General features: G+C 39.3%; 1 protein-coding gene and 1 non-coding gene across 2 annotated transcripts; one reads left to right on the forward strand and one right to left on the reverse strand.

Moving 5' to 3' along the window:
- Window positions 1–15,867: 15,867 nt before the first annotated feature.
- Window positions 15,868–16,027, reverse strand: LOC140534955 (U1 spliceosomal RNA). Its single transcript, XR_011977497.1, has one exon. It is a non-coding gene; the product is annotated as a U1 spliceosomal RNA (small nuclear RNA).
- A 39,358-nt stretch (window positions 16,028–55,385) lies between these two features.
- On the forward strand, window positions 55,386–119,343 carry ntsr1 (neurotensin receptor 1 (high affinity)). Its single transcript, XM_072656326.1, has 4 exons — window positions 55,386–56,236; window positions 85,101–85,302; window positions 101,639–101,723; window positions 113,506–119,343. Exons 1-4 carry the CDS (start codon window positions 55,574–55,576, stop codon window positions 113,753–113,755), a joined length of 1,200 nt encoding a protein of 399 aa, XP_072512427.1. The 5' UTR covers window positions 55,386–55,573; the 3' UTR covers window positions 113,756–119,343.
- The last annotated feature ends 24,836 nt before the right edge of the window (window positions 119,344–144,179 follow it).

Here is a 144,179-nt window from a genome sequence, read left to right on the forward strand (position 1 = left end):
CCTATGAGTCTCACCTATTATCCAGCTGAAACACTCAGGTGCCCTCTCTAACACTGTACTGTACTCTGAAATACACTGATCAGCCAACATTAGTACCACTGACAGGTGAAGTTTAACACATTGCTTATCTTTATCTAGAGTGACATCTGTCAAAGGGTGGGAGATAACAGGCAGAGGTCTTGGTCACTGCAAACAACTTATCAGATACTAATGCCGTCACATTTCCACCTGAAAGCAAGCAGAAAGCTAATGAATTGATGCAGCAGATAAAATCAAAGGCATCTGGGCAGACCTGGAAGAGTCACTCCCATTCGTGTGTGTGTGTGTGTGTGTGTGTGTGTGCATGTGGCAAGCATGTTTCTTTGCAAGTGAGTTTCGGTGTGAATAGTGTTTTTGAGAGATGCTTTTAAACAAGAGGGAAAAGGTACCATTAGATGAGAGAGATGAGAGTCAGAAAGGCAGAGTACACTTTTCGTGCACTTCTATTAGAACATTGTTCAAACAGGAAAAATAAGAGATTAAAGGATAAGGGATGAAATTCGGAGGTGTAAGTAAGAAAGCTTCAGACTCAAGAGGCTGAACACAGCTAGAGGATTTTTTCTTACATATAAAAAAGTTTTTTCTGAGTTCAGGTTTTTCTGAGTTCACTCAACTTAGTTTAGTCACAGGTCCTCCTAACCCACTTTTTCAGTTTGGCCATCAATACATTTTAATTCAAGCCTCAAGAACAATATTTAATGAGCTTCAGCTGAAACAGTATGATTTTTAGTCTGTCCCCTCCTTCCAATCCGGTTACTGATTATTCCCATTTGCAAGATCAGACCTCATATTTCCAATGCTGGAATAACATTACATGAGTCTTGCTGCATGAGTTGCAGCGCTCTTCCATCATCTCGATCGTTTGGTGTAGGGTGGTCAGGATAGCTGTCACTCAGCCTTCTCTTGTCTTGATGTTCCAATAAAATCAACCGTGTTTATTATCATAAGGTTGTAGTCAAGGTTGTCTCATGCAACTTGTGACACGGACATTGTAAATCGGAGAGCTCTGTCCAGCATCAAACAGGAAGCACCCACCTTGCTGTGTCTGTTCATTTAACCAGGGTCTTATAAACAAGCTGTGACCAAAAGCTGCTTCTTGTAAATTTCCATCAGGATCATGATGGGAAATCTAGCTTGCAAATAGTGACTCTGTGAGATTCTCAGTCTGAGTAATGACAAACTGTCTGTAGATGTGAGAGCGTGTCAGTCTTCAGCCTTTTAAAAGTGTTGTCTTTCAGAGTCTCTTCAAAGTCATCTAGTATATGGTTAGCATAAGCTGTCTGATCATGAAGGGCTGTGGTGAGGTGAGAGGGTGAGGGCTGACACATGCCTCCTCCGACACATGCACCACCAGCCACTGCCTCTTTTTTTGAACCGCTGCCGATGCAACGTCACCGGGCAACCAACACGCTCAGAGGAAAGGGACGGCTATGCAGCTCTGATGCAACGGCTTGCAGACTCCCAGCGTCACACTGAAGTGATATGGGAGAGTGAAAGCTATCTACCCACTCGGATAGAGCAATGCCAATTGTGCTCCCTCTGGTTCCGGCTGCTGATGGCAGGTAGCATGACTCAGGGGTTTGAAACAGCGAACCAGAGGTTATAGTGGCAGTGCCTTAGTCTGCTGGACCACTGAAAGCCTCTAAATAAAGTATTAAAAAAAGTATAAAAAATAAAAATAATTAAAAAAAAATTCTCATTTCCTTGCTTATAAATTGATCAGAAGATCATTGGAAACATAGCTCATGACTTACAGTGTGAGTCTCAGTCACAGCTACTATTGCTGACTATACTTACCTTAGTGCTAACATGAACAATCCATCCACCACATTTTCTTGGCCAAGAATCAAGAAAAAAGAGAAAAATCCTAAGAAATGCAGGATTGCGCAAAAATATAAAATATATATATATAAAAACTCATTACAAAATAAATACATAATAATAATATATAATCATCATATCAATATATATATATATATATATATATATATATATATATATGTCCAGCGAAAATACTGATATTTTCAGCACAACACAGACAGAAACACATCCATAGATAGACTACACACAACACCACCTATGATGCTAACTGAATGTGACATGGGTTATTTCATTCCCTGAACAGAGCACCCCACAGTCAGCTCACAGAGGAGAAGGATCACGGCCACCAACAACAACAAGAGGTAATGAGCCTGAAAAGTCAGAGTAGATTTGTAAATGAGTAGGAATGTACTCAGTTTGTTTTCTGACCTATAGTGGGGTCCTACTCTGGGGTCTCCATCGCATCGTCCAAGGGTGCAGTATGCAAGGGAAGAAGCAGAAGAGTGTGTAATTACTTTGAAAAGAGAGTGGATAAAGACGTCACGCAATGTTGCCTTGAGGTAGAGGACACCTTTTCCTTTTCAAACAACAGTATTAACCCCCTATACTAATTCTTACTCTCTCTCTATTGTTGCTGACATCTCTTCACCATTACTGGTTTCATTGGTTTGAGGCCCGTTTTGCCTGCAGTTTTGAAGCCTTCCATTCATTTCAGGGAGGGTGTTTTCAAAAATAAAGGCACCTCTGAGCAGATTTATATTACCATATGGCCGCTGTCCTCTTCTACAGAGTCCTGACACCAACTTAACAGCTTAAAAAGAAATGTGCCGAGCTGTGACTGGATTAAATTGCCCTATTTTTTTATAGAAGTTCCTAAAGAAAGCGAGAGTGAGAGACAAGAAGATGAAGAAGAAGGGTGGCACTTTATTTGGAGTGGTCCGTTTGAGATGAAATAAACACTCATCAGACTCTCAGTAACACCATATCAGTGATGTAGCATCTGAACATCTAACAGGTCTAATTCGGATCACCCCAACATCCTCTGCAAGCTGTTATGGACCTGCTGCTGCCACCAGTCTGGAACTGGATTTTACCTGGATTAGGGTGATTAATGGTCTACAGCAAGGGTTAGGATTAGGTTTTAGGTTGAGGTTAAGGTTAAGATTAGGGCCAGGATGAGAGTTAGGATTGGAATTTGAGTCAAGGTTAGGGTTAGGAATAGGGCCAAGAAAAGGTTTTTGGTTTGAGATTAGCATAGAGCCAGGATGAGGGTCAGGATTAGGTTTTGGGTCAATGTTAAGGTTAGGATTTGGGCAAGGATGAGAATTGGATTTTGGATTGTGTTTAAGATTAGGTTTAGGGCCAGGATGACGGTCTGGATTAGATTTTGGTTTAAGGTTGGGATTAGGGCCAGAATGCGGGGCATTGGATGGTAGCGAAAATTCTGATTAAGGCCAGGACAAGGGTTAGGAATAGGTTTTGGGTTGAGGTTAAGGTTAGCATTAGGGCAAGGACAAGAAAAAAAACTGCCCTGAAAATATAATTGCCATCTGACTTTTTCTTTAAGCTTTTGAGATAAGGTTCAGTTTAATTTTCTGGGCCATCTTAAGAAGCCCATGCAACATAATAAATAAAAAAATACTTTACATAATCATAATTGTACTTAATTTTGACTTAAATAACATTCAAAGATGTTATAAGTGGACTTCAAAGGGGGGCAAATGTAGATTTTGGGCCCTTTAACATTATTACCCATTTTCTCACCTTCCCCATTTCTTCGTACATCTGTTCCCAACTAGATTAAATTTTCAGTGTGTTCATAAGGAACAAGCAGAGCCTGTGTGAAAGCTGTCTGAGCCTACAAGCTCTGAATGTTCTCCATCGTTTACTACACAGCCTCTTCTAAGTAGGGAGGAAATTGAAGGTTCAGGAAAGAACATGTTGTTCCCATACATGCACACCATACCAGTCAGTGTCATCAGTATCATTACCATACTACTGCCAGCGGAGGGGGGAGCTGATTACCAACCCCAGACACATATGTTTACGCACACACACGCTAACCACATATGGCACTGGGTAAACAATGCTCTGTTAGCATAGTCTCTACTAGTTGTGAAGCCGGCGGAAAAGGTCAGGTCTGAACGAGGACAGACTCGATTAAGGTTAAAGAGCATTTGCAATGCTGCTAATTCCCCAATGACACACACACACACACTCACTCACTTTTTCTCTATTTCTCTCTCTCGTACACACACACACACATACACTCACACAAAAGGCGCTCTGGGTCAACTGGCTCAAGTAAAGAGTGCAGACCTGTCACTTACCTCTGAGGCTAAAAGGCCCTGCTCCAATTCCACTGCTTTCTGCTGTACCTTATGTAAATAAATCAATCAATCAATTTGATGGTACACTGCCATGTAACAGGAGGAATATATTCATTATTGTTGCTACTCCAGGTCGAGAACGCTGCTAAATGCACTATGGAACTATGGCACTCTCCACGAAACTGCGTACGGGTACATAACCCGAGTTTTTGCACAGCCTTGTATTGGATATAACCTCGTCAGTCCACATCCTTTTTTCATTCCAGATGCTGGTTCTGAATCCCTCAGCTTGTCCACAAATGCATGTCTACAACTGTCCATAAAAGTGAATTGCACTCCCCACCTGTAGGGGGAGCCCAATAGCAAAAAATACAAATTGTTGCATAATGCTGCTTTAAATGTAATATTTAGGTGCATTTGTGAGGTAAATCTATTAACAAGCACCTCAGAGAGCAAGCCTGCTAGTAGGCAGCTAACAGACAGCAACCACAAACATCAGCCATAGAAAGTGATTCGGCCTCAGCAGCATGAGTATCGACTGTTGAACAGCGTGTTATTGTGAGTGGGTGATGTGGTGAGCTTAATTAAACAACAAGGGACTTATCTTACACCCTGCAAAAGACATGTTGTAATGCTCATTGCTATCTTACACCCCGCCAACCGTCTATTTTCATGCCTTCCGCTTGCGTCGTTTAAATAGCAACGGTGCTTGCGAATATATATGAGGTGTCCAAAACCATCACCCAGCTTGTCCAAAAATGCATATGCGTGTCCTACTTGACTGGTGGCTTAAAGTGCAAATTACACCTCCTTACTGTAGGTGGAGCCCCTAACTAGTACCAATTCATGCATAATGCTGCTTTAAATAAAAGCTATGGATCTTTTTTCAAACGTAGATTTACTACAGTGTCTACAAAAATCCTTAAGATGCCTTCAAGTCACACCCGCTGAGGACTGATTTTGTGGATGGAGCATGAAAAGGGCAATTGTGTTAATGAGATATGTTTAATTGACGTGGAAATAATACACTTGCATAATTGTAGGAAGAATGCATTTTTGAAAGTGGAAGAACAGCCAAGAAACAAGAAAGCACTCATGTCCTTGTGAAATTAAAATTGATGAACATTAGCATGACTGTAGTTTGTAGCTATGAGAGGGTATGAACCAGAGGCCATTACTGAGGTATGGCAGCGTGAACATGGGAACAGGAAGCTGGCAGCAGTGGGAGAACACACAGAAAGCCACAACACATCAAGAGCTGATTTCATCCCCCAGCACACCCTGATGAGATCTGCGTGCTAAAGGCAAGGAGAAAGTGTGTGGGGGGGGGGGGGCGGCGGTGGTAAAGGTCTGATCCTCTCAGTGTGACTGAAATCACTCTCCATGAACAGGCCATGGCTTGACTCTGTGGTGGGAACTCTTTTCCATCTGAGTGCTGCTAAACATCATTACTGCAGGAGGTAAAGCAGCCTAACAAGTGGCAAAATGACTTGGATAGAGGTATATGATTAGTCACGAAGCTAAGCCCATGTGTGTATGTGTGTGTGTGTGTATCTGATTCCTCATTAAAATCTGAACTGCGACCAGACCAAAATATCATAAAACCAGAAACAGAAAAAAAAAAAAAAAAAAACTCATGAGTTTTCCCCATTCCTCAATTGCAGTGGATCAGCCAAGACATCGCTTCTTTTGATCTTCCCTGGAGCAATGAGGCTAATGTAGATAGCAATGGACACACATTTGGACATAAGGTTATGACAACTACATGCCATACTAAACTCAGAGGAGGAGGAGGCAGTGTCAGTGTCAGTGTGTCAGTTCTCTCGTAGTGTAGGGAGCATTACATGGGAGAGTACTAAAGAGAGGGTTGGGTAATTAGCCATCTAAAATTGGAAAAAAAATCAGTAGCAGCCATTTATTGTTGTCTATTCAATGTATATTGTTTTTGTGGATATACAGTCATGCCCATAAGTATTTGGACAGTTACACAATTAATTAAAAAAATTAAACAAAAAGAAATGTGGTTGGGTACAATTAATATGCCTTTGCACAACCACCACCGCTTTTCCATTTTCACAGGCTCAAATGCAGATATACATCTCCAACCGATGGGCAGGACCTTACAGGATACAGTGAGTTGCAGAGGATGTAAATCTTTAGCAGTCAAGGACTGCCTGAAGTCTGAAGCCCACAGACATCACCAAATGCTAAATCCTCACAGGCTGAGATTCTTTGCCAGGCCTGTTCTGTAACCACCTCTAGTTGCTGCTTGTATGTGAGTCTTTCTGTCTGTAGTTTTGTCTTCAGTAAGTGTCTTCAGTAAATGCAGGCTCAACTGTACTGAGGTCAGGTGACGGACACGGCCGTTTGAGAATGGCTCATTCTTTGCACTTGCCATAACAGTGCTTCCATCAGGTTTGACAGATAATGTGGTATTCTTCTGATCATGAACCCTTCCTGAATTAATGGGTGGAATCAGGCTTGATACCTGGCCATGGAACTGCTGATCAGCCAATTGTCCAGTTACATTTGAGCATGTATAAATTACTTTAATTCCAAAACACTTAACGCAATGTAATTGTGTGTAAATAACATGTACACAATTTACAAAATATAAATGTGTCCTCACTCTCCTAGTGTTGAAGGCACTGCTAGTGCTAGGGTGGCTATAGCTATAAGTGGGTGGGGCAAATGGGCCGAAATTATATTTGTAAAAGTTTCACTGTCCAAATACTTATGGATCTGACTGTATTGTACATTGCTATAGTTACAACTTGTAACTGCCATTTTTTTTCATGATAAAATGTCTTGCTCTGAACAGTGCTAAGTAGGTCTAGGTTAAAAATACACAAGCGTGTTAAAAATACACAAGAGCCTGGACATCACTTTTCACAAATATACCCCCACCCGCCAACTCCATCTCTTTTTCCACCTTCTCTCACCTATTACTTCTCTCGTTTTGTGGTCTTTCCTTAGGCTGTGGGTTTTTTTATTGTTGTTATTTATACAATCACAAGTTCAGGCAGTTTGTGAGTGAGTGAGGGGAAAAACCCCCAAAAAACAACAAAACAAAGCCTTTTTGCTGATTCATCCTTGCAATCGATTGACAAGAATCAAAAGAGCGGGAACCAAGGAATCACACATGACGGAATGACGCACAAGAGTGCTGTGGCTGATAGAAGGGTAATTGGTTTGTCAGCTTTGTTTTTGCTTCCCTGTCCACTTTGACAGCTCCTCCAGACCTGACCCTTTGTTTTTCGCCAGGGCGGACACTTCATTAAGGTGTTTTTTGGGTTTTTTGCTCCAGCACCTCGGCCACCTCTGCCCCTGGCCTTACATCACCAACTAAGCTGAACGGAAAAAAACAAACACACCAGGCCTATCTGCACACATGAAACAGGCAGTAACTTTAGTAATATTGCTGACATTGCTGCATCTATAGCCAAAACATTGCGTGTTTACTAGGAAAAAAATAAGCTACAGATCAACTGATCTCAGACTGCACTTCAATCAAAACTGTAACTCCCAGCCTAGGTTCATGGCCAACCGTTCAACCCAATCCAATCGCTTTTACTGAGTAACTATGGCCTTATTAATTCTGAAATTTGATCTGGATTAAAGAATTCCTGGGATTGTTAACACTGAAAGGTTTTGTAGGTCATTCATCCATCCAGCCATCCATCTTCTTATCCACTTCTTCCTAGTGAGAGTCGCGGTACCTGGAATCATTGGGCGCAAGGCAGAACACCCCCTACCCCCCCCCCACCGGACTGGGTGCTACTTCATCGCATTCCAACATGATCTCACAAAAAACATCTATATCGGTTGGTTGTTGCATCTATTTGTTAGTCAATATTTAAAATACTCGCTTGCATAATTCACTTTGCATTTGTTGTACTGCCTCATCCATTTAAACATATAATTTTGGAGGAGCTTTGTGGAGGACTCAATAAGACTTCGAGATGCTTGTGTGCTTTACCAGCAGGAGAAAAAGCAGCCCACCACAGTGAAAGAGAGAATAAAAGCCAATTACAGCAAGCTGCTGGAGTGCTGCGCTTTCGCTCTTCTTTGAGTGATAGATGACTGCCCATAGTGATAGATGACTCCCCATATTGCAATTACACGTTGTTCTGGGGGAATGAACATGTCTTTTGTGGGAGGAAAAAAAAGCAGCTCCTGGTGGTGTAATTTTCCATTAAACATGGAATATAGCAATGTGTCCTTAGGGAATACAAATATAAGTGCTACAACAACAACAACAGTGTTGTGTTAGTAGAATGTGCCAAGTCACTGACCACAAGTGTTCAGCCTTTGATTTGCGTCAAAGAAACAAGGTCTTTCTCTGCAAAGGCAGGCAAATGTGCTCTCATCTATGTGGAAGAATAATAATTTTTACTTAAAGGTCTAAACAGCTGTGGCTATAGCTATTCAATGCGCACTGTCCTTCTGTGAGGCTATAATAGCTATGACAGAATTTTTTTATTATTACTAGCTCATATCTTTTTATTTGGACAGTAAATGGTCTTAAAGATACACCAATTTGAAGACACACATACAATTCAGCCTAGAAGAAACTTGCCAATATGTCCTTCTGCAGAGTTTATGTTCATGCTGGGCTAACATTAGCATCCAGTTCTGTTTAACCCTAACTGGGCAACTCAACTGAGCGGTCACACATGCTTTTTCAAGTAACACTGAGATACCTTTTTTTGGCACTTTCCTGCCATTCAACAAACAACCTGCCCTGTTTTATGCCTCAGTCGGAGTGGATGGGGCTAGAAAAAAGTACCGCTCCAAAGCACAGGTGTGATTTTCAATTGTGAAACACTTGTAGTCTCTGTGTCTGCAGATCAACATCTCGTACAGGGAGATCGTCGGTGACCACACAATGATAAAATAATAGAGTGAATCAGAAAAACTGAGGGGAAGACGGTGGATGAGAGTTGACAGGGCCATTGCGTGTGTGCAGGCTGCTCAGAGCCCAGTCTTTATAGGAGTCAATTAACATGGCGGGTGCACGCGCTCTCCTACGAATAAGCGCCGAAGAAGGTCAATAGGCTCGCTGACAAAAAGACGGGTTGCGGGGTAGAGAAACGACAAGTGTGTGTGGGTGAGAGTGAGAGAGACGGACAAGTAATGAGTTGTTAGCGTGTGTGCGCTTGTGGGATGTGGGTTAAAAAGAGCTAATGAATGTGCAGCGGAGAGATTGAATTCGCAGACAGAGTGGCCCTTTGGGTATTAAACACTCTCGAGTTCTGAGGTGAATCATCACCCAGATCCGCTACCCTGCCAGCAACGCAGGCTGATAGATAGGTAGTCACACAAAATTGAAAATGACAAGTACGTTAGCATGCTCACAGGAACCAAACAGAGCTTAAGGTAAACACAGTGCATTGGCAATTTTTCCTGCCATGCTGAATTCATCTTAAAGGGTTGAAGTTGTGGCCCTGAGTTTTCCAGCGGAATAAGGCGCTGTCACTATGATTCGATTCAATCGCTAGATCGAATCCCAGTCATGCTGCTAGCCATTGGCAGCCGGGGCCCTGAGAGAGCACAGTTAGCTGGGCTCTCTCCAGGGTGGGTAGACGGCACTTTCTCCCCACATCACTCCAGTGCAATGCTGGCTGGCACTGGCGTCGCCTGGGTTGATTGCTCGGTGACGCTGCATCAACGGCAGTTTGGAAAAAGAGGAAATGGCTGGCTGCGCATGTGGAGGAGGCGTATGTCCCTCTCAGGCTGAAGTCACTTTTGCAGTGATTAAATTAATCTTGTAGGGCTGAATTTACTCTTTACAGAGATTTACTCGGACCAGGCCTTTGATCACAGATTTTGCTGCTGTCATGATGGGCTAGGTCATGACTATGAGGGTGAACACTCGCAGGGGATGGCTCGATGCGAGAATGTTTTATTACAAAACAAAATGGGGTAAACACAAGAAAACACAACAATATTACAGGGATAAATGATCAACTGAAAGATAACCGTGACAAATGAACTTGGGCAAAGCAAAGACGCACACCTGCGGCTGGCGAGTAACCGGGAGCTAGGCTAGCATGCCGGGAAGTAGGAAGAGTAACGCTTACCAATACCTACAGGCAGTGCCTGGGGAAACTAGGAATAACCAAAACTGCGCTCGTCAGGCGCTAGGGAACTTATGTGACCTGAGAGCTGAGAGATCAGCTGCAGAACCCAAAAGGCAAAACCAACTTGGTAACGAGGCTCACCCATGAACGGTACAACCAACGTGAACCTGTATAGAGAGGAAGCCTCTCTGGTGACCTCGTGGAATAGGACCGTGAACTTCAGCTTTGTCTATGCAAACAGCACCATGAATACATTAACTACCTTGACTGTGTTAAGTAAGTTCACTGAGTACACAAAGCTCACTAAGCTCAATACCATGAATACGTTAAATCACTACCATGAATACCTTCAATGAGTTCAGTTCTCGGCTCAATAAGTACAGCTCAATTCTCGGCAAAAGGCAGCTAGCGCTAGCCCTCAAATACCTCAGCCTCAGGTGATATGTATTAACTAAAACAATGAACATAAAAAAACACACCTGACAGTCTCCAAACCATGACGTTAGACATGAACTTGAATATCAACATAAGAGTCGGGCCGCAAGGCGACGCGGGCATGACAGCTGCTGTTAACTCATCAATATTCTGGCTAAATTACTGCTAATGCTAAACACCAGAGACTGCATCAGTGTAATAATGAACTTAGGCATTATTACAGAAACAGGAAGCAACCCAGTATGTCTATCAGATTTGGTTATATGTCATTTGTTTTGTCCAAAAGCATTTTGAGCTCCATGTCCAAGATTCTGAGCTTTAATGCAGTAGAGGATTTACAGTTGATGATACGTTTTAAAACCCACTGCACACCATTGATGTCCCTTGCCACATCTAGTGCTTTGCAGTGTTTGTGATTATGTGTTTATATGCAGTACTTCAGTGAGTATCACACACCTCGAGTCATGCTGTGTCACGGACCGTCAAACTCCTTTTGATTTCATGCTCTGTTAGCTATTTTGCTGTCATCCCTTAAGCAAATACTGGCAGAAAACCAAAATTCGGAAACATCATCAGCATCAAAACATCAAAACAACTCATGAATAATTCAATTTCCATTTATTTGTATTTTAGTCACTCATTTCACTCATTTCCACTGATTAGCTTTACAGCTCATAAATGACACATCCGAGATTGACAGTGGCAGGAAACACTCCCTAAGGGCATTGAGAAAACAACATTGAGAGGAACCAGACGTTCAAAAGATGACCCCATTCATCATTTGGGCAACAATAAACAAATATCTAAACTTATTATTATTATAAAATCTCAGGCCTGTTTCTAGATATAAGTGGTATAAACATACTGTGATGCCTGTCACTGTTCAGTAAGTGCCCTGGGTGGAGCAGTTCAACTGGGAACTGGGTTTCACAGTGTTGTACCTGCACTTTGGTTGTATAAATGTGGTTGCATGTTTATTTTTAAGCGGCATGGTGGCTCAGTCAGACAGTGTATGTGCCACACATTTCTAGAAGCCTGGCGTTGTGGGTTTGATTCTTGTTCTGGGCTTGGTCTGTGAGGATGTCCATGTGGGTTTCCAATGGGTGCTCTGGTTTCCTAAATCTAAACAAACTGGTGAATTGGACTTGGGTCTATAGGTGTGTGGTACCCTGTGATGGACTTTGCAGGGGGTATTCCTGCCTTGCATCCAGTGTTAATTAATTTTTTAATTACTGTTTGGCATATTAAGGAAATCTGCCGTGTTCAGGGGCTTGCCTAGCTTGTTTGTATTTAAGCTAAGCTCAATGATTTAATGCTCTATGGCTGATTTCCTCCCTGGTTCATGTACTGGCTTGAGTGATGCAGTCTGCTTGACTACACAAACAATAGCCATTTGTTTCCAAATCAGAAAGCTTTTTGGTTCTTCTTCTGCAGGTGGTAAGGATGGGCAGCATAAACGTCTTCTTAACTCCCCCTCAACAATTGGAGTCCCCTGGGGATGTGTGCTCAGCCCACAATGTTGTCATTAAATTTGCTGATGACCTGACAATCGTAGGCCTGATCTACAATCATGATGAGGCAGGCCACAGACAGAAGGTTAACTTCCTGTCACACTGGTTCTTACATGGACAATACACATCACACAGGTGGCAAAGAAAGCACAACAGCACCTCTTCTACCTCAGAAAGTTGAGGAGGTTTGGTATGAACCCCCGCATCCTCAGGACATTCCACACCTGCACTGCGGAGAGTATTCTGACAGGCTGTATCCCCACCAGCTCCGCAGAAGGTGGTACAGAAGCTTGAAGACCAGAAACAGTCGTTCAGAGACAGCTTCTTCCCTCGGGCAATTAGGCTGCTGAATCAACAATAGCGCAGAGTACCAGTCTGATCACACCTCCACCCCATACAAACACACTCTGCACTTACTACTGGAACTCCTATGCTTAGTCACACAGCACCCCACTTACACCTAAATTCATACCCACCCAGTGTCTATTGTAAATAATGTAAACATTCAGATTATATTAAACCTATACATGTAAACTGCTTTAAACCAGTGCAATACTGTGAATAGGGAGTATGTATAATGTGTGTACAATGTGTGTATATGTATAACATAGTGTGTATATGTATAATGTGTAAATACTCAGTATTTCTATTTTGCAAATATGTATTTTACTACCATGAAGGACAAAGTCACACTTTTACACCTGTGTAATCTGACGTGAAAATAAACTTGATTTGATTTGCACTGCACCCAAGAGAGATGTGAGTATAGAAAATTTTCTATCATTGTTATTTGTCAGCACATTGCAATTGAATTTATTTGTATTTATTAACTTATGACTTTTTATAGTATATTATATTGACTATTTAGTTGTGTTTACCTTAGCATTAATTTATTATTATTATTATTATTTATTTACTGTTAGATCCTCCTTATGTTTAGAAGTGCCCAATAAAGTCAAGGTTCCACTGCATGATTTTACCCAAATTTAAACCCTGATTTTACGTCTGATCGAGGCTGTACTTGTTGACTGTAGTCTGCAGATTTTTTTGCACCTATTGTGTTTCATACCAGCTGATATAACCATTTGAAAAATTGTCCTGATTCTGAAATGAATCATTTAGATTTCACAGAAAGCCTCATCCAGAATCGGGACAATTTTTCAAATGGTTATATTGGCTAGTATGAAACACAATAGGTGTCTTTCTTTTATGGTTTGATTTGCTTTGATTATATACACACATATGTTTGGGTGTGGATTGATTTGTAATATGTTAAATATATTCATTTAAATATATATATATATATATATATATATATATATATATATATATATATATATATATATATATATATATTCAGGGGGGTAGAATTAAGGATTTAATCAGAAAAAGTAATGGCTAATGCAAACGCCTTCACAGACCGACCTAGTCTGCAGAATGTTATAAGCTTTGGTGTACGTTAAAAATAGAGTTCTACCTGAAAGATTAAACTTGGAGCAAATATTAAAAGTGTGTCTGAGGGCAGAAACAAAATCAGGATCTTCAATTGGACAAGCGCCCAATTATACACTTTGTTTTATTGAGATAAAAAGAGTTAATATGGAACACAGAGAGTTCAGTGGCAGAGACAGTTTTAGAGTATCAGAGAAAGAGCTTGTTTTCAAGAACAGAGTGAACCAGATCCACATTGTCACGGCCGAAAAGGCTAGATAGAGAGAAAGTCTTTGCATTTTTTATGTAGTGATCAGTTATTATATTGCAGACATTTAATGATTTTTGAGTATCTTATTTTCATCCTTTTGTCATATGTCTTCCTTTTTGAATCAATAAACTGGTTTTGTCTGGATATTCTCTAAATAAATCTGGCAAAAGTGAGATGCTGAGATGCTGAGTGAATTTTATACAAGGTCTGCAGAAGGTCTGCAGATCTACAGTAGTTGTGTATGGATCCCACAAACTGTCCGCAAACAAGATAAAAAAAAAAAAAAAAAAAACAGCAAATAACAAGCAGACATTCAGGTGTGGCTGGGTTATTTTGAATGAATTGAGCAGGTGCAGGCATAAGTAAATGCATGTACAACTCAGATTAAAGCTACCACATACTAATCGTGCCTCACATTCTTGACCCTCATCCAAATATGTTTCACTTGTTTCTATTTTCTCACCTTTCTTATACTCCCTGTACATGTCTCTTGCCATGTACTTGTGTTTTAGCTTTGGTTTCTGTCTGCCTTGTCTCCACCCTGCTGTTACACCCTTCTTGTGTTTGGTTTGTAGCCTCACTTTCTATTAATGATTCCAGGTGTCCAGTGAAGAACATGCATCTTCAAAATCGTGACTTTATAAGAGAAGGCAAAAAATGGTACTTAACTATGAATGGAGGTCAATGTAAAATGTAAAAGAGTTTATTCCAAGCAATTTAGAGCATTTCTATTGGTCCATTCATCCAATTCATCATTTTATTATTAGATTTATCCTCCTGTTTTCATGCAATTGTTTTTGGCTTGGTGTAAACCTTAAAACATCATAATGTGTTCATTATGCCTGTATTATCACAAAAGAAAAAGGAGCATGCTCAAAAACATGCATGCTAAATATGCAAGTAAGCTCCCACTATTTTAAAATATGTTAATTCATTATTTTTTCTATTGGAATCCCTCAGGTGCTCTGTACCTAGCCCATGGTCCATGGTGACTGGCAACTCTGCTGAAGTGAGAAAGGCATGTTTTAAAAAGTAAATGTTAACATGAAATGATAAGTAAAGAAAATTACTGTCAATTAAATTACAATTATGAGTCTTTACAGGAATATGGTTCTATTGTGGATCTCAGTAAGACAAGCTAAGTGTTTTGGTCCGGCTACTGGACATAAACAGGCTACGCATGACTGATATTGTCTGAATACTTTACTGTGATTTGACCTGATCTGGGAGCCATGTGGATCCATAAGCTAGTCAGCTATGCTAATGTATTCCCTGAGGCAATGACTTACAGATCTAGCAGAATCGAGGAACGCAGAGAAGAAAGGTCATGGCAACTCTTAAGATGTCTGGTGTGGAGTACGTTTAATACACAAGTAACCTGCAAGTTGTTTTATACAGCTGTTTTATGTCGTGCACCTCCCATTTGGATATGTGTCACATTCATATTTAGTCATATCCCATAAGAGATATATCTTTAAATCCTACAAATAACTAAACGTAAGGTGCCATTTATGCAATAGTACCCAGTACCCTGGCGCTGCTCTGTTCTGCCACCCAGAGTGACTGGAGCCACTACAGGCAGAGATCTTCAAGTCACTGTTGATCTGTTTGCTGACTACCTTAAAGGGGGGAGGGAACAGAAAACATGTAATGGTGGCCATATTATTTCATAGTATCCCAACTAAGTGCAATCAAAAAAATGGTACAAATCTAAAAACAGACCCTAAAAAAAGTCAGTTTAAAAGGTAAAGGTGCACGTATTTGTCACTATACAATGTACAGCGAAATGCGTCCTCCGCATTTAACCTATCTGTGGTAGTGAATACACACGTGAACTAGGGGCAGTGAGTACACACACACAAAGCAGTGGGCAGCCTTGCTCAAGGGCCCAACAGTGGCCCTGTTATCGATAGCCCGGCGCTCTAACCGCTGAGCCACCACTGCCCCCAAACGCGAACGCAGTCCCCCACTACCAGAAATTATGCAGTCGAGATTCCCACATTTGGGGGAATTCGCAGGGGTCAGCACAACCAGAGTGCAATGGTTGAGCCTCACCCTGGGTGAACCACCTTCTTGATCATGGTATCTCCCCTGCCAGGTAAGTATCGAATGTATCTAATTTAGTATAATTTTATATCTCATAATTAACAATTCATCATAGAAATAATAATTACTATTATAATAATTATTGATTTAATTTTTTAAGTGCATTTCTCAAACACAAGGACACTCCACATCAGCAAAACACAGCAACAAAGAAAGGAACATACAACAACCACAACTAACACACACACGGTTCCCCAACAGGGGAAAAACCTCCCTAGACCAAGACACAAGCTCACTTAATCTAAATAGGCTCAGATAAAAGTCGCTGCCAGTGGGGGACAAAAAGAGGCCCAGAGCTGCAAAGTCAAATTGTCCTAGCAGCAAAGCCGTCACTTAAACATTGGGCCACAAAATATCCGTGCTGCAACACAGAATAACTTCAATAGTGGGCCCGCGAAACTTCCACGCTGCAACTCTGACAGCGGGCCTGCAAAATTCCCACACTGAAGTAAATAACAAAACAGACAGCTGGTCCAGTTAGCACCCCAGCTGCGATAAAACATTAGCGTCACCCACAAGTGTCACTTTCATCCAATGTGGAAACATCACAACAAACATGCAACCAACAGAAAACAGCCCAAATGCAATAGGCCTGAGCCAGCCTGCAGCTCTGAAGCTCTCTGGCCTGGACCTGCTGTAGGTTAGGCTAACGTTAGCGACATGGCTTACTGCTATTTTTTGTTTTTTACATTTTGTTTTTAATTCTGAATACAAACTGAATACAAAGAGAAAAAAAAGGAAGAAAGGTGGCACAGACTAGAACTTTATCCATAGGTGTCTCATGTGTTCCCAAGCTCTGGAAGAGCCTGTTGAGGCCTTCTGGCATAAGTGTGAAGAGTTGGACTGGGCAGACTGTTTAATTGAGCAGATGAACACCAAGGCAATGTTGGCCAGATAAACAAATGGTGCATTTCTACTGGGCAGTGTGCTGTGGCCCAGTGCAGCTACTAATCTGAATTCAGAACCATCTGTAGCCTAGTACACATTAAAAATGCTACTATGGAAGTCTCTGCTCTGTAACTACCAAATAGAGAATGGTCACTTGTCATTTGGCCCAGCTGCTTTTATCAGTGTGTGCTACATGGCTAACAGTTATAATGTCTAGCTGTTACTTTTTTTATTTTAGACAGAAATACGAACTATAGAGTATAATACAAAACGCTATAACAGGAATGGAAAAATATCATAAATGAACCATACCGCTGATCCATAGGGTCAGAATCCAGGGTCCTTCTCCACTGCACAGCATCCTTGAACCCCTTAGACATAAACACTCTACATTGGTGCTTCATTGATTGCATGCATTGACCTTATTACATCTTGTTGTCACGACACACAGCAATGCATGCTTCTGCTAATGCCAGGATTCAAGAACCAATGTGCTGGACAGTGCTGGATTCCCCAACAACACAAAGGATAAAGCCTAATACTCTTCTGTTCCTAGGTAGTTAGATGCTAGATGTTTAAGTGTAGTTTATATGTGGGGAGACAGCCTGCATTTAGTCCTTCTGAACATCTCCCTGTTTTTTTTTTGTTTTTTTGTTTGTTTTTTGTTTTTTGTTTTTTTTTTTGTTTGTTTTGCAGAATTTTATGGAAAGCTACATACAATCAGAACAAGACTTGGAGAACTCAAAAAGAAACAAAAAATGGACAAACAGAAAAAAGCAAACAAAAATATTAACCAAAAAAGTGCATTTCCTGAAGAAAATGTGGAATGGTTGCACAGCTAAAGTGGATTTCACTTCTAGGTAGTTATGCTGGTGTTACATGGTTCCAGGTCTTTTCCATGGTTTTGCTAGCTGGTTGGTATGGTGTTGCTAAGTGGTTGCTATGGTGTTGTTTAGGGGTTGCTATGGTATTCCAGGTGGTTACTATGCTGTTGCTATGCTGTTTCTAGGTGCTTGCTATTGTATCCCAGGTGGTTGCTGTGGTGTAGGTAAGTGGTTGCTAGAGTGTTACTAGGTGGTTGGTTGGGTGTTACTAGTGCATTTGTATCATTATGATATAGGAAGTGTATTACCAACCACCTAGTAACACCCTAGACATTTGTACCCTATTCATTCCTATGGATGAAAAAAGCTTTATACAAGCCTGCATCACACAATCAGACCAAATACTCGATATCTCAAACCGCGGGACGAGTTACACAGCGAACGCCTGGCAGAGAAATAATAATGTATACAACATAGAAATAGGAAAATAAAAAAGGAAAATGCCTGAGGATGGTTTCAGGCCCTTTACACCTTTCTTCCTGAACTGTGACTGACCTGATTCTGTCGACCCATAATAACCCACTTTAACCATCATTGATTTTGCTAACCTTTATTAGTGAATGTGATTCAGAAGGACTGGCTTGTAATTCCAGTAAAACCTTTCCGAACACATTCCATCACTTTCCATTCAGTTGTTCACCTTAAGTCACAGGGGCATTGAGTACACTATTATGATGAACCAGTATTGAATTGAATGCATGCACATGGAGCCCCCCATCCCCCAACCCACCAACCACCATCCTGCACACTTAAAACAGACCAAATGTTTAACATTGTGTTTGCTGGATAGCTAGACACTTATTGATCCTCTCCACCATTCAGAAGGCGGGACCCATGGCCCTAATCCATAATTTATTTCTGTAGGAGCAAAGGCCTGAAAAAAATCACATTGAGTACTTGATCAATCTTTTTTGCCTATATGAACCAATGGACCCCCCCCCCCCCCCCCCCCCACACACACACACACACACACACCATCCAGTCACATCAGTAAGGGAGCTTTCAAGCATTCACTAGACCTCATTTCACTTTTCTGTAAGATGTTAAGAGGTCCAATGTGAAAACAGTCTAAAAATGTGGAATCAGACACTGGGTTGCATCTGCAAGTGTCTGACTTTCTCACATAGTGTAGGGTCCCTTGTTGAACTGCAGGATATTTGTTTTCCTGCAATATCTGAGCTCCTACCAGGGCTTTGCAAACTGACAACATTGATTACACTGCCTGGAGGGTCTGCTTCTGACTATATTAAATTCTAGCTTGCTCTGAAATAAAATTAGCTCCTTTTTCCTCGTTTGACAGTATGGGACAGTCCAGCAATAACCAACACATCACCAAGATAAGCATCCAACCAAAAAATGTTCTGAAGTGACTAAAGTTAGAGACGAGAACCACTTCTAAAGATCTTCCTCCTTCCCACGCAAAAAAATAAGTGCTTACATTAATGGCATTTGGCCGATGCTCTTATCCACCCCTGCTCAAATCTATAATCATCATACGCAGGTGGGTGAATGCAGTGTTGGCCAAGAGCTCTTCTCAGTGTAGTGTGGTATGGTGTGTTTGCCTGACCAGGGGACTGAACCCTAGTCTGCTATCGAACAGCACTGTTGTTACCCACAAATGCTACACCAACCACTGCCATTAAATGTTATGGAAAGTGGTGCCACTGTGTTAGGTGGCTTTAGAGATACTTGACTGACTGACATAGTCTCAATCCACATAGACTAGCCTAACTGTCTAAGAGTCTCTCTGGGTGCTACTAGTGTCCAGTCAGCAAGGTGTGCCGTTAGCTAGCTCAGGAGATTGGCCATGTATAAGCTTTTAGCCTTTTCAGGCTCCAGAAGCACCCTCACATTGAAAAACAGCATCCTCGCCTGCTTTGGCCAGACTATTGTTATCCTTTTGCAGCTCCAAAGGTGTCCTTGTGCCAGATAACAGCATTAGTGTCTGCTTCAGCCAGCTACCACTAGCTTTTAGCATTTTTGCCTTTTTAGCCTTGCTTCCATATTTCCCCAGAGTAGCTGTTGCGTTCAGCCCTGAAAAGCTTTCGCTTGTGTGCTGGGTGTACACCGATTAGCCATGACATTGGAACCACATGCCTATTATTGAGTAGGTCCCCCTTGTGCTGCCACAATGGGTCTGATCATTCAAGGCATGGACTCCATAAGCCCCCTGAGGGCGTCCTGTGGTATCTGGCACCACCACCAGACGTGAGCCGGAGATGCTTTAAGTTCTGTAAGTTGTCGGTTGTCCTTTTTCTGACTTTATACCAAGAATCTTGAGACCCATCTCTTGAGAGACGCCATTGTGAACAGTAATAAAATTTTGGAATTTACCCGTTTTACAGGCCTGTTTACTTATGTGGGTTTGCTTTTGAAAGAGAACACAACAGTGTGAGGTTCACAATATTCACCACTTCCAGGCTTGAGCTCTCATCTTGAGCCCTCCATTCTAAGGCTTCTTCAAGTGGAGTGTCTCAGAATGTCATGCACCACCAATATTCCTCACCCGAATGTCAGGTTTAACTCACTGAGCCTTTCCTATCAAAGCATTTAGGCTTTAAAATTGTCATAATTTATTATTTTCATGAGTATATTCCAGGCAATTTAGTGTAACAACAAGTATGCATACGCCTGCTGCTTCAAATTCTCAGCAGACCAGCATAAAATGCCTGCCCGCATCCTTGACCACGTCCTTAGTTTAGCTTCGTGCCAAAGTTTTACACTGCCCTTTTTGTGCAGCAATTCACTGTCTATTGGGTCCATTTACATGCACTCTACTTCAAGCTCATTGTGTGTCAATTAAGGAAAGAAGAGGGAAGTAAACTGATGGAAGGTCCAGATACTTATTAGATAAACCCGCTCTCTCTCGCTCTCTTAATAAAAAGCTTCTCCTTTTTTTTTACTTTTATCCACACACTTTGGCTCTTCAGTGGTTGATTTGCTGGTAAACATAGATATACACTCTTGAGGGGGAGGGGGGGTCCTTATTAATAAATGGATGCAGACCTAGCAGGAGAACTTATACTGAGTACAGTTGAATCCCCTGACTGAAAACTGGAAACTGAAAAGAAACATGTTGGGACATTATGGGAAATATCCTGCTTGTACTGAAGTTGCTTGACTTTAATGTTAGTGTTGTGTAGTCTAGTCCAGCCATTAAAAGGGAACCATACAGCCTACCCAATAAAGTGAATTTGGTTGGAGCTTCATGGTGCTTAATTCCTATAGACAAAATGCAGCAGCGAGCAGATGGATAAAGTGTGGCAGAATGCAGTAAAAAGGGCACTTAAATATGAATGAATGGTTATGAAGCTGAAATGTTGGCCTCTGTTTAAGGAAGCAATGCAAACACCCTATCAAGAAGTTCTACTATATGAATAAATAAGTCTATGTAAGTATGACCCAACCCTTGTGGAAAGGAGGGTAGGCAGCTAATCTTACAGACACCACAGACACAGGGTTCCTCCCCCACCACACTCAACCGAAAACCCTCCCCCACCACACCCAACCGAAAACTCAACAGAACAGTCTCCACATGTGTACGTTTCTTCAGTCTACTGGCAGCTCAGTCCTCGTGCTCACTGTGTTCGTTCGTATACATGTGAGTCTCAGCAGGCCCTTTTTATGCCGCCACCTGGGCTGGTTAAACTGAACGGACACAGGTCCACAGCATCAGCGCGGTGTGGGGTGGTGACCTCCTCACCTCGCTACAATACGTCTGAAATAAGTAAGTACCTCCCACTATATTGCCTTTACAGTTCCTGGAAAAAAGATATTAACCAATACCAGAAACCAATAGGCAAACAGGGTTAGGGCCACTTATTCAACTTAGAGCAAAATGTTCTTTTGTCCAGGGGTGTCAGGTCAGTTACAATCACTAAACCTTTCTCTACAAATGCATCTCCTTTCCCCTCAGAGGACACTAACAAGTACCTGGTATTCAGTAGCAAGTCTTTGTGAATTTTACATGCTTATAATGTGCAATGAGAGCGGCCTAATGGATGCTTGTTTGGAAGCAAAACATTGCTGACGGCCTGAAGGTGGAAAAAGACAGAGAAGCACACAAATCATACGCTGACCTTCAGAGTATGAAAGTTCTGTGAAGAAAAGAGGCATTTGATGATAGATGTTCCTTTCCTGAGGTAAGAGTAAACAAACGCTGAAATGAGAAGAGATATATAGAGAAGTCGCAGAGTTTGTCTGATGGCGTAAGTGAAATGCATTACTTCAATCTAGAATGGCCATCGATCCCCATATATTATGATAATGTGATTTGAGCCCGTAACCAAATGCCAACTCTCTTTTTGTCCTTGTCTTGGTCTACAGCATATACACACACACACCCAAGACACACATCCACACACACATAAGCACAATATGTCAGATATGTGTCGGTACTTGAATATTTTAAGTTGTCTTTTGATGTAGAAACAGTAGGTATGTGGCTTTGATTGGGGTGTAAAATAATCAGATGCAGTTTTAAAAGCCAAAGTACAACCCTGTTATTTTATCATAGAACAAAACATGCTGATTTAACTTTTATGGTGGGCTCAGGGGAAAAACAAAAATGTGGCTAAGTTATGATTTATTGCACCGTGATTGGTTCACAGAAGTCACATGTTAAAGCATGTTTTTAACACTTTTGACAAAATCCCTGTCCACCACTTACTGGGTTGTGTTACTGTCCTCTTGTTGTGTCCTCTCTGTGTGCTTTGCTATTAGCAAGCTGAAGAGATCATAGTTAGGTTAGCTAGTAGCTTTGCATTATTTTGCTTTCCCAGGTTAAAAAAATAATCCAGTACTTTCCATTTTGATGTGTGTTTAGCTCCAGTTTGTAGGTAGTCTAGTTTGTTTCCAAGGGAGTAGATTTCAGAGAGATTTCAGAGAGATTTTTAGCCTAACGTAGATCCCTGTACACTTGTACACTTGGCTGCTTGTCGAGTTTGAGCTCCCTTTCTGTAGACACTGACACAGGAAAAGCCACAGTCATGAGGCCTGGTTCAAGTAGCATCCAGTATTCCTATAACTAACTATTCTCCTGAAGTCGCTTTGGCATTTTACCGGTTCGCCAGCTTTGACTAGGACCTTCGCTAGTGGGCTGGGTTTACATATATGGGGGCGTAAATTTAACAAGTTAAGACTATTAAGAAACAGTTTCGGGTTGGGGAATTTGTTCATTTTTCAGCTATATTTTTGCTTATATTGGATTTTCTTTTAAAGGAAATGACATCAGTGCTTGGGGTTTATGGTTTATGTCACTTACATGTACCAAACTCTCATGAATAAACTATGGCAAGGAAAATGTGACATTCTAGGGCATCTTTAAGTGGTGAATCAATGCTTCACAAAAGCTCATTTAATCTAAACAAATGTGTGTAATTATCACAAATATGATTATAAATAATCAAAAATTACACAAAAAGAAGGCCTTTTCTTTTATTTTTATTTTTATGTGAAAAAAACTATAACACTGACATCTGATGAATGGGTACCAATTCATCAGATCAATAAGAGCCTATTGTAGCTCAGAATGTATGAAAAACCTTACTTTAACACAATATTATTACACACATATACATGTAAATGTAAATAATGCATCAGTTACATTTTTGTGGCTATACAGTGTTTATACATGAAATGTGTGAATAAAGCATCTAAGAAACCTAATCTAATGTTCCGTGCCAAGAACAATACAGCCAAGCCAGGAACTACGTAGGAATCTTTTTTTGGAAGAAGCACAAAGGCCACATTAATGCAGTTCTGAGCACCAAAGAGTTATTATCTTTCACTTAGCATTTGAAGAACTTCATTTGCATCTTTTAAGCAAATGGAACAAAACATGTGCTCACGCTAGCTTTTTCTCTGTTTTTCCCCTCCTCCTCCAGCCATTTGTTGATGGAGCTACTTTACAAAATCTGAAAATAAATGGTTACACCTAAAAAGGTCTGTTTTTTTCCTAAACCAGACATTAGTAGACCTCATGTTTAGACCTTGAAGCCATAGTATGTCAGTTACAAGAGAAATAGCTAATAGCCTATTTAATTTCTAAAATGCTGCTAGTTTCACAAAGCAAATCCCACCAAATGTTAGATAATGTGTTATAGCTAATAATACAGTGGCTGGAAAAGCCCTATGCTCTGCAAAATGAAAAAATGACAATACCTGTGCTGCATTTTTTCAAACATGCTGCAAATTCACAAATACGGAAACACTTTTATCAAAATGACACATTTAAGAACAACTTGTTTAATTCAATTTAAGATAAAAAAAGGAATCAAATTCACAGATGCGATGCAAATAAAAAACACAACCACAAACAAACGAATTAAACCTCAGAAACACTGCAAGTCCACACACACTCTAAATGTTGTGCACCACCATTGGAAATGCATTCATTAGCATATTATATATAAAGTACAGAAGTGTGTGATTTGGAACATAGCCTGAGACTGTGAGAGCTATACATGTGATATGTATAAAGGACTTGCACTAAGCAAACCAACATATGAAAAAACAATAATATTTGCCAGCTATGATTACCATGGTTTCATCATGGGTTTATGACAGAATCAGCGATTTGAGATTTGTGCTTTATGTTTTTTTCAAGTGAATCTATGCGTGCTTTAGCCCAGAGAGTGTGTATATGTGTGATATTGCGGTAAACGGACACACAGAGTGCAGAAAACACCAGAAAGTATGATATGATATTAATATTATATAATAATATATCATTTGTTTTAACCTAACGTGGATCCCTGTGCACTTTGCTGCTTGCCGAGTTTGAGCTCCCTTTCTGTAGACACTAACATAGGAAAAGCCACAGTCGTGAGGCTTGGTTCAAGTAGAAAACAGTATTCCTATAACTAGCAGAGGCTGGAGGTGATATGCTGCTCTTCAGTATCAACAACACCATATTCTCCTGAAGTCGCCTTGGCATTTTACCGGTTATCCAGCTTTGACTAGGACTTTCGCTTGTGGGCTGGGTTTACGTACATTATTGGGGCCTAAATCTAAAAAGTTAGTATTACAAAACAGTTTCGAGGTGGGTAATTTGCTAATTTTCCGGCTCAGTTTTTGCTTATATTGGATTTATTTTTAATAAATGATAACAGTGCTTGTGGTTTATAGTATGTCACTTTCATGTACCGTACTCTAATGAATAAACTATGCCAAGGAAAATGTGATATTCAAAAGCAGAGAGAACCAAATAGACAACTTGACTATTGAGGGTGTGTGTATATGAGTGATATTACGATAAATAGACACGCAGGGTAAAAAACACCACAGCAGAGAGAAACCCAATAGATTAAATATTTTATTTCTATATTTTAATCCATACGTGCACGCACTGTACAACACAAATAAATGATGCAGCTTGCTCACTTCCTAGCCAATAACATGGACAGACGTTCTAAAGTAAATGCTAGTGATGTACTTAAATGGGTTTATTGGCAGTAAGTGGATGGATTGCATGGATTGCTTACATCTGTGTCTACACTGTGTCTAATCACTACATATATAGATTGTTTTACACATAGCCCCAACAGTTTGTACAGAAGTCCCTGTAGTTACTGAGTAATACACCTTAGTGTGTAATAAGCCTTGGCGTGTTAAGGGAATGCTTGTCAGCAGCAAGCTGTCATTCACAATCTAGCTGTTTTTACCTGGAGTCACACTGGCATGTCTGTGAATGTGACAGAGGTTTACAGTGGCCTTTTCTGTAGAAATAGTTCGAAATGAACCAATCCAAACTGTTAAATACACAACAACGTTTTGCAAATTTGATGTAAGGACAAATATTGCTTGATGATTTTTCTTCTCTGTGACTTGGAATACAGTCTTGGAATAAAACATAGTTGAAATACCGATATTGTTTCAGGGGTGACTCACCTTTCAACAGTTTAAGCACTGCCAAATAAAATAAAATGAGAATGAAATCATACATTTATTTAATATCTCAGTCATATCACTTATTTGATCTTTTTAAAATGATATTTAATAAAAAACAATCGGTAAACAAACTTTACAACCAAAGAAACAGCTTCCTGAAAATGTCGACCCTTTTCTTACTCTCTATTATACATTTTCTGGCTTTTCCTAACAATGATTGTGAACAAGCTTTAACATTCTAATTAGATGGTAAGAGTTTAGATGGTAATCTTGGAAAAAATCAAGCTTTAATCTCTTGGGGTGCCCAAAAAAACAGCATTGCTCTTTCCTCTTTTCATTCTAAAATCTACAAAACAGGCATAATACACTACAGTCTTTCTTCAGAAGTTGAAAAGAATGTTTCATCTTTACATTTATGCTTCTTGGATATTAGCACATTTGCACATATACTAGATATATAGTATATTAATAAGACAAGACAACCATATTCACCATTAGTGTTAAACACAGATGGAATTAGGGTCCACCTTTAACCCATCCATGCAGTGGATAAAAGGATAAAGGATAAAGGTGCACGTATTCATCACTGTACAGTGTGGACTGTACAGCGAAATGTGTCCTCCGCATTTAACCCATCTGGTAGTGAACACACACTCACGTGTTAGGGGCAGTGAGTACACACACACACCCAGAGCGGTGGGCAGCCAACTCCAGCGCCCGGGGAGCAGAGAGGGTAAAGGGCCTTGCTCAAGGGCCCAACAGTGGCAGCTTGCCGAGCCCGGGAATCGAACCCACAACCCTGTTATCGATATCCCGGCGCTCTAACCGCTGAGCCACCACTGCCCCTAAAAACTCATTAGTGTAAACACGCAGCATCACGAACACTGTTTATTGTTTATTGTCACGAACACTGTTTATCATTTATTGTTCACTGTGAACACGCACAGTGAACACACACATACACACTAGTGATCAAACGCACACCGTGACAGAGAGCAACCATGCCCAGAGTGGTGGGCAGCTTGTCAAGCCAGGGTATCGACCCCACAACGCTGTCATCAATAGCCTGGTGCTTTAATTAGCCACCACTGCACCGCTGAACCCCCAGCATTTACACTAATGAGTTTCTAATGAGTAAATGTATGTACATATATACATATATATGTATATAAATATGTACTTTGATGCCCAGAGGCTAAAATATTTCCCTGGTTTGATTAATGTGAACACTCCCAGAATGGTTAATATCACATTTTAAAACAGCATTATGTGAAAATTGGCATTTATTGACTACTGGGCAATAAAGCAAATTTTGCAGCACTATGCAGTTCTTGTGAGCATTTCCGTGCCTGCTTCAGCAAAGTCACATAGGGCAGTTTGCTGCGTACTGAGTCTGAAGACAAGACAAGATAAGCATTATGTTGAGTGTAGTGTTGAGAATTTGGCCTCTGCCTTTATCCCATCCATGCAGTGAACACACACCTACTCACTAGTGTTTAAAAACACATGCAGTAACAGTGAACACACATGCACGGAGTGGTGGGCAGCCATCGCTGTGGTGCCCAGGGAGCAGAGAGGGTAAAGGGCCTAGTGAACATTGGCAAGATATCGAACCCACAACTATGTTCCACAACCCTGGCCTTGTGCTCTAACCGCTGAGCCACCACTGCCCCCATAGTAGTAACAACTTTATTCTTTTTATTACAGGTCAGTGAAGCATCACAATGCCTGAACCACCAGCTGCCACTGAAAGGAGTATATAGATAAACACTCCCTTAGAAGCCAGCAAATTGAAGGTGCAAAATGTACATACACTGCAATGTATATATATAGCGTATGTGCCTGGCTTGAGTCAGTTAGCATGGTCTCTCATGGCCGAGTCCTTGTCTCCAAGTGCTCTTTGCTTACCATCCAGTGCGTACGCATTGATTATATGCAGCTACTCTCTTCAAGGCAAGGCTGAGGATCCTCTTCATAGCACTTCACCTAGCACGTTGACCTAGTACTAACCTCAAAAGCCACGCAGAGGGGGCGTAGCTCGCTGCATCATCTGTTTAGCCTTTTCTTGATCATGAATATGGAATATTGTGTTTGTGTGTGTGTGTGTGTGTGTGTGTGTGCTGACTTGTGACCAAGAGTACTTCATCTGGTAATACATTAACATTTCTGATCAGTTGTAACATAATGTCATATTTGCATATTTAATTGAAGCAGTGATTTTGATGGTGGTGTAACTGGACATAAATATGCTGATGTAACAATATGCTATGTTTATTAATGCTGAACACTGTGTAAGATTATACTTAAGATTATGCAAAAATAGCGTAGTGCATGACCACAAGAATAGTGTAATTGTGCCAATATTTCGTTTGTGTAGATCTGTTATCTGTACTCCAGCACAGTGGATTTAAAATGAAACACGTTCAAGTTTAATGTGATGGCACTTCCTCCCCTCTTTCTTTTGCCCATTGTGATGCTGGGCAGCACACGCATCTGGTGGAGTCATGCCTTCCTCAAAGGGCGTTGGCTAACTGCACATGTATTGGGGAAGATGTACTAGTCTTGAGGTCACTGCTAGTGATAGGGGGAGCTCACATGAATAAAGATTGGGTAATTGCCCTCCAAATTGAGTAGAAAATGGGGTACAATTAGAAATAAATTATATAAAAAAAAATAGACATTCTAACCAGAATCCATGTTCCTGCTCCTGATTTTAATTGTAATTGTAGTAGTAAATGTGGGGGTGTCCTAACTTGTTCCTGTCCATTCGACATATACTGGGTGAATAATCTGTGTGTAAATAGCTTCCACCAGAACTGACTAGATGTGATTAGTATGTAACTTTAACATACCCCCCCCCCCCGCCAAAAAAAAAAGTTATGCCCAAGAAGAAATAATAACATATACCTGACATAATGTAATAATATTAGACCACTAAAAGAAAACGGCAAGAACCTTCAGAGCCTAATTATTTATTAAAACTCATGTCTATTGTATTGTTTTTTCTACAATCATCCTACAATCATGCCATTGTATTTAAACTCTGCAAATATTGTAACACTTAAATTACATTAAGGGAAATTATTCAATCAGGATTTTTCCTGTGATGTGTAGGTTGATACAGCTCGTTCACTCATTGGTTAGGACTTCAGGAACAGTACAGAGTGGATCTGGCAGGTAATATATATTTTTTTTACAGGTCTGAGTTTGGTTTTGGGAGAGGACATGTTTAAGGATGTTTAAGTCCCTTATTAATACATTCAAAAAGGGTTTCCCAAAACATTCTCATTCCAGGACCCAACTAAAGAGCTACTTGCCCTTGTTATTTGTCCTGAGACCATAAGAGCACAAAATGTCCTGTCCATCCACTTTTATTAAATTTAGTGTTCTTTTACTCAACAAGTGCAACAGCATATCATTTAAACAACTGAGAACTGATGAAGTTTGTGATTCCAAAATTGATTAAAAATGAATAGGCCATCTGGAATAAAGGGGGGAAAGGAGTGGAAAGAGAGTAAGGTGAAGGGTATTTTCCAATTATGCTGATAAATTAATAACTCTGGCTTCAACGATATATTCACATTTTAATAGATTGCTGTGAGCTAAGATTGATTATGTACTTAAATTACACTTACATTTCCTTTGGCTGCTTTCTAGACTAATTACACCTAACTTTAACATAAATTCAAAGAGACATAAACATAAACTCTGCCAGGGCCAGAAGTAGCCTATCTGAGGAAAGTTCACAGTGTTGTACAAGTAAGACAAAGCAGATGTTAAACTGGTCAAAGGATCAATACCTACTGGCTTTAGTTCCCTAAACAGTCAATCAATGGCAGGTTCTTAGTCATTGTATCTACCATCCCAGAAAGTGTTAAATATGTATCTATCATATCGGCATTATGCCACTTTCTAATATCTATGTAATTTCTAATAGCATAGTATTTGTATTTAGGTTTGAAACCATTTACATGCAGATACATATACTGTACAGAAAGTCTTTACTTGAAGGTAAAAGCATTTAGAATGCAGGTTAATGTAAATTAATTGCCATGTAAAACTGCATTCTGTGTTTGTGAGCATATTGTTTTGTTCAATTATATCCAACAAATGCAAAAATGGGAGAAAATTAAGTCTAAAGACTTTCTTTAAGATGTAGAGATATGGAAATACAAATAGTTGAGTTCACTGAGCAACAAATAAACACTATAAGACTGGCTGGCTGGTTAGCATGTGTTAGCAGTGCCTATGTAAAGCATCCACTCAGGTATCTATGTAGGTGGTCGTATAGCTTATTGCGAAGACAGCACTTGAAATTGTCTGAGAATAGTGACTAGTTCAACAATAGAGGCAAAAAACAGCGATAGCAAGCAACAAACAAGTAAACAAGCTCAATTTGTGAAGTTTAACCTGTGCAGCAGCCATTTGTTGACTTCCTCTACACCGTGCACAGGGGACCATAACACATTTAAACTTCCACCTAGCCCAGATATAGTCAATCACCTAAGACATTGTTAGTGTTTCTTTAGTTGTATGCAGGAGGTATGAGGTTAACATTGCTCACCAGCCATCAGAAGGTAATAGCCCCTTTTCCATTAATCCTTTCCATAAATGCATGCTCACACACTACTGTCAATCAGCTTAAACCACCTGCAGGTCTTCATTAAGATTGCACAGACTTTACAAACCGTTCAAATAAATGAAACTTCACATTGTCTAAAATGTCTCCCCCTGGTATTCAGCTACACTGTGCAGTGTGGCTATTAGGAACTTTTATTTGGAGCAGTGTGAGAAACTGAGAAACACAGGCTCTACTAATGCAGCCCTAAGCACCCAATGAGTCGTTATGTTTCACTTAGAAATTTGGAGAACATCTTCATCTGCATCCTGAGGGAATGAAGATGTGCCAGAGAAAAAGAGAGAGGAATTTGTCCACATCATGTAGAGGGTCTAGAATAATTAAAATCTTGGTGACACTTTATTCGGAGGTTAAATAATCATCAGACTCTCATATCAACAACATATATGTGATGTAGCAGCATCTGAACATTCAGCAGATTATTATTTAAGGCTTCTAGTGAATTTAGCTGTTTGTAGAGTCCAAGTTCTGCTCTGTAGATGTTCACAAATCACAGATCATCTAACAGGTCTAATATAGACTATTTCAACATGTCAGTAGTATCCTGAAAGTGTTCATGGATGGATTTCTTCATGTATTCCCACTTTGCCTCTCTGATGGCTCAGGAAAGCTTGGCCCTTGCTGTTTTAAGGCATGTCTTATCCCCTTTAAAAAAGCGCTATCACGGGTCCTCAGCACATGGGGTGTACTGTGATTGTGTTTGGAGACAGTAGCATCATCGATGCACTTGCTGATAAGCCAGTCACTGATTCTCTATACTCCTCCAGGTTGACCGAGTCGCCTGAAGTTGCTGCCTCCCTAAACATGTCAGTCGATCAGTGTCCTTAAAACAGTCCTAAAGAGCACAGATAGCTTCTGGGGTCCAGTTTTTTTTTAACTTGCTTCTGGTCTAATTCAGCATGACTGATGAGCGGCCTGTATGCTAGATTAAGCATCACAGAGATGTGGTCTGAGTAGCCATAGTGAGGCTGGGGCTCGGCTCTGTACATGCCGGGAGATTTGCGTGGTAAACAGTCCACCTACATGTTCATTTTGCAGCTCAGTGATAGGCACATAAAGGTTGTTAATGTTGTTAGCATTAGCACTAGAAGCTATATACACCGCTACTATGTACACTTAAACAGTAGTCAGCTCTCTCTGTAAATAAAAGAGTCTGAGACCCTCAGAGAATTGCAAACTCCAGCAGTGGTGAGCGGTGACTGGAAACTAGTGCCGTATTTTACTGCACAGTTTGCTGTCTCTGTCCACACAGAAGCACAGCAAGCTGTCGAGCTGAATGGCTTGACCCAAAATGGAGGTCGTCACCAATGTTTCCTTATACACAAAAACATAGAAGTCTCTGAATTCATTGGTTTATTTGTTGAATTCGCTGAATTAATTCGTTGGGTAGCCTGCTGGATATGGAGATTGTTTAGTTTGTTTTCCAGGGAGCAAACGTTTGAAAGCAGAATTAAGGGAACTGCTGGGCAAAAGGAGTTAACCATTATCCTAGCATGTACTCCGGCTTGCTTGCCCCACTTACGCTTTCTGGCCACCGCTTTTGGTGACCGCTCTCTCAGTCAGCAGCTTCATGCAACGTAGTGGATCATAGCAAGCCTAGTGCCCATAGCTAGTGCTCTTCACACAGTCCGTCATAAACCAATGATTGAGGCAGATTCCTTATCTGTAGCAGGTCTGCCATTGGCAGATATTGGTTCTGGTTGTAGTAGCCATGATTTATACAAAAAAAAAGCCCTGCTTTTGTTGTTTTCGGAGTGGGCCCTGCAGCTACGTGCCGCGCCGCTGCAACATTGGACATAAGTCCACTTGATGTAACATATCACCAGTAAATCTACTTAATGTAAGTAATGCATCAACAGACCATCTTCAAGATATTTACCTCAAGGCTTAACTGCTGCTTCTGCACTGATATGTTGTTGCTGTGTTACTGATACTCTGTTAAGAGTTTATGAATATTCTACGGTCTAAGGACCACTCAAAATGCAATTTTACAAGTCCATTTGTCTCAAATCGATGCAAATGAATACAATTTATCACATCAACACAATTCTTGCCAAAACAAGGGAAATGAAACACAGCAGTTGTTTTGATGTAGCACATTTTATTCATATGCAGCCACCTGAAACATGATCATATCCAGATTAGAAACCATTATTTTTAAAGAACATTGGTCCTTGTTCGCCAATTTCTTCCCAAGACTTTTTGTACATTTGTTTTTGAGAAAAGTCCTACACAAATCTAAGCCACATTCACAATAGTGAAAAGTGATGGATCCCACTGTCTTCATAAACTGAACAAAATCTTTGGTAAATCTAGAGGGTTTTAAGAACATTTGGTGAATAAGGCAAAACAGGTCCATTGGTAACATTTTTTGGTAACCCCACTGCTAGGGCCCATATCCAGGCCTGTATCCAGGCCAAAAATACATCATTTACATACTGTTCTTACAGCAGTTAGCAAATAGTCATTAGTCATAACATACTTTGAAATTAATAACTGATAATTTGTATTACGGTGTGTGGAGCTTGGAGGTGGACGTACTCGCAGGGGTTTTATTACGAGCTGCCCCTGGGTGTCTGAACGGCCGAATCGCTCGCTGTCTTCAAACGCAAACTGAAGACCCACCTCTTCCGAGAGTACTTGGACGAATAGAGTTCTATGGTCGCCTTATTGTATTGTGTTTAGCAATGTCTAAGCTTAGAGGTATCTTTTGAATTATTAGTCTATTCTAACTAGCTAAGGTTTTTCTTGAATAAATAGCAAAGCACTTTGTAAGTCACTCTGGATAAGAGCGTCTGCTAAATGCCGTAAATGTAAATGTAAATGTTATTAAAACAAGGGGGAAAAAAACAAGCTCTGCGTACTCTGAGCGGATTCTAGATGGAAGGTAAAGTCTGTGAAGCCAAAGTCCCCCACAGGAGATGTGAAGAAGGAAGTAGATGGGGAGGGGAAAAAGGTGAATAAGGTAAAAAAAAAGGTCCATTGGTAGAAATGTTGCATTCTTTATTAACCCATCACTCCAAGAGCCCATATCCAGGCCTGTATCCAAGCCAAAAATACATCATTTGCATACTGGTTTCACAGCAGTTAGCAAATAGTCATCACAGTCATTACATGCCTTGCAGTAATTTTATTAAAACAAGGAAAACAAAGCAAATCAAACAAACTACAAAAGAAACACAGACTGGGAAAATAATCCAAATTCTAAAACAAACCCACCAAGTACTAAAACGAACAAAGAAAGCAAACAGGTTACAAAGAAAACAAATACTGAAACGTAACTACAGACACAAGCGGGCCAAGCTAACATACTGCAAACTGGCATGAACACATAAACGCATAAACCTAAAACATGTACAGGGACACACAAGGAACACCTGGGACTAATAAGGGGGTGTGGCTAGTGAGGAGGCACAGGTGGGAACACTGACAAACAGGTGGGGCTAAGACTGACAAACAAACAGAGCCATGTGCTTGGGAGCACATGGTGACACAAAACAGAGGGAGGGATGACAGAACAAAGCCATATGCTTAAGAGCACATGGTGAGACCAGACAGAATTTCCCCAAGTATGTCCCCTAGTATGTCCCCTTGAAGACTGGAACTTGGCATACTCTGAGTGGTTTCTAGATAGGTGAAGCCAGGTACAGAGGTAGGGAAAAAGGTAAAGAAGGAAGTAGGTGTGGGGAGGTGGAGGGTGCCAAGTTGTTTGACATGGTGATGAATTAGGGTTTATATAGTACTGAATGGGCGTTTGGGCATGGACCTTTTTTCAAAATGAAGTCATGTTATAACTGCTTAAGTGTTTGGTTTGAGGTGGTATTGATATGGAACTAATCATGATAGTTTCTCGTTTCTCATGATATTCAGTGAACCTGAGAGTCTTCTCACTGTGAACCTCTTGCACACACTAGATAGTTAGTGCTTCACTTATGCAACCTTTTTCACTGGTCTGATTTTTTTTTTATCATGGACATGCAAATGCACTCCTGTCTTAGCAAAGCACCAATTACCTCTTTTTCCTTTCATGTCTCCTTCCACACCATCCCTCCCCGCTCAGTGGTCAAGATGAAGGAGTGGCGATGGCAGGGCTTTTGAAGGAATCGAAAGTGCATAAAAAGCTGGTAGGAGGAAGGTGATCATACTGAGATAATTATGATAAAACATTTAGCATCTAAGAGTGAGTGAAAAGAACAAGAGAGAGAGAGAGAGACAGAGATGCCAAAGAGACAAACAGTAAATGAATACAAGGTCATACGGATGCCATGCTGATTTATAGGGTGTGGTGGTGGTGGCTGTTAAGGTGTAGCAATGTGATATGGAGGAAAGAGGAAAAGCAACGAGGGGAGGTGGATAACATGGAGGAAAAGTGTGGGTGGAACAGCGGGTGTAGCTGCTAGTTAGTAGCAAAAGGAGATGAAGGCACCTTACTTTATTTTGCAAATACTGTCACTGAAGAAGAATTATTTCATAGAGGCTAATCATAGTTATTAAGGGCTAATGTGACTCTGCAATAAAGTGTGTGATTCACTGATGATTATAGTATATTAGACTGACGGATGAGTCACTAGAAGTGTTGATGACACCAAATAGATTGATATGAACTGAACAACATTCTGTGCACACAGTGCTTTAATTTTGCACACAATGCTATCCACAATCACTGGCACCTTCATTTAACCCTGTTAACTGCATGCGTCTGAATGTGGGTCAACTCTTCAGTCCATCACAGTATTGTGTACAATTCCTAGAACCTGGGAAACCTGAGAAAATGATGGGAAAAACCTTTCTTCAGAACTAAAGAGTTTACTGGACATTATCTGTAGAGGAACAAACATTAACTGATAAAGAAAATGGATGGTAAAATAAGCTAAAACTGAATAAGTAAAGGAATAGGTAATAAGCATCTAAATAAGTCCAAATATTTTAAACCAAATTTCTATACCATACCTAGGTAGTGGTAGTCTTGGGTTTCAGCAGTCTGCTTAGCAAGATTCTGGTGAAAAATGTTGCACGTGAATATTTCTATTGGTTTGGTCAGTTGGTGTGCTGTAAGTCACATGATTTACTAGTAGGGGTTAGTGCAATTAGCCAGGCTGTGGCTAGTGCTATTTTCTCCTAGTACAAATAGATAAACTCTGATTAAAACAAATAGAGACATGTGTGAGTGTGTTTAGGTTTACCATTCCAAAAGTCTCCTAGTGGAGGGCCAGTATTTACAGTTAGCTTCCAGTACATAGTTTATCTATTCAAATCCTTGAATAAAGTAAATCAGGTAATCTGTCGGTGGAATCGAACAAATCCAGACAGTGACTGAAGTTCACAGAGAGTCAGCAGCCAGACTACTGTATTAAATGAATGTACATGCTAAATTTACATAGTATGTGCACAGGCCAAAACGCACTACTGTGATCAGGGGCAGAATGGCATCAAACAGCAGCTTGGGAATATGCTGTAAAATGTCTGGGAGGGACTGCAGATTGCCTAAACTGCCTCAGTTATCTTAGCCACCAAAGCCTGTACATTTTTGGTGCACTGCCGGCTCCGGACTTTCTACATATCCATTTTTCAGCAATGAGTGCTAGATGCCTTTAATGGAGGCTAGATACTTGGTACTTGATATTTTCAGTTGTGATGACAACTGCTACCTGCTATAATGGATTGCACCACCAGTCTTGCTGCAGCTGAGATGACCTATTATAAAACGTTTCTTATACGAGTTTATTAGGCCAGTAAAACATTAGAATAAAATAAAATATTAGAATTATTATAGATTCATAAAGAAAAGAGGGATTTTACTTCCCCACTGTTTTCATTCAAACATCTCCAAAGTTCTCATTAAAGTCAAGTATTATCTATACTGTACTAACAGTATTTATACTGTTACTGAACCATCCAACACCTGGTTTGGTAAATCAAAATGATTTTAATTCAGATGAGCTGGTAAAATGTTTTTAAATAATGTAAAAACCTATGTGCAGTACTGTGTATATGTTGTCACTGTCATGCAAAAACCTCATGATGAATGGAGCAATAGAAATGATATACAGTGGGGAAAAAAAGTATTTAGTCAGTCACCAATTGTGCAAGTTCTCCTACTTAAAAAGATGAGAGAGGCCTGTAATTGACATCATAGGTAGACCTCAACTATGAGAGACAAAATGAGAAAAACAATTCTGAAAATCACATTGTCTGATTTTTAAAGAATTTATTTGCAAATAATGGTGGAAAATAAGTATTTGGCCAATAACAAAAGTTCATCTCAATACTTTGTTATATATCCTTTGTTGGCAATGACAGAGGTCAAAAGTTTTCTGTAAGTCTTCACAAGGTTGGCACACACCGTTGCTGGTATGTTGGCCCATTCCTTCATGCAGATCTACTCTAGAGCAGTGATGTTTTGGGGCTGTCGGCGGGCAACACAGACTTTCAACTCCCTCCAAAGGTTTTCTATGGGGTTGAGATCTGGAGACTGGCTAGGCCACTCCAGGACCTTGAAATGCTTCTTACGAAGCCACTCCTTTGTTGCCCTGGCAGTGTGCTTGGAATCATTGTCATGCTGAAAGACCCAGCCACGTTTCATCTTCAATGCCCTTGCTGATGGAAGGAGGTTTGCACTCAAAATCTCACAATACATGGCCCCATTCATTCTTTCATGTACATGAACCAGTCGTCCTAGTCCCTTTGCAGAGAAACAGCCCCAAAGCATGATGTTGCCACCCACATGCTTCACAGTTGGTATAGTGTTCTTTGGATTCACTGTCCTCCAAACACAACGAGTTGTGTTTGTACCAAACAGTTCTACTTTGGCTTCATCTGACCATAAGACATTCTCCCAATACTCTTCTGGAACATCCAAATGCTCTCTAGCAAACTTCAGACACCCGGATATGTACTGGCTTAAGCAGGGGAACACGTCTGGGACTGCAAGATCTAAGTCCCTGGCGGCGTAGTGTGTTACTGATGGTAGACTTTGTAACGTTGGTCCCAGCTTTCTGCAGGTCATTCACTAGGTCCCCCCGTGTGGTTCTGGGATTTTTGCTCACTGTTCTTGTGATCATTTTGACCCCATGGGCTGAGATCTTGCATGGAGCCCCAGATGGAGGGAGATTAGCAGTGGTCTTGCAGGTCTCCCATTTTCTGATTATTGCTCCCACAGTAGATTTCCTCACACCAAGCTGCTTGCCTATTGCAGATTCAGTCTACCCAGCCTGGTGCAGGTCTACAATTTTGTTTCTGGTGTCCTTCGACAGCTCTTTGGTCTTCACCATAGTGAAGTTTGGAGTGTGACTGTTTGAGGTTGTGGGCAGGTGTCTTTTATACTGTTAACGAATGCCATTAATACAGGTAATGAGTGGAGGAAGCCTCTTAAAGAAGTTGTTACAGGTCTGTATTGTATATATATATATATATATATATATATATATATATATATATATATATATATTATTTAGTACACTTTGTGCAGGAACAACACATTTGTTAAACATTCATTCATATGTCATTAAAAATTAAATTTTTAGTGTGTAAATCGACATAATAAGTGTTGTCTAACACACTGTCTACTGTATGTTGAAATGTATGTAATTCCTTTCATTTTGAACACCTCTCTTTTTAGAGTGTAAAGGCGTTCACTTAACTTCAGCTGACTGGCTGAAAAAAAAAGGATGCTCAGAGTAAACTACCATTTGTTTGACTGGTATGTGCAGGCAGCCTTAAATAGGAAAGGGTTCTTCAATAAAGGCAATGTCTAATATAATAACCATCTGAATGCTAGATCATTTCTTACCTGCTTAAATGGTTCTTTTCTATGATTTAAAAAACAGAGTTGATGTTGGTTGGGCTTTTTACAAGCGGTTCTATAAAGCGCTTGTTCTCAAATCAGTCCTTCGGGTCAACTTTGTGCTCAATTCCTGTGTTTTGTGTGTTTTGGGTTGGTTGACATCTGGACCACCTGGGTGTTGCTGAGGACCCGTTTGAGAACCACCTCTATACAGCTCCAAAAGGGGTTTAATTATTGACGAGTCAAAAACTTTTTCCGTAATGTATAGAATATTTATTTTCTTGCTATGAGTGTATAAAGGATATTTTCCGAAGTGCGGACCATGCTCGCGTGGCTGAGGCAAGGAAGGAGAACTCGAGAAATTTCGCCTGGCGTTCTGGGGGGGTTCGAGCTGATGAGACCCAAAGCCAGAATCAGTTTTCACTTAGCAGCGTTCAGAGCATATGTGGTGTGGTGTCTTGCACACCATTTTTACATCTATTCTTGTGCACCATTTCTGACATTTAAAAAGCAGAAAACTTACTGGGCCTATGTCTCTCTGCTGCAATTACACAGCAAGAGAGAAAGAGGAACAGGCTGAGTCAGAGTGAAAAAGGCCCCAAAGGCTTTGGCTTTGATAGCATGTATCAAGAGCATTGTATCATTATAATCACCGTGTGATGAATAAAACTCTGAAATTAGTCTGATCATTTTCATCAGGCCCTTTTCATCATTGCATTTTTGTGCTAATTTGCAAGCCTGGCACATTCCCACTTTTTCCCTGCTGTTGCTGTGCGATACAGCCCACCTGTTCAGAAGTACCATTCACTTTTGTACTATAGATCACAAGTTTTGTCCCTATAAGCTTAAAGCACAACATAGAAAAGAATTTATAAAAAATATAATCTCAGAGTTATTTTTAAGGGTCTGTAAACTAGGCATTTTAAGAGTCTGTAAACTATGCATCACTCCAGTGATGGCACAAAATACTACCAAACACTGAGCACAAATGAATTGACAAGCCTATTTCTGATTTTCAGGTTGCAAAAGTTTTTTTGCAAAAAGACATTTTTGCTCTCTGTTGGATTAGGAGGTACCACATAGCAGCTGCATCACTGCCTGGTTTGGGACCTGCACAGCCTCTGACCGCAAGACCCTCCAACGCATTGTGAGGACAGCTGAGAGGATCATCGGAGTCTCTCTCCCCTCCGTTATGGACATTTACACTGCCCGCTGCATCCGCAAAGCAACCAGCATTGTGGATGACTCCACCCACCCTTCACACAGACTGTTCTCCCTCCTGCCATCAGGAAGAAGGTACCGCAGCATCCGGTCCAACACGACCAGACTCTGCAATAGCTTCTTCCCCACAAGCCATCAGACTTCTCAACTCAACTCAACTTCTGACCTGATGTCTTTTCTGCTACATGCACAAAGCATTTGCACTAATAACTTTTACTACCTCACTGGACTCAATATTTATTACACACTGCAGAATTTGCACACTACCGGCAATTATTTATTATTCTCTGTCTGTACTGTGTTGTGTTGTCTGTCCGCACTTGTTTGTGTTGCACTTGTGTTTTGTATGCACTGTCTATGTTGCACCATGGTCCTAGAGGAACGTTGTTTCGTTTCACTGTGTACTCTGTATGTAGTTGAAATGACAATTAAACCCACTTGACTTGACTTGACTTGAGGATGTTAGGAGGTACCACATTCATTGACATCAAGTGATCCTTCAATCCAATCAAAATTAGAGCAGATTTTTACTCAATGGCTCTTTTCCATATCCTTATGCCCACAAACCAAACTCTCTAGTGCCTTTTTCGTCTCTTACGATCACACCCAATGCCAACAAACTGAACTAAAGTGAAGCACATGCTTTCTGCAAGTCATGTGAAGCCTGCCAACGGTATCTCTTCTGTTCATGCTACATCAATGCAAAGTCCTGTTCTGATACATCAGCTACACTGGCTAACATCACGCTTGGAGAGCAAGGCCAATTATGCCCTCTAATCATGGATGTCATGATGAAAGAACCTTTAGCAGCCTTGTGTTAAGAGGAAAGACCTTTTCAGGATTCCTCCCTGTCTAATAAAAAACTTTGATCTCTTGAATGCCAACTTCACAGGAGAAGAAAACCTTCTTAACCTTCTTAATTTAGAGCATTTCTATTTGTCTATTAATCCAGAATTATTTACACCAGGGTAGAGAGCAGCTACAGGGTTCAATTGATAAGGAAAACTTAAAACAGACAAAAATGGAGATACATGTTTTTCACTGGACAGTAGCAATATGCACAAATTACTAACGCAACCCAGATATGCAAAAGTCAAGTCAACAATTTGAGCAGAAAATGTTACAAAGCAACCAATAAAGTTTATTTACTTAACCTATACCACCTGACTGTGGGCTAAACGTAACCTAACCCTAAACATAACCATAGTAGAATGTAAAATTCTTACTGTTTCTAAATGAATTTTTAGAAGCTTTATAATGGAGAGAAGCAGAATGCTGTGTCATCATTGGTTTCTCCTCAATTCTTCTTTGAGGGCCTGACAGGTTGGGTTGTGTTTTTGGCAAAACAGCGTCAGCAGTGGACGGGAGCTCATTATGACTCATTAAATATTCACAAAATATCGGACAGTAAATGTTACAAGCAAATGTTATATATGGAGTTTAATGAGATCTGGATGCAAACAGTTAGATGGCTACACTACTCAGGTGTAATGTAATGGCAGCTGTGAACTGCAAAGCAAAGGAACGTCCTCAAGTGTGACTCCGCATATTAAACAAAGTATCTTACACCCTGCGCAAGGTGTATTGCGATGCTCATTGCTATCTCACACCCTACCAACAGTCTATTTTCACGTCGTTTAAGTAGCAACGGAGCTTGTGAATATATCTGCGCCAATTGCTATCTTGGCAACAAGAAGCACAGGTGCACAATGACTGAAAACAACCTAGTCAGACGTCAACACTTTGCTATCTTGGCAGTGAATTGTCAGTACAGGCGCATGGTCAGCGCATGCACACCCCTGCTTTGCGCTGATTGGTTTATTGCATGTGACGGTTAACGACTCGTGTAAGGATCACTAGAGTAGGGACCAGCGATACTTTTTCTGAACTGCAAACATATCCTTCCGTTCTAAGAGTGTAGGTGGGAAGTATGAGATTTTGCACTGGACCATTCTGAGCTCCCAGTTGTCATTACATCCTGACCAAAAGAATTTCCCACAAAACAGAATTGTGTGTCTAATGTAGGCAGTTAAAAAGCTCAGAAGCAGAATTCGAACGAAGTAGTGAATGCAAGGGAAGTGTAGAGCGGAACTGGTTATCTCTTTCTCAAATCTGTGTTATTTACCCACCATCTGTCCAGCTTTTCTGGTGTGGCCCTCAGCAGGCCTACCACACTGAAATCAGGGGGGCATTCTTACTGCCTGTATAAAATATTCTGTTTATTCAGAAGTTTGCATGATAATGAGGTGGGCATAATAGTGGCACAGGGCGCAAAGCTTACCAGTTTTAACTTGTGGCCACATAAAAGGCAACTGCCTCTTTACAGCCACGAGTATCCTCACTTAATTATTCATGCAGCTTTGAAACCTTTAGAGAGGGAAATATCATGTGCCATTTTGGAGGCAATCAGACAAAGCGAGTCAAAGAGCAGCGGCAGCTGCTGCCGATGTCTCATGAAGGGAGAGTTCGAATTCACAATCCAAGGAAATGAGAGAAAGCGAGCGAGAGGGAGCGAGAGCACAGGTGAGTGAGTTCATTTGTAGCATTTATCGGTGTGGCATTTAATAAGCAATGTTTGGCTACAGTTAACAAACTATAAAAATACCTTCCTATTTTTTTGGGCCTCTTTTTTCAGCCAGTCAAACCTGCAGCTCCAAGTCTAAGTTTAAGCTGTGCTACAAGGTGTTTTCATGGGAGCTGCCTATCTACAGTTTCTGAGAAAGCCCAACGTGCTGCTAAATAAAAACGAGCTACAAAATCACAAAAAACATCCATCAAAATGACAACCTGTGCTACATTTTTGCTACATGTTGCAAATTCTCAGACATTTTTAAAAATTTGAAAATACTGCAAATCCAGTCACAATTCAAGGGAAGGGTTGTTTCTGAGACTGGAATCTTGAGGCTGTGTGTCATACCATGCACACATACACACACACACACACACACACACACACACACACTCTAAATGGTATGAAATTGTTGTGCACCACCATTAGAAGTGCATTTATTTGTATAGTATGTAAAGTGTGTGATGTGGGACGTAGCCTGAGGCTACGCAATATGTACACAGTACTGGCACCAAGCAACAGAACAGATGAAAAACTAGTTATATTCACTAGGTATGATTACCATGGTTTTATCATGGATTTGGGACAGAACCAGCGATTGACCTTCTTGAGATCTGTGTTTTTTTCTTTTTTTGGAGGTAATCTGGAAAAATACCATGAAAGCAGAGATAATTCAGTAGATAACATATTCATAAATTATAATCCAAAGGCATTCAATTTGCTCACTCCATAGCCAATAACAATTTTCTATTAAACAATGGGGAGAGGGCATCTTTGGTTATTTTGTGTAGAACTTCTGGTGCAACAGCGGATCAATTAATATAGATCACAACCACAGTGATGATAAGTATACAATGAGTAGTATAATATGCTCAGTTAGGGGGAGGAGGACACGAACGAACACAACACAAAAAGATCACAATGTTGTAGAGCACCATAATTATCCGCGCCTTCCAAAGACAAGGACCTGTGTCTATGCTCGAAGGCAATAATAATAATAATAATAATAATAATAATAATAAGACCTCCACCCAAATGTCCACACATCTGCTTTTCCCATTTTGTGGAGGACATCCTTACTCAAAGCAATGGCTCAATTTTGAAGTTTTGGCAAAGTAGCCCGCTTCACAGGAGCTTCAGAACCGAGTTTGGAGGTTAAAAATGTTGCATCTTCAACCACAGACGCAGGTCATATTCTTCTTTGGATAAGATGCCCCACAGCATGCTAACAGCTAGTTAGCTCTACTCTAAATAGCTCTAATTAATGTTAAATAACCTGCTGGAATGTTGGGTTAGCATAGCTACCTGCATATGATCAGGGTCCACAGCAGTAGCCAACTTCAGACTGCATTTACTTTGAATATGATACGACCATAAACCATTTGATACGAAATGACCAGAAATTCTACACAAAAAGCAGAAGAAATAAAAAGCTAGAGATGTCTCTTAACAGCTTTATTGGCACTTTGTAGACTTTTACTTATGTAGTTGTTTTTGAAATAGTCCATTCGTTTACTCCTTCACTAATCACTACATAGACCTTTCTACATGGAACACTAAATAGGGTAGTAGAGAGAAAGACATGTTACTACCCTTCTTGTATACATATCACATAGCCTCCAGGTTCCAGTCCTTTTAGTGTTCTCTGGGAACAACACTTCTGTTTGCAGATTTGCAGCATTTCTGAATCTGTGAATTTACCGCATGTGTTGTCATTTTGGAGAAAGAGTTTCCAATATTGTGTAACATTTATTAAAAAGTGCAGCGAATTTGAAAATTGTAGCACTGTTGTTGTCATTTTGATGCTTATTTTTACTTTGCAGTATCTTGGGCTTTCTCAGCCAAGCTGTTGACTCTCATAAACGTATCTTCTGATGCTGTTATTTATTTAGGCCAGCAAGACCTCTTCCTGTACCAATCAATTTCCTTTTTCTTTCAGACAATTCAGCTCTGTTTTCTAAATACTGTGGTAGGGATTGGCAGTAACACAGTCTTATCCAGCACTGCTTTTATACAGACCAATGGTTTCTAAACTACCTACCAAGTGTGGTAGCGCGATTAGGATGAACAAGATGCTCACAGATGAAACTAGAAGGTGAATCCACAGACAGAGGTAACGACTTGAGCCAGATCAAAATAGAAATAGTGAGAATAGTGAAAGCCAATACATGGGCAAAACTGTGGTTAAAAACAAACAAAATAGGCTGAAACCAAAAAAATACAAGATCAGGCAAACAATACAAAAGAGCAAGATTAAAAAACAGGTCCAAAAACATGATAAAGACAGTAGAAAAAAAGCTGCTCGGACGCTTATGATAATACGACAGCAATACTTTGCAACGACACCAACAAAGGAATGGTTTACATACAAAACAATAACGCATACACAGGTGTACAGAGTCAAAACTGTAATTTTACTTGCATTTACTTTAACTGGACTTCTACAGGTCAGTTATAAGTTGTTAACTTATGACATTTTTTGTACAATTTCCCAATTTTATCCCAGTTTTTAGTTATTTTCACCCCCTGTGGCAGTTTACTGCTTATCTTTGTACTATGTCAGGTTATTCACTGGACTGAAAGTGCTTAAGTCCCAGTAAAAATTAAAAAATGTTGGTGATATAAAACTTTTGACTGGTGGTGAATTTCATGAATACATTAACAATCAAGTATTTACATTATATCCAGTTTCACCAGTCTAATTTCATGTTTGATTTATTATGCAATGCTTGAGACAATTTCAGTTCCATTTCATTCCATTTGCCCACTATCAATAAATGACATCAGGCTAATATGTCTTCCCCCTCAAAAAACAACAATAAAATAAAATTGCAGTTTTCATATGATAAACCCATTCCCTCAACATGAAATATTTCGTAGCCGCCCAAATTAATTCAGCAGTCATAGTTGAATGACCCACAGAAATGAGCAGAGGTTTTATCTGGAGGACTCGGTCATGGTGCGTCTCCCTAAATTAGATGAATTCTGTGCAGTGTCATTCCATCATTGCAACATAAAAAAGATTTTTTTACAAGAAACAATAAATAGATTTTAGTGCTTGGATTTGGCTTCATTTAAACAATGTTGCTTTTAACTTTTAGTAACGTTTTAATTTTAGGCTGAATGGTGTGGAAATTATCAACCATTTTTGGAGCTCAAACATAATGGACAACTGACAGCTCAGCTATTCCCCTCATAATGTAATTTATATGTGAGCAGATAAAAAGGTGTATAGATTATTTTGAATGTTGAATTTGCATTTGGAATGTGTTGCTGTTAACTGTGTTGTGCAAAGAGCTGTCACTACAAGTGAATCAAGTCTTCAATAGACTTGAAAAATATTTAAAAATAGAGATAAAAACACTAAATTTGTCCAGAACTATTTGGTCCTGGAAGACCATGGAAAACAACTGTGGTGGATGACAGAAGAATTCTTTCCTTGATGAAGAAAAACCCATTCCAACAGTTGGGACAATCCCAAACCCCCCCAGGAGGTAGGCATACATTGTGCTGTGAAAGCATTTGCACCTGTAAATTCCATTTCAAACATGATGCTATTGATGATATCATATTAAGACCAAACACTGAGTAATGGAAAAAAAGATTCCCAAAGGGAACAAAAACATAAGTGTTATTCATTTAATTGTGTATTGCCTCCTTCAATGCAGAATTGCCTTAGCTCAGTGACACTTGTCATCCAATGAACATCAACTGTGTATTTCAGGCCCTGCCACAGTTTTAATAGGATTTAGGTTTGAACTTTGGGTCATTTCAAAAGTTTCAATTTTAAGGTTTCTTTTTTGCTTTCCTTTTTTATATTTTTGATTGCTTTGAATCATTGTCCTGTTGCATGATATAACTGCAAACTAAAAAAGGATCTACAAACTATCACACCACCACCATGCTTCACAGTTGGAGGTTCTTACTTTAAAAGGCAGTGTTACAGACATGCTTCTCTTTAGATTTCTATGTCCATAACACAGTGTTCCATTGGTTGTTATATTCATTTCTTTGGTCTGCTGCTGCTTTGTGTGTTGACTTATGTGAGAAGTGTTCAAAGAGCTTATCCCCTTTGACACAATCTGGAACAAAACCTGTCCTGACCAATCTGTTAACAGATAAATGAAAGCCTTAGAGAGAGTTCTACCAGGAGACTCTAAAGGCTGTGTCACCTATTCACCGAACAATAACCATCTTTCACCTGTCTGACTTAATGCTGACGTTTTGCCTTTTCCCTTCTGCACCAACAGTTTGGTCTTTGTCTCGTTATCCAGGGGGTTGGCTCCACCCCTGCCATCCATGTATGGCAGGATTTGCAAGAATCCAGATGTTACAAGACCTTGGCTGAAGTCTTTGTCTAAAAGCTAAAGTCTTTGCCAAAGACTTTAGCTTACGATTACTGTTATCTATCAAATTGTTAAATTGTATTATTAAAATTTCTCTCTGTGCATGCTTGCTCCTGGGGTCTTTCTGGTAGATTTGAATTGGTAGTAGTAATACTTTACAAAATCATGTTTGATATTGATTACATTAGAACATATTATTTATTTTATATTTTATTTCATATTAGTGTAACCTGTTGAAATTAATCAATTAAGTAAGTTATATGATTACTGTTTTAGTGAATATGCTGTGGAAGACAAAAATAACATTGTTGTGTCAGAATATTAATAGTCTTGACTGTATTTGAAAAAAAAGTCCATATACTTACTGTTCAAAACTAATGTCTACTAAATGCATCTAAAAGTTATATTTAAAAGATTCTGTTAAATGTAAACCTACACTTAACCTTACTGTTAACTTCAACCAAATCCTAACCTAATTTAACATTGAAAAAAAAGTGTTTGATTTAACAAACACTGAAATTTTGCACCTCGAAGTAACACAGATGTATGGCTTCAGCTGTATGGTGTCTGCTTTTCATGTGTGTGTTGATGCTTAAAAGGTCACAAGAACTTAACAGAACGTCCCCTGATATAACCATGCATTCAGCAGCATGGAGAAGTCAACTCAAGGTCTTTCACTGGCAAAGAACTGTGCTTCTTTCAGGCATTACTTCTTTAATAAAAACTGCAATCTAAATAATAAAGGTGCCACAAAAGGTGCTTTGAGCGATGATATAGAAGAACCACTTTTGTTTCCATAAAAACACATTTGCAATAGAAATGAGAGGTTTAAATTGCTAAGAAACCTTTGTTTTTGGGGTCTTTAAAGGTTCTTCACATTTCTTCACATCTCTATGACAAACAGAACCAAAAGTGGTTCTTCAATGGCATCACTCATAGAACCATTGGCAGCATCTTTACTTTTAAGAGTGTAAATTATCTGCATTGTGTCATTTTTGCAGTTTTAAGCCAATTTTGCGACTCACTAAAGCTAGCTGTGAAGAAATGCTGAAATAGTAGAATTCTGCAGTTCTGGATATTATGCTACATTATATGTCAGTTATAAGGTTTGTAGACACCTGATTATCCAGCACTTCTTCTGAAATCAAGGGTATTCACAGATGCTCGGTCCATTTGCTGCAGCTGTAACAGCCTCTACTCTTTATGGAAGTCACGGTTTGTCACAAGACAGTGGACGTACTTGCTGGATAATATTTAATACAAGAAAACAAAACACAACAAACAAAAACCAAACGAGCACAAAGCTTAGCAAATAAAGAACACAAGAATCACATAAACAGGCCAAATCAACAAACCGTGAACTGACATGACCATGACCGCAGGAACAGGAACATTTGCATGCACACAAGACCAGAGAAGGGACGACTGAAACAAAGGGGTACTTATACAGACACTAACAAGGGAGTCACAAGGAACACCTGGGACTAACAAGGGGGCATGGCTACAGAGGAGACACTGGTGGACAGGCGTGGACAGGGCAGACAAGATACAAACAGAGGCAGACATGACAACAGGGGCAGGCATGACAGAAGTCTTTCCAGTAGATGTTGGAACTTTGCTGTGGGAATCTGGTTGCATTTATTCTTGAGAGCATTGGTGAGGTCAGGAACTGTTGGATGATTAGTTCTGGCTTTGTAACTCATACCAGAAGTATATAATTGAGCTCCATGCTGGTTTAAGGAACTATGACTCATAGATGGAATAACATAAATGGATGTTAACCAGTATTTTGAAAAAGTCAGCAGTGAGAAAAACGTCTGGTCATACATCTCCACTAACCATTAAACCAGGAAATTGTAACAGCCCTTATCATGCCCAGGGTGTATCTCCTTGCGTTCACTTCGATACCAATATTAATAAGAGATCAGCAACTTCACACTAAAATCCATATAGGAAAGTGTTAAAATCAATCGTTAAAACTGGTTAATAAAGAGTTAAAATTGGTCAATCGTTCACTTACCCCCTTAACACTGAAAGGCTTATTACATACTACATTACATTACATAATTTTTAGCTATTACTTAAGTTTGTCATTATACTTTTGGCCTGTCAGTGGGTCATAGGCTGCTTCAGGGGCTAACATAGCCATGAAAAGTGGTAAATCAAACATGGCAATTACTGTAAACATCAGATGGAAATAACACCTTAAAAACATGTTATTTTCTATTATTATCTTCTTTAAAAATAGTCTTTTTAGCCGTGAATTAGAATAGGCAGCAACAAGAACAAATAAGTGTATACAGAACCACCATGCCTGGGAACCACCAAGTGTGAATTTGACAGCACAACCATAGTCACCAACATCAGACATTTAGCTTGATGAGTAACAACACAAACAAACAAACAAAATAACCCAACAAAGTCTGCACTTGTTTTCTTGCTAATGCTAGCTGCCTCATAGTTTTAATGTTTGTCATTAAAATGACAAGTTCTCAAATGACTCCCCACCTCGCTGGACCTAAGCTGAACATTTGTTGCAAACTGCATTTCTGTTGTTCTCTGCAGAAACCACAAAAACTTCCACACAGCAGACACTTAACCCTCCAGCACTGGAGCCTCAGTGTAGCTGTCAGTTCATATATGCATATAAGTTATCGGTTGTAATATCGACTTAAATTCCAACATCGGGTCGATAACAATAGCCCAAAAAATCCCCATGTCGGCAAATAATATATCATTCACCATTACAAATCTTAGTGGCAGTGCATTTTTGATGGAAACCAAAGCATCCTTGAGAACATGCTCTAACTCTTGTGGAAACATGTATAGTATTAGTGTTGTAGAGCAATAGTTAAGACAGCTCCCTGACCAAAATCAATGCTATCTGTGGAGGAACATCGGTCAAGCAGAAGATGCATGCCCACATTCAGAATGGCCTTGCTCTTTTACAATAAACTCACTCTGGAGGCTCGCTTCCATTTATGTAAGGATTCCCATTTATAAGCCACTCCGGCCAGGGGCTAAATGGAGCAGCCTTTCATTAAGAGGGATGTTTGGAGAATGTCTGCGATTTGTGTCCTTCTACATAAATCAAGCCACACATCTTCTGGACTTACAATCTCGTTTACAAAAGAGCTGAACTTTGCCATCCTCGGAGAGACGCGCAGGCAGAATGGGTTATACCCTGACACGCTGCAGACAATATCAGATTCAGATGATATGTCTCTTGACCTGCTGGGAGAGACAGGAGCATTAAAGGCAGGCAGCATGAGGAGAGAAAATGAAATGTTATTGTAGAACGAGACACATTAGAAGCCTGTCCACTGAACTGTCCAGTTGCTGGACGCTTGCCTGGGGCTGTTCAGTCAGTGGAATCGGCTTTGCCTGTGATGAGCCTGGCTACAGCTTTTGCCATTAAGTGCTCCCTGATGCAATTCCTTCATTTGCCTCGCTGGATTATCTTTCCTTGTTTGAGAGTCATTAGTGCTTGGACGTTACATTACATGAGCAAATGTTGAAGGCTTATGTCGCCCAATCCACAAATGCAAACGGAATTCCTTTCATCTGAAATGCTTTTTTATGTTTCATTTACAGATACTGGAAAAGTTAGTAATTCTGTTTGATTTGGTTCAAACGTTTACGTCATTTTAAAATAGTCTCTTTTTTTTTTTTACCTAACTCAGTTTTGTCTCTCAGCTTTCTTACTTTTGCCAATATTTATACTGATACTTCATAATAAAGTTAATCTGGTAAATCGAATGCACTGCTTTTTCCAATGCAAATGATACCATGTTTAGGTAGGTCTAACCTATCTCCGCTAACCACTCTGGGAATATCAGGCTTTTCCCCTTCGAGAAATATCCTGACGTTTCCCACCACAAATTTCATCTTTTCCAAATTACCTCCTTCTCCTCTGTATTGCTACTCTTTACCTTTTGCCGTGAAATCGCATGTCCCTAGAGGCACCCTGGGCTCTATCTAGCATCGGATTACTTCTCTAAATGTGCACTAGTGTCTCTAGGAGCATTCTAACACATCTTAAGTCTTCCTTTCTGCGCTTCTTAGACCTACCAATTGTAAAATAAATCTTTCTCCTGGCTTCCTTTAACACAGTTGGGGCTAACTGCCAGACCAGGGGTGGCTCAATACCTTTAAAAAAAAAAGTGGTGAAGAATAAACCTATTGGTTCTAAAACATACAAACAAACAAATTGCCAGCAAATAAACAAACAATAAAGCCACAAATGACTTCAAAGACAACTGTGCCACTGACTCACTGACTAACTGAATAAAACTTCTAAAGTTTTAAATATGGTCAATGGCTGTAACATACCCCTCTAAGGCTATACTCAAAATGACACAGATGGGTTTATTTATTTATACAGTGTATCACAAAAGTGAGTACACACCTCACATTTCAGCAGATATTTAAGTAGGAATTTTCATTATAGGGGTGTACTCACTTTTGTTGCCGGTGGTTTAGACATTCATGGCTGTATATTGGGTTATTTTGAAGAATAAATTTACACTGTTATATAAGCTTCATTGTGTCAAAGTGTCATTTTGTCAGTGTTGTCCCATGAAAAGATATACCTAAATATCTGCAGAAATGTGAGGAGTGTACTCACTTTTGTGATACACTGTATAACAATAATATTAATTGTAATTTTCCAGTAGGGATATTTGACTAAATAAAAATAGTGGGACAGTTTTAGGTGCTACATGAAACAGAACAAAACCCCTAACCCTAAACAAAACCATAGCAGAATGCCCATTTCCATCCATTATGTTTTCTTAATTCCTCTTTAAGTACATGGCAGGTTGTGTGTATCTGGCAAAACAGCGCAATCAGTGGACGAAAGCTGTGGTGTGAATTGTAAAGTATGCACAAAAATATTTCGGGATAATTTTACTATTCACACTAAAGGTGCACGTATTTGTCACTGTACAGCGAAATGTGTCCTCTGCATTTAACCCATCCGTGGTAGTGAACACACACACATACACTAGTGCACTAGGGGCAGTAAGTACACACACCCAGAGCAGTGGGCGGCCAACTCCAGCACCCGGGGAGCAGAGAGGGTAAAGTGCCTTGCTCAAGGGCCCAACAGCGACAGCTTGCCAAGCCCGGGAATCAAACCCACAACCCTGTTATTGATAGCCTTGCGCTCTAACCGCTGAGCCACCACTGCCCCACACTACAGCTCCCGTCCACTGGTGTCCGTTATATATATTAAAGATCTCTTGGGGTACACTTCTTGTAGCTTCAGCAAGAATTTTACAAGAGTATCTAGTGCCTTTACAGAAGAACCCTTGAAGAACCCTTTTTCCAGAATGTGGTAATAAACAGCGTCAGGGTTCATTCTTGTGAACTGTGCTGTCTTGCCTTTCTGAAAAATACAAGATAGCAAGCACATTCTGAAGAACATAACATCCTAGTTTAGCAAGGCAGCAGTAAAAAATACTGCAACTAATGGTTACTACATTTTAGACAGTGTGAGGACATAAACTATATCGAAAAACCCAGTGCATTTGTTTGTGCATCTCACTTATAGGGAAATGTCCCATTGCTGAAATTGAGATTTTAATTGAGGGTTTCTAAAAAGCATCTTAGCACAAAAAGGGTTCTTGCTGTAAATGGTAGAGCGAACATTACACTGAACACTGTCTCTACTTGTTAAGATGATACAAATACTAGAAACACTATTAATACTAATATGCTATTGGGGAAGTGGGCCCCGTTCATGGCTATAGGTCAGTGGTCCGTGCTGTTTAGGGACAGTGGAGAATTTCTTCCTGTAGTAAGCTGAGTGAACTTTCTGGGACATCTGGTGGGGCATTTCCCCAGTATTCTGAAAAGTGGTGGGACAAATGGCCGCTCATCCCTGGCCATGGTCAGACCATGAGTGAAAAACACAAACCTCATACTGTTTAAAACAGTGTTTGTGTAGATTTGTTCTTAATAAGTCAATTGTAAACTTCCCTGAAACTAAATGTATTTAAAATGCCTATGAGACTTGCTCATTTCTTGCTGTTACTGGTTATTGTTCCGGAAAGAAGTAGTTTCCTCCCATTGGCTCTATTTGTAACTGCTATTGTGCATTGTTTAGCTGAATTTCCACAGTTCAACTTACTTACTTTGCTGCCACTCTGTAAAACACAATGCTGTGTATAGTGAATGCATCATTTAATGTCATCAGGAGAGGGTAGACTGTTTTCTGCCCAAGGCACTCACTCTCTATCCTCCTAACAGAAAGGACCTAGTGACTCATCAGTTGGCTCAAGAGTGAGCCATTTTGTACTTTAGTGGTCAATAAATACATCTCTCACAAAATGTTGGAAGGATATATGACTCTTGTAAAGTACAGCTTTATTCACCAAGTACACCATTAAAAGTCTGCCCCACCACTTGACAAAGATTGTCCTACATTTTTCAACCACAGCAAACAATGATGACATTATTGTTTAACATACAAGGACAAAGCCTTTGGACGTAACTCTGAATTCGATATCCTAGTCAAAGAAATTTGGGCTATTGAATTGAAACCACGCAATGGCAATGGCTCTGAGGCTGGCTTCACACAAAGAGCACGCAGAGACTGGCCTCATCCTCGTCAATTCGGACTCATTTCATTGGAGCTGAGGCACTATAAGGAGATGAAGCTGGCAGCAGAATGCTCCCAGCTCATTCCCATTCATCCTCCTCATCCCGCCTACTTCCCGAGCCAGCACACCAACCCATACATACACACGGAAATGGAAATGATTATCCTCTCTGCTCAGCTCTCATGACGTAACTTAAAGTTCTGCAGGGATAGAGACTAGGGATGGGCAATATGATGATTGGTTCTTTCATTTATGACATCACCATACACCTTACTGGGTGTATCATCAGTGTCATCAGAACTTAGAGAACGCAACAACGCCATGTGTCCTTAAAAACAGTGATTTAGACCAGTTATACAGTAACATCCAGTGAACAGTAACATCTCAGTAAACTGTGTGGTATATTATGCAATCACTTTATACTACTAAAGGGTGTATATCATAAAGAAAAGAACATAATTCTTACTTTGTATAATATACAATTATTTGTATTACATGAACACTGTGAATATTTTACCTTCCAGACCATACATTGACACTTCACTGCAAAGCAAGGCAATTTGAAAATAATCTAAAAATAATCTATTCAGCCTACAGCAGTTTAGCCCTGCCCATTCGCACTTTAGTTATAAAGAGTACAATAACACAAATGGCCCATTTATTTAGGATAGAGGGGTAAAAGAAAAAAACAGAAAAAGAAAAAAAAGCTCCTTCTAGTGCATATAACCACACAAAAGTGGACCTGAGGAAGATAAAATATGAGCCATTCTGTTTAATTTTACCCTAATTTTACTTACATAAGAAATTGTATTGTTTTTTTGTTGTTGTTGTTTTTTGTTTTTTGGGGGGAGGGGGGGTGACATAAAAAAAATGAACACATTTAAATGCATCCATCTCTTTGGGTTACAGCAGTTTAGCCCCGCTGATTAACATTGAAATTATGAGGATTTTTTCCAGCCGGGACTGAATTTTGAATGAGGCACAATTCAAAGTAGCTAATAAGAACAGAGGTCATTTGCATATATCAGTCTTTAAGGCACAGTAACAACAACAGACTGTTTAATTATATGACATAAAGGGAGTTTGGACAATGGTCATGCAAATATGACTTACAATTACTTGTTGCAGATTTTCTCAACTGCTCAAATTGTTGAAATGATATGATATGAAGTGAAGTGCAATTGCCTGTAAGTTTCTACTATTGGTTTCTACTGTTCTTTTCCTTGCGGATCTACCTGAGCAGGTCTGCTTTGCGCATTCATTGATTGTATGGACACTACAATCAATAGGTGGATTGATGGAAGACCTATTGTCCTTCATGTTCTAAATTAAATGTTGTTGGGTTTTCTCACCAATTCATGGACAGGAAGAAACTCAGCATTTAAGTAATAAACCCGTGTGAGATTGTGGTTTTCCTTTGTGTGACTGTATGACAGTATGTTTGGTGAATGTTGTAAATTTGCCTATATTAGAGTAGATCTGGATAAATGCAGTACCATGCAAAAGTTTGGGCACCAAAGCCAGGTATGAGTATGGTAGAATGAAAAGGGGAAAAAAACATAACAATAACCCAGGTTTCTCTTCATTTAGTTTAAACAGACAGTTGTGAAAGATACAGTTTGTTCCATCTACTGCTGCATAGTCCCCCCCTGAGGTAGTTAATACAGCTTGTAGTGTGTTCATTAAGCAGTAATGTGTAAAATGTTAGCATGGTGTACAATGTGTTTTCACACACGTCACCATGACGTGAAAATTACTGATGAATGTGTGCTGCCGAGAGGAGATGTTAGGTAAGCTGAAGTTGGGTCTCCTTACTTGAAATTTTACTGTTAATGCAAGTGGTATTAAGACATAATGTGTCAAAGTCTGTAACGATAGCATGGCGACTCAACATGACTTGTGTTGTTTTTTTTTTTCACACTTTAGATGTTCCTCCACAGTTTCGAACTGAAGAACCTCCAAAAGTTCCTCAAGGTTCTTCTCTCTTTATCATCTTTCAGTCCCACTTTTTTTGTGTGTGTGTGACTTTATTAGGCATGTTTGAAATTAGTAATCATACCAAAAATACATGTTTCTATTTCTCCATTTTTTATCTTCAAAACTTGAAAGTACACTGTTCATGTAAGACTGCTGGTTCTAAACTCACTATGGACTGGACCTACAGTAGCACAGCAGTCCACTAAATGCTCTGTTTGAGCAGCCGCCACTGGCTCACTGCTGTCTGCTTTCATTTCCAGACTTTGTTGAAGGTCCAGTGTTTCAGTGAAGCGCTGGGTATTAAAATGGTACAGCTGTTCAGGTCGTCAAGGCTACAGGACAATATCTCTCCGCTTATATATATATATATATATATATATATATATATATATATATATATATATACAGAGAGAGAGAGAGAGAGAGAGAGAGAGAGAGAGGGAGAGCGAGAGCGCACCGGTTATTGAATGGCGCTGCGTCATTTCTCAAGGTTTTGGATTCAGCGCGCCTCCTCTTCCTCCTCCTCCGCTCTTCAGCGATATAAAATCGCGCGCGCCAGCTTCCCCTACCCGGAGCGTCCTGTGAGACAGCAGCTCAGTGGTCATCTCCATCATCTGCCCCTTTGCCTTTCTTTGCTCGGCTTTTACTTTTGTCGTCCCATAACCCAACCCAGCCAAATGCGCGTCAGATGCGCCCTGGCTGCAGTTTAGGGACGAAGGTCTAGCCAAACTGTTGAGCAGCAGAATGGACGCGAACGGCACCTTAACGGAGCGGAACTTCTCCAAGTTGCGCGCCTTGACGCAGCAACTTTTAGCCAACCACTCTGCGCCGTTCCACTTCAACGGCACCGGCTCCACCGCCCAGGAGGACCTGGACGTGAACACGGACGTTTACTCCAAGGTGCTGGTGACCGTCATCTACGTGCTGCTCTTCGCGGTGGGCTGCCTGGGCAACTCCATCACGCTGTACACGCTGCTGACCAAAAAGTCCCTGCAGAACCTGCAGAGCACCGTGCACTACCACCTGGCCAGCCTGGCCGTGTCCGACCTGCTGATCCTGGTGCTCAGCATGCCCATCGAGCTGTACAACTTCATCTGGGTGCACCACCCGTGGGCGTTTGGCGACGCCGTGTGCAGGGGCTACTACTTCCTGCGCGACGGCTGCTCGTACGCCACGGCGTTCAACATCGCGAGCCTGAGCGCCGAGCGCTACATGGCCATCTGCCACCCGTTCAAGGCGAAGAGCGCCATGTCGCGCAGCCGCACCAAGAAGCTGATTAGCGGCATGTGGGCGGCCGCCTTCCTGCTGGCCACGCCGATGCTCTTCACCATGGGCCAGCGCACGGTGGACGGCGAGCCCATTTGCACCACCATCGTGTCCACGGGGACCGCCAAGACCGTTTTACAGGTGAGGAGGGGTCTGAGGAATGCGTTACCCGGTGTATCATTATTATTAATCTTTCTTAGGAAATTCTAGGCTTATGATCTGAGATAAATGTGTCTTTTCTGGACCGTTTGAACCGTTGAAAAATGAGCAAAAAAAGTTTTCTTATTGACCTGTTGCATGTCGTCGCTGACACCCAAACAGGAGGAAAGAAGGACAAAATCTTTACGTAGATTTTATTCCCAATCATTTTGGAGCTATTGGTCCATTCATCATGGAATTTTGACACAATGTAAAAGAACAACTGCCAGATTCATGTTATGTCAAAACTGTGATACAACCCAGCCCATATGCTCATGTGAGGCTCACATGGGTGGAACCTGCACTAGGTGGGTTCCAGCTGGACATGGGCTCTGAGTAGGTTTGTATGTGTTATTACTGGGACTCAGATGGGCCTCCGAAATGAACCCTGCCCTTACAGTCCAACCTAATCTCACATGGGTGCCATCTAGTCCCCATGCCCAGTGTTCAATCCCGATGGGGCCCATGTTTAACCTCTTCTGGCTCCATCATTGACCCTGGTTTGGACCCTGGCGGGACCCAAAACTTTCTGGTTCCCAGCTGGGCTAACCATACCGGCCCCACATATGCATGTTGTCTGGTAAGGTTTTTGGTGGACAGCGACTATGTGTTGTAGTTCTGCAGAATAAACAAGTGGACTTATGGCACAGTGTACACACGGCCACTGTGTGTGTATGGCATAGTGTACACACGTTCAAAAGCAGAGAAGAGCAGCACAATAATAATCCATAGTTGGTTCATAATTGTAGAGCAGTGAGAAAATGTGTCATATGTCAACTTCTGAATAAGACTGTAAACATGAATGTGAATTATTGCGTAATACTTTTTAGGTTTTTTTTAATGCATGGATTTATTTATATCATATTTAACTTACTCCCAGAGACCCCACATAGCCATCTTCTGTTATTGCTAATGTGCCTTTTCATCTTTGCATTTATTGGCAATGTAAACAACAGTATTCATAGTTATTTATAGTGTCGTTTTGCATAAAAACATGACTAATAGATCAAATCTACACCATTTTAACACTGTTCTGTGTTAATATCCCATCAGCAGAACAGGGTCTTATGTGGGTTGGACAATAGATACAGTCAGCCCAGATAAGTTTACTTAACTCTGGATGAGTAGTGTTACAGTCAGTATTCTGCTGTGAGTTTAAGACATAGCTAACTTTACATTTATCTGCATTGTGGCTCATTATTTGTAAAAGAGAGAGAGCAAGAACGCAGTTGAGAAGATAGCAGGGTGCTGTTTATTCTCCAGAACGTCTTAACTGTCACTAACCCTCTTACGGTGTTTCATGCTGTGTTTTCTTCATGTATGAATGCAATGCTTAGCAGCCATTGGACCTGACTTAATATGGTCTATATAGTAAATACATAAGCCATTGGGAATGCACACACCCGTGTCTGTGTTTGTGTCCATGTGCTCCCAGCTAGCTTTTTGCATTCCGACAATCCCAAAGCACCCCAAGGCACCTGAGTAAAAAAAAAAAAGTGGGATGGCCCTACTTCTCCACAAATCACTCTGCGTGATGCTAGCCAATCTCCTTCAAGAGCTTTCAGCTGTCCAATAACTTTGCGTTAGCGTCAGTTTCGAAAAAGATGCGAAGGCTGGTTGCCCCAGCACTGGTAGTTGGAGTGGATGGAAATTGGAATTGAAGAGAAAATGGGGAGGTGGGGGTGTTCTAATTAACTAATACTGACCGTCTTGCCCAATGATAATGGTGTAAACCTACATTAGTGTGGGATGTGTCATTGGTCAGAGCCTACAACACCAAAGGCCAGACAGTTAAGAAAAATAATGAATACTGATGTACATCCAAGTCAGGGTAGCCTGGGGAGACACAAGATAGCAAAGTAAAGCAATGGGGAATGACATGTTCAATATGCAAATTGATGGCACCAAGAGCCAATGGGAAAGGTGCGAGTTTTACTTTATAAGGTTGCACTGCCCAAACATAAGTGATGAAGTAAGCTCCATCCGTCTTTCATTAAAATATCACAGCTGAACAGTTTGACTGAATTTTACACACTTGTTGAGAAGCATCAAATGAGAGACACAGAGAGGCAGAGACAGAGTTGGGAAAGGAACTCATTCTGATTGATTTAGCTGCTCATGCTCATCATAGTTTTCTGCAAGGCAGCAAACTAAGTCAGCAAAGTTGGCTTTGCAACAATGCCACAGAAGAACCACTTGTGGTTCCCTAAAGAATCTTTACATGGATGCTGCTTTTGAAAACTCATTTTATATGCGAGATGTGGGTGTGAAGAACTTTTACCTGTTTAAAATCCCTTGAATTACAGTTATTTGCTCCCCACAAACCATACATCAACGCCAAGAACACTTATTTGTAATAAATGTTGAGTGCTGATGTAATATCTACAATCATCAATTATCCTTTCAGCTCTTTCCAGCCTGTGTTTTCTAATTCCACATGACAGCCTTTAGCAAAGGTACACACAATTCTCAGCTTTACACCAGTGGTCCCCAGCCACTGCACTAGAAATTCTTACCGTGCTGTGTAACACACACATTCCAGTTAGGAAGGACATGTTCATTAGGGGACTAGTTGAATCAGACCTGTCTTCAACAGTTATGCCAACCATTTAAGAGCAGTTGAAAGACAGCTTGGTTTTGGATGTGTGTCATAAAATAAGCAACGCTGTTGATTGTGCTTTCTTAAACACTGCACATCAGAATCAACTGTATTTAAAGGCCCCTAACACAATTACTGCAGCTCTTCAGGAGTCTTTACATTATGTAGAAGCGTTTAAATCTTTATGGATCCAAACGTAGTTGTTCCATAGCATGGCTGCATATAGTGCCACTATCACAGTGGATTTCAGTATTATGTTTTCTTTTCTTTTATATTTCGTTCTGTTTATTATATAAATTACTGTATATTATATGTAATATTATATGTATTATCACTATTGGAACAAAATTGTATCTCCAAAATTGCAATTTTACAGGAGAAGGAAAAAACACTTTAAACTCTTAATGGAAGGAAATGTAAACTTTCTTTGTTCCAAATCATTTTGGAGCACTTCTGTTGGTCCATTCATCATGAAATTTTGACTTGAAATTTGAATGTAAAGAACAACTGCCAGATTCAAAATATGACAACAGCAACCCAAATGGACATAGAAGGTTTTGTATATATTTATATATACAGTTGCAATCAAGCGAACTCCTATTGCAAATCTTAAACCAAGCCTTGGTGGACTTTGGGATCATTATGCTGGTGAAAGGTTTCCAGTGCCAGAGAGAAGGCAAATCAGCCCTAGAGCATCACAGAGCCACCACCATGCTTCACTGTAGGCAGGGTGTTCTTTGCATCTAGACATACCGCTGATCCATATGCCCAAATATTTTTATCTTTGTTTTATCACTCCATATACAAAACTGGAACTTTTCAGGCCTATGGATGAGCAGTGTGCCTGTGAGCAAGCTGAGGCTTTGGCAACATTTGACCTTCTAACAGGGCAGTGATCCCAAGCATACCTCAAAGTCCACCAAGGCTTGTTTTCAGAAGAAGTCCTGGAAGATTCTGGAGTGGTCGTCACAGTCGCCTGACTTGAACTCTATAGAAAATCTTCAGCTGCAGCACGCCAACCTAACAAAATGAGCGAGCAGGCCATTGCTAAGATAGCCATGGTCTAAGATTTCTCAGGATCAATGATGTCTGCCTATGCATCATGTTTGCAGTGGGTCGTAACAGCAAAGTGGTGCTCTACTAAAAGCTCTGCTAAAGACGCTTGTCATTAAGGGGTTGAATAAAGTGTCATTTTGTGTTTGATTTGGAGTGGGGAGCTATTTTAATTGTTGTTGTTTGATTGGTTTATTGCAAAAAGCTCAATTCTTCAGAAATGTTCAACCCCCAAACTATGCTTTTTTTTACTGCACACAATTAAAACTGGTAGTTGGTCTTTATTTACATTGTGTTAAACTGTGATGATAAATGGACTAATAGGAATGCTCCAAAATAAAAATCATTAATAAAACACTGACTTGAAGTGTGCAGTTTAGCCTGGCTAGCAAAATGCCTTTGTATATAACGCTGCAGTTAAGCCATGTCTAAGTAAAAGTAAAATCGAGCAGTCCCGGAATTCATGTTGTGTGGTTAGCTGTGGTCTGAGGTAGCCCAGTTTGCTTTTCAGGTTTAACTTTCAGTCTAGCATAGATGCCTGCTTACTTCCTGTGCTTTTGCTTCCTTCATACCACTTTCGACATCCCCCTCCCCAGCCATTGTCATCAGGCAAAGATGTAGTCAGAAGGCCTGGTGTACCTAGCAACCTGGGATCACACAGCGCCCCCAACAGTCCATCATTTCTTGCAGTTGAACGTTTTCCGATATCTAGTGAGTCTGGCGGTAATATGAACACCCACCAGTGTTAACATCTATGAGTCAAGACTGAAACAAAACCTTGAGAGGAATGGAGAAACCTTGATAGGAACCAAGACTCCACATCTGGTCGACACCGGATAGGTGCTGGGCAATATGACCGCAAATCAATTTCACAATTAGTTAAACATTTTACCTCGAATATGATTAATGAATGATTATTTAAGCTGCTTTTTTGTGGTAGTGTTTTTAAGGGGATAGTACATAAACTGGGGGGAAAAGTACTTTTTTAAAATTATTAATCTAAAATAATAACTATTAACCTAAATAAATTACATGGGCAGGTTTACATCGATTAGAGGTTCTGAATGTCAGTTTTGATTGATTTTCAATTAATTGCAGCCGTAATCTGCAGCACCATTTAAAACACCATTTAACCAAAACTGGACTGCGGCCTGTTTTGCTAATGTCTTTGCTCATGTTGGATTTGCATTTGATGATGAACACAGCGGTAGTTGAGGTTCGCTGTATGTGTTAGTTCCATGAACCAAACTCTCGTTATTTAACTCTGCAAAGGAAAATAGAGATTTCCATTCAGTGGCTACTTTAAGCAATTAACTGTGGATACCAATAAGATTCCAATATCTCCTGCATCCCTGTTTTATATTTGTGCAGTATATCAGAATCAAACCCAAGCTGGGGTGCTGGAGGCGAAATGATGAAATCTCAGAATGCTAATCAAAATGTGGTGTCAAACCTAGGCCTCATCTTTGAGGGCTAGAAAATCGATCCACCTTCCTTTCTTCAGTTGAGGACAGTTGTTTTATATTCATATGTGAAAATACAGCTGACCATTTTCTTTTGCTTTTCTCTCCATGCCACGCTGGCTGCTTCTTGTTGCATCTTGTGATTTGTGACTGAATAGTCTACTTTGAAAATATCACAATATTAGACAAACTCTTTTACAGTCTCTTTGGTGGAGCTTGTTGTGCCTGGTCCCTAGATAGTACGTTCTCACAAGTGGAATTAATTCTGCTTGCTCATCAAATCTATCTGCTAATTTGTCTCTCCACGCCGTGTCCATTAACACAAAACTACAGTTTGTGTTAATCAGCGCAAGTTCGCCTCTCTTACTGGGCGTGCTCAGTTGCCCTGATCATTTTGATTCTGTTGTTTGCATTAATAAAACATGCTCAAACTACACTGATATGATGCCCTTCCTTTGTTACTTGCTGTGACAGTGCAAAAATGTTCAGCCTTGGCAGCTCAAGGGCAGCTTTTAAAGGTGTCAGTTTATCTACTGCTAGGCAATATGACACATATTGGACGGGGGGAGTCTCATGACTACACATGGGGGCAGAACATGAACACACTAGGGGAAAGTACCAAAAGAAAAATTTGACATGGGCAAGATTACATTGATTAAATACTCTAAATTCAATTGATTTTTGATTAAGTGCCCAGCACTAATCTGTGGTTAACTTTTTATGTTATTTGCATCTTTAACATTATTTTAAAACAATAAATACAAAGTCGTTAAAGAAGCATTGTGTGAGCATTGGCATGTCTTGCTCTTGGGCTCCCCCAACAGTTGGGAAGTGTAATTTGTGCTTTGAGCTGCCCTTAAACGGCATGCTTGTGGACTGACGTGCTAGAGTAATACTACAGGATCTTTCACAAATCAGATAAATAGAGTTTTTTAAGCATTGCCCTTTGCACCTTGCCAAACTTACATAGAGCGGGCCAGGGTAGCAACAATAGCAGCGTCCTAATGCGCTACCACTAAGGCTTGGGGGTTGCAAGTTCACATCTCAAACTATGCCACTTTGGCATTAGCGGCTGTAGTGCGAGAGAGATCACAACTGGGAACCCGACCTCCGAGTGTGTTGGCTTCCCAGCAAAGCCGCATTGGCAGCAGTTTGAAAAGAGGCGGTGGCTGGCTTTGCAGGCAGTCCTTACCCTCCTAATGTCAGGAGTATTGCTAGTGCTAGGTGGAGTTATGAAGGGGTGGGTAAATTGGCGGTACCAAATTGGGAGAAAAAGGGCAAATAAATCAACAAATTATAAAAAAAAGCAACATAATGCTGCTAAAGTGTGAAGAAATGACCACAGGATCAATCCCCATACACCGTTTTAGTCTAGTCTAGAACTGCAGCTACAAGAGTGCTAAAAAAACTCACCTAGGCCACCTCTGTTTCTGGAGCTTTCTGACTCAAAATTAAAAAGTAAAACAACAACAAAAGTTTCAGTTGAGTTACTTCTGTGAGAATTTTAATGTGTAATATTTAATGCCAAGACAGACAGCTGAAATGAAAGAAGGACGTTACTCTTTGCCATTAATATGCAGTGCACACTAACACATCATTATACAAAAACACATGGCAGGCACACTAAACAGACAGAGAGTCTGGCAGACATATTGGCTGCAGCTGGGCATTAGGCTTGTGCTGATGTTCCACCTGAAGGTCAGAAGGTGGGGGTGGCTAATTGTGAGAGCTTTGGCAGCGGGTACCTCTAAACCCAGAGAGAAAATCCTATCATGGGGCCTAATGTTGCTGGTCTGCTACCTCGTTCATGAACACAACATACCATTACGCGGCCCTGGGGTTAGCTGATGTGCTTCTGCTATTACTGGATAGAAGGTATAAGGGGTATTAAACAACTGCAAGACAAATATTTAGCAGAAAATGAGAGTAGTTGATGGACTGTAATGGTGATGAGGACAAAGATGAAGAGGATGTGGAAAAGATCAGAGGAGGAAAAGGAATAAGGGAATGTTTTTCTTAATACATTAAAATGCAATCCAATCCAATCGAACTATTCAGATGTTAGGATCATTTTCACATGCTTATTTGATCTCTGAGCTCTTCTTTAGTGATGTGTGGCTTTTAGCTTTTATCAGTCTTCAGGTCTGCTAAAAGTGCCCAGACTTGCTATTATTTTTTCTGAGGGATGTACTTCTTGTTCTTTTGTTTTTCTGCTTTAATCCAGAGATCTTTGAATGTATTTATGGCCTGGTTTGATTTACAGTGACAAGTGTAGAGATGTTTTGGCATATCTCACAAAGTAGACGCAGACTCCAGCTTCATAGATATTCACAAATATAGCATTGGTATAGCACTGGTTGCCAGAGAAGCAAAAGTGTATATTTGTAATATGTAGGTTTACATACACTCATCACTCTTACGATGCTGCAAATGGTTCTTTGAGCGATGCCAATAATTCTCTTTATATAAAGGTTCTTTATCAAGTTGAAGGTCTCTATGACAAAAATGGTTCTTTATGGAACCAAAAGTGGCTCTTCTATGGCATTACTTAAAGAACCTTTTGTAGAACCTTTATTTTGTAGAGTGATTATGGATAGGGATTTTAAGGAAATATTTGATTTTCATTTGTTTCTTTGAACTGAACATGTACGTGTAATACCATAAAAAATAAATAAGGTAATGTAAATAATGTATTAACTTCCTCTTAGTGATCATGATTGACCATAGCTGGCAGCCTTTCTGTGCCCACATAAAATAGCTTGAAAGCACTCTGTGGAATAAACAACAGTTTGAGGAGCTTAGAGCAGATCTGAGAAGAATAATGGCAGATTTACACAAGGCATGAATGTCTCTTAGAGTCATTTGTAAACAATTGCAGACTATGAAATCATCAGTTCAAAGAATTACACATAAATTTAAGTTATTGAGAGTATTATCCACTGGAAGAAGACCCCAGCTGTCCTCAAGAAATTAATTCAGATGGTCAGGAGCAACCCAAGAACCAACAAGGCACAGGCCTGTCTAAAAGCTGCTGGAACAGTGTGGCTGTATATAGTCAAGCTCTTGTAGCTAAGTATTACTTCGCCATGGACTGAGGGTGCAGTCAAAAAAAGAAGCTTGACTAAAGTTTGCAGACAACAAAAATAAACTCAGGGCACAGTGATCAGACATATGTTTTGTTGGGAAGTAAAGTAAAGATGAGGTATTCAGCCCTTAGAATGCTGTGCTAGCTGTTAAACATGGTGGTAGTAGCATCATTCTCTGGAACTCTTGAACTCTTGAACTCTTGAACTCGTACATTGCACAAAGTGGATGAAAAAAAGTAAGAAGGAGGACTACTTCCTGAGGATTTTTTTGGCATAACCTCGTACCATCAGTCAAATGGTTGAAAATTGGTCACAGTTCAGAGTTCCAGTGACCATAGACATGCATCAAAAAAGGATGTGGAATGAATGGAACAGGATAGCGTTAAGCTTTTGTAATAGACTTCTGTGAAGTAATAACCTGTGCCAGGAAACCAACAAATTTAACTGAACCAAGAAGAGTGGTCAAAATATTAAACCAGAATTCTGCCAGGAGCTTATTGATGGCTACAAAAAGCATCTGGTCAAGGTGCAACTTGCTAAGAGACATTTGACTAAACATTACGTGTGTCTATGCATATGTTTTTGCATACAATACAGGATTTTGACCTTGTATTGGTTCAAAATCTTTCTGCTCCAAATACTTGTTTTTGTATTATTATTATTATAAAATGTATGTTGTACACTCATTCCACCTCAGAAACAGTTCCCCAAGAACAGGTAAAAAAAAACATAATATTGCCATAACATTGCCTCATATCTTGCCATGACAAGCAATGATGCAATGGTGAAATAGAACGCCATGATTGTAAGTCGACATTGGGTTGACATTGCACTATTTCTTCAACCTGGCCTTAGTTTGTTTTTTCTTGGACTTTTTGTGAAATAAAACTGTGCAGTAAAATTGCAACATGTAAAGTAATACATGTATGTAAAGCAATAACAACAAAAACAGTGTTGCTTGTTGCTTTAAGGATTGTTGTGCCAGACATCCTGCTCCTTTTTTTTCCAGAACCAGATCTTAATTACATTTTGTCACAGTGACTTACTAAATCTGCTTCACACACATATAAGCTCTAATCACTTATCATATATGTGCTTTTATTAAGACTACTAAGCCCTAAGTCAAAATTGTTGAGTTCAATAAAGTGGGATCTGATTGATTATGACTGCCAACGGCCCACATTGTCATCCCCTTGATAAGCCCTGGTTGGTGAGTATTGATCACTAGCTAGCTAGCAATTATTCATCAAATCTTAAAAGTGCCTGATGACTTTTAATTTGACCCTGGCTCCAAACACATGAATCTTCTTCATACTGCAGTGTTCATACATGCCCTATTTGGCAACAATTCTTTAGAAGAAATTGACCAACATATATCAAGAAAAGAGTCTAATTTCACACTAGAGGTTCTGTATATTGTCACTGTCCAATAAAAAACATGTATCTCCAAAATGGTGACAGGAGAAGGTAAAAATGGTCTTAACGTTTAATGGAACTTAATGTAAAATTTACTAAAGTAATTTAGACTAGTTGTATTGGTCTATTCATCCAGAGGCTTTTACATAGTGTACAAAGCAGCTACAGAATTCAAACCATGGAGAAAATTGGTCAGCAGTAATTTTCAGGCCACATTGGATAGATATCCTGAAGATACTGAACAACACACAACAGATGTCACAGTTAATCTTAATTCTTGCAGCCATATCATAAACAAGCGACACATCTGCAATTCAAAACGTGCTCAAGACCGCTCAAAATAGTTCTCCAGTAGTTCCTAGCTGTTTAGACTCAGATACCTAACTTTTGCATTTCTTGAATATTTCATAAAGATTCAAGCATACTGTTCTCTCAGAAAAAAACATGGAAACATAATGTTAGCAGTGCTGAAGAGCTCAAGTAACTACAGTGGTGTTGGTGCACCGTGTTGTGAAGTTTTCACAGAGCGTGGATCATGCCGTTTATATCTTTTCTCAACAAAAGACGCCACAATGCCAGAAAAGGGTTCACTTTTGGGTTGGCATTTTCAGAACACTTTTGTTTTATATACAAACTCCACATACTGTATGGATTTTCGCTGACAGCAGGAAAGAAGCCCCCACAGTGACAAGCTAAACAACTCCAACAAGATCCTACCTGCAGCCTTTTTTTTATACTGTGCAGAGCAAAAAGTGAGCGTGACAAATGCAGTAGGAGGAGAAACGAAGAGGTGTCTTGCTAGTGTGGGAGCAAAATCCCAACCTAGACAGAAGTTTTGGTGCAGAGGGGACAGAAAGCAAAGTAGAAGAGAGAACGAGGGCAGTCAGACTGTTCTGGCGTAGTCAGCAGAGTTTAAGTCGATGGGCAATTACCTTATAAAAAGTGATGTAGTGTAAGAGCTCCAACATTTTTTTTTACTTTTGACTGCAAAGGGGATTGTATGAAAATGTAACTAGAGTGAGAATGTGTTTTAGATTAAGATCCTGTACTTGGATAAACCTTTAAAAAAACAGCACCTAGAACCAGATCAAAGAAGGCTGGAGTTCAGGTAGCTTCTGCTTTGAGCTAGATGGCCAGATTCCAAATAAGTGAAGATAGGACTGAGATATATGACTGATGGGAACTAATAAGACGTTAGTATGGAAGGAGGTTTGGCTTCAGGCAGTTATGTCATTACTCTACAAACTGGTAGGCATTGTATTTTGCTGCTTGTGAATCACAGTGTTTCCCAAATTCTCAACAACCTCACTCCCTCCGACAGACTTCCTGCCACGTGCCTCCTCATACAAATTGCAAATAATGTGCTAACAAGTATGAAGCAATCTATAGCTATGTGGTTCTGTGCACGCCCATCATGTACAATTATGTCTTTTAAATTTAGGAAAGTTCGGAAAAAGAAGCAGGGCATTTGGGATTTATAGTAAAAAGCAGGTTATCATAATCTAGTGCTCAATTGAGATGATATGTACGGAAGCCCTACAGGTGACGTGGATTCGCATATTTCATTAACTCCTTTTGTTCCATGATAACCATTAGCACTACTAATGGATATAGCCCCTCAGATAACCAGGCTCCTGAAACAGGCTCTAAAAGCAAGTATCTCAGCAGCTAAATGCCCCACAGAGACACTTTTTCCCCCTGAGGGTAAAACTTGTTCGGTTTGATTGTCAGTGTGAAGCTGGGAGGACTGTGTTTAGTGTGCAGATGCACTGTATAGGGGTGTGTAACTTCAGAGCTGAAAGCAGACTGTACACTCGCACAACACAGCACAGCATTCTCAAGAGCCATTGAAATACTTTATGTACATTTAATTAATTAAAGAGCTTTTCTAAACACAACAGTGACAAAGAGAAAGTTTTTAAAAATCTATTTCAAAAATCTTTTATGAGATTAATTAAACCGTTATCTTGTTCGTTATTTTGGTACAATTAGTGAAATAACTTGAGATCTTGATAAAACAATGAGTGAATAAAATATGTAAATCAATGGATATATAATTAATAATGAATTGCCCACTTAAAGCAGCAGTATGCAAGGTATTTCTTGTTTTTGGGCTCCCCCTACAGTGTGGGAGTGTACTATACTAACATGCATTTCTGAACTAAGAGATGCAGAAACATGTTATGAAAGAAGCATGTTAGAGAGTAATATTACAGAACGTTACACAAATTACTTTACATTTTCGTCAGCGCCTGGCAATTTTCTTTCATTTCTGTGTTTTGTGTGTTCAACTAACTCTTTTCAGTATGTGCAAACCAAACATCTTCAATGACAGAGAAACACTACTAGACATCGGTAAGCGCTGTACATACCTAGCATACAGCCTAGCGTTTGCAGATCCACATCAGCAACAAGCATTCAAAACCATTTGGGAAGAGTGACCACATTTTGCTACTGATGGAGCCCACGTACCAGCTGAAACGTGTTAAAGCAACGTTGAGGGCAGTGCATGTGGCCTGAAGGGGGCGAGTCAGTGTTATGAGACTGCTCTGAGTGTGCTAGCAGGGATGTGATTAAAAACGGCAGCCGCCAGTGATTCTCTTGTTAATGGAAATTAATAATGAAAATGCAATATTTGTCACCGGGTTCATCAAGACGTGTGTGTGGGTCATTCTCTTTGTTGATCTCAGCTCTGCCTTAAACACCATCATCCTGTCCAGACTGGTCTCCAAACTTAACACTCTTGGAATAAGTCACACACTTGGAATGGGTCACCACATCTCCCCCGCCCTCACACTCAGCACCCTTGCTCCCAACTACATGGAGGAGTGTGCTGTTAATAGCCTCCATCACTGTGAATGACGTTGAGGGTGAGGTATTTTCTTTCAGTGGCTTGTCACTCTAGAGCCCGCAAAGGTCACAGCTTCCTGTTATTCAAAAAATGTGGCACTTGCCTAGAACACATGGCAGCAGGAATCATAGATGCGAGTTAAATAACCTTGACCCATCATTGTGAAACTGGTGAGCTTTTATTAAATAGCTGTTCTCCTGTGCTCAGTCAAAGATCAGCTTTATGTCTGCCATCCTGCCTGTTAATAGGTAGTAAAAAACTGTGTGCCAAAGTAATTATTGGAGATTTATTGCTTTTGGAACATATGGACCAAAAAGAGCAGGGCTGGCAAAGTGCCAACATTTCAGCAAGGCATTTCTCAAAAGATTACGGTAAAAAATTAAAATCCATTAAAAACAGAACAATATCCAGTGCTTTTTCAGATGTTCTGCAAATGTACAGAATTACCCTCAAGTTACAAACAGTTTGTATACATATAAAATATACTTTATATGTATTAATGTATTTTTCAAAATGTACTGCAAAATTCTGTTAAGAAGCCATTAAACAGTGTATATTGTACAAAAAAACCCAACAATCATACAAAAAAAAAAAAAAAAAATATATATATATATATATATATATATATATGTATATATATATATATATATATATATATGTATATATATATATATATATATGTATATATATATATATATATATACATTAGGGCTAGGCAGTACATCAAAAAATCAATATTTTCAAAACTAGTTTATATAGTTTTAAGATTAGTATAAGTATAAGTATAAGATTTTAAAAAATAACCATATATTAAAAATAAACGGTTTGGTTGCAATTGCAATTAAAGACAGCAGCATGACGACTTTGTTTCACCATCTCAAACAACATAGTCCAGTGTACAGTTTTCATAGTCAGCAAAATACCACAGAGAGTGCAATATTCTTTTATTATTAAAATATATTTAGATTACTTAGATACACAGTTAGATATTTATTATTTAAATATACAGTATGTTGTGTTTTTGGTGTCACAAATATATACTTATACTTAAACATCATATCATATAATATCCCAGCATTTCTTTTAAGGGCTGGGTGTGCATTCACGCCCATGCCTACTTTTTTGTCCCTTAAGTTTATTTTCTGGACTTTTTTTTTTATTTTTTACAACAGACATTGTTCAATAAAAGCTGTGCAGAGGCATGGGTTTCTTTTCTATCCCACTTTCTTTTGACTGGAAGAGTCCTGTCTAGTATATGTTATGCAAATCAACATATACTAGACACTTGATCAAAAGAGTTCAATCCAACAGTAACATTAAGGACCACTCTCATGTGATTAGCCTGTGTTGTTTATTTCTTGTAGCGATGTTGTGGAGATGAAAATGCTTTGCTGATGCTGTCTCCTTGTGTCTTGCTCAAGCATTAGAAGTTTTCTGCTTGGGAGAGAGTTCAAACCCTCCAGTTCAAACCCTCTCTCTCCCTGGCTCTGAGTTTCTGCATATGAGTTTCATACATGTGATTTTATCATGATCTGGAACTGTGAGATAAGGGAGAAGTCCCTTACATTAAGCATGTCCATATTCTGCAAGCAAAAGTCAAATTATATTTCCAGATAAGTTCACATGTCAGTCATAAAGCTGAGTACACTACACCTGAAATGTGTTTGTGTGCCAATAGAGCACTGCTCTAATTAGCTCTAATTAGGATTTCGGATTATTAAGGAAGACTCCTGTCAGGCTGTCAGGCAGTGATAAAAACATACAGAGAACAAGAAGAGAAAAGTGTATAAATGTCCAACAGATCTCAGAAAGAACAGAGGCCAGCACTCAAAGAGAATTAAAAGAGTAACTAATCAAAAACACTTATTAACAATCCAGAGACTGTTGTGCCGAATGAGCTTTGTCCAGCAGGGAAACAAAAGGAAATAATTCCACAGGTTCTGTAGAGTAGAATCACTAGAAACATAAGATCATACGAGCATAACATCTGTACAAAGACCTGATATGCACAGATCAGCTATAACATTAAAATCACTAATATTATGTATGTTCCTCTTGAGCTACCAAAACACCTCTGACCTGTGGAGGCATGGACTCTACTAGACCTCTGAAGGTGTATATTGGTATCTGGCACCAAGATGTTGGCAGCAGATTCTTTTAGTCTTGTAAGTTGTGAGGTGGGGGCTTCATGGATAATATCAGCAAGCCTTGGGTATCTATGACCACCTCTTACCAGTTTACCAGTTGTAATTCTCTAGAGCTCTTTTGAGATTTGAGGTACTGACCACTGCATATCGGTAAAACCCCACAAGGTCTGCTTGATGTTTTGGAGATGTTCTGATCAAATAATCCCAATCTGGCTCTCGTCAAAGTTGTTTAGATTCTTATGTTTGCCCATTTTTCCTTCGTCCAATTCATCAACTTGATGGCCCCTTGATAAGTGCCATTATATTATAAATAAATTATGTTTGAAACTTGTAGGCCCATGTTGTGGATGTACAGTGCAAGTTTACATGCATACCATTGGTTTTATGTAAACTTCTATACAGACAAGATTTCTTAATCTTACATGGAGAGGTGTGGTGTATTTTATTAAATGTGGTGTATTTTATTAAATTTTATTAAAAGTTTATTATCCCAAATAATGGGAAGAAATGGTAGTAGCAACTCACGTTAGGCCTCACTGTCAGTCCAACAAAGGCCCGTATGCAGTACTTCCAGCTGCTCACAAGCAAAAAACATGTCCAAACTTTTCACTGAATTATAAATGAATATTTCATAAATGAAATATAAACAATCTACCTAGCTTTTTTAAGTGAATGCCAGGTGTCATCAGCAGTACTGTTAGCTTGGGAATTCACAACCATCAGTCAGCGTCGCTGAATTCTGTCAACCATTGATTCTGTCTTTTTACATTTCAGCATTCTCAGTCCTGCACTTAGGGTAGAATAATATATTTCAGCTTAATCTGAGCCACAGAAGGTAAAAGTAGTGCTTCACCATTGTGTTCCCATGCTTGAGGGAACTCTTAGCACAGGTTGTGTTTGAATACTTGACTGTTTGAACAGTGTTTTCTATAGCAGGGAAAAGGCACTGGAAAATGTGCTGATGCGTGAGCCTGCCTGCGGCCTATAAAAATGGCTGTCATAGTTAGCTGTCCAGTGGCACACTACATTAGTAGTAATAGGTCAAAATGATGCAGTTGTCTGGCTTCATGCGACTAGGAGGAAGCACATGCTACCCTTCACTCTACTTGTTGCTGGTAGCATTGTGTGATAAGGGGAGTCCAAGCTACTTAAAATGGGAAATGGCTAGAAAATCATCCAAAAAGGGCTGACATGGTGAATTCAGACAGGACAAAAATCGGTAAAACTTCAACAGCACGGTTCAGTTGTCATAATCTGACTTATCATAGTCAAGCCTAAAGCATATAGTCCAGGCTGATGTTTCTGATATATATATGATAATAATATATATATATATATATATATATATATATATATATATATATATATATATATATAATTTGCCCAAGAATGGGCTGTTTATTGTAATTTAATTAAATATGGTAAAAATTCTCAAATTCTCAAAGATTCTCAGCTTGTATATATAAATTACTTGAATAATGACATATTTCAAACCTTTCATTGTTGTACTTTGTGCCATCCCAGAGTAGTGATATAAAGACTTACAAGTTATGCTAAACCAAATGGTTACTAAATAATTCACAAAAGTTTTGGTGTTAGAAATAATAACTGAACTGAATAACTGAATAAGAATAATATTAATCTTGTGGTTCAAAGGTTTAAATGGTTATTAATGTGTAAATGAAGCCTCTTGTATATGGTTTATAGTGGTTCTATATAAGATTAAAAGGGTCCCAGGACTGTTTCAGGTTTTTGTATACTGTATAGCACATTTTTGTTTAGAATGAAGTGTGTAAGGACTGTAAGGGACTATTGTTTTAAAAAACAAATGCTCTAAAATATAAAGTTGAAATGAACTGAACTGGAATCCACCTTTACTGTCTAGAACAAGTAGCTCCGCATAGACAGTATGCTGAAGAATCATCCATGTTGGAGTGAAAGTGCAGATTTTGGTTTGTTCTAAGGTTGTTCAGCCGTGTGTACACATGTGTTTGTATGTAATAATATGCCACAAACCTGATAGAGCTGCTAGCAGGCAGTCAGAGAGCAGTACAATGAAAAAGAACATTGGAAAAATAGGACAGAGTGTTTCTCAAGGAGAGAGTGTTTCTTAAGATGCAATGAGTAAGCTCCAGAACAACAACCTTGGAGTCCCTGCGTCCTACATGAGGACAACTGTGTTTAAATCGTACCTCACTGTAGTTCAAAGGCCTTCAACGTTTGCTTTAACAATTTCCTCCCTTTTCTCTGGTTAATTGTCTCTGAAATGCACTTAATTCTCTGCTGGACTCTGACTGCGCTTTTCAGAAGAAACCGAATTCAAATCCAGGTTTAACTCCACTGTTTGAAGCTGCAAACCAAATAGCAAGAATAAAAGGGCTCCTAATTTGCACACTGACTAATGCACACATTTCAATTAAACACATGCACATATTAATTCTCCAGGTTTGTGCTAAGACCACACAACCAAGAGCAAACAGCACAATTAAATGTTTAAGGTTTGGTTCAGACACTGATTCAATATGCAACTTAACAGGTTAAAAGGTTCCTTGACAATTTCTAACTGAAGAACCTCCAAAGAACCTCTTTAAGGATCTCTAACTTTTAACAGTGAATAAGCAAATCAGTGTAAATTCAACATTTTTTTTACATTTACTCATAGTCCTTGTCTTGAAAACAAACTATTAATGTTAAATCTGCCCTGATTGGCAGTTGGCTGACCCCTGGCTCATTAGTCCCTCATTTGGCTTCAGTTGCTAGGCTTTGCTTGTTAGCAGGAACCAATCAAAGAGGACATGCTCTCCTAGGGAGTGTTTGGGACCTTTCTCATTAAGTCCTAACATTTGTTCACCCTTTGCTTTCTTTTATGAGCCTTTTATAAAAGTGTTTTTCCAGCAGCCCTCGATTTGGCTCTTCTCTGTTTGGGAAATGGTGAATAGGACTGTTAAGCCAGAGTCATTTATGGAGCACTGATGCGAAATGACTGTTTGAACTCCTGGCCTGTCTGATCGAATCAGCTACCGGGAGTGTTCTGCTTGCCTTGTCCAAGTCTGAGTTATCAGAGGAGAGTAGATGTCAAGGGGGACCGTGTAAGCCTGTTTTGGCAACAGGTGCAAGAAAAGAGGAAAAGAACGGCACAGCTGGTGAAATGTCTGCCAGCAGGGCTGTCGGGAATATGACCTGTTAAAGATAGTCCAAAAAGTCCCTAGGACCTTGCATCAGTGAGCTGATGGTATTTGGGGAGACGGGATCTGCAGGGAGATTTTACCATTCCCCTTCCCCCTAGTTTTCCTCTTTCTTATGCAAGTGGATTGGGACTAATTCCAGGTCATGTTTTTTTTGTCTTTGACTTATTTTGACTGTGACATTGAACTGAAGAAGCTCCATGAGTTAAGAGAATTTGCTTGGAAACCAGGGCCATTTTTATTCAGTCAGTGTTGACCAGAAGGTGTCATACACCAATCAGCCATAAAAGAGCTGACCATTTGAAGTATGGACTCCACAAGACCTCTGGAGGTACCTTGTGAAATCTGGCACCAAGACGTTAAAGTCCTGTAAGTTTTGAGGCGCACCATGAACTTGTTGCTGGTTCACTACTTTTGGAAGGTACTGACCACTGCATACCAGAAACCACACACGACCTGTCTGATGTTTTGGAGATGCTTTGACCCAGTGGTCAAAGACTAGCCATTACAGCCAATTTTTGCTTGAGACAATGCAGAGTCTATATCGTAGCCTGCACTGCACATTTATACTGTTGAGAGCTTTCTTACATGTGCGTTGTGTGTTGGTGTGTCTGCATCGCTCTCCAATTACCCCACAAAACACTAGTTGAAGATGGTGTTTCTATGCCACTTTGTTGACTTTCTTGGCATGCTAAAACGATGGAGGCCTAAAACTGTACACATTATGTTGGAGTTTGAGCTAATAGTTGTTGAGCAACGGGTACTTTTACTAAAATGTCTGCAATGCATACAAGAGAGGAGATGTGGGAGTAGATGGTCTGTCCGGCCATTGAAACGATTCGGTTCATTCTGAATTTTATAGTGTCGGCAAAGGCAGAAATACAATGGTACCAAGTGGACCAATAACAGCAGTCTGTGTCGCTGTGGCATAATTACATTTCTGAGGTTCTGTGTAGGGTATGTGGTACCAGTACCTGTGGTACGGCACATAAGCACAGATTGGCCTTTTTTTCCCTTCGCCTACTAGTGGTATAATTGTTATGGCCGATGATATCCTTCCCTCAAGCCCATGTTATGGCCACTCTTTCGTCCACTTAGAGCGAATGTCGGAAAGCTCATTAGATTGTAGAGCGTTCAGCATCAGCTTCAGGGGCCGGAAACCTGCTTGCTTTTCCTATTCTCTCTCATATGGTTGTGTATTATTAGACACGTCAGGGTGCCGCTGGCTAATGGTAATGATGATGCTAATGATGCCGCCATTCTCTGAGTCCGCTGCTCTCTTTCACATTTCACTTTTCAGATTCCATTAATACTACATTTCCCTTACTCCACATCAAGCCATCCCATCCGTGCTCTCGGCCAAAAATAGCAGAGAACACACTAAGAGAAGAGGACAGGGATCAATTGAAAGAAGTGGAGCCATTGGTACAGTTCGTCATCACTCAAGTCATATGTAGATATACAAAGAAACGCTGTGGTCTGTATTTAAATCTAAGCTTATATATATATATATATATATATATATATATATATATATATATCTTAGTCTTGAAGAAAGGATATCAAGTGGACCAATGTGTAAAGGCCAGTGTGCAAAGGACACAAGGACTAAAGACCTGCATGACAAAAGGCAATACACAAGACGTGTTTATATAATGATCTAGTAGTTAGTTATAGCTTACTCTTAGTAGACATGTGCATTCCAGCTAGTTCTAATATTTTCGAGTATCCGGTTAACCAGTTAGGGAGGAAAAAGCAGCAGACTTACCTCTCAGATGAAAGCACTTGTTTTGTGGCAAAAAACATGGTTTATTAACCAAGGGATATAGCTTGGTTTTAATATAATTTTAATATAAAGGATCTTCATATTAAGAACCCTAGTAGGGTTGCCAATTTGTACTATTTTCTTGGCCTGAGATCCAGGTTCATTCAGTCCCAAATGGGGACTTTTGGTTTGATAGTAGTTTTTAATAATACATAATATAATATATATATATATTATATATAATATATATATATATATATATATATATATATATATATATATATATATATATTGAGCATATAAAGAAAGCTGTATGTTATTGTTAACAGTTTTTTGAAGTAATATTGTCGTATTATTAAAAATATATAAATCAGACAATTCAGACAATTCCTAAATAAAAACTGAAAAATCACAACTAAATCATAGCAAATGTTACACATATCAACAGGGTTTACAGTTCCATTCAGCTAGTTCTGCTTACAAGCGTTAAATGTTTTAAACGTACAATTACAGTTACTCACAAGTTCCAATGGTAAAGTAATTTAAGTAGTGTTAATTTGTAAACATACATTTGAACAGCATATATATATATATATATATATATATATATATATATATATATATATATATATATATATATATATATATATAATTAATTTGATATATATAACTACTTTATTTTGTAAACATGCATTTGAACAGCATATATATATATAATTAATTTGATTAATTAATTTTTCAGTTTTTATTTAAGAATTGTCTGGTTAGCCATTTTTAATTGTGGCTAACTTGCCCACTTGTGTTTAATTTGCCCACCATGTCTTGTTATTCACCTTTTACTTTTCCTCAGTTCTCATCCATGTTTATTACATGCTTTCGCTGCTCTCTGACGCACTGGTTCATCCCTCGTTGGTTTGCTGTTGCTAAGGGTCCCCACGCCCTGATCTAACGCACGCATGAACCGGCTGTGGCTGACTAGCTAGTTAGCGTGCCCTCTTTCACTCTTGTGTTCAATCAGTGAAATCCAGAGTGGCAGCTGTAAGAAACATTAGTAATCAAATGCATCCAAAGGATGTGTCGGAGGGGCACGAGGGGTCATTACAGATGAGTGAAAAATCGAAAGTGTGATGTGAGATAAGAGCTAATTGTGAGCTGAGTACGTGTCATGGCCAGTATGTAAGAGTAAGCAGCCCTGCTCTAGCTAATGAACTACTACTGACTGATACCATGCTCTTCTACACATGTGGTCCTATCTTACACCCTGCGCAAGGTGCGTCGCGATGCTCATTGCTATCTTCCAACCCCCACCACTTCAGCAAGCCTTCCCAGGCCATGTGTGATGCGCTATTGAAATAGCAATCTGCCAAAGTCAGACCACACCTGGTTCTTAAAGGTAATGGTAAGTCACACTCTGATTGGTTTATTGCACACCCTTGACTAAGTAAGAGATTTAGTAGCGTTTTGAGCCGCACAAGGCGTACTTTTAAACACTGATCGCACATAGTGAAACACCATGGTGGCTGTTGTTGATCAATAAGGAAGAAGAACTTTTGTTGAAGTTGGCTGTCAGACAGAGAAGGTCAATGAAGCCAATGAAAATCGAGGTGCTCATGAGTCACTATGCGGACTGGCCGCGTTGTTGAAGTTGGTACGTGCAGTCGTGTACTCCCTTTTCACATGGCCTCTGTGTCTGGCCGACTGTTTTTTCAGACTACGCCGTGTCCGCATTTGCAGTAGGTATTAACAAGCCTTTAAGCATTCAGGTTGTGATATCATGACCAGGACAATAGATTTAAAAGAATGTATGTTTTCAGTTGATTAAAGTTACTGGTTGTCATGACTGGCTAGGTCGTGACTATGAGGGTGAACACTCACAGGGAATGGTTCGATGTGAGAGTGTTTTATTATAAAACAAAACAGGGGTAAACACAAGAAAAAGCAGCAACGTTACAGAGACAAAGGATAAACCAAAATACAACCGTGACAAAGAAACTGCAGCAAAGCAAGCACTGGCGCTAACCAATACCTACCGGCACTCGTCAGGCACTAGGAACACTACATGACGTGAAAAACGCGAGCTGGAATGATCAGCTGCCAAACCCAAAAGGCATGAGGTAAACCAACCTGGTGAAAAGGCTCGTTTCTGAGCAGTGAGAGCGACATGATCCCGAAGAGAAAGGTGGCCTCTCAGACGACCTTGAGCTTACTTAGACCGTGAACCATGACTGTGAACTCCAACACACTTGGTTAGAGCAGTACATTAATTATGTTCAATTCTCGGCCTCGAGTGGCTAGTGCTAGCCCCTTACATACCCCAGCCTCAGGTGAAACAAATTAACCAAACCAATGAACATGAATCCAACACAGTGAACATGAAACAGAGTCCGTAAAGCCAAACGTACATGAGTGTCAAAATAAGTCCTCATGAGAGCCTGCGGGCCGCAGCTCGGGACCGTCCCCGGGGTGGGCGTGGCGATGCAGACATGACATGGTTTACTGTTGTGGATTAAATAGCAGTAATTATATATTTACATAAATCAATGCAATGAAGTCTGTAATTATTGAATTGTACTTGATTTTAGTATTCTACAGCTAAGCAAAAGTAATAAATCCAGCAACGCAAAGGATAGAATCTATGTTCATGTATATTTACTTTACGTTTGCTTCTTGTTTCTTTTCCAGTTTTTTTTATACTCTCTTAAAGCTGTTATGTAAATACGACAACATGCCTTTTTGATATGGAGGCATGTCTGTGTGGGTTTTATGGTTAAGCGCATCATCATAAGCCTGTTAAAAGAACAGCTCCACAGTGCATGGTGCTTGCTTCTCAGGTGTCTTATGCTGATTAAGCTGTTGACTAATGGATGCTTTCACTCTGAAGACGGATAGTGATTCTGTTGTCATCTCAGAGATTCAGTGGTAGAAGAGTAAGCTACACAATGTGAGCTTACACATACACACTATGCCTACCTGAGGCTTGCTAAAACTAAGTGAAAGGTAGACCTAGTGGGGTAAACTTGTTTGTAGGAAATGTCCTCATCTGATCTTGTCAGGTATCAGATAAACTAGGCCCAGTTCAACTGAACAAGGAGACACTTGCAGGGATGCAAGACTTTAATGACAAATAGGGCAACGTAACAAGAAATAACTAAACAAAATATAACCAGGGGTGCAGCAAACTAGGGGACAGAACTAGAAAACACAAACAGGTCAAAACACCACACGTGGGACTGTGAGGAAGCTTAGCGAGATACAGGGGACACACAAAACAACCAAAATACTAGGCAAGGGCTTGGGCGTGGTGACAAACCGGGGGGGGGGGGGGACTAAAGCTGGGACAAGAATAAGAAAACCAGGGCAAATAATACCAGATACTAGACCAGATAGGAAATGCCAGGATCAGAATACCTCTCCCTTAAACAGACTATTGACAACAGTGGTACTTAAGAAGCCACAGTCCCAGGTGCTGTGAATCACGAAAACGAGGGGGGAAGTCCTTATATGGGCCTGTGGGCGGAGTCCTGGGATTGCATTAGGGAGAGCGTGATAACTAGGGTCTGACAATGTGCTGCAGTGTTTTCAACACCTAATTTAGTTCATAAGGGTTTCTACACAGACTGGTTTGGCTCAGGATAATAAAAGTTCCCCTGAGCTTTTCCAAAGTATGCCACACCACCTTTTAACAAAATAAACTTGTTAAACTAAATTGGTTTAGTCAAATCTCTGGGTGTTTCACTCACTTTACTCTGATAAACTGCTCCTTCATTTCCACAAAGAATGATAAAGTTTTCTCTGATTTTTAGCCAAAACTTTACATTATGGTAGCTAGATCAAACCAGGGGGCACAAATGGATTAGGACACTTGTGACATTTAAATTGGTAGCGTATAACTCTAACTGGTCTACTTATTTGTAATTAGCAAAGTTAGCACTCTTAGGGAAGTATCCATTAAGCAATGAATGGTAGCATGAATAGGCATTATCCTTACTTCCATTCCTCTCAGTGAAAATTTATGTTTCCATGTTTCCACTTTGCAAAAAACGAAGGACGGATATTGAACCATTAATGTGTCTTACTTTATAATCTCATATTATATGAACATTACCAACTGTATGCTAATAGTAGGTCATATGTTTAGCAGCACAGAAGAACGCTTTAGGGGGGCTTTTACAGTTTTCACAGTCTTTTGAATCCTTTCACTTTAGATTTGAAATTCAATTTGAATTTCATCTAGGAAGGAAAAGGGAAAGAGGGAACAGTCGGTCTGGTAATTAATTCCAACCATGTGGAGTGTGCTTGAAATAGCAAAGTAGTAGATGATGGCATTGTTGGGTGTGTGTGCGAGGAAATGAGTGAATAATTAAATTATTGAAAGAGGGAATGAGGGAATAAGACATATTCCATCAACGTGTGTGTGTGTGTGTGTGTGTGTGTGTGTGTGTGTGTATGTGTGTGTGCGCTTTGGAGAATTTGTGTCACATCTAGAGGGCTAGATTGAAGATAACTAAGTGTGGTAAAGCCATTTGAATGGAAGGCACATCACTGTGGCTCTGTGCCTCTGAGGCTGATACATGGAGACCTTTGTTAATTGGAACCGGAAACCAACTCATACCCTCCCGATCACACACACACACTCACACTCACATTATTACTTGGTATTAATAATGGACAATAATGTACAATGTGGAGGGGGGTGCACATAATATTGGCAGCCGATATATATGAAATGATTTGCCATTTACTGCAGCTCTCGTGGCTGGGCTGGGGTTGGTGTTTGTGTGTGTGCAGTGTAATACCCATCTTTAATTTGGCAACAGATCTAATAAGAAGCAACAGAAATGTTAAAAATCCCACTTAACACAATTCTCTTAAGGCCATTTCGCCTGATGTCCAGTAGTACAAGCCATGAGACATGACAGCGTTTCCCCCACAATCCCATGAAGTTTTTCGGATGTATAATATCTGCAGCAGTGGTCAGAGGATGTGCTAAGTCATACACCGTAAGAAAAGTGGCTTTTTGGACGGGTGTAATATCTGACTGCGTAAAGCCATAAAAGAGCCCTGACCAACCAGTCAGTGTTCAACCAGAGCAGCTAAACAGCTACGTTTTTGGAACTGTCTTCTCTGCTCAGTTTAATAAATGTGTTATTAATGTAGAATACCATATAACCCAAAATGTTCATAGCCCCTGGGAACCTAAGTCTGAGTTTTATTTTTAATTGAGTTAAGCCGGCTCATTAGGGTCCCCAGTGTAAATATACAAAATATGTCTTATAAACATCCTCCACAAAGTCAGTCCTAAAACTTACCCTTGGCTTCGCCCTTTCTTCATTCAAGTCTAAGCAACCTGGAGAGCAAAGGCTAAAGCTAAACCTGGTAAGCTGAAGCTCAATCCACAACTGTGGGAGCATCTGCCTTGCGTGCCCTGTCGTCCCACATGTCCGGTGCCCATCGCCTCTCCACATAACCGCAGAACTTAGCGGCTGGGATGGATGGGAGGTCCTGCTGCAGCTCTGTAGCACCGGCTTACTGCCTAGCCAGCAGCCGAAGTGGTGGAGCAGTGAGGCGACATCAGGGCATGCAGGGCAGAACTTGCGTCTGGATATGTGCTGGTAACTCGGTTACAGATATCAACACCTCAGTAAACCTTTAAGATCTGTAAAATCACAACCGCAATTCAAACTAAAGGCTGTCTCAAGGCTGTATGCTTTGCAACAGTAACATAAACAAATTTTGTTCGCCATTGATAGAGGGCTGTCAGTCACGCATGTTTATTCGAATATTAAGACCATGCCAAGACCTTTCTCAGAGAGGTCTGCTGAGCACATGTTGGAGATTTTTGATCATGTTTCATCATATTTCTGCATCTGTTTAAACTTTGCCGAACGCTTTACTTAACACTCAAGTTTAGTATTATACAAAAAAATCAATATCAAAAAGGTTTTTCAAAGTTCAGTTACGCTAATATGTGGGAATAATATGCTCAAAATAAGTTATGAATGTATTTCAGTGATTGTCACACATTTCCAGCTAATTGAACGGAGCACCATATATAGCAATACTGTGTTACTTCAGCATACAGTTCAGTTGACAGAATTGAAACAATTAGGTTATTTGACTTTCAATGGAACAGATGTTTATTAAATAGATTTCATTCATTTAAGTAAAGCAGCTACCATAAGACAACACCATTCATTTAATAAATGTTAACAATTTGTAACAGTTTTGTAGATCAAACAACCCAGGTGGTTCATTATTGAGTGTCTTGATATGGTTTGCATGTAAAAAAAAAAAAAAAAAAAAAAGAACATTGCTGAAGACTGGCATTGATAAATATCACTGAGGGCTTGTATTGCATTGTGGTTAGCCTTTACCAGACACAGACCAAGTATAGGAATATTTTTTGTCGTGGCTTTATGAAGGAAGAAGCCAAACTCCCTTTTTGGCCTCAGTAGTCTTTAAATCCAAACATCACTGAACTTTTAGGCAAAGTTCTGGGGCATGAAATAACTTTCTGTCTCATTCAAGCCTTAAAAAGAGAGGCTTTTCTTCTCCCGCTACACACAGTTCCAGGCTTCAGCATTTCAAGACAGACCAAAGCTGTTCCGAAGGCAGAAGGTGCTCTTGCTCTTGACTCAGTGCTTAAAATTATTAGAGTACAATGTTTGCATTATTATGTCCCAGTCCTTATAGAACACTAAGAAAACCGTAAAAGAATATTTAGTGTCAGTAAGTCACAAATGAACAAAAAGAATTAAAAAATGAGTAAGTTTACAAGCACTTCATAATCCGATAATTGCAGAAATCAGTAATCAGTAATCCGATTAACACATTTACATGCACTTGCGTAATCAGGTAATGGGAAGGATCCTTGAGTCCGACAGTAATCGAAGAATCGAATTCTGCTTCGTCAGACCAAGATGGTACGAACACTCGTAGAGATGGTATCAAAGCAAGCAGATTATTAACAAAACCAGGATAAACAGAAAGGGGCAAGTGAGACAGAACAAGCAGCAAACAGTGAGCAATGGTGATTAAACAAAACCCAAACGTGACAAACAAAATGGCGAACAAGCTGCAAGCGTGCAGCTGTGAGCGTGGGTCGCCTCGCTGGGGCATGGGTGACCTGAGTATCCAGACGCGTGAGTAATCTGGAAAACCTACTCCTGAACGAGGGTGAATGGCCTGAGCTGACTTAGACACACCTGAGACCAAAGAGGAATCGCAGGGCGTCCTGAAGGCTCCAATGGTGGTGACTCCTTAAGTACCCCCAGTCCCAGGTGAAACTCATAATCCAAACAAGGAACGAGAACAACGGAACCAAACCACACATGAACACAAATGAACATGAACCGATACACTGAATCAAACACACAAACGTAAACAAAACCTTATTTGGGCCTGTTTTCACGTTTGTGCAGATTGTGAAATCCGAGATGCACTGAGAAATACGATAGCTGAGCCAAAATCCAGCCTTTTTATTGGATTTCTAGATTCAATAAATTCTATTGTAAAGTATGCTGTTTGCATGACCACTTGAATAATTAGGTAACTGCAGAAATCTGATGATTAACATGTAAACACACTCACTGAGAAAGCGGAGAACAAGACAAGTTTTTTTAACCTTCTTAGGCAACTTTTGGCACATTCCTCCTTACAAAACCGCTTCAGCTCAGAAATGTTGGTGGGCTTCTTTGCATGAACTGCTCTTTTTAGGTTGCTCCCCATTTCTATTGGGATAAGGGCTAGACCTTGACTTTGGCTGTTTCAGAATGTTGACTTTCTGCTTTTTTTTGCTGCATTGTTGGAGTCATTTTAGCTGGACGACCTCTCAGTGGTGCTGAATTTCTTTCATTTGTTCCTCATCTGCCACACAGTGGATTGGTAGAGGCCAGACTCTTTTGAAATGGTTTTGTTAGCTTTTCCAGCCTGGTGAGCTTTGATAACCCTTTCCTGGGCTACTCAGGAATCTCGAGGTACATGTTTGAGGCATGGCACACTTCTATAAACCTGTGTGGTAAAGACCAGATTTAGATGGTGAAGCCCCAAGTTCATATTCTTTAAACTTCAGAGGGTCTGTAAAACTCACACCTGATCACCTTCCTCTTGATGAAAAGACCTGACTTAAATCACCTCTTTAAATGAACTCCTACTCCTAGAGGGTCACATAATGTATGTTTTTCTGACAATGATATTTAATCTTGGATAATTGCTCAATAAATAAATGTAAAATCTGTGTTTTTGCACCATTTGTTTAATGGAGTTCTTGTTTTGCAGTTTTAAGGACTAGATGAAGATCATTCCAAAAGTCATTTTTAACCTTGAGAAATTAAGGCATGTCTTGCTGTAGTTTATGATATTCCAGTGTACGTTTGGCCTCATTTTAGCACCTCAGTGACCAAGTTCTTCAGACTACTAATTTCATGCATGGCTTATTCCTGATCTGCTTTAAATTAGTGCATTGATTTCTAACTTGATAATTACAGCTACTCATAATAGATCATCTGCTGACCATCCGAGCATGGAGGTTCTTGTAATTTAAGAGGCTGATTGTGATATGCAGTATGTTTCAAAACTAGTATTGAACTGAATCCTTCATGTACCAGCCCCCTGTATCGTCAGGACACCTAAATCTACACCTTGTTTCTTTGTGGGGAAAAATAAATAGCTGTCAACCATAATAGAAAGAATGAGCTGGATGAAAGAAAACCTTGGTGGTTCCATGGAGTGTAAGAGGTTAAGTAGTTCTTAGCAATATGCTCGGAGCGTATAGGTTGTTTGAGTGTACAGTGTATACCCAAGACACACGATCTTACATCACACTTATAGTTTTCAGTTCTCAGTTCATCAAATGTAATCTGGCTGTTCAGGTGAATTATGTTGTATAAGAAGGTGTGGCTAGTTCATTGTGCTGAGCATCCAGTTTGGCTAAAGTTGGCATCTTGTTCACCATTTTCCGCAACTGGTCTTTAGGGTGGAATGGAAGGTTTGACTAAGAAGTTTCATCTTTAGTGGCTTGTTTAAATTTAACTATGTATAATCAACGCTTGTGGTTTTAATCAGATGGTGTCACTTGGTGATGTACTTCAAGCACACCGCTGAGGACGGTTATAATAGATCATCAAAGGCAAAATTGAAATATTAAAGTCAGGCCACTGTTGTCTACACACTATTGTATAACAATGGCATCTCAAGACTTTCTTGGCCTTCCTTCTCAGTCTAACTGCCTCTTTCCCCACCAGGTGAATGCCTTTCTGTCGTTCATCGTTCCCATGGTGGTGATTTCAGTGTTGAACGGCATCATTGCCAGTCAGCTGCTACGCATGTTCCGAGAGGCTGCTCAGGACAATCGCATCTGTGTTGTGGGGGGAAACGCTACCATGCTCAACGTCACCGTGGAGCCCAACCGCGCCCAGTCCCTGCGCCATGGCGTTATGGTGTTGCGTGAGTACCAGTCCACCAGTAGATAATCTATGTTTCAACTTCACAGACCTATATTGAGGACTTTCTGCTAATACTACTACTACTACTAATTATAATAATAATAATAATAATAATAATAAATAAAATATAGGTTTTTTTTTTTTTTTCAAGAAACCATAGAAACTTACAATTTTCAGGACAAAAAAAAACACAAGAAAGACAATAATACATACAAATGAACATTACTAGACATGGGCAAGACCTAATGAAGGAACCTAAGCTTGAGGCAAATTCTATGTGAAAGTCAAGAGATATGTTTAGATTCTTATGCATGTCTTATTGTTTTCCTGCTCATGAGGAAGTGGTGGCTCACCGGTTAGAGATCTGGGCTATTTATGACAGGGTTATCGGTTCGATACCCGGGCTCTGCAAGCTGCCACAGTTGGGCCCTTGAGCGAGACCCATCATCTTCTCTGCTCTCCAGATGCTGCAGCCAATGGCAGCCCACCGCTCACAGTCACTGTGTGTTTCACTAGTGTGTATGTATGTGTGTGTTGACTGCACAGATGGGGTAAAGGCGGACACCAAATTTCATCTGTGTTTGACACAAATTATGAATATGGTTGTCTTGTCATTTCTAAAAACAATGTGTGTTATTAGATATAATTTGCATACCTCAACATTAGGTATTTTTTGTGCATAGGCACACAGGCACAGCCTAGGATTTTGAAGTTATGTGGAAAAATCAGGGCACCCCAATGAAAACCTTTGTCCTTTTTAAGCATATTTAAACATATGAACATCATTACGGATGATTGGACATTTAATTTGGGTTCATTTGTGTTGATGAAGTGAGTGTTATCACCATGGAAAGATCCAAAGATCTAGGTCTTTAAAAGGAAGATTGTAGGTACATATGAGTCTGGGAAGAGATTGAAAGAAATTAGCCATTCCACTGTCCATAAAATAATAAGGGTTTTCATTGGGAGGCCTCATGTTTTCACATGGCTGTATATAGTATTGTTTTTATTTACTTGTTACAATAGGAAACCCCTTTTGATACTATATAGAACCATTATCACCATCGCCTTCAGTGCAGGATCACTTGTTTTCCAATAGCAGTTTGTTTTTATAGACTTTCATTTACCTGTCATACTCACAAGGACATTCTTTTCATCTTTTCACGCCATTGAGTGTCCCGGCTTCACCGCTGCAACAAAACTTTGGAGGCATACTGTCTTTTTTGTCGCAGAATGCTTCTTATCTGAGAGAGACAGAGTGGCCCCAGGTGCCCAGAGAGATATGTCCACTTGAGCATTCTGCCCTTACCATCTACATGAGTCACTGCTTTCATTAGCTTCCTTTTTGCAGACAAATCCTGAGATAAACAGCCACTATTCAGAGTCTCAACTATCCACACTGGCCAAACTAAAGGTTTCAGGTTAAAAAGTGTGTAATGATGAGCTTTTTGGGACGGTTAGGAGAAAGTCAAAAATGACCGTCCTGAATGTGTGGCTTAGCGCAAGTCAGCTAAATACAGACAAAATGGTAACACCAGAGCAAAGTCATGAAACACAACCAGAAAGACACCTCCTTGGTTAATGTCAGAATCTTTGTGAAGTTTTTAGGAAGAAATGGCAACACTTTACTTCCTTCGTAGCTGCTCAACTAACATTTAACTAAGTGTTTGTTGCATATAACTAAAGTGGTACACATAAATCTAAGTGCAATGTAAATGATTCTCTAGCGAATGCAACCCTACACCTTTTAGGCTAAGGTTAGGGTTAGGTTTTAGGATTGATTCAATGGTTAAGGTTAGGGTTAGAGTTAGATGTATGGTTAGATTATATATATATATTATATTATTATAATATATTATATATATATAGCTTAGAATTCAGTTGTATTTAATAGACATTCAGCTGAATGTTAGGTGAACATCTACGAGGCATATATGATGGGCCTTCCAAATATTAAGAATGGAAGGAATATTAGGAAGTTGGGAATGGTTGGTGAATAAGGCCCATTTATGTCATATAATACAATATAATAAACTCAGAATTGACTGCAGCAGCACTAGGAAGGTCATAATAGTAGTTCAAAGTTTGTGAAAGTTGTACCTTGATCATTTGCATGTGCCACATAACACTAGGCCTAGGCAGTTTCTAAAAATAAATCACAACATTTTCATGAAAACAAATAAATAATAATGGTTATTAATGCTAATAAACAACAACAACAATAATACCCCTCAACACCCCCCCCCCCCCCTTACTGTGCTACTTACCTCCGACTACTTATGTCTTACTCTTCTCACTCACAATCTCACTTAAAGGCATTTTTCATGTTTCTGACATTTTGGGTCAGTGTAAATGGTGCCGCAAGCAATGCAATAACAGCGACAAGCTGTAGTGCCATGAGTAATTTGTTTTGGGGTGTGTTTGGTTCGGTTCAGCTACAGATGGAAGTTGTGCAGTGGAAGATCCCTAAGCGCTTAGTGTGCTATGGACATTTTTTATTTGTCTTAAAAATCAGCATAACTTAGTCATTACACATGAGATACCCAGTCTTTTTATAATCTGCTACGACTTTAAAAGTTGTGTAGTGTACCCAAGGCTTCAGCACAAACAGAAAGTCCACATGGTCCGCTGTAGCTTAAGCTGTACTGAAAATGCTGAGAGTTTTCCTCAGGCAGTTTATCACACTTTGGGAAAACCTTCAGCAGACAGAGTGGGAAATGCTGAACAGTTTACTAATAATCCACTGTTTTAAATTGTAAACGGGAATTAAATATTATGTGTATGCAAGACTGTTCTAAATTTCCATAGTTTTCTTTATGGCTTTGTCATAGCATCATCATTGGGATAGATGTCATCACCTATATTTGATTAAAGAGGACACTAAAAGCTAACTGTGGGCACTGGCATGTTTAACTGAACCCGAATATATGGAGAAACATGGTATACAGAGATTATGCGATAAGATCAATCTTATGCTAATAATGTCCCCTGAGATATTATGTATGGACAAAAGTATTGGGACACCTGCTCATTTGATGTTTCTTAACTTAAACTTAAAAAAGGTAGTTTATTTAGCTCTTGTAAAATGCATGCCCCAAGTTAACAACACTGGATTTGCAGACTGAAAGACAGCAAACACAAACACTGCTTCCAAAACACACCAGCTACCAGCTACCGGCCTCATCCGACGTTGCAACTGCGTTGTTAGCATGCCAGCTAACGGCCTCATTCAACATTGCTATGGCAGTGTTAGTGCACCAGCTAACATTAATATTATCAGAATTTTTTTAAAATCATACTGGATTAAAATAGTTTACAGCACCTTTAAGGGAAAAAAGTCCAATGAAAGAAGCCAACTTAGGCCAGTAGACTACTAATAATATGTATAGTAATAATAACAATAATAATAATAATAATAATAATAATACATTTAATAATAATAATCATTTTTAAAAGAACTTTTGAAAAATAAATATCATCTCGCCTAATTGCAAGTGTCAAAAGAGCCTTTTACTCTTTTGCTCATCCTAACCAAGGGCACACGCCACTTTAAAGACTACTGAGTGCTTTAGACTTTCCACTGTCTGATACCTGCTGACTCAGTAAGAGGTATAAAAGGTTGTAGTGAGCTCCCTTTGCTCCACAGTGAACTGACCATTTGGAACCATTTACGTCCCAGCTGGCCCCTCATAACAGGTATAGTGTTTTCTTTCATTTATGAGAGTTGCAGTAGGTTTGCTGGGCTCTGGAGTGCTCCCCTGTGCTGGTTTGTTTTGCCAACAGCCTGTATCCTCCATTAGAAGAACAGGCTGCCTGTGTCAGGCTCTACACTGTTCTTCCCCGAGCTTTCAACACTGCGGGAGACAACATTTGTTTAAGACCATACTGTTTATGCTGCTCACTCACAGGATGTAACTCAAAGTTATGGGCTTTTGTTTCTCTGGGTGTTCAGAATGCTTGTCTGTTTATTATGAGCCCATTCGCTTCTGAATAATTCATGAGGCATTTATGCAATGGCAGTAATGCAGCTTAGAACTGTGTGGCCTATGTGTGTATTCATATCTACGAATGCGTGTTTGTGTATGAATTAGCATTGTATTCAAGATCATTAGGTGAGACTGAGGGGGAAAAACGATGATTTTCCTTTTACCGAGGGCTTGTGAAAAAGAATGATACGCTCTGCTTTTATTGGCTGGAATATGACATGATGACATACTCTGAAAAGTTGCATGTTATAGCCTAGTTTTAACACTTGTATAATAACACTGTAAATCTGTCCTCTTGTTGAGTCCTCTCAGCGCAATGTACTGTTAGCAAGTTGAAGAGATTGTAGCCAGGTTTAGATTTCTTGTCTTCCCGGTAAAAAAGAAATGCAAGTCCTTTGCGTTGTGTTTGTGAATTTGCTATTCTTTTCTTGAACAGAGCACATGATGTTCTTTTAATGAAGGTGTTTCTGATTGGGTCTGATTAACGTCCGTGAATTTGGGACATTTTAAAATTTTAAGAGAACTTTGAAGACCGTTCAAATAATTTTAAGAAGTGTACAAATGATCACAGTCTTGAAAACAATGAGTTCTTAAAATTAAATAAAGAATAATATGGTCTTGAACTTAAATTATTCTTACAACTTTACAACTGATCAATCTTCTATGCACTGTTTCTACTGTCTTCTACAGTTAAATTTTATGGCTGGCCTGTAAAAGATCGCAACATATGAAAGGCAAAACCACACATGAATAGATATAGATGCAATTAGCTTTACTAGGGGTTATCAAAAAAGGCAGATGTCTGGGGCAAATAAGAATTTAACATTTACCCCAGATGCACCCCAGTGCGATTTGTTGTTAATATTAAGATTCTGACATTAAGTTATTTGTTTCTGACCTTTTCAGCAAAGTGTCTTCCATGTCTTCATATTAAATGTTGCACCAATACTGCAATACCAATACCGATTCTGGTTATTACTATTAAACAGGCATTTAATGTAACTTTAACATTAGCACTTTTTGTTTCCATGTGGTGTTTTTGTTTGGTTTTAAACCAGTGGTGGAGTTTAAGCGGCTTGTTTAAAGGCCACACACTGAAGTTTTTTTATACTAAGACGTGTACTTGAATGTGAATTCGCTTCTTAAAAACTAAACTTTTTTTTTTCACTTGTCTGAAATGTGAATATTATTATTTGATTATGCTTTCCTACTTCCCTCTTTCTGCATTGTGGCAGTTTTTCTTTTTCATAGCTCTGAAACTTTTCAAATATACAGTTACTCAACCAGTAAATGCTGTTCTTTCAAGCTTATTAGATCTTATTTGGGATAAGATATTAACAAATTCAACCTATAAAAAGTGGATTTATAAGCATCTATCAAGTATTTAAGTCAGAGTTGGTATCAATATCTGGTATCGGCAGACACTTGAAAATCTAGTATCGGTATCGGAAAGGAAAAAATGGTATCGGTGCATCCCTAATATTTAATAGAGTAGAAAATTGTCACGTGTGGATTTTACATATTTCATGTCTCATTCTCATACATTCTCGTCTCATACATCTTATGCATTTTTTCCCTGATGCTTTAGGTATGCATAAGTGATTTTTAGATTTTTCAGAGCATTTAAAAAAAATATATCCTAAATAATATGTACTCCTGCCGGAATTGTTCATAGAAACTTTCTTTAGTCAGTCCACATTCTCCCTTCAGCACTCCAGAGTCTGCAGGAGCAGTAACTAAGTGCTGTGCAATTTCTTGCCAAAGCACTCCCTGTCAATCACAGTTATGTCGCGCTCCGCATGTGCCTAGCTTTATCATACACACCCACACACACACACACACACACACACACACACACACACACAAATATTTTAACCCACTTTTCCATGTTCTCTTAGCGGACAAAGACATGTAAGAGTGAAGTAAGTCTCACAGCGATGTAAATCTAACTGGAGTAAATCCACTAAGAAGACTACAGCACGGTCCGGCTGTGGGGGGGTCACAGAGCACCCGAGACCTTTTTATTCTTCTCCATTTATTTAATATCTCCCTCGCTTCTGCTTCTGCAGCCTCCCAAATTGAATTTATATGAAGCGCTGTAAAAGGCTTTGGATGGGTCAGGGGTAAGCAGGCGGCTTTGTGGAGAATGATTCGCTCTCACAGTTGAATGTAGGCCAAAGTAGGCATTTAATGAGAAACCTACAGTAAGTTCTCAGCAGTGAATCTGAATCTGAATCAAAGCTTTAGCATTAAAACAGACAGTGAATAAAATGTGTGAGTTTAAGGGAAAGAGGCAGTTGTTCTCCACTAATAAAAGGCCCATATCACATAATTAAAAGTTGTTGTAAAAAGGCTAATAAACAATTTTAAACAATATTAATGTTTCACTTTAAAATTTACTGTACAGCTCATACTAGGGACTTCAGAATAATATATTGTAGGTTTCAGATGTCATGGCGTGTACGGCCAGACACGAAGGGAAAGAACACTCGCAGAGATGGGATCAATGCAAGACTGTTTAATTAAGCAACCAAACGTGCAAACAAAACAATGAGATAAACTTAGGACAGCAAAGGGTGGCAGACTCGTGAACACAACAAAGATGGCGAACACAACAAACCTGGGACTGGGAGGAGCAGGGAGCTGAACGGCAGTGAAACAAGGGGGAGAACTAAAAGGGGAAATAAACACAAAGCTGCAAGCCTCGCTGAGAGCCGAGCTCTGTGTACAAACGAAGGTAGCTGGGAAGCCAGCAGTTAGACTAGAAAGCGTGACCAACCTAACCTGCTCTTAGCAGGGACTGCCTAGAACTAAGGTTTCCTAGGAACATGAACAGGAAGCGAATGCACCTCGCTTGCCTCTATAACAAGACTCATGACCTCATACCTGTACATGCCGTCATTATGTGAGGAATTGCTGAGCGTCACAGAGATTCCAACAGAGTCAGAGAGATACGAAGGGATTAAATTCACAGCAATGAACTGAGAAGACAACGCTCCTTAAATACTCCCAGTCCCAGGTGAAACACATGAACATACAATGATCAGTGAATGAACACACATGAACATGAATCAACTCAAACAACCAGGAAGTACTTATTTGGGCCTCTGGGCGGCGGCTCGAGATCGCCCCGAGAGAGGGTGCGGTGACAAGGGCCTGACATCAGAGACATTTTACAGATTTAAACAATATTTCAACTATGATGCAATATTCTATTAAATCATTTTTTTCTGAATTCAAGATTTACGGAAAGATTGAGCCTGTGCTAAAATATCAGCATTATTTTTTTGTTGTTATTTTGTATATTGTATTATTATTATTATTATTATTATTATTATTATTATTATTATTATCTTTGTATTATATTTGCTTTCTTACATTTGTTTTATTTTTTATTAGTTTTGTTCATTTTTAGTTATTTATTTTACTGCATTTGTAGCCCTCATATTTCTCTGTACGGCGAATCCATGTCAATATAGTGTATATTGCTACATTTTATAAATGTTTACCTGACATGAGCATACACGTGAAAAATGTTTAGCAGCATCTGTCCACAATTCCCTTATATTAATATGGAAGTTAATCTGTAAACACAGCCTGCCAATAGATTCGTGTTTATCTGCTCCAGAGAGTCCTATTCTATTGACAGTACTTTTTTACAGAGACTAGACAAGCTGTGTGTGTGCATTTGCATATCTGTATCAGCAATGAGTTCAACCGAGTAGTGGAATGCCTTCCTTAGAAGGGGTGTCCACAAATATTTGGACATATGGCCTGAAGAGTGCCTTCTTCTCAAACCCATCCATACACTTCCCTCTCAGTGCTATAATTTCTGTTACTCACTGTAGTAAATAAAAGACAGAAGGAAGTAAAGAACATAATACAATGAGAGAACCAAAGAATAAGCAGTGGAGAGACCTGGTTTACACCTGGTCACTCAATCCATCTTGAGTATCAGGATTATATCTGGATAAGGCCTAGCCCCCAGAACCCTTTTAAACCAGATGCTAATCTGATTACTTTAACCACTTCAGAAGGTGGTCTGAGACGCATTTGAGCCACATGTTATACTCAGTGTAAATGCACCCATCTCTCCAAGACACATTCGACAACCAAAACCCCAACCCCTCCGAACACCTCCCAATGTAGTACTTTGCTGAGATGTAGAGAAGAAAATCATGGAGGACGACAAGTAGAGATAGATACAGTAGATGGATGTTGGACAGACATGTATATAGTAAACAACAACAAAAAGACAGATAAGCGAGTGACAAACTAAAACAAACAAACAACAAAAAAAACAAACAAAAGGTAAAGCAGTAGATAGAGGGGTGGATGGATAGTGTGTAAGGGTGTAGCTATTCAGTATGGAAACCAGCCTATTTTGTCAGAGTTGTCCCGAATTACACAAATAAATGAGAACAATCCAACTGGACCCAACACTGAACCGAGATGTAGTTTTCCCTCATATGATGTCACTAATTATAATATCATAACACATTACACACACATTATTGACAGGACACATAGCTCATCAGTTTGAAGTGTATAGCAATACACTAGACACTAACAATACAATAGACTCAATGGCCACTTAGCCAGCACTCCACTGTCAAATAACACATTTCTGAATTTATTTTGATATTTATTTAATATTTATTATAGCTGAAAAGCCTCACCTGAGCATATGAAAAAACAAGCACGTATTTAGGATATTTAAATACTAGATCCATAAAATGGGTAACATGGCAACCCAAAGAACCATTTGAATGGCTTTATGCCAGGTTAAACCATTCTTCTCTTATGGAAAACCTTTTGTGTGTGGTTACTTAAAAATCATTCTATACGCTGCTATCTATCTGCAACCTAGGCCCCAGCAGAACAAAATTGGCTGTGCTCTCTTCACGGTACAGGGTAGATGGCGCTCTCCCCCCGACATCGCTTTGCTGCAGTGCTGGCAGTCGCTGGGTGTCTGCAGGCTGGTGCATTGGAGCCAGGTTTGCGGTGCTTCCCTTCAGGTGCATTGGTTGCCCAGCCATGCTGCCTTGGCAGCAGTTCGAAAAATTATGTCTGCCACACCATTTAACTGATGCCTTTGCCGGTCAACATTGCTTCAAGAGTGATAAGGGGTGAGAGTACATTCTACCTGTCTGAAGAGAGAATGGCTAACTGTGCTCTTTCAGATTCCAGCCACTGATGGCAAAGCAGCATGGCTCTGGATTTAAACTCACCAACCTCAGGCCATAGTGGTAGCACATTAAACCACTGAGCCACGCAAAGCCCCAAGCACAGAACATTTCCTTAGATTAGACTTTTTTTTACTAAACATACATGTATCATGGAAAGTGTCATGTATCATTTTTGCCTAATGACCCACCCCTGGAATATACTTAATGTAAATGCAATATTAAAAACAGCCAATTTTGCACAAACACGTTCTTTATTCAGAACTCTTATCTGATACTTCTCATCTGATATTTAATCCATTTCGATAATTATTATTAAATAAATGCATGTTATATTTGGTGAATAGTCCAACAGCCAGTCAATTCAAGTCAATTAGGAGTGAAAATATCCATTCTGGCATAATGCTGCTGTAATGCCCTTTACATTTTTGAGGTAGGACAACGCCAGCCCAAAGAGTATTTGCTTTACAAGAATTAAGGCCTAGGTGAAATCTAATGACCCCTGCTCTGAACTATCCTTTCTGCTACTTTGTTTTTTCTTTTTTTTTTGTAATTAGGCCAATACAGACTACATACCCTATTTATCCGCTCCAGTTGGAACTTGTTTGACATTTTCAATTGCTCTGTGCTCCTCTGTGAGTCGTAGCATGAGACTCAGCACCACCTGCAAACAAAGCTAAAAAAACTAATCAACTGTTGTAAACAACTTTTTAATTAAATAATGATTTAGAGTGCGGAGTCAATCAGTGTGCCGACTCTTTCAGTACTTGTGCTGTGTTTCTATAGAGACTCCCTGTGGAACAATAGCTGAGTTGATCATCCATGGTTTTTCTCTTGCTTGTACTCATGCATGCTCCAAGAGTTGATAAAGCCAGAGCAATCTACTCAAAATGCACATATTGACAATGCACCCCCCCACACACACACTTATATAAAACCAGTCATGCAGATCATCTATTGTAAGTGTCTTGACTGAGCTTCCAGACATTTTCATTAAATTGGTAAAGCAGCAATGCATTCCACATACACTTCCTCTGTGTTTCAACAAGATCTTTCAGGTAAAAAGGTAAAGGTGCGCGTATTTGTCACTGTACAGCAAAATGTGTCCTCTGCATTTCACCCATCTATAGTAGTGAACACACACGTGAACTAGGGGCAGTGAGCACACACACACACCCAGAGCGGTGAACTCCAGCGCCCGGGGAGCAGAGAGGGTAAAGGGCCTTGCTCAAGGGGCCAACAGTGGCAGCTTGCTGAGCCCGGGAATCGAACCCACAACCCACAATCAATAGCCCAGCGCTCTAACCGCTGAGCCACCACTGCCCCTAAACTGATTAAAAGCACTACACATCGTATTTTCTGCCAGAACAAATGTTGCACTATGAGTAAGAAAAAAAAATAGCCAAGCATGTGTTATGTCAGCCGTATATCTGGTGCAGATAATACACTGCTACAATAGTAATCATATGGTTAGCGGTTAAATGTGGTGCAACCTAAAAATAGCTTCTAGTGAATGAACTAACAGAACAGGTACAAAATCTAATCCTACTGATATTCAGTTTAATGAAGGAAAAGCCATGGTAATGCATCATAGCCTCCGCTAGCTGGCTAATGCAGTATAAAGTCAGATACGCTGGATGTGTAAAAGTTTGTGGACACCCCTTCTAAGGAATGCATTCAGCTATTTTAAGTTGCACCCATTGCCGGCACATATGTGCAAATGCACACACACACACAGCCCGTCTAGTATACGTAGAGAAGTACTGCCAAAAGAATAGGATTCTCTGGAGCAGATCAGCACGAACCTATTGGCACCATGCCTAATGCCAGACGTGGGCTAGAGGGGTATGAAGCCCAGCATTAAGCTGTGGAGCAGTGGAACTGTGTTCTCTGGAATGATGGATGGTGCCCTGCCCAGTACTTTTGGGATGAGCTGGGGAGTTGTGGATGAAGTAGGACGGGGATCATCCGACATCCTGACCTCACCAACGCTCTTGTCGCTCAATGCAATCAAATCCTCACAGCAATGCTCAGACAGTTACTTAAAAAAAAACAGGACCTTTTTTAATACCCTTGATTTCGTAAGAAATGATGAATGAGCAGGTGTCCCAATACTATTAACCATATGGTGTACATAATGTCATCATTAGGTATTAAATATTGCATCTGTATTTATCAGTGTCAGCATCAGTGGCTGTGCAAGCAGTCAGGGTTTATCTAATGTCATAAGGACATATTTATGTAATGCATGTTGTTCTTCCCACACAGCTTTAACAAAACCATGCATTCCCCGCTCTGTTCCAGTCAGAGCAAAGTCAGCGCTAACAACAAGAATCTGTGTCATTCCAGTGAATTTACCCTGTTTTTAAAGAATCAGCGCAGAGATGCTGGATAATGTCTTCAACACGTGATGAGCAGCATGATCTACAGCACCATCTGTGTTATGTAGAACACCTTAATTCACTCATTTTCTTAGATTTTTGCTCAGTTGTGCATTACTTCAGTGTTAGAGACGTGTTAGCCTGTTGGGCTTACTCTTACATATTTCAATCAGCCATGCTTATTTGACGATTAGGACACACCCCAGGCCGTTCTGAGATGGGCTTAATGATTTGAATGTTTTGAATGAATTGTTTAATTAGATTCTGTGCTTTTTTATATCCAAACTTTGCTGGGTAGTTAATCTGACATTTTATTTTAGTGTCATACAAAACATTGATCATATCTTACATTGCATTCCCTAAACTTTAAGAACAGGTTCTTCACACTCACACATATCATTAGCAAATAATCGAAAAGTTGTAAAAGTGGTTCTTTTTGGTATCTTTTTGCCTAGTGTTAATGCAGCATTTGGTCTTTGCTCTGCTGCATAATCTTCTTTTTGGGACTCAGCTGCTTTGTGGAGCAACACTTTTGCTAAACTGATTAGTGAGCGGATTAATAGGGCGTGGTAGCAGCCATTACAGCCTAGCAACAGCCTAGACAGGAGGAGAGCCAGTCTGTCCAAAACCTGTCCCCAAACACCACCACTTTTCAACAAAGGCAACTGATTGGCAAGGGATGAAAGTGATACAAAGGAGTTCTTCTCAAAGAGCTCTCAAAGCAAGCTGCCCCACTTCATATCTCTGGGAGGTTGTTTTTTATTTCCTGGAAGACAGGCAGGAAAAAAGCATAATGAAAAAGGAAGCCTGTCACCATGCTAGCATGTGCTTGTGCATGTCCATGTGCATTTATTTCATTTTCTTCCGTTCTGTATAGCTTAATCCTTCAGACTTCAAATGGTTATCAAATAATTCACAATAATTTCTGCATTAGGCTTAACAGCTGTATTAATTTTAATACTTGTATATGAATGTGCATGCATTAGCCTACTCCTCTCAGTTTTATACACACTGTTCAGTGCGAAAAAACCTGAACAGTGTGTATAAAACCAGTGGCGGCCCCACTGTACTACCACTGGTAAACCAGAGGGTTTCATTTCTAACCAGCCTTAATTTAAGTATGTGGCATACTGTCCTACATAGATTTGGTGGCATGAGCAAAATTGCTGGAAAATAGACTTATATCTGGAGGAAAAGCAGCTCAAACTCAGTCAAAGCTCTATGGCCACAGATAATACACTAGGTTTTTTTAATGCTCCACTGTAAAATTGTTCCTCAATGTACGCTCTAAACTGTTTTGTCACCTTCGGAAATTGCTCCTCACTGTGAACAATGTCTGTTAATGGAGGCTGCTCTGCTAGAAGAATATAATAAAAAATGATCAGAACTGCATCAGACTCAAAATAGCTGATAACCAATCCATTACCACATGCCTGGATCCTTAGCACATCCCTAGTGGAAACTGTGCCCATGATAACAATGAGGGGTTTCTCTGCCCCGAAATAATACTTCTGATCAATGGCAGTCAAGCAGCTATTGACTGGGATTACATGTGATGTGTTCTACATCTCAAGGAGGCAATCAGGACAGACAGAGGTGTATTAACACGTTGTGACCCTGACTGCCAGGATCAAAGAGCACTTAAGAGTGCATGGGAGACTGAATAGGACTCTCAGTGGTCTGGAAGACAAAGAAAACTCTCAGAACTGCTTGTATGCTGGTATCACAGGGAAATCGAAAGCCTACTGCCAGGAACCTGCATGAAAGTTTTGCTGAATTTAGATTACAGTTGTTGCGGTTGCGGTTTCAAGTGGCTTGGTCATATTCTATATACATATTCCATATGCTTCATTAAAGTCATTTATGAAGATGTAAAGAAGAGAGAGATTAGCAATTACACAAAATAAGGAGCTAGCATTATTCTCTCTAGCAATCTTTGGCCACTAGCTAAATGCTGCTCTGCTGACTAACCTTAACCTCATTTACCTAATGGAAAAGTTTATTATTTTGTATAAGAAATAGGGGCTACATTAAAGCAAACATTGAATCCTTGTGTAGTATATTAATATTTGGTATACTCCCCTTATCCTAAGGGTTAAAATTGCCTCAAAGACAATCTGTGTACAGCTTTTATGAAGGCATGAAACATTTTAAGCTGGAAATGTTCATTTAAGACTCTCTACTCTCTACTCTTAAACACAGTGACGGCTCATTTCTGATTAATATAGTCATGCCTTATTAATGTTCCTGCAATTATACAGCACATATCACTCGCATTTTTATTATTTCTCTGATTTATCTTTGTTTGTGACCCAACACAAACAAATAAGAAATGCTTGTTGGTTTCAACTGAACTCTGAATAAATTCATATGGGAGGAGATCATTTATGGCAATTAGCAGACACTCTTGTCCAGAGCGAGTTAAAGAAGTGCTTTGTCGTCTACTTTGAGTGAAGAGTCAGTATAGATATCTAGATACAAAACATGCACAATGCTCAAAAGCTAGATACAATATATACACTACACTGGGCCTAAATGTCAGAGGCATCAAAGTAAGACATTTAGGTGCAATCGCACGCTTTAATAAGTGTTAGATTACTCCTGATTTAAGGGCTCTTTACTCGGCATTTGAAGACAGGGAAATGTCATTCCTCCTCCTCGGCTCTAGGACAGAGAAAAGACTAGAGGCATGTCCTCCATAAGTTTTGAAGGATGGTGGTTCAAGCCGAGCCGTACTTGAGGTCGTTGAAGAAGGGCTCTTGGTACAGATTGGATTTTGACCATTACCATCAAGTAGGGAGAGGCTGGTCCATTTGTGGCTTTGTAGGCCAGCTTCAGGGTTACAAGTCTGTAAAATATATATGGTCAGTTTATATTACAGTATGCTTTTTTGGCAAATACATATTTGAGAATCAAATATTGTAGGCAAAACAGTTCATTACATTGAACAAAAACATACACTGTAAAAATGTAAGTCTTATTAAAAAATATAAACTTATTCTTTATCCCTTAATTGACTAATATTAACTATCTGCCAGCTAAGACTGACAGTATGATCCCATGTTAATGCAAGAGGGACCACTGCAATATCAAGCAACCATAGACTTACACTCAGCAACACAGAAAATGGTAACTTGCTTTTACAGCCTTAAATACTGAAGACAACCATTAATATAGTCAACCATTATATAAAATATAACCAAGAGAATGTAGCATGGCAGGAATGGCAACACACTGGTGGTAAGTGAAGGGGGTGGGAAGACAGTATCCTAATAGAAGATGCCAGGAACCAATGGGAAAGGAGTTTTACTGAAATGTTGCACACTTAAAGCCAATGTATATTATTCAAATAGCTCAGCCAACACCATATACTTGTTGAGAAGTGTCCATTTGTGAAAAATGACTAAATTTAACATCCGTTCAGTTAATTGTTTAGTAGCACTTTACAATAGTACAAAAGTACATTCATTAACAGTACTCACACCAATAAATGGTTGGGAAATGTCTTAACTATTTATTAATTGACACTAGTTAGGACATTATTAAGCATTAATACATTTATAAAAATTTATAAAATATATATATAAAATATATATAAAAATAAAGTAACAAACAAATTAGGTAACAATTAAAATCTCCTACAGCATATTTAGGTCTTTTCCTGATTGTAACACAGCTTCGTAAAAAACACTTAAGCTTTTACCTAAGCTTAATTAATTGCTCAATTCTTATGTACATATGTGCTTTTATAGGTTTAGAATGTATCCCTTAAGTAACATTAATGTCATAATAGTGTCTTAAGTGTTACTAATGGATAGGTAATGTCTCAGTTAATCATTGTTTTACATATTATTACACAATTTATAAGTGTAAATGATGGCGACATTAGTTACTAATGTAGTAATGCTTAATATTGTCTTAACTGTGTTAATTAATAATTAGCTTAGACATTACTTAACCATTTAGTAATTATTACTACTAAAGTACAGTTAGTACTGTAAATTAATGTATTGTGAAGAGTTCTTGTTTGTTTGTTTTTTTGTTTTTATTTAAATGGTATATTTCCACTATGAACACAGTGTTAGAGTATTCAACATTGGAATAATGTTTTTTTTTTCCAGATAGGAGATGTAAAAGTGGCGTATTGTGATTAGATTGTGATCGGACCACACATAACAACAATGTATTTGTTGACTTTTAAACAATGGAATTTAAATTTCCTTCTCGTTTTGTGACACTAGGATGCATTTTAGTGAAGTGTTTAAAATTAATATTATGGACCAAAAAATTGTCCATAATATTATTTTTAAACACTTCACTAAAATGCATCCTAGTGTCACAAAACGAGAAGGAAATTTAAATTCCATTGAATTCCATTAAATTCCAATTAATTTACTATCTGTCAATTTCATTTAATTTTACAGCATTTATATAGTGCTAGTCTTTCTGTCTTAACTGGAGAATAAGTTTTCACAGACTGTTTTTAATCACTGACCTAATCCTCATTGCACTTGGACATCATTAGTCTACAGAGTTCACTTCATTAGCCGTCTGGGAGCAAAATTCCTCTGCTTTGCACAAAATGTTGCCCATAACTACATATCTCTGCAAGAAATGAGAGTGCCACATGAGGTAGCTTGGTCAAGCAGACTTAATAATAATAATTTACCATTCATGGTGGTTGTTATTCATCTCTAAGAACCTTCATATTGAGTGTTAAAATGTGTCGTCCTCAGATCTAACTAAGAAATTGATTCCTTTATCCTTTATCCATTTCTTTACAGGTGCTGTGGTTATTGCCTTTGTGGTCTGCTGGCTGCCCTATCACGCCCGACGACTGATGTACTGTTATGTCACCGATTGGACAGAGTGAGTATTTTTAGAGGCAGCGCTGGACAGCATCCACTAGCAACTGCTACTTTGTGACAAGTCATTATGAGCGGACTCACATTGTAATCCACTACTATGGCAATAAAAGTTCTCGGGTCAGTATAAACACAATCATTTTTAAAGCTTTAGATCCTAAAGCTAAATAGTCGTTTCCCCATGTCTAACGTAGCAGATCAGAAGAGTACAAAGAGTAGATTTTTTTGTGGTTGTGGTCAATGGAGAGCTCACAGCAAAGTGCCAGGGAAACGTCTTCAAAGCAAATAGAATCGGAGCAGCCAGCCCAGAAAGCTTTTCCACAGCAGGAAGTACATTTTCTTTGATTCACGTTGCAATTGACCTACCCATCCTCTGCCCACAAATGCAGCCTTTTGTAGCAGCTGCTGTTGGGCTTTACAAGTTTTATTGAACATTGACAAAAATTCATTCAACCTCTGCTCCTGGGTGGCACAACTGTCAAAAAATTGGTCCTATTATTGGTAGCTTGCAAGTTCAATCATTTCCACAGCCACAGTGTGGACTGGATTGGAAGTTCAAGGAGCTGCAGAAAGAGCAAACAAGGAGCAGTCTCTCAGCACTCACAGCTCTGTCTAAAACATGCTCACCAGGTGAGTTGCTAGGTTTTTTTTAAAGCAGTTACTGTTATGCGCAAATTCCTGAAGATACAAATCATATGCTTGAGCCATAAGGCTTCAGACAAAAGTGTCACCAAAGAGATTATATATATATATAGCTTTCAGTAGAGCAGTTGGGAGACAGATGGAAAAATATATTTACACTACCATTATTCACGCTCTTCTATATTTCCTTTGTATTCTTCTATATTTACAAATCAACTTAATTTTTACTTTTGTTGGCAAATTTCTGTATTTTATTCTTGCGCAAAACGGCATTTTTGTTGCAAGTGACCATAGATTCCCATTTTATGATATTATTTGTCAAACTTTTCTCTTTTTTTCTCCCAATTTGATGCTGCCAGTTAACTCGCCCATTCATAGCTCCCCCTATCACTAGCAATGCTTCTGATTCTAGTAGGGCTTAGGACTTAACATAGCTCCTCCGATAAATGCGATCTTATCTACTGCTACTGTACAGCTACTTTTAGAATTGCTGGGCATTCGACACCCTCTGTTAAAATCTCCAGGTCCCCCGTCAGGACACCAGCTAACACACACCTGTGCTGGTCAACATCGCTTTAAGAGTGATGAGGAGAGGGAGCGCCATCTACTCAGCCGGTGAGAGCATGGCCCGTTGTGCTTTCTCAGACCCCAGTCACTGATGGCAAAGCCTCATGGCTTGGAATACGAACTTTCAGACCCCAGGCCATAGTGGTAGTGCATTAGACTGCAAAGATCTCTATTTTGGCTGTTTTTCAGTTTATCATTTAATTATTAAATTATTGATCTTTTTACATTGTGTCAAAATTTCTTGATGTTGAATGAATATTACTTAAAGTAAAATCTATATTTACTTCTGTTAAACGTTAAGAAGGTTTTTACTTCTCCTGTAAAGTTGCCATTTTAGAGACACATGGTATTTTTCTGGCATTTTTCCTTCTACAAAAGGTTGATTATTCTACTGGCTCAATTTTGCATACGCTCCTGCGTTTCACACAGATGGCTCTGACCGACAGGAGAATGTAGAACTGCGATGTGACACCACATATTACAAACATTACAGTTTATTTGTTAGTGGCTGATTCAGCAGACTCGCAAAGGTCTTACGAGACTGTCTGCGAGCAGTCTAGACCACATTCATCCTCACTTGAGTAAGCTGGGCATTTACATAAGCTAACAGGCTTCAGTAACGTTCAAATACAGACTACTGAAGACATCACCTTTAAAAGTTAAGAAAATCTTCTTTGAATGTCTGTTACAAGCTACAGTCGTTCCCAGACTGCACATATTCAACACTTTTTCTTCAAGAAATCAGTTTGCATCGCTGCTATTCACTGCTGTGATTCACCATCATTAGTTTGGTGCTAATTTAGAGGTCTCTGTGTTAAATATTGCTGTAAAATGACGTGCTTTGCTGACTCACACTCGCAATTTAGCCTATGTACGTGACTTTTTAAAAGCTTAAAAAGTCCCTCTACTGTGACAGCTAATAGGAGTAGAGGTCATACTTATATACATACCCATGTATCAACATCCCAGAAATGACCTCTTCTACACAGAGGGGTACAATAACAGAGCGACATAATTTTACAGTGTTATTGGTTTTATGGTATTCACAGTGTAAGACAGCACAAGAAACAAGGGAAGGAATAAGGAACTCAACATCATGCCGCAGCTCTAAACACAGAGCTCTAATTGTTTTTAGGGTGATTGAGACTTCTGCTAGTGTTCTATTAAGCTTGTCCAACCTTGCAACCAGGATGTCTTTTTTGTTGAGAGAGAGAGAGACACATTTGAGTACTGTAGCATGAAGTAACTGCAGGATTCTGGATAAGTGGGTTTTCAGAATCTCTCCTATTATCACAGCAGACGACAGCCACAGCGCCGTGAATTGACTGCATTCTGGCATTCTCACGACAAGCAGCGCTGACTGTGGATGAATGGAGCTGTAGCTAATGGGTGTTGGGGACTTTTTCCCTCAGTGCTTAATAGCGAGGCAATAAATCTGCCACGTTCCCTTGCTTTTTTCTAGTCCATCACTGCAGGGTTCCACCACAGTCAGCCTGGGCACCACAGCGTTCCATACATCACAGCAGGCCTCCCCTGGTCTACACTAATCTGGAACATTTGCTGTTATGATGGAAAATCCGACCATTTCTATGAAGTGACAGACTTTTGAAGGATGTAATGAACATGTGATGATCATTGAAATGGGCTTTTTGGATATGTAAAGACACTACATACAGTTTAATAAAAATCCTGTATCCTGTGGTTACAAATAGTTATTTAACTAAGATTAATGACGTAAGATCAGTGATGTCTCTTTTTCACATGCATTACACATTAAATATATTTCACTAAGAAATACAATATAAACAAATAGTTAAAAGGTGAAACATTAAACTCTGGATTTCTAAAACAATCTTCCTAATGCTCCGTACACTTTTTGGCATGAGCCATTTTCATTTCTCTTAAGCCCTTCTAAAAATGCTGCATTCTGTGATCTTAGCCCAGGAAGAGGCTGAGTCAAATGACTGCAGGACCATGACTGCAGAGACAAACGCACACACACACACACACACAGAGCGATGCAAGTCAACCCCAATATGTTGTATTTACACATAAGTGCACCAACCACACCCTAAAAAAACTGCTTCTCCAGCCTTGAGTCTTTAGTTTGAGTCTCTTCGGTGGCTCTCGCTCCGTGGCCGGGAGGCTAATGTTCTCTCTCCTGTGCCAGCTGGAGCTGAGCTTTTAAGCTGCTGGGTGTTCCTCCCTGAGAAACTGCAGCTGTCCCTGATCTGGGGAGGCACACCCAGCACGAACCGGCTGCCGAGCCAGCGACTCCACCTTCCCTAACGTACTAACTTCTACACACACTTCTAGCTTGTCGAAGGCAATAACTAAAGCAATCAGGGGCTTTATTTGCATGTACACCCCTACAGCGTTACAGAACATGCTGGATTCAAACTAAATGGCTACACTGGAACTGGCTCTGGGATTCGGTGTTATGAGGCTATGCTGGGCCTGTAGGTGCTTAATATACTATAGATTTCTGTAGATACTATACTTGTGTGAAAATATGTTTACACTGTGAAGGTTATCATCTCAGATATCAGACTATTAGCTCAAGTAGTTAGCACAACTTTACAGCAGTTCCTCCCATTATTGGTTTATAAGCTTTGAATTTGGGAATTATCGATAAAGTTACGGCACATAAGTAATCTCAGTACTAAGGGCCCATTTGCATTGAAAATTATGCATGTCAAGCTTTAAAAAAACGAACACACGTATTTTAATGAGGTCTTTCTTTCATAGTAAGGCCGAAACTGATGAATTGTGATGCTGTGTAATGGTTCAATTAGTGCCTGCTCTATTGTCTGCGCTGTCCGGATGCGTTAAAATAGGGCAGACCAATCAAACCTCTATTGTCATGGTGGTAGACCAAACGAATGAGCATCAAGACGGTGGCAGATCATCTCATCTTGTTCGTAGCAGAACACAAAAGATTATAAGAATAAATGTGGAGGTTAAGAAATGTGGAGGATAAAGAAAATATGTGGCGTATCAGAGCCAACAGGTGAGTACAACCACTTGATGTAGTCATTTTTTAAATGTATTTACTTATTTATGTGCTAATTAGCACTCGTGTGGTGGAGGGAAATTAATGAGACCAGAAGCAGAAAGGGAGCAGAGAGAAACAAAGAGTGGAAATTTGAGAGTTATGGAGTTTCTAGCCCTGTTTAGAAAGCACAGAAGGCAAAAAAACACGCTTTTTAGTAAAACATTGGAATGTGTTGTGAATGAGAGTGTAAGATATTGTCATTTCTATTATAGCTCTCTTCTACATATCAGAATATTTTGGCAGTCTGCAATCTGACCTCTCAATGCTTTTCTCATTTTTGTCCAGAACCCCCTAAAGGAAATGCTGCTGTTGAGGTTGAGGTTGAGGAGAGAAAATTCAGAATTCAAGGATCTTTTATTAACACTAGAACGGCTGAGGTTGTCATTCTGACAGTCTGGGTTAACCCCTCATGTCTACTGATCTGTGTCTCTTACTACAGTCAAGTGAAAAAGTTAGGACACCCCATGAAAACCTTGGTCTTTTTTAATAGATTTAAACCTATGGACAGTTAATCTTCACTTAAACAATGTTAGAAGATGGAGGTCATATAACCTTCAGAAATGTCTAAACATCATTTGTAAAATAGAATTAATAAAAATACTATTTTCCTGTGAAGGAAAAGATCCCCACATTTATTATTACAACAAATGTGTACAATTAGAATAATTAGAGGGGGTTTTGGAAGCGTCTGTCTTATTTAAACCTCAGATATTTAGTTTGGTTTATTCTCTTTATTGGTAAAGTGAGTGTTTTGTGACCATGTTGCGATCCAAAGAGCTTTGTGAGATCTTCCTTAGAAAGATGGTTGTAGATGCAGATGCGGAATCCTAGCAAGTTTAGCCCAACAGCAGACCACAAAATGCATAAAGAAGTCTCCAGTGATCCTAAAATGTCATCATGGGATCTTCAGGTAGTTGTTGTCCCAGCTGAAGTCAAAGTACAGCATCTACCATCAAAAAGAGACCACTCACATTTTTTTTTCATGGAAGGTGTGCAAGTAATTAAATTAATTAAAGACAAAAATTGTTTTGAAATTATAGTCAACTACTAGGACACATTACTGCATGTTGAATTTAATTTAAACAAATTGTAGTAGATTTCAATTGAATCAAATCAGATCAGTACTAAATCAAGGTGCATCAACCAACCATTGAACTTGTTTAACATTACTGATGCAAATTGTATCACCTGACGATTAGAACTATATGTCAAAGGAAGCCAACAGTGGGGCCTCTGTTGCATCATTCCAAAGAATGCTTTTCAGCACCTTACTTTCTTAAAAGTGTTCAACCATGATTCACACATGGCGTCTAGTTTAGTGTCTAGTGCAAGGTTTGAACAGCTCATTCTTGGGTCTGATAAGCTACGCTGTGATCTTAATTCAATCTGACATGGTGTTTTTAAAGGAATCTCATTTTGGGATCAAATTGCATGGAATCAAATGGATTGGTTCCTTCCAGCGCGAGCAGCAGGGAGATTGCTTGGCAGGACTGTGCCCTGACATATGTTCATTAGTGTGAATCACTAGAGTGGAAAGACACTGTTGTATTCTAATGCTTCACCCAAAAGAGAAGGTGTATGCCAGTAGTAAATTAAAGCTGGAGATTGTCTAGTGTGGGGGATCGGTTCCTGGCTTGGACAGAAGCTATTGATAGATGGTTTGGTCTCTGTTTGTCTTTTGAAAGAAGGCTATATCTGTGTGCTAAGGCAAGGTTATACATTTGATGTTGGGGAAGGCAGAAGAACCAGAGGGTAAATAAAGGAGTCGGAGGTATATAAAGGAGTCAGAGTGCTAGAGAAGTATGGAGAGTAAAAGAGGCTGTGTAGATGATATTGTAAAATTAGGGGGCAGTCTTTTAAGCATTTAAAGCCAAGTGTATCATATTTCATACATATGAGTTTTTGAGACCACTGCAAAAACAGTGTGATACATGTTTTATCTTAAATAATTATTAAATAATATAGAAATAATAACAATAATATAAAATACATTAAAAAATTTTATTACATAAATAAGAAAATATAATGAGAGTCTTGTTTTCCGCCCCTAGTGGGTTATCTATGCATTGTAGGCAATAGATCGGCTTGAAGGTGAAAAGCTGATCAAGCTGAAATCAAGGCCCAGACTTTATCTAATAAAAACTCTAAAGAGACATGATGCCTACAGCCGGCATAAGAGGTTTGTCTTTTCAGATGTGAACAGATTGGATACAGCAGTTTGCATAATAGTCTAGACATCAAGGGTATTTATGGGTGAAGAGGGTGAAGAGAGACAATCAGGATGCATTCATGTTAAATTCAAATTCAGTGTGATTCTTTGATGCGGTCCTTGAGAATTAAAGAAAGGGAGTCTGATGAGAGTTCAGGTCCAAGCGGCATTTTTCTGTTCTGTGGGTCTAGCCATTGTTGGAACTCATTTCATTACATTGTTATCTACTCTGAAAGCAATGCTTTTGAGTAATGTGATGTTCCCAGAAATGAATTCTGTTCCCTTTGCAATGTCTTGTATATCTGTGAGGGTGGGGGGGAGGCCTTCGTGTTCTGGGGCAGGTTCTGCAGGTGCTTTTTCTGAAATGAGATGTTCTTTGCAGTTGACACACACTTATCCCCTCAGACACAATTTGAATTGAATTGTATTGTGCTTTGTATTTTTAGAAACATTCAAAATTGATTCAACACACTTAACTTTGAGATGCTTCTGAAAGCCTTCAATAAAAGGATCAAGTGTATAAGATTAGGGTTGGAGCTAAACTCTGCAGGGTGGTCACTAGGGCCAGTATTGCGCATCTCTGAGATACGACAACACAGCATGGAACCCTTTTTACTGCCTTTATTCTGAAAAGTGTCCAGTATTTTCATCTGTACAGTACAACAGCTCTTAACAGCTTGCGTTTTCATTCAAATAAGGTGTGTCAGAATCATAGTGACCTTAATTCAGACATGGTGTATTGAAATGAATCTCATTTTGTAAGCCAATTATTAAAAAAGGGGGCAAGGAACCTTTTTAAGTTTAAGGAACTATAGAAGAATGTGCTCCTGGACTGCCCTGTTTTCCTTCTGCAAAGTGGTTCCTCAGAGTCAGAATCTGAACTACTGGAGCTCACTTTCTGCCTCCTCATGTGAGTCACAGTGTGAGTTGAGTTTCTCCTTTTTTCTCCCTTGTTCTCCTCCACTGTTGCCCCTGTCCCTCTGTATGCTGAAAGAGAGAGTGTCTCTCTTCTCAAAGTCATGGTAGTCTCTGGTCCATGAGCAGGTAGAGCAAAGCTGCTAGGCAGTTGATTTAGATGTATGGAACTGGGGCTGAGGTGCTGAGCCAGGCTGCAGCTCTGAAGCTTTTTGATCTGGACCTGCTGCACAGTCCTACCAATCTTGGGGTTCAGGATTTGGGGCCTGGAGGTCATTCTGTCTTGGGGTGAAACTGCTGGTAGAGAAGCCTGGTTGTGTTTTGGAGGTGGTGACCAATCAATCAATACATTTAAAGCTGAAAATATGTATTTTAGAGTTTCTAAGAACGTATGACAGGAAATACCAATAGCAGAAATGATAGTTATCTCTCAGAAACTGATGTTAAAGGATCACTGATAAATGATTTGCACAAACCATAAGATCAGCAGTTCGCCCTTGACTTTTGAGATTTTCAGATTTGTAAAGGTCATAACAATCTGTGGCATTAATAAAATGAGGCTAGTCACACATTACATGCTAAAGGTGATCTTTATTCCAAAGCCTTGTTCCAAAAGGCGTGCTAGCAGCCCCCATCTGTGCAGCTTTCAGCAGAAATAGGAGTGCAGCTTATGTACAGTGCTAAGTGATGTGATAAGTAATATTTTAATATTAATGAATCCTGAAGTGGGCAATGTCCTAAAGCATGCCTACCACATGCAGAGATGGAGATAGCATTGTAGACAGTAGTGTGGGAGCATCACTACTACCTGATCTTCACCTAATTCTGCTACTCAACATGGTTGAATTTGAGCAAAGTTCAGGTAAAAGAGAAAGTTCAGCTTCTAATCTTAGAGAAATGAGGGGTGTTCAGGTAAATTTCTGGCGTGTTCCTATCTTGGCAACGAAAAACACATGAGCGCCACTGACTGAAAACAACCTAGGCAGACGTCAACAGTCAGACGATCAGTCCTTGCCACTCACACTTATCTGTAGTGACTGTAGCAAATGCAAATTGCATATTAACACAAATCTATGAAACATTGGATGCTAAAAATACAGTATTTTTTTCCATGCATTGCCCTGCACTGTCATGAGGTAGGCCATAAATCAGGTTCAGGGTTTTAGAGCAGTTTTGCAGCACAGACTAAAATGTTATCTGCACTGCTGTCATGATTTGGAGGCCAGAAGGCTGGGTTTAAGCCCAGTTTGATTTGTAAGCTGCCAGAAGACTAATTGTAGGGCCAGTTTGATTTGTAAACTGCCAGAAGCCCAGTCGGCCGGCCAATTTGATTTGTAAGCTACCAGAAGAAGAGTTTGGAGGAGAGTTGGTTCAAAAGGGAGTTTAGAAGTGTCATTTAAAAATACAGCATTGCTGTCATAAACAGAAGTCGCCACACTGACTCTTTATTGAAAGAATAGACTAAAATAATGAATGAATGAAGCCACATGCAGTACGGTAAACAGGCTTGTTAATACTCTCCTGACAATGCTGTTGTTTTCTGACACTTTTAATATTCCAACATTCATGTTTCTTTACAAACTGGAGTACACAACTTGGTAAGTAAACATGTAAACATGAATATGAAAAAAGTAACTTTCATGCAGAGCACAGGTGTAAAAATAAAGTCTGAAGAATGACTCACCTGTAGTAATTACCTCGCAGCGCGCCTGTGTGTGTTTTTTTTTCTGTAAAAGCATTCTTGCTTTAAGGAGGGGGATAATAAGGGGGCTGGATTGTTCTGAATGCAGAGTTATTTATAGACTGCCATTCAAAGGCTAAGTAAGAAGAGAGCACTGGTTGGAGAACACAAGAGCATAAAGCATGAACCACATCTCAAAATGTCATAAGTGTATAAGTGCATAAAAATTCAGCATTGCACTTAAATGTAAATTTCACATACATTAACCTTTATATTCCCTTGAATTAGAATGGTTCTTAACATGAGGGCTTTATTTAATGTGCTTATATATAAATTATATGTTATTATAACTAAAATATATAAAGTGGCCAAACCTCACACGTCCAAATAAAACATGCTTTATTAAAATGTTTTTTGACTCAGATAAAGGAAGAAATTACTTGCTGCAAACTGTATTTAAAGGATTTCTTTAAAACAGGCTTTCTTTAAAACTTACATTTTACTCTCTGCTTTTTAGTCCAGGGTAACCACTAAAATAGTGAGTTTGCTAGTTTCCTATTCAGTTCATGGGTGGTAAATGTGGTAATATGTGGCATTCTTAGCTCTGAAATTCTGAACCTGTAATAAACACTACTAAAGCCTTTCTCTACCTTTTCATTTAGTCATTTTTTAAAAACAAATTATGTTTTAGTAGTTCTTTGGTTTAACATTTTACTTTGTGAAATCAGAGCCATTTTAAACTAGCAAAATAGAAAATGATGCCACTCTTTCAAGGACACAGTTTTGATTTTGACATTGGTGGGAACATAAAAAAGGGCCCCCCTGGAAGCTTTTTGCATTTATGCAGACTTCTGATCACAATTTCATGTCATCTAGAGCCTTTGTTTATAGATACAGTACCTAACACCCACAGGGAGTTTTTGTCTCTCAGTATTTTCTGTATGGATCAGCTTCCTTAGAAATATACCTCTTTATACCAAATAGCCACTCAGTATCAACTGCTGCATCTGAAAATACACTGATTAGCTAGTCATCAATAATTCTATATATTATGTATACATTATAATGTGTGATTGAGTGCTTAATAGACCTTAATAGACCTCTTACAATCAATGTTTTTTTACAAGCTTAGGCTTCATTCGCGACCCTTCCTCTCCTCCTTTGTTTGAACTACTACCTGGCAGGATTGCTTCTGTCACCTGACAGCTGTTCATGATCAGCTTAACATCTGAACATTCAGAATACTGAATCTCACTATCAACATATCACCAAGTCAGTATTCAGCTTTACCTGTGACCCTGCCTCTTCACCTGCCTCTCCTCTGTCTAAACCACGTAGTCGGACAGTTTCTGTCACCTGACAGATTAACACACTGCTGCTGCCATATGAACAGAGAGCAAAAATGAGTATGAGTATTACCATTATTATTTCCTTCGGCTTACGCTTGGACTTGTTGTACAGCAGCTCCTGATGCCCACCTTTCATTTTTTGGTTGCCATCTTAACTGAGCACACCGCCAAATTTAGCCAACTGCCAAACACACACACTAACATTTAGGGCTGCCACCAGTTCCCCATAATAGCCTACAAAATCATTCCTCATTACAATGTGAAATGCACTGTCCCTTACTAAATCAGGACGAGACATCTCTCACTCAGCCTACGTGAACATCTAGTTAACAGAACACTGGAGCTTCCTACGAACACAACCTCTCACATGTTAGCAAGAAACAGCAAACCCAATCCTGTTATCGGGGTGGATAAGGGAGGCAGGACTCGTAGTAGTGACTGAGATCTGTTTACCGTTTGTGTACCAAATACGTGCACCTTTACCTTTACCTTTACCTTTACATGTACTTAGACACTGGATCATTTAAATTATTACTAGGGACAATTCAGTAGTTGTTGGATATTGCTAGGGACTACTGTCCCTACCCAATCCTACGCTCTTACATCAAGAACCCTTGATTAGAAATCAAGAACCCTTGTTCTCCTTTTTACCTGTGGGCTTTGTTTCCAGTTTTACGAGACTGATGGTAAAGATATAGTAGAAGTGGTCAAATACGCCCCTCTTTTAGTGCCGTCCAATCTGATTTTCAAACAGTCTTGTCAAATCATTGAAAACTCCAGCCTGACCTCGTGTGACTAGCCCATTTAATGCGCCTTAACTGGTGGGACTGACTGTCTATATTCACTTTAATAACTGTTAGCTCGCTGATGCAGATGCTTTTAAGTACACAGAGTATCAATAACAGTGTGGAAACACAGTAGATTAAAGACTGAAGTTAAACCAAGCTGTAGAATTTATTTAAACTAATTTATGTGGAACAAAACTGCTGTAAGAACTAACATTTGATTTAGCTCTTAGGTGTATCTGACTAAGCTACCTCGGCTACATTTTTGTAGATGAATGCTATTGCAGCGTCACTGGATAGCATTTGGAGGAGAACGCTAACTGTCAGTTCTGTTGCATTCAACACTGGCTAGTGTCAGCCATCCCACCCACCCAGCCACGGATGGCTGTGGTATCACAGGGGATCTCTCAATGATAGGGCCAATGTCTAGACATTAGTATCACGACTCCTTAAATCACACAAGGTGTTTTCAGATGTTCAGATGTTTACAGTTTAGCCCTGTATTATTATGACACATGGACACAGACATCAGTAAGATTAACCCTCTCTCTATTTCTTTCTCTCCCTCTCTCTCTTCCCTCAGCACACTCTATGACTTCTACCACTACTTCTACATGGTCACCAATGTGCTGTTCTATGTGAGCTCCGCCATCAACCCTGTCTTGTACAACCTGGTCTCAGCCAACTACCGGCAGATCTTCTTCTCCACGCTCGGCTACTTCTGCCTGCCTTGCCGCCGTAAGAAGCAAAAGCGCATGCTCACCAGGCACTCCATCAGCATCTGCAGCAACCAGACCTTCTCCACCAACATTATCAAAGAGACCGTCTACTAACCAATAACAACATCCCTACACTCAGATCCTCCAATCCACTGCAGCAGAGCCAATAACAATCCATTCAAAATGAGGGAATGTATGAGTGTATGTATGTATGTATGTATGTGGGATTCTTAGTCTTTCTTACTGTGTCAGGAACTTTCACAGCAGATAACCATGACATACTAGCTGACTATGGAAACCACAGTGACTAAAAGAAAAGAAAGAAACGGCCCAGATGTAGCGTTGTTGCACAACTACATGTGCAAGTGGATTAAGATTACATGGCAAGTGTTCAGTTTATATTGTGTAAATATTGTATATAAAAGCATTTTGAATGTATGTTCAGATTTATATATCGCTACACCAGAAACTAAAGCATACTGTAGAACACATGAAGTTAAACAGAAACTAGAAAAAGACAAAAGACATTAGAGGGTTACTGATATATTTTGTATAGGATTTTGCTGGTTGACAGTTTTCATATGTCCTTGCTTTTCCATTTTTGCCATTTGTCACTTTTTGCCATCATTTGAATCTGGCATTTCTTCACATTGCATCAATATGATGAATTCATGATGAATGGACAAATAGAAATGCTCCAAAATAGCTTGGAATAAAATCACTTTACATTGATTCCAGTGAAAGTTCAGCAAAGATCTATATAAAGTAACTGTGGTGTACTATACAGATGCAGTACACTGAAGTGCAATGTTTCCATAGAAACACCTTACTCAATTTTTGTGATTTTCATCATAATTTACAGTCTTATGCTCACTTCTGGTCAAACAACACATTTTGTTGATTGTCTTTTTTTTTTTTTTTACCCAATTTTCCTCCCCAATTTTAGCCAATTACCCAACCCACTCATCACATATAATGCTCCTGACACTGGGACTGACACATGCCTCCTCCGACACATGCGCAACCAGCCACCACCTTTTTTCGAAGTGCTACCAAATCAACATTACCGGGCAACCAAAGTGGCGGGTACCCAACTCTGACGCAGCAGCAAGCAGACACCAGAAGCATCACACCAAAGTGATGTGGGGAGAGAGAGAGTCATCTACCCACCTGGAGAGAGCAAGGCCAATTGTGCCCTCTCTGGCTCCAGCTGCTGATGGCAGGCAGCACCCGGGATTAGAACCGGTGATCCTCGGGTCATAGTGGATCTGCTGGACCACTCTGAGCCCCCTTTATACAAACCCAAACACAAAATATCATTGCTTTTGATTAGTATCATCTTTATTAAAGATATAAAAATGATTTTGCATTATACATCAGCTGTCACTCTTTTTATATGAGATGTTGAAGAACACCGATGACCACAGAACGTTTGCATTGCTGAAAGAACTGAGTGTTGCCTTTGTCCAGTCTATGTGGAGTCTATTGTGTCATTAACACTGGGTGACTGGGAGCACATGGAAATGGTCCATTAGGATTTCTTTTTCTTCACAGTTCCCGAAGCACAACAGGGACACTGAAGGCAGACTCTGCTGCATTGCTCCATAATCTTTTTACTGGCCACACTTCGCAAACCTTGTTTCTATCCATTTTGTCACTGTGGCAACACTGCATGGGTTAACAAGGCAACACTTGACTGCCCTGAGCAGAGGGTGAAAAGGCCAAGTATGGGTTCTTTTGTTTTTTTGTTTTTTTGTTTTTCTACAGCAAAGTCTAGAGGGACTTTCCGGCAAGTGACAGTCAATAACAGTGGCTGTCCCTCTATGAGTGCGATGGTAATGATAGAGAAAACGAGGAGAAAGGAAACTAAGAAAAGTGAAGACTTCCCTCAAAAGCTGCTCATCAGTAAGAAACTCTAGAACTCAAGCTGGAGGAACAGCAAGCGTGGAACATAAAGGGCAATCGGCCAGAAGGGGCCAGAGCATGTAAAGTAAAAAAAAAAAAAGAAATGATAGTCATTTGCTGCCTGAATGACATGGCTGAGGAGTTTTAAATGATGATGGAGAGCTTTTATGATACAGATGACTTTTGATGATCAAGAGAGCAACGCAAAAAGGAGCCTAAAAATATGCTGGCTGACGTACTCCATTGATGCAACTGAAAGGACAATCAGTCTTCAGTTTCCATCGCTGGACTTTTCCACTAACACAGCTTCACCCGTGCCTGGCTCGTGCCCCATAATTCAGACAGGGGCGGCTGGGTGGAACGGGAGTGTTCTTCAGCCTCTTGTGGTGATTAACGGCCCTGATGGAAAACACTGCGGAGAACACTGCAGCAAACCCTGCAGGGGGCAAGGAGCTTGAGCTGGCCCCAGCTGTGCGGAACACACCTTTATGATTCTCGAACAACCTGTTGCATACCCTCATATCCATCAGTATGAAGAAATATAGAACTGATTATTCCATTAGACACAAGAAAGAAATGCACAGAGAGCCGTTAACACTGCAGTGAAGCAGGTGTGCAGCCAGGGGAAGGGAAAAGTGTTTTCCTGTGGAGGAACAGTGTGTGCAGTGAAGTAGGTGAAATGAGAGGTGAGATAGGAGACTAGAGAGGGAGCAAGACTAGAGTACACCGACTGAGAGAAAGAGCGAGAGTGTGTTAGCAGTGTTCTCAATGCAGGCAGTTTCCAGCTCTCTCAACCAGAAAGCGAGAAGGAGCAACACAAAGCGAGGTACACAAAAGTCAGTCGTCCGTGTGTCTTCTGTACAGAATGTGCGTGTGTGTGCGTCTGTATTGTAGTGAATGTGTGTGTGTTTGTACTGTTTAGGAATGCTTGGATTGTGAATGTTTAAATTTCCTACTTCTGGACCCGTTTAAATAGATTTATTGGAAGGGATGGGTTCAGGGAGCTATTAGCCTTTTGTTTTTGGGGGTAATTAGTCTGTGTGGTCTAAATTTGGAGTGCATTCTATTAGACATACCTTTTTTGCTTTTTAATGGGCCAAAGTAATATTTTAAACCCCTAACCCCTTAAGCTGTTAATCCATCAGCTATTAATCCTAAAATGAAAGAATTGTATAGCTGTTTAGTTTACCAGACTTTGTGTAGTGCCACTGGGTTCTATTTTAGGGCCTATTAAAGTGGTTAAAGGGTACCTACATACAAAATTTTAAGGGTTTAAGAGTACTGTATGTAAAACTGTATTTACATTGGCATAGTTGAATAATAAAAGTACATGGAAGTGAAATACAGGCAACCTCAAACACTGTTGTTTCTTCAGAAAAGAAAACCAAGCATAATCAAAACAGAATAATGTAAAACAAACTGATTCCAAAATCTCTAAACTGTTGCATACGAGTCTTCACTTGTTATATTTACACCCCCGAAATGTGCATAAACCCAGCCCCCTAGCAAAAGGCTTTAAAGTCGTAGTCCAATTTGCAACACAGTACAAATGCTTCAACCACAGCGCTCTAATATATTCAATCACCACCCGACTCACTAGTTATAGGAATGCAGAACTATGCTAAGTGAACCACCACAAATGAACTGCTCCTCTAAAGGGTCTCATTGCAGTTATTTTGCACATTCAAGTATGATTGCTGTATTCACACCTGCCTAAACGAATCACACCGAGAGTGAAAATGAACCAAGGTGCAGGTGCAGGTAAACGCCCCCACAATGATACAGTGATAATTAAATGCATTGGTGTGTTTAAACTGAATATTTGGCAATAAAGCTCCAAAACTCCACAGTGAGAACATTTTTTAAAATCACTCATAAAAAACAGTGACTCACCCCAGTCAGATTAGCAGTGTGTGACTCAAAGGATTTGTATGTGTCTTTCTTTTACAAATCCACAACACTGCCTTCCAGGCAGTTTTCTCCTTCACACCACAAGCTTATCACAATGCTTGAGCCCATATTCCTTTTACTACCAAAGACTGTTACACCTGCAGCAAAATACAGAGTGATACGCTGCTAGTAGCTTTTTTAAAGTAGGTGACTGTTTTTAAACATGTTATGTAGAACTAGGGCTGTGCGATATGGTAAAAAGACTATAATCACGGTAATCACGATTCTTCACGGTAATCACGATTCTTAAAAACTACTATTCAGAAACTCACCCGTACTCAGTACAGTGATTTTTATTCAACATCAGCTGCACTTCATCTAATTAAACCAGTCTAATTACACTGTTTGTAATGAAACCTGCAGCTGATCAGTGTTCATTAAGCACTAACAGTATCCTCAATATGCTTGCGAAAGCACATTGTTTATCATGTATCACAATACACTAAAATATCATATTTCCCAGCTCTATGTAGAACTATGAAAAAGTTTGCTTGTTTAAGGTGGTAGTAACTTCAGGCTCCTGCACATGGCGTTGCGTGAGGATGATCAGGCTAAAAATAAGAAGAGGTGGTACAGTGCAGTGAATGTCTTGTTGAAATTGTGGAAAATGGGTCTCAATACAGATGTTAATGATTGAGCAAAAAGAAGTGATTGCATTTGGCCGCAGGGAAGGCCATGGTGTGAAGGTAGTAGCTGAATTTGCAGGCATACCGAAGCTTACAGTCATACAGGTCTACCAGCAGTGGCAGAAGTCCCAGTCTACAGGAAATTATTTTACATACCTGTCATTTACATACGTGTTACATGAAAGTTCTTAACTTCTCCTGTAAAGTTACTTTTTTGAAGATAAGAGGTTTTGTTCCAACTGTGACAATACAGAAGAAGGAGTTGTTGGAGCTTAAAAAAAACAAAAAATGACCATTAGATTACCACAAGTAAATACCACAAGAAAAGAACATCACAGCATGAGAATGTATATTATTTACCTTTGTTTATATTACTTAGGTGATACAAAACTTTTTAATCAGCATTTTCAATTTTAAAATCCATATAAAGAAAACTCAAGCTCTAACCGGACATTTTACTGTGACTTTGTATTTAAAGCCCAAAAGACAATTAAATTTGCTATGACCTGTAGTTACTGTGCTGCACTCTCCAGTGGCCGCCATTACAGAGTCATCACGTCATTAGTTCAAAATGCTTTCACTTCCACAAAGTACATTTAGCCAAGGAGCTCAGATCCATTAGGTCAAGCAAAGAAAACTCATTTTATGAATTGATCGCTCCATCTAAATGTGTAGTCAGTGGAAGGAGGATCTGTCTTTGTACTGTGGTTGGGTTGAGTATGGCTATGTGTGTGAGTACATAGTACTTGCATTGTAATGTAAACTGCTCTGGTGGTGATAGTATTGTATTGCAGTAATGATGGCATAATGAGTAATGTAATGAGGTATTACTCAAAACCTGTGATGCATTAATCACAGTCAGGTTGTCATGCTCATATTAGGAACTCTAAGCAGTCTAATTAATTGTGTCCTAGGGCAGGGGTGTCAAATATATGGTCTGACAGGACAAGCAGGGGCATTTCCAGGGATTTTAGACCCCTTTAAAAAAAGATATAACACTGGGGCACACAGTCCTAACAATTCTGCCAAAATACCTCATTCATACATTTTTAAGGCCTCTGTCACTCACAGGCCCTTAGAATCCCCCACACCCCAAGCGGCACCCCTGGGGACAAGCCCAATAAAAGTTCAACACCAATGAATTTAGGATCAACACATCTGATCACTTTTTAAACGAGTTCTGGGACCACTGTTTCTAACTGCACAGACACTGACCTATAAGACCTGTTAGACATATAGACCTACAGACAGGCCTGTTCATGTCTGTAGGTCAGTGTCTGTGTGGTTAGGGAAAGTAGTCCCTGAACTCTAAAAAACTTTAAAAAACTTTAAAAAGTGGTCAGATGTGTTGATAATGAGAGAGCCACCAATCAAAGTCTTGAAATTAGTTAAATAATTTTTACATATTTCTTTTTTTTTTTACAGTAAAATAGTGCTAAAGGGAATAATAGGCCTACTTTCATATGTTGTCAATTCAGTGCTAGCTAGCTTTGTGTTAGCTTTCTTGTAGCATGTATAGCATTATTTGTACTTTAGGACGTCTTCGTAATTCAGAGGATCCAGTGACGTAAACAGGACAAATTTGGGGTCAATTTTGTTTACCACAGGGTTTCCAGTTTCAAAAACACCACTGATTGCTCCCATTGTAAAAAACTGCTTAGATCCTAATATGGGCATGACATCAACCACATGTATGGGTAACAGTTTTTGTATTTTCATAATCTGACCAAAATGCTTTTCGTCTTTGTGCTAAGCTCATTTGTTGTGATTTTCACTATGCGAGATTTCTTGTGATTTTAAATGACTTCTTTAGATGGTTTGCTGCTATTAAAGTCTGCAGTGCCCTATGTAAGTAATTTAATTAATACAATCACAAAGTTTATATTGTTCTGTCTGCAGAAATCAGCAATTTGCATTTGAAATAAAAAATGACTATGAAACTTTCATTTAGTTTGTAATTTCATTAAAGTGAATATTTACAACTCTACTGATCATCCATAACATTATTACCACCAGCCTAATGTTGAGTAGCTCCCCTTTGTGCCACCAGAACAGATCTGATGCTGATGAATAGCAGCAGATCTTTTAAGTCCTGAAACTTGTGAGTTGAGACCTACATGTATCTCATCGATTAGTCTTGCCTGTGACTCTGTCACAGGTACAACAGTTGTCCTTTCTTGGACCACTTTTGGTAGGTACTGACCACTGCATTCCAGGAAAATGCCAAGAGACCTGCCTGATGTTTTGGAGATGGTCTGACCCTCCAGCCGTCTAGCAATCACAATTTGGCCCCTGTCGAAGTGGCTCAGACTCTTATGCTTGCCCATTTGTTCTGCTTTTAACACATCACCTTCAAGAACTGACTGTTCACTTGCTGCCACTGTAGATAAGGATAATCAAGATGATCAATCTTCACTTTCGGTATCGCAGGTCCTTCCTTCCTGCTGCCGTCAGACTACACAACCAACACTGCTCCCAGCGGACCACGTACACACACACTTAACTACACACACATGTTCATGTTCAGGGAATACTATGTGCAATATCCCACCCCCATGTGCAATTAAGAGTCTTTTGCTGTAGATAATATTGTTTATTGCTTTTTTAATTCTTATTTTTATTGTGTATATAGTGTAAATTATTTATCCAAATTTTTGTAACTGAGTGTCCTGCTATCCCTTTCTGCTGCTACACTGTGAATTTCCCCACTGCGGGACTAATAAAGGACTATCTTATCTTAACTGCTAGTGGTGTTAAGGTAATGGCTGATCGATGTAAATTGGGTGGACCATGTAAAAATAACAGTCCCTTTTTATATATAGTGCCCTAGGTAGGGGTACCAAGAGAAAAACATCAACAAAATATTCATAAATTAGTTGCATTCATTGAGGTTAAAAGGAAATTCAGTACCACCAAGACTATGATTGATTGTGGGCTTACTATTGAAAAGCAACAAGTTTTGCGGATTTGATTTCTTAGAATGCAAATAATGGTTTGCAGAAACGCACCATTCTTGACATACTTATCATATCAGAATTGTTCCAAGTATATGAGAGCAGACTGTATTGCAGTACATGGTTGCAAATAAATTACCCGATTCCAAAAACTGCTGCTACATTACAATGTGACATTTCATGTGCTTTTGGTTTACATCTTTATATATATTCATAGTGTTTTTGACACATTTATGCCTACTGTTAGTTTTGACACAGAAAATGTTTCTGATAGCTTTTGTGCATGAACTAATGATACAGAAATACATAGCCAGCCTAAAAACAACCAAGCAACCAAAATGTTTAATTAATTATGGCATCTTGAAAAGGGTCTCTGTATACAGGGGCCAATATTTTTAGATGATGCACCCAATATTTGTATATATAAGATTCATACCTAATATAAAGTTGATATCAGCCTCATTGTCATTATATAAATTTCAATCTAACGAATTCTATGAAGGAAATTATGTTTCATTTCAACTGTCTACGGGCTTCACATATTATATTACATATACAATATATTACATCCACATTGATACTGTATTTTTTATTTTACTTGAATTCACAAGTTTTGTATTTGGAAGTGTTATGAAAACATTAATTGTAGAGAAATTCAATGTCCCCAAATCTAAACTTTCAATTTTGTAGAAACCCTTTTTATTCTTAAATGAAATAAAAATGACTGTAAACTTTTAGGCAGCTCCACTGGGGAGCACTTGGTCAAAACATATCAATAACTGGTTTAGCTGCACTCTAGATTTTCACATCCAACCCATAATGCCTATTAGCGACTTGATATATAAAAGAAGTTCTGTATAAACTATTGTAGCTAGCTCTATGTTGTCCACAATATATAAAATGTGTCTGTGGCCGCTCATGACATAAATAAACACCTTAACCCCGTAATACAAGAGGGCTTATTGCACACAAAGGTATAATATTCAGTAACTACAGGGACTTCCATACAAAGTGGTGAGCTTTTGTCTCTGACTTTACATTTACAAGGTGGACCAGCTACGTAGGAGTGTCTTATAGAGCGAACAGCCTGTAATTATAGTGCTCCCATAAGGTAAGGGGCTAATATAATGGTCTTTCCAAACCAGGAGTGGTCATAATATATTCTGATTTGACTGTGTACATGCAATTTTCACCTTTAAGCAGAGAGCAATTAACTAGAAGTATGGTGTTTTGGGTCTTTCAACATTCAACCCTTTTAAAGGAGGAGATTTGTGGACAAAAATTGGTCACAAGTGTAAAATAAATTAATGAAAATTAAAAATACATGTATTTGTAATTAATTTTTTCACATTTGGAATTTGTTGCTAGGTTTTGGTTGAAAAACAAAACAAAAAAATGGTATAAAATCCAATATTCTTTTTTCCCTTAGGCGTAGCGTGTCAGACTAACCACCTATGTAATTATGAGCTGACATTGAAATCAACCACCTACATAATTATGAGCTGTCTTTGAAATAAACCAATTAGCCAATCAACCAACACTTTGACTTCCAGTGGGTGGGACCAAATTTATGAGTCATTCCTCTGAAGGCTTCTGAAGTCCTAGAACTTTACTGGCTACGTGTGATAGACTGCATATTTTAATCATTCTTAGAAAATAAAGCATCTCTGGGCTAAAGCTCTTTACCAAAAGACTAACTGTAAAACGGCAACATACAAGATAACATGACATCGCTGTCATGTACAAACCTTCTCTAGAAATCATTTGGAAGAATCTTTCAATGGACTTCAAGGTAAAAAACAACTAATTCCAAATCGTTTGAAGTATTTCCATTGATCCACTTATCATGATTCTTGATACAATGTAAAAAAAAACACTGCAAAAATGGAGCTACAATGTTTTGAGTGATAGCGACACTCAACACTAATGTTTATTACAAGATTCCAAAATGCACATAAAATTTCCTTCACAAGCTTTAAATCATTGTGTGTAATCTACAACGGCCAAAAAAACTCAAGATGAATAAAGACAAAGTACATACCACACACATTCAACTGCACATAGCCACACTGCACATAGCCAGTGCCTTTAACCTTTATCATGGAGTCCTCAGGAGAATTGGTTTCTGCTCATTGTTAGAAGACTGCAGTGTGATGGATGAGCGTCTCAAGGACCCGAACATCCGCATGCATAAACAGCTCTGTCCAGCTGTCAGATACAATAGACCAATCAGTTTGGGTGCGGCTACAAGCCAGGGGCATTCTCACAGCCGTGGCGGTTGACCATGCTGTTCAGTAAAACCGTCAGCTATTCAGCCATGTTCAAAGAAAAAGTCTTGCAAAAAGCCCTGTCTAGAATGCTTGACAGGTCTGGCAGTTCTAATTGCAAAAAAATTAATTGGCCTCAGGGTAACTTCACAATTGATAAACAGCAAAGTTCCTTTGTGGTGTAAGCTCACTGGAGGCAGCATGTGTGTTGTGTCAGAGTCCACAGAGAATAAACTTAAACTTCATAACAATTGCTAGCGTCCAGCCACTGAGCTCTCTTCCCTCTCTTTCTCCCCCTCTTTCCACTCCTCATTATAAGCACATTTACACGAGACCTTAAGCCTTTAACAGGCATTGTAACCGCACGGCCAACCTTTTTAGAGTTTAAATTGCTGCAAGAAAAACTCGGAAAACCCATCTTCAGCTGTTTGACCTTGTTCCCAATGGCTATAGAGGCAATTATATCCACTGGGTATCTGTACTTTCTACTTCTTAAATTTTAAAAATAGTCTTGCTACCCCTATCCAGATAAATTACGGCATCTGTAAGGCGAGACATAGCAGACGTATATTGCCTAGTATGAAGATGTCCGTGGCAGAGACCTAAGAGAACTTGAGTGAAATGTCCCAACTAAGCACCACATTTACATTTCATTAAATCTTATTGATAACATGCCTCTGAAGCTTGACTTTTTGCACCATTACAATACTTATAGGCAACTATTCATCACTCATCATATTTTCCACTCCATCAAACACATGTTAATGCTCAGTAGTACACACAGATGGTCCTTTAATATATTGCAGTACTAAAATGCATTCATTTTCAATGGGCAGATATGCAGCTAAAACAGGCAGCCTAGTGAATCCCAACATTTTTCAACATTAACATTTTAATAGAACAGTATAGTCATTATGGCTTTTTTGGGGGGAGGTGGGGTAGTGCACTATAGGCCCCTGTGGCGCAGCCTAAGCTTTTGGCATTTGTTTTCCTTACATTACTTTTACTTTTATACTTGAAGTACTTTTACTTGAATAAAAAGTTTAAGTTGATACTTTAACTTTTATAGACGTCTTTTTAAACCCTAGTATCTACACTTCTACCTGAGTAATGAATGTGAATACTTTTGACACCTTTGGAAATTAAATAAAATGTATCTCTATGTTACCTCGTAAGTTTGTGTGACCCTCAGCTGAGTTGCCCAGTTAGGGTAAATATAACTGAATTATGTGTTTTACCTTCAGATTGGTGTGCCTTTATCAAAATGTACTCTTTAAGTAACTCATGGTATTATTTCTGTCATAGCCATTATAGCAGAGCCTCAAAAACACTGCATTGAATAGCTATACCTACAACTGTCAGGCAGATACACTATGTCCAAACGTTTGTGCACACCCCTTCTAATGAATGCATTCAGCTATTATAAAGTTGTACCAATTGCTGACACAGATAAATGCACATACAGCTTGTCTGGGCCCTGTAGATATGTATTGCCAATAGAATAGGATTCTTTGTAGCACATAAACATGAACCTACGGCCTGCTGCCAGGCTTGGGCTAAAGGGATATAAAGCCTCTTAAGACTTTTGATTTCTGAAGAAACAATGAAGGAGCATGTGTCCCAGAACTTTTGTCCATATGGTGAATCTACATCTACATGACAACCTAATATGCATGAACTCCTTTTTCACTCTCCTTTAATTTAAGGTCTGTATGACATTTGGCAGCCCATTTCCTCTTTATCTAAACACACACAGCCCACAGAGTGAGCACTCAATCTTGCACGCTCCAATGCCTTTCTGTTCCCTCAGCAGCCAACGAGGCATAATCTGTGTGTATGTGTGTGTGTGAGCAAGCATGCACTTCAATACGTGCCTGCCAACTCGCTCTCTACAAGGGTAAAAGGCCAGCCGAGCTAAGTCTGAATGTCCTCTGTAAAAAAAAGAATGCATTTGTTTGAGGACAGCAGCTGCAGAGACAAACAATTGCCTGTACTCTAATCCATATCCATATACATATCAATGTATGGCCTTACAAAACATACAATCAAAGTCAGAGGCACTGTATGGATGGGGGTGGGGGTAGGATGATTCTTAGGGCCAATAACAGCAGTGGCCCTAAAACATGTATTAACTGAGTACTTTGGCAGAAAGTTAGAGTTAAAGTTGTGGGGCTCAGTGTAATATCTGTTCATTGAGCCCAAAATACCTGGCAGCGCCCCTGATCACAGTTTACCCATTCATAAACCCAAACAACGAGATCAGATCACAGCAAATAAGAAATTAGGCAGAAATCTCTCTCTAAATGGAAAAAATATATAGAAATAATTGAACATTGCATCTCACGCTTCCCCCTAGGGTCCGCTTATTAAGTTTGTGTGGGTTTTAAAAAACAGTCGGGACTGAAACACTCCTTATCAATTCCGAGTGAATTTGTAAAGCTAAACTGCTGTAGGTGTTCTAGTCAGATTTATGTAAATGCTTGTCCTCCTGACAAAAACAATGGCTTCCAGAAACCCAAAGAGACACCCAAGAGTTCCCAAATATGGAAATAATAGACTGGAGAAGTAACAATACTTTCTGAAACTTTAGCAATATTTTACAAAGAAGAAGCAAATAAGGTTTTTTTCACACAATATGAAGGGTTTGAAGGGTTTATACCATACCTTTTATGAAATTAAAGAAGTTTTGATTCTTTTCACTGCTTGAAGGTAATATATCTGAAATTTTAACCCTTCAGCAAATACGGTCCCAGCAATGGGATTTGCTGTGGCTGATCTCTGGTTAGTACAGTCCCACCAGTGGGACTACTGCAATCAGCTTAATGACCAATACATCATCTGACCTGCTTTTCTCAGTACACAGCATGTCTTTACAACACTGCCAAAATACAACACCTGTGTTAAACAATGCAAATCTGCCAGTCATACCGACCACTTGCTCATTTAAGGTCCATTTGCTTATGTTTAAGGTTGAACGAAACATTCCAGTAAAAATCTGGAGAATAACTCCAGCCTCATGAGTATAGCTCATCATATAACCTTAGTATAACATACAGTATCTATCATAAAATTGAGCAATTTATTCCATTGCAAACAAACACAGCTACACTCACTTGGCTGGAGTTATTTTCTAGCTTCATGCTGAAGTTTTAACTGCAGCGCTGTTTTAATGCAGTGAGATAAGTGCACATGTTTTTTATTTCTTAAAAATGATTGAGGAATTTAAATTGGTCAGCTTCAGTGAATACATAAATCAAAATCTGCTGTGTTTTCCTCACTGGCTTCCTGTTGAAGCTGCCCGCATCAGATTTAAAACCTACAAAGCCAAGAATGGAGCACCCCCTCCGTACCTGATGGCAATGGTCAAAAGCCAATCTTTACCAAGAGCCCTTCAAGTTTCAAGTTTCATGGCTCAGATTAACCCGCAATCCTTTAAGATCCACGGAAGACAAGCATCCAGGCTTTTTTCTGTCCTGGCCCAGAAGTGGTGGAATGAACTTTCCCTGGATGTCCGAACAGCAGAGTCGCTTGGAAGCCTACTGAAGACCCATCTCTTCCAAGAGTACTTGAGCGAAGTGTAGTGTGGCAAATTATGGTCTCCATACTGACATACTTTGTATTTAGCAGTGTCTAAGATTAGAGATATATATGCCTGTTTCGAATCTCACAACAACTGTTGAAGGTCTATAGAGAGGTTGGAAAACATAATGTACCATAAATTAAACTATAAATAGAAAAGTAATGAAAATATCTGATTTTGGTAATTCTTATATAATGTAGGTAAATGCAAGAAAAGGCAAGTAAGTCCAATAAAGTAAGAGAATATTGGCCACTAATCATTCTCATTTTTGCCGTTTTGGCAGTTTTTTATTACATTGTGTCACAATTTATTGAATGGAACAATAGAAATGCTCCAGTATTTTTTCCATTTTAATGTAAAGTTGCCACTTTGCAGATATCAGGTTTTTGCGTGACAGTGATGCAATGCTATTTGTACCGTCATTAAAGCTGCAAATTGTTAGCCATGGTGAGACAATGTGTGATTAGCAGATTAGATAAAGTGTACACGCATAAATCAGAGGTTTGCTTAGAGGTATGATAAGGCTCTGTGCATAGCAACACACCTCTCCAGTGCCATAGACTGTAAAAGGCTCAATAGTGTTTTGATTGTTTCTGCCCAGGGAGCATATGAAATTGATCTGGTGTGATGACTTTGCATGTGTGTTAGACTTATTTTTACAAGACAATTCTGTAAGACTGACCTTTTGGCCTGAGCCAATAAAACAGTCAAGCTGTAAAATAGTAACACTGCTTCTATATCAAATCCAGGAAAAATCTAATTTCTGTTTTACACTATATGGACAAAAGTATTGGGACACCTGCTCATGCATATTTCTTCTGAAATCAAGGATATTTATTTTTTTGGCATAACTGCCTCTGCTGTCCAGGAAAGGCCTTCTACCAGATTTTAGAGCAGTGCTGTGCTGTGAGCATTTACCACCCCACCTAATCCCCAGCTCATCCCGAGAACACAGTTCTACACAGCTCAATGCTAGGGGGCTTTATACCCTGCCAGCCCACGCCTGGCATTAGGCATGGTGCCAATAGGTTAATGTTTATCTGTTTCAGAGAGTCCTATTATATTTGCAATACTTATCTTCAATCTGTGTCAGCAACGGGTGCAACTTAAAGTAGCTTGATTCATTCATTAGAAGTGGTGTCCACAAACATTTGGACATATAGTGTAGATAAGAAATAGAGTCCCAAGGAGTAAGGAAAATCAAAGCTGGATAATAAAAAAATACTGATGCTTTTCATGTTTGAAATATTCTGTCCATGCAATTTGGGCTGCAAGACCATGGAAGACAACTAAATTGGATGTACTTAGAATTCTTTCTGTGGTGAAAAAGCCTGTCACATCTCCTCAAGTCAAGAACACTCTGAAGGCAGCAGGAGTATCACTGTCAAAGTGTACAGTCAAGAGACACCTTCATGAATTTAAATACAGAGGGATTTACCTCAAGATGCAAACCGCTGCAAAAACTCAAGAACAGAAAGGTCAGACTAGAAAGCATCTTAAGAAGCCTGTCCAGTACTGGAACAAGATTTTTTGGACAAATTAAAAAAAAGAATGGGTTCATGATCTAATGAATACCATGTAATCTGTCGAACATGGTGGAGGCACTTTTAATAGCAATGGTGTGCATAGCTGCCAGTGGAACTGGGTCAGTGATAATTGGTAATGTGACTGCTAATAGAAGTCGCAGGTTGAAATCTGGTTTGTATAGAGCTGAGCGTTCTGATTCAATCAAATGTTGCAAAAAAGCATAGGATGATGCTTTACTGAACAGATGCATAATGGCTCAAAATATACCACGAAAGCAACTTGAGAGCATTTTAAGGCAAAGAAATGGAATGCTCTTCCATTGCAGAGTCCTGACTTCTTACCTGACTTCAAGCTGATTGTTCAGCTTTTCACTTACTGAGGACAACACCAAAGACAGAAAGACCCCAAAGTAAGCATCAGCTGAAAGCAGCTGCATTGCAGATGTGGGAAATTATCTCAAAAATGTCATTGACTGCAAAGGATTTGTATCCAAGTATTAAAAAAATAGCAGTTTGTCCAGTTACTTTAAAATCTTGGGAAATGGAGGGACTATATAAAAACATTGTTGTAATTCTTAAACAGTTAATGCAATATTTTTGTAAAACCCCTTGAATGGAATCTTTACTCTTTACTTTAGAACCAACTTTATACTAATTACTTTCAGGAAACCCAGCCTCGATTGTTGATGTGTAGAGCTGTAACTGATGGTGTCACGTAAAGTTAAGCTACACACTGTGGATTCAAATACTCAAATACACACAGGACAGGTAATAGGAAAACTTGCTAAGATGAACAAACATTAATAAGCACGGCACCAGGAGGGGTGCTGGGGGGTGGGGGGTTTTGGTAGCTAAGGTACTCCTTGACAAACCGTTTAGCACCCTCACTACCACCCCTTGAAAAATGTTCATAGGCCTATTTATATTTTGTATTACATGAATCTTGTTAGCCAGCCAATTTGTTTTCACTTTCTGCAAAATATGCATGAACACACTTAAAAATTAAACTTGAAGGTTGTGCTCAGTTAAATCACTGAAATCATGTTCAATGAACTTTTCAATGAATGAGTCTTGATTTAAAATGTGTTTTTCAGGCTCAGAGTGGTCCAGCAGACTAAGGCACTGCCACTTTGACCTATGGGTTGCTGGTTCAAATCCCGGGTCATGCTGCCTGCCATAAACAGCAGGCGTTTGAGTTGGTCTTTCTCTCTCAGGGTGGGTAGATAGCTCTTTTCCTCTTCCCACATCACTTCAGTGTGATGCTGGTCAGCATGGGCGTCTGTTAACCGATGCATCAGAGCTGGGTACTTTGCGCTTTCCTCTGAACCTCTTGGTTGCCTGGTGATGTTGCATCGGCTGCAGTTTGAAAAAAGGCATTGGCTGGCTGCGCATGTATCTGAGGAGCATTACATAGGGGTGATAGGGGGAGAGTACTAATGAGTAGCCTTAGTAACTGGGTAGAAAATTAATGGTAATAAATGAATATAAAAAAATGAAATAAATGTGTTTAATCAAGTAGTGGCAATGTAAAGAAAAACTATAAATCTTTAAACTTATTTATTAATTTACTTAAAAACAACACATTTTGATTAAGCTAAAAACTAAACTAACTGAAACTAAAACTAGATTTAATTGCGTTCATTTTAACCAGATCATTTAAGTTATTTTGACTGAAAGTTGTTAAATTAACATGAATTCTTTACAGAACCAAGGATTATTTATTACACCATCTCAAAAGATAAAATAATTAATTAATACATGTAATAATCATTTACATAATCAATAATAATTATGTGGAAATGAAATGATTAAGTATTACCAGCTGCTTTTTTTCAGTTCTCCTGCCCCCCACCCCCACAAACTATCCGTAAAATGAAAATCAAATAATATAATAATAATAATAATAATAATAATAATAATAATAATAAATTCAATGGCAAAATAAGAGTTGTAACTAGGCCTGTTAACCAACATCTGAGCATTTTTAACCCAAACTAAAGTCACATACAAACTATCTATACATCAAAAAGCAACTTAACATAGTATTTTAAATCATTTTGGACCATTTCTGTTGTCCTACTTGTCATAAATTGTTCACATGAGGTAAAATGGCATCATTTTAAGTGGTTTCAAATAAGAATGAATGAAAGTAGAGTTGCAAGGTTTTTACAACATTAGATTCTAACTAATGAATCTTAGATTTAATAGCTGAGTAATACACCCACAGTTTAAGGGGGTGGATTTTTCCCAATAATAACACAGAGAGCCGGGTAAGAGTGTTTGCTGGTTGAGTTTTATCCTTAGTTACTCTCTCTTAAATTGGTTTAGTTAAGAGCTCCAGAAGCAGCTCGTTTTCTCTGAATGTGTGTGTGTTTGTGTGTGTCCCTCGTTAAGAGTTGTAGTGTTACAGAGAAGCAATCCGTCAACACAGATCGATAACAGACAGCTTTTTATTAGCACCGCACCTACTCTGCAATCTATTTCTTAAAGCTGCTAAACAGCACAGCATAATCAAGACCCACACACTCTTTTCCTCTCCATACACAAGCCAACACATTAGTTACAGGATTTTATGCACTTGTGTGTCAGCCATGTTAAAAAATGTATAGGCCCTTCACTTTACCAGCAAGACCAATATGACCAATCATGCATTACTCTTTAAACCAAATGATAAAAAAATAAATAAATACTGATTTCCAATTACTTGATTGTTTCTGTCGTCTTCTATTCTCATCAATATGATAAAATCCCTCTCATCTCATTATGCTAATGATTTAATGCAATCACCCACTGATTCTCCTAGTGTTTCTACTGACCTGGCCAATAAATGTAGAATTCATAGATTGTCTGCATTAATCTCTCTTTTGCAATTACATTATGCAAATGTGCATAATGGAATCCCATCTCTCCGTGCAGTGAACTGTATGCCACAATCTGGGCTAATCTGCTTCATGCAGAGCGTCACCTGTATTCAGCAGATCAGTAATTATCACCTCCATCATTCACGTCTACAGCCAGTGTTCCTGCATATGGCTTGTTACCTGCTGCTCATTAGAGCTCTACTGATGGTGGAATCAACATCAGATTCCGCCCCTGAACAATAAACAGCCACTCACCCATTTCATCTAAAACATCCATCTTGTAGGCCCATTTTGCTGGTGAGATTTGGGTAGACATTGTAGCTCTCCTGTTGCCCTGCTCTTCTCAGTCTTCTGCCTCTTTATAAATGGTCTACATCTGCCCATGGAGCAGCTCTTCTTTGATTTCTTTTCAAGGTAGTGGACCATTCTAAATATAGCAGTGACACAGGTATCTGTAATAGCTCCAGGAACACCATTGGGCATCATACATTGACACCAGCACCACCCACACCACCATATCAGTGACACTGCTGTTCTGAGAATGGTCCATCAACCAAATAATATCTGGTAAACAGCAGTTCTATGATTCAAATCTCAGCAATAATGAAGGTGGTGCACAATTTGAACATAGTACATACACTACCCTAGAGGGAACTGACCCTGATTCAACCCTGGGCTGCCTTGAACAAACTTTACCTGGCTTAGAGGAAATAAAAGTCAGAGATTTGCTTATTGACAAAAATGTCCTTGGAAACAAAAGAAGCCTTTAAAAGATGTATCGCATGTAACTTTTTCATTGTAGCCGAAGCTTAGATGCCCTGTGGATATCTTGCAAAGTCTTTGTCATGTATTTTAAACTTGTCTCAGCTCACTGGGACTGTCTGTGATTGGACATAAAGCATGTGGAACTTATAAAGTATCCAAGGAGTAGTTTTCAAGAGGTCAGTGGTGAGTGTTGGTATAAATGAAGGAACAAATTAATGAAGGATTGGCTTTCTTCCACTCAGTTACACTGAAACTCTGAGTACTAAACAGCCCTCAGAGTTTGCTGGAATATTTCCTGTGACATTTCAAGAGGCCCCAATGCTTGAATTTGACCTTTACAGTGGCAGGACAATGCGGTTAGCATAGCCTAATCATTTTAAAGGCCAGGGCATAAAAACTGAACAGTCTGCAGGAATGTTTGTGTCAAGTTTTCATATTTACTATAACTGCATGCAAAAGACAAATGCTTGGGCATATTATTTTAAGCAGGCACAGCGCTGCAAGATGTTTATCCTACAGACCGATGGCGAAGCCAGTTGTTTGTATCTTGTATCTTGGTTACTTGGTATTTGTTTATATTGGTTCAAATAGAGGACCAGCAAAATCTGGAACAACAACCAAGAAGAGGCTGCTCTACTTGCTAAAACATCAGGGTATTTTAAATTTCTGTCTAGTAGTGTTTTCATGGTGATAATGGTCCAAGCAGGTCAATTAAGTCACTAAATGAACAGTGGAAAGTGTCGGAGTCTCCTAACTGTACTAGAAACAACCAGCTGGTTGGATATGCCATTAGCCACACATTTCTGGAGGGTTTTATGTAATTTCTTTGACAAACACACCCACTGAATCTGGCAATAAACAGGCCCCAGTTTAACAAACGCATCTTAAAGAATCTTAACCTGTAGAGAGACAGTGTGAGGCTCTCTCTGTCATTTATTGCTCTAAATGCTAAAATGGCTTTGAGTAACCCAGCCTTAATGAACTTGACCATACCACACTACCATGATCCTATTTAATATTGGTTCCTTCATGCGTCTTGAGCTTCTTATATCTGGACAATGCCAAGTCACGTAAAAAGTGCTGAAACACATTATACATTACATTTACACCTACAGTATCTTTTTTGATGCCATTCTAAATTCATAGACATTAATATGGAGTTCTCCCATATTTAGCCTGGTCTTAAGAGGAATATGTACATATGTGACTCAGTGACCAGTTCAGGATTTGTGTACTAAATATAGATTGAATGTAGTACACATGCTTGAACACATGACGCAAACCAGACAAAAAATCAAATGATTTGAACACATACTGTTACAAAGCAACCAGTTAAATGAATGACCTGAATCCACCTGAAATCTAATCTTAACCTAACATGCACCTTAATCTAAACTTAAACTTAACCTACGACACCTAAACCTAATTCTGATCTGAACTTACCACAGCTAAACCATAATCTAAACTTAAACTAACATTTAGTGTAAGCTCCACAATGGAGAAAAGAAGAATGCAGAGGTGCCACTGTTTTTTCAGTTCTTCTTTGAGTACATGGCAGGCTGGGTTGTGTTTATTTGGCCAAACAGCACTGCCAGTGGATGGGGACATTTTAGCGATATATGTATGGCTTTTTGGGATATCTTGTAATTATAGGAGACACACCTGTTTAAATGTACACTCTTAAAAATAAAGGTTCTTTAAATTGGTCACAGACTTCTCACTTCTCACTTTTGAGCCAATATGTGAGTGTCCTAAACCTTTAAATTGGTAAAGAATATTTGCCTGAAGTAAATTACCTTACTTTTTTACAAACATGGTTGTCTACAGATCAGTGGTTCTTCTATAACCTTGTTTGAAGCACCTTCATTTTTAAGAGCATATAGCAGACTTTTACTGTAGGTCAAAGTGAGTTTATTAACATCTGTGAGACATTTAAGAGAAAGAATAGAGAGAATGTTAGTGATGAGAGGGAGCCTTCACCCTGTGGAAGCATCTCTGTTTGTTTTTGTATGTTTATTGAGCTTCCCACCAAACCAAAGGTCTCACAAAGTACCTACAAAGCGAAAATCAATACGCTGAGCCCAAATTGAAATTGATGAAAGCATTTTATAAGGAGAATCAAAATTCAGGGGGAAGAACAGAGGTGTGTCTCCCTTCTGTTGTTCTCTATTTTCTGCTCCTTGTCCTTTAGCTGAAAAAGATTAAATAGCACCTGTCCCTGTCTTCACACGGCAGGTAATCTATTCCTATGGAGAGCAGCTCAGACACTCAATGAGAGACATCCAGCAGATAAAAAATTAATACACTGCTTCTGCATTGAGCTGGACAACAGAAGCTTGAAAACTGCCGTCAGAGACACATTTCTCTGGCCTCAGAAGTTTCTAGCAGATGTTTCTATCTCCATAATAATAATAAAAAAAACATTTCTGTATCAGTTCATCTGTGGAATTATTCATTGATCTAGGAGATGTGTAAAACAATGGCAATAGCTGTGTTTATTTCTGTATCTGTGCCAGAGACTTGACTCATTGAGGAGATTGACCACTGTAATGCTAATCATGGCATCATGGCACAGGAATACTATGAAGCCAACAGCATGATTTACATATACAAATCCACAGCTTTTCTCCCCTGTATATACAGAACTGTAAAAACGTGAAGACGCCATCTAAGCACATTATTTAAAAGCATTTCTCTCAGTTCACTTGATTTAACATCATTAAGCACTTCACAAAAGCAAGTGTCAGATGATAGAATTACTATAAACAACACTAGACTCCCATGAGGAGAGCTTTGGAGAGGTTTGAATGAACATAGTGATAAAACCACTAATTTTTGTGTATGAATGTATTTATTCTGTGTTTTACTGCCTAACAAACTTTTTAACTGTCATTTTCACAGGTGCCTAGAATGTTTGCAGTACTAATATATTTATAAATATTGTAGTATTATAGTATATATATATATATATATATATATATATATATATATATAATTAAATAAATATTTAATGTATTTAAATCCTTACAGATCAAAAAAAAAAAAAAAAACTAGACATTCAACAAATTTCTTCAGTTTTAGTGTAAATCATATACTTATACCCTTTGTTGCTTCTGTTTTCACTGCTGGGTCAAACAGTACATGTATGATGTAAACAGGTGCAGGGAGAGCAAACACAATAAATCCTTTTCAACAAAAGATTTCATGTTCCAACAATTCATCCAAATACTTTCCTGATTTTTACATTAATATCATAACAGAAATTAAAAAAAAAAAATTTTAACACTTGTGTCCCGCTACTGTTACTCCATTCTTAGGGCAGGGGCCAAAAAGCTGTTTTCGTCTGACTAATGGAGTTTGCAAATACATCAGACAGTTACACAGCATAAACAACTGAATGCAGCCTAAACACAAATGTGTCAAAAGCTGTTGCACAAAAAAGTCCTTCAGCTGGAATTCACCCAGACTGTTTTCAAAGCTTTTAAAGAAGATGCTCAGAAATAAAGATCTATAATTCCTATCATGTACTTAATTTCTCTTCATATATCTTTGTTCCTCTTAGGCTTTTCAGAATGTCTAGATTTTTCTCAGTTTAGCTCAGTAAAGTTCAATCTATTGAGATTGAAGTATGGTTAGCGAGAGAACACGAATGGTCAGATCACAACACGCTATTCCTTCTCTAATTATGTTAACAAAATGATATTTAAGAGCTACAGTAGAGGTTAGAAAAGCTTAATGTCTTGTATGTAAGATCTTTAAATCATCTAGAGTAATGCTTGCTGTCATGACTGGTGGCTTGTAGGAACATGCATTGCATTCACTTGATTTTAATGTGTACATCATTCATGTCAAATGAATAACATATAGCACTCAACTGCATCAACACAGTGCCAAAAGTAGGTAAATAGAGAAAATGAAAGTGTGTGAATATTTTTCATATGCAAATGACGTATGGATCTGAATGCAAATTCCATGCATTACCACAGCAAAGGACTGGTGAGGAACACATGCATTAGAATTTTCTAATGCAATTTATTAATGTGAGTTAAGACTTTATGCATCAGTCATGGCATGTGTCTGACCTTCAGCTCCTCCCATTCTGCTGCATATATTGACCTTCACTCGGAAAATGACTCATTCACTAATATGCCACAAAAGGCACAACACAGGCATTCAGAAATGGACAAAACTAAAGGCAGATTTTGTCCTGAGACAGAGTGATTATTAAAATTAACTATGCAACAGCCTTTTTTCTGAAGGTGAACAGGATTTCACCTGGTGAACGAGAAAAGGACATTATATGTCCAAAAGATTGTGGACATCTGCTCACTCCTCGTTCACCTCAACGATCCTAATGATTGGCAGCTTGATAATCATTTTGTAGTCCTCCTTGCAGACCTCCTATGGTAATCCAGCTTTTGCATTCTCTTTCCAATGGTAGATGCTGTTTTTTAACATCAACCGTGGCAAGAGTTACCTATAGGTCCAGTGTTGACATTTTAGGATTTATGGAGACTTTGTTGCCAATCATGTGGTCTGCTCTTGAGCTGACCTGACCTGGCCATGTTGGCAGTTTTTAAATGTTCTCTACTTTTGTGGACAAGATCTTTTTAAATCCCTTCCTGGGCTCATATGTATGCACAACCTTCTTTGTAAAGGCCTCAGAGAGCTCTTTGGATCTTGCCTCTCACTTCAATAGTCAAGAGCAAACCAAACTAAATGTCTGAGGGTTTAAATAAGGTAAAATGGGGTAAACGATGTCCATTACTATTAAATACATTAATAGAATGTAATTCTATGTCTGTATGTGTTTGAGTGCTAATACAGTGCATTACTACACCAAAGAAGAACATTCACACATTAGGATTTATTTATGTAATTGATTAATTTGATTGTCATTGTAATTTATGTAATTGATAGAGTTAAGAATTGAAACATTAATCATGAGGTCTCTGATGATCACCGCTCCCACTCTGCTGCATATATTGACCTTCAGTGAGCTAATATTCTAATAAACTAAAGCCATATTCCCATTGTTGTACTGTGACTTTATTTAGGTTCCAACACTGTTTTTAGTTTTTACTGTTTTTGACAGTTAACAACAAATCCATGCAGGCCCATCAAGCCACAAGTATGAATTTTTTTTTTTAATATATATATATTTAAAGACAATTAATATATAATTAAAACGAGTTAGCTTTTTGGAAAAGACGTAATAAAAAGTACAATAGAAATTACAATGTATTAAAAAGAGTAAAAATGAATTAAAAGACAATAAGGAATAATTCCAGGATTATACTTCACATTTAACCCATTCTGGGTACAGTATGTGTGAGTATCCCACTTGCTGCTGGTCCAGGGGATTAAACCCATGACCTTACAGTTCCAAGCGCACTACTGGAGCCATTAGGCCATGGCTTTTCCAAAAGGAATGAAGTGTTTTTTCTCTTAAAGCTCATGTAAAGTACAATGTCCACCAGGATATTTAAACTGCTTGTTACACTTATTAATTACATGTAATGTTGTAATTCTATGTAAATATGCTTTATATGGTAAAACTATTGTTTTAGACATTCATGTGTGTGCTTAGATACTGTAGATTAATCACTAAATATCTTTATACAGACAACAGTTTCTGGTTAACTAGGCCCCCATCATTACTCTAAACTGACAGTCAGAAAAAGCTGGAATTACATTCATTTAAATTTCATATTAGGTCCTTAAATTATCATTTCATGTTGCCCTTGGCTTTCTGCCAGTACAAAAAGCAGACACACCAAAAGTGTGTGTCAATGACAATATCCAGAAACTAGTGTTCACAGTTCATATTGTATTAGTTTGAAATAATAAGAGAGAAAGAGATAAATAGAGGCTGACACTAATGAGAATACTGAGCTAACAAAGCTGCATCCATCAACCCGCAGATTGATTTAGAGGACAAGTTCTGATCATTTAACATTTAACTTTCAAACTTTTCAAGATTTTTCTATTCTACTTTGTACTGAAGTCTCTTATCTTGTGTCTGTTGAACACCAATTTAGAGTTGTATTGGATGTTATCTTTGTAATAACATTAACACTACAGCTTTTGGTGTGGTTTATTCACATCTATATACCTAAATATTGCACATCATCCTGTGCAGTTTAGTTTAAGTCAAAATGTGTGTTTAGTGTTTGAAAGCATATCAATGCTGTTGTATTGGTACATAACAGCAAAGGCAAAAGCAGCCTTTCATGGCAAAACAAAAAGCTTTGGTTACACCTTTTGATATATGAAATGCTGTTGATATCATTTTGTTCCTGAAACCCCCCTCAGTCCCCACCTGTTCCCCTTTTCTCTTCTGCCTACACTGAATGCCGACTACATGCTGATACAAAAAAATACTCTCATCATGGACATGAATGTCATGGCAATATTGGGCTTTCAATATTTTTTAACTGAGTGTAAAACACAACTTTAACAGTACAACTGTCATCTTCAGTACATCTGTTTGAGAGTTTGAATGGTCAGAAACAACCCAAGAACCACCAAGGCACAGGCCTCCCATGAACTGGAAACTGTTGGAACATCAGTGCCACTTTCTGTCTACAACCAAGCAAGTTTTATATGGTCATGGACTGAGAGGCTGCCATCCAGGAAAGAAGCCCCTGCTCTGAAATCAACAAAAGCTTGACTAAAATTTGCAGGTGACCGCTTGGAACAAGCAAAAGCCTTCTGGAGAATAGTTTTATGGTTAGATGAGACAAAGATGTTTGGAGTGGTAACGGTGTGGCATTGAAGCCCAAGAAGACAGCTCTTCAGCAACTCTAGCAGCATACTCAGGGGCTGTTTTGCTGACATTGCACAAAGTGGGTGGAACTATGAAGACGGAGGGATTCTTCAGCTAGACGGCTATAATGTGGACACAACTGAGGCCTTCACCTGGACAGTGACCCAACTGCCAGGAACCATTGGAATGTGTGGTTCTTTCCCTGGTTAAATTTCTCATCTCAATGATGGAGAACCCTCAGGTTCTATGCTTCATTGTTGTTTTAGTACTATTTAAAACTCTAACTGCTAAAAAGTTCATTAAATGAGTTCTTGACCTCCTTTAGCAGTCTGTTTCTGCTCAGTAGCAGTACACTGCTCATAAAAACAGCCTGGCCAGCTCAAGATAGCCCGCAAGATCAACTTTGCCAAGCTAGTCAACCAGCATGACCAAGGTGTTTGTCCAACATGACTACACTGGTCCACCAGTTTGAACCCTCTGGTCAACCAGCTTGATCAAACCAGTCTACAAGTATGACTAGCTTGACCCAACTAGTGAACCAGTATGAGAGGTTTGACAACCTTGGTCAAGCTTGGTCAAGTTGGTCATGATAGTCAGTGTTTACAATGGGCTGACCACCTCATTGACCATTAAAGACCAGTTTAGACCATCTGAAAGCAAAAGGTGGTCTTAGTTGGAGCTTCCAGAAGGGTAGCATGATTTAAACTAAAATACATATTTTTGTTGTTGTTGCAGTGGGGAGTTTTATGCATTTCATGTTCATCACATGGGTTCCAAAGCCCTGAGAATGCAATACAAAATAATCACCTTCCCTAGGGAACTGGTGGACAGGGCCTCCACAATAACAATAACATGGGCTTACTTTGAGCATGAATGTCTACTGTGGCCTCTGCTCTGCATTTGTTGTGTCCACTTTTATTTATTATTACACAGACCCAGTTGATGCACTGTATGACAGACAGAGAAAAGAAAAAAAGTATTATTAAAAATCATGATCAGGCTTTCCGTAAAGTCAAGGACGCAAGCGCTGCGAATGGGAACGATAACACTCCAAAAGGAAATTAAAAATGAAAGATGACAGAAAATCCCTCTCATATGAAAAAAAAAAGAAGTTGCTTAGCCGGAGGAGCCTTCTGTTCATGCTAGTTTCTGTTATTAGTAATTAATCATTCTTGAGTTGCGTAGTGTTGTGACAGAATGAAATCTCACAATTTCAGTTCTGCTTCATCAGAGACAGCGACTCACCAAAGCCAGAATAAATGGATAGTGCTTATTAGCATGCGAAAATCAACCCTGTTTGTTCTGGAGTCAGGACACGGATGTTGCTAGCAGGGCATATTCTGTTTGGCCTTTTGAGGACGTGAATGTGCTCATGTGTATTCTGTGTATTCTTCATGTGTATTCTGTACTGCACAAGCAATTACTTTTTGCATCCACTTGTGCTGTAGGGCTGATTGGAGTGGGTTGTTGGGTAATGAAGGCTTAGGCCAGAACTGTTGAATGTAGTGGTGTTTCATTACTATTGTGACATTTTGATCATTAGCATTAACTCTGAGACAGTAATAACAAATGGACAGCCCTCACAGCAGAGTTCTAATTCTACAAGGCTTTAAGCATGAGATTAATATTAAAATTCAATTCAATAAAGTTCAGGTCCTTTACTTTGGTACTTATGCTACAGGGCTAGCTCTACATGATTACAAAAATTGCGATGACTGTTGTTTTCAGGTTCTAGTGTGGTGGAAATGTTCTAAATAAGCAGAAATCAGCAACATCACAGAGTCACAATTAATGCTCCACAGTAATATATTTATTGAAAAGCTTTCGGCCGGGGAGAAACTCCTGGCAAATACCCAGAGATCTCCGCAGGTTGACCAAGTTACAAAATGTTAAATATCTCCCCAATGAGGTGTTGTCACCTTCCATTGGTTCACAGAAGACAAAGGAGTTACAATGCATTGGTTACACTTAATTGTGGTATGAATAAACAAAAGGGCGATAACATATGTGCATAATTAATGAAGAGGAAGGAAGCTCAAATATGGTTTTTAGAAGCCCCTCACACCTGGTGATACCCAAGGGAGTTGGTATGCAACTTCGAGGTCACTTGAACAATAACTCACTATGGCCAGCACAGTCAGTTATTGTTAGATAAGGCCTACACTTAGAACCATAGGAGTAGCTAGTTTGTTCCACTCCAGCCGAAGGGGAGTAACTGATTTGTGGTCTCCTTCATATGGAGCAGTAAAAGTCCAAATTATGATTAAGTACCTAAGTCTATTAGTATGTTAGTCTGGATATAATATAGTAAGAGAGAATGACGCTAATGGAATACATATGGCATATGTAAGAGATAATAATCATCTGACTACGTACTACTATGATCTCGAAACCACACTAGCCTTAGGGTATTTTCACACCTGAACTTTTTTGTCCAGATTCATTTTTATCCTTGGTGCGATTAGTTTGGGCAGGTGTGAATACAGTTATTGTTCCGAGACAACTAAGAGGAGGTGGTCTTGGTCTGGTCCCAAATGAACTCTGGAGCTGTTAGTTTGTGATCAGACCTCGATCCTACCCAACTATCAGGTGTACTCTGCAAGTTTGAGCAAAATGGCTCTGCAAGTATAGTTTAAGTGGGTATATTGCTCAGATAATTACTACAGCTATGAGCAAATGCCATCTCTAGCATTGTTTCATGTTAAACTGCAAAAGACTATATATAACTAGTGTTGAACACAGGCCCGCCTTCCTTAATATACTATCTTGCTCCTGTCCCAGACAGGCCTGATCAATAAGCATGGAGAACATTCTCACATGGTTTGTTGTAATGCATTTTGATGAACTTGGATTTTTGCCTGTGTCAAAACAAGTGCTCCACGTTCACAAACCAGTTAACTGATTCAGACCAAAGCGAATCAACTATAGGTGTGATAAAGCCCTAAGTATTAAGTGATTGTTGTAAAGGAACACAGCACCTTAAAGAACACTCCAGTGTTATTTACCCTAATCCCTATCTGAAGAGAGGTCCGTATTGTACCTTAGTCAAAACTACTGCCAATGGAGATCAAAAGAAGAGTAGAGAAAGAAGTGGAGAAAGAAGCTCTTGCTATTAAGTGGGCATTGAAGAAACTATACATAAGGCAATAATATGGATGAACACTACGAAGGATCATAGTCCCAGAATTACGAGATGGTACCTTGCACTACAGCCATTTGTCTTTCACCTCCAGCACCTAAAAAGGAACCCAAAATCTTCCACCATACTTCCTTTCACGATTGCTTTGCTTTGGCAACCAGGAGAGGGGGTGGATGATGTGACAAGAGCAGGTCTGCCAGACTAAAACTGTTCAGCCTTACTCCCTGTATTATTTTTCATTTTCAACACATACAATAGTATTCTGCCCATGTTTAGTACCCCCTACTCTTTAGTAAACTCCATATTTTAGTCATATGCCAGCTTGGTCATTATTTCCAAGATTTTCAGCTCATTATTACTTTGCAGGTTTTGCTAGGCAGGGACAGACACTTTTTATGCATGCATGCATATTCTCTCATTCATACTTACACGGGATATCAGTTGGGGTTTCTGGCAGGAAAACGATGGTTAAATGGTTTTACCTGACCTTTTATAGTCCCAGGGCAAGTTGGGGTATGCCCAGTGTGGACCAAGTGGTTCAGCCCATCTTGAGGGGGAGAAATGTCCTTGCCTATTTTCTTTTGTTTATTCCATATTACTGTTTCTCAGACCCCTGTTTAACATTAGTGATCACTTTTGTACCCTTTTTTATTTTGTATTATGTGTGTGGCAGATATGTTTGGGTATAATCTTGTGTTTAAATGTTTGTCTTCCTCCTCACACTCAAAAACGGCTTGGCCTTCTTCAGGTTAACCTCTAGGAGAGGGCTATTAAAGAGACTTGTTTCTTTATGACTAGAGGAAGTGAGAGGGTGAGTTTAGTTTGAAACCACTTGCATCAAATGTGCTGTTTTGTTCTACAATATTCGTTGTGCAAAAGTAATCAGTTAAAGTATTCATTTGTTTTTAAAAGGCCCACAACTGGTCTCTACTACCCTCACTACAGATTGACAGTAAGTAAACTGCTCCAGTTAATTAATCTGGTAAAGGTTTTTACTGCAAGTCATAAACTAATATTAATACAATTTGTCACAGTTTATGTTTCACAACATGCAGAAGTTACTCAATGTCCATCGCAGTACTTTTTATAGCACATGTTAGAACTTTGTATGAACCTGCATGGCTAAAACAAACTCTGCTGCTATTTAGGAGTGGGTTTACTGGGGCCTGTTGTTATATTACAGCTCTGACAGAGGCTGTGTGTTGAGCTGAGAGTGTTAGTCAGTCAGTCAGTGGCACAGTTGTCTTATTAGTCAGAGAAAATGGTCATTTGTCAGTCAGTCACTCAGGCCCAGTTCACACCTAGCATTAATACGCGTCTCGGGTGATCCTATCACAAATGATTGCCAAAACGCATAGCCGTTCACATATGGCATTTTAAGTGTGTCTCCTGTGACCTTTTGTGATCAGATTTCTTACATAATTTTTGCTGGGGGAGGGGCATGGCACACATTACTATACCATTTAATGATAATAATGATGATAATAATAATAATAATAATAACAGCCATGAGTATCACCCTTATCCATTAGTTAGTTTGTTATTTGAGAAAACTCATGCAGATGGTGTCACAATTATGTATTTTCCAGCTGAGGGCCTTTGACGACGCACCGAGACACTTTGGCTTCTTCTCAAAATGTCAAATGTATCTGACCACCTCTAAATGTGGTTTGAGTGATCTGATTACAATTCGTTCTCAATATGCATTGTTCCCCATTTCAACCTGTACTTTATGCTGGCCACATATGTCAGATCACAAAAGATGCATATTAATGCCAAGTGGAAGCGGTGCCTCACTGTCAGTCACTGCCGCACTAGCAGCACACTTTAGCAGAAGTGTGCTAAAGACAGGTACTTCTCCATTAGCAATCTAACAACACTTCTAACTTCTTTTCAAAAGGTATATATGGTGTTTATATATAATGCACTCCAAAGCTTTGAGCAATGCCATAGAAGAAGCACTTTTGGTTCCTTATAGAACCATTTTAGTAAGGAAGCTGTGAGTGTGAAGAACCTTTCAACTGGCAAAGAACCTTGACACTGTCTTCTTTAAATCTTTAAAAGGTTCTTGACACACATCTCTTTTACAAAAAATGAGGTTTATGGAACTAAAAGGGTCTTCCTCTATGACATAACTCATATTAGTGTGTGTAAAACAGGAGAGCTTCATGAGGACATGAGCATCACAGTTGTAGA

This window comes from Salminus brasiliensis, chromosome 14 (assembly GCF_030463535.1).
Source record: "Salminus brasiliensis chromosome 14, fSalBra1.hap2, whole genome shotgun sequence".
Lineage (NCBI taxonomy): Eukaryota > Metazoa > Chordata > Actinopteri > Characiformes > Bryconidae > Salminus > Salminus brasiliensis.

Excerpts from the sequence above, each read along its gene's own strand:
- ntsr1 (XM_072656326.1), top strand. The coding sequence starts at position 55,574 with ATGGACGCGAACGGCACCTTAACGGAGCGGAACTTCTCCAAGTTGCGC. Across the intron at positions 56,237-85,100 it reads CCGCCAAGACCGTTTTACAG|GTGAATGCCTTTCTGTCGTT; the intron begins GTGAGGAGGGGT and ends TTTCCCCACCAG. Across the intron at positions 101,724-113,505 it reads TATGTCACCGATTGGACAGA|CACACTCTATGACTTCTACC; the intron begins GTGAGTATTTTT and ends CTCTTCCCTCAG.